This window comes from Sebastes fasciatus, chromosome 3, assembly GCF_043250625.1.
Source record: "Sebastes fasciatus isolate fSebFas1 chromosome 3, fSebFas1.pri, whole genome shotgun sequence".
Classification (NCBI taxonomy): Eukaryota; Metazoa; Chordata; class Actinopteri; order Perciformes; family Sebastidae; genus Sebastes; species Sebastes fasciatus.
The window spans coordinates 7,697,246-7,823,386 of record NC_133797.1 but is presented as its reverse complement, the minus strand read 5'-3'; the positions used below and the strand labels follow the sequence as shown (position 1 = coordinate 7,823,386).

General features: G+C 41.5%; 6 protein-coding genes across 14 annotated transcripts in view; all 6 read right to left on the bottom strand.

The window, feature by feature from the left end:
• Nucleotides 1–4,597: 4,597 nt before the first annotated feature.
• Nucleotides 4,598–27,109, bottom strand: LOC141763914 (ETS-related transcription factor Elf-2-like). 7 transcript variants are annotated; one of them, XM_074628701.1, is made up of 10 exons: nucleotides 26,760–27,109; nucleotides 18,085–18,258; nucleotides 17,701–17,953; nucleotides 10,715–10,828; nucleotides 10,291–10,473; nucleotides 9,193–9,279; nucleotides 8,855–9,050; nucleotides 8,351–8,758; nucleotides 8,049–8,223; nucleotides 4,598–6,751 (listed from the first exon to the last, which is right to left on the bottom strand). In XM_074628701.1, the coding sequence occupies exons 2-10, from the start codon at nucleotides 18,163–18,165 to the stop codon at nucleotides 6,140–6,142; spliced, it is 2,109 nt and encodes a 702-aa protein (XP_074484802.1). In that variant the 5' UTR covers nucleotides 18,166–18,258; nucleotides 26,760–27,109; the 3' UTR covers nucleotides 4,598–6,139. The 7 variants fall into 7 exon arrangements, with proteins under 7 accessions (XP_074484802.1, XP_074484806.1, XP_074484803.1 ...); XM_074628705.1 differs by having other exon boundaries at nucleotides 8,855–9,047; nucleotides 26,760–26,898; XM_074628702.1 differs by lacking the exon at nucleotides 26,760–27,109 and adding an exon at nucleotides 22,901–23,191.
• Nucleotides 27,110–27,919: 810 nt separating this feature from the next.
• LOC141763912 (uncharacterized) lies at nucleotides 27,920–35,205 on the bottom strand. 2 transcript variants are annotated; one of them, XM_074628696.1, is made up of 4 exons: nucleotides 33,380–35,205; nucleotides 31,972–33,240; nucleotides 29,750–29,812; nucleotides 27,920–29,452 (listed from the first exon to the last, which is right to left on the bottom strand). In XM_074628696.1, exons 2-3 carry the CDS (start codon nucleotides 33,014–33,016, stop codon nucleotides 29,766–29,768), a joined length of 1,092 nt encoding a protein of 363 aa, XP_074484797.1. In that variant the 5' UTR covers nucleotides 33,017–33,240; nucleotides 33,380–35,205; the 3' UTR covers nucleotides 27,920–29,452; nucleotides 29,750–29,765. The 2 variants fall into 2 exon arrangements, with proteins under 2 accessions (XP_074484797.1, XP_074484798.1); XM_074628697.1 differs by lacking the exon at nucleotides 29,750–29,812 and having other exon boundaries at nucleotides 28,199–29,452.
• Nucleotides 35,206–35,345: 140 nt separating this feature from the next.
• On the bottom strand, nucleotides 35,346–46,423 carry LOC141763913 (uncharacterized). Of its 2 annotated transcripts, none has more exons than XM_074628699.1 (4): nucleotides 46,234–46,423; nucleotides 42,310–42,407; nucleotides 41,032–41,104; nucleotides 35,346–36,770 (listed from the first exon to the last, which is right to left on the bottom strand). In XM_074628699.1, the coding sequence occupies exons 1-4, from the start codon at nucleotides 46,304–46,306 to the stop codon at nucleotides 36,280–36,282; spliced, it is 735 nt and encodes a 244-aa protein (XP_074484800.1). In that variant the 5' UTR covers nucleotides 46,307–46,423; the 3' UTR covers nucleotides 35,346–36,279. The 2 variants fall into 2 exon arrangements, with proteins under 2 accessions (XP_074484800.1, XP_074484799.1); XM_074628698.1 differs by having other exon boundaries at nucleotides 42,310–42,410; nucleotides 46,234–46,420.
• A 4,206-nt stretch (nucleotides 46,424–50,629) lies between these two features.
• LOC141763923 (ras-related protein Rab-33B-like) lies at nucleotides 50,630–57,848 on the bottom strand. Its single transcript, XM_074628733.1, has 3 exons — nucleotides 57,332–57,848; nucleotides 52,568–52,746; nucleotides 50,630–51,432 (listed from the first exon to the last, which is right to left on the bottom strand). The coding sequence occupies exons 1-3, from the start codon at nucleotides 57,548–57,550 to the stop codon at nucleotides 51,105–51,107; spliced, it is 726 nt and encodes a 241-aa protein (XP_074484834.1). The 5' UTR covers nucleotides 57,551–57,848; the 3' UTR covers nucleotides 50,630–51,104.
• Nucleotides 57,849–60,922: 3,074 nt separating this feature from the next.
• Nucleotides 60,923–84,459, bottom strand: naa15b (N-alpha-acetyltransferase 15, NatA auxiliary subunit b). Its single transcript, XM_074628723.1, has 20 exons — nucleotides 84,247–84,459; nucleotides 76,822–76,906; nucleotides 76,619–76,723; nucleotides 74,600–74,757; nucleotides 73,746–73,880; nucleotides 72,325–72,478; nucleotides 70,892–71,011; nucleotides 70,709–70,804; nucleotides 70,365–70,471; nucleotides 68,787–68,859; nucleotides 68,403–68,572; nucleotides 68,153–68,305; nucleotides 67,038–67,166; nucleotides 66,689–66,902; nucleotides 66,406–66,599; nucleotides 66,132–66,240; nucleotides 64,630–64,728; nucleotides 64,256–64,399; nucleotides 64,070–64,167; nucleotides 60,923–62,622 (listed from the first exon to the last, which is right to left on the bottom strand). The coding sequence occupies exons 1-20, from the start codon at nucleotides 84,298–84,300 to the stop codon at nucleotides 62,425–62,427; spliced, it is 2,595 nt and encodes an 864-aa protein (XP_074484824.1). The 5' UTR covers nucleotides 84,301–84,459; the 3' UTR covers nucleotides 60,923–62,424.
• An 11,553-nt stretch (nucleotides 84,460–96,012) lies between these two features.
• Nucleotides 96,013–126,141, bottom strand: part of maml3 (mastermind-like transcriptional coactivator 3) — a 139,994-nt gene continuing 109,865 nt past the window's right edge. The window contains exons 4-6 of the mRNA XM_074628695.1: nucleotides 104,690–104,956; nucleotides 102,446–102,524; nucleotides 96,013–100,238 (exon numbers count right to left, since the gene is read on the bottom strand). Coding sequence (XP_074484796.1) covers nucleotides 99,142–100,238; nucleotides 102,446–102,524; nucleotides 104,690–104,956 — 1,443 coding nt within the window. The 3' untranslated portion in view covers nucleotides 96,013–99,141. The remainder of the gene's footprint in view (nucleotides 100,239–102,445; nucleotides 102,525–104,689; nucleotides 104,957–126,141) is intronic.

Below are 126,141 nucleotides of genomic sequence, written 5' to 3'. Positions count from 1 at the left end.
ACACTTAATCCAGACTAAAAGTAACACAGTTGAAGCTCCCAAATGCAGGAAGAACAGCTGGCAAAAGAAAAAACTCCCGATGTGTGAATGCGTAAATTGACGGACTTATTAATTTAACGGAACACTCAAAAGTCAGATTTACTCGTCTAAATATAAATAGCGTTGAAGACTGTAATAGATGAAAGGATAACTCATTTTTGTACCCTGTGCATTTGGTGGCATCTATGACTACTTGAACCTTCTTCCAGCTGCGTTCCCCTTCTCCGACGGAGTGAAACGGACTCAAGAGGAAGTAAAAAAAAATAGAAACATAAAAATAAAATTCAAAGCGGTAAACACCCACAGCATAAAGTCAGCTGTCCTTCCTGTATTTATCAGTTTAAACTGTGTCGTTTTTAGTCTGGATTATGATTTAAATTTCTTCGTATGTGTATAATATTATCATACAATCACCGCACTGAGCTCTGATGATCAGTAGGAGGTGCTTTCATAGGAGTTGATCTCTGATCTGGAACATAACCTGCTCCGGAGCAGGTTAGCCGTTCAGCATAAGTTACCATGGTGATCTACCTCGATAAGAAGTGAACCAGCTTCGTAGTACCGAAAACCAAGAGTTAACCCTGAAGTTACCTCGATAACCGCAAATCCTGCTTCATAGTACAGGCCTCTGATTTCACATCAGCTCTTACTGCTTGTTTCCCTCCGGTCTGAAAAAATCTTGCAGATGCCGTTAGGATTACCGGAGCACACAGGGGCACATGATTTTTTTCCGGTTACTTGTTTCATGTACTACCGTCAGGATATAGCAACCGTTTTATATAAATGACTTCTTTTAATCATATTTGCTCCAATCTCGCCTACTTCAGCTTTAAGTAGTTAATAATGTCGAAATTTCTTCAGTAACTTTGTCTTGTTATGTGATGTCTCAGCTAACATTAGTCAGTCAACATAAAGGGAAATATGCTGTTGTGCTAGCCAGCTTAACACTAGCTGACCGGTAGTGAAAAAAGGATCCAGATACAGTAACGTTACTAACGTCACAATGTGAAAATACTCACCTCTACTACTAGTTAAAGTCCTGCATTCAAACCTTACTTGAGTGAAAGTATGTAGACTAAGTATTATCAGTAAAATGTGCTTAAAGTATCCAAAGTTTAAAAAGTACTAATTCAGCGGTGAAATGTTCCCTGTCAGTGTTTTCCTATTATATCTGATGTTTCTGGATTAATATTATTGCTGCATTAATGTGCATGTTGCATTTTACTGCTGTACATGTTTAAGGTCGGGCTAATTTTAACTACTTTATATACCGTTGGGTAGTTTAATCTATGCATCATATTATTATCATGAATTATATTTATAGCATAGCTGTCCTGTGAGAACCACATATCTGTCTAAAAAGTCAACTTTTCATCAGAAAAACAATGCACTTTCCAGCTGATCTAAGAGGGTTTGAAATAGTTTATTTAGAGTAGAAAGTACAATAGGAGTGGAGTAGACGTACAAAGCTGCATAAAATGGAAATACTTAAGTAAAGTACAAATACCTCAAATTTGTACTCAAGCACGGTATAACTGTGAGGAAGCACCAACTTCCTCACTCACTATTTGTTTAAGCCAAGTGGGGTGGATCACACAGTTTTCTTTGTTTTCTTTGCTCCGTAGTTGAGTGGTTCATTGGCTGACGGGGACTAAGTGACTCCAGAGGCCTGTACTACGAAGCGAGTTCAACATACCCAGGGTATCTTCTCGTTATCTGGCTTCACTAACCCTAACAACCGAGATCTCGCTAAACTGTACTACGAAGCTGGTTATCAACTCGATAAATCAACCCAGGGTTTTCCAATCTCGTTATGAGCGCGTTCACATGAACGGGACGGTGTTTGCCGAATCTGACCAATCACAGACATGAACAAGTCCACTGACAGACAGGCATAGAGATGCACATTTAACAAAGAGTAAACTATATTAGACAAATACAAAGAAGTTAAACACATAATCCAGGATAAAAGTAACACAGTTGAAGCTGCCAAATGCAGGAAGAACAGCTGGCAAAAGAAAGAACTCCTGATGTGTGAATGTGTAAATTAACCGACTTATTAATTTAACGGAACACTCAAAAGTCAGATATAGTCGTCTAAATATAAATAGCGTTTAAGACTGTAATAGATGAAAGAATTACTCATTTTTGTACCCTGTGCACTTGGTGGTATCTATGGCTATTTGAACCTTCTTCCAGCTGCGTTCCCCCTCTCCGATGGAGTGAAACAGACTCAAGAGGAAGTAAAACAAAATAGAAATATAAAAATATAAATGAAAGCGGTAAACACCCACAGCATATAGCCAGCTGTCCTTCCTGCATTCATCAGTTTAAACTGTGTTAATTTAAGCCTGGATTATGACTTTAACTTATTCATTTGTGTGTAATATTATCATACGATCACCGCACAGAGCTCTGATTGGTCAGTCGGCGGGGCTTTTATACGAGTTGATCCCTTATCTGGAACATAACCTGCTGCGGAACAGGTTAGCTGTTCAGCATCAGTTACCATGGTGATCTACCCCTGTAAGAAGAGATCCAGCTTTGTAGTACAGAAAACCCAGGGTTAACCCTGAAGTTACCTCGCTAACACCAAATCCTACTTCGTAGTACAGGCCTCAGGTGTCTCCAGTCTCAGCTGACAGTTGTCCTCACCTGATAGGCCAGTTTGAACTAGAAGGGCGGGCTCTCAGGTTATATTAGGATGTGTGAAGGCAGAGGTTTTCTCCAAAAGAGCAGCACCAGACCTGTGGCGAGCAGAGTGTTTGAAGGCAGAGGAATTTTCCCTCCCTGTCTTTTTATAACAGGTTATATCCACCAACATGGTCTGTCGGGCCCCAAGTCAGTGAACCCAGAATACCTGACTTCAAAGAAGGTGAAGATCCAGAGAGCTACTTAGTTCAGTTTAAGTGGATAGCCAGAACATGGGGGTGGCAGCCAGAGTGGTCACATTATTGACAGGAAAAGCTCTTGAGGCTTATGTTGGAAGAACAAGCAGAATCCTATGAGGCCATTACAGCTGCAGTGTTAATGAAGTTTGGCAGACATTGAGAAGTCTAGACTTGTTATTCCTAAAGAGTATCTTCAAGTAATCCTGCATTTGGGTCATAGTGTTCCATGGGCTGGGCATTTAGGACAGGCCAAGACCTATAACCGCATTGTTCAGCGCTTCTATTGGCCAGGATTAGAGGTACTGGAGTATTGCAAAACATGTCATGACTGCCAGGTGGTAGCCCCCACCAATATTTCAGACCGAGTCCAATTACAACCATTGCCTATCACGAGTGCCTTATGAGAGAATAGCTATGGATATCATTGGTCCACTGCCATAAAGTAGCAATGGACACAAAGTTGTCCCGGTCCTATGTCACTACGAAACCAGATATCCAGATGTCTATCCACTGCGCTCCATTCAGGTCAAACATATAGTTTGATGTTTAGTGGAGTTATTCTCTGGAGTTGGCATCCCTAAAGAGATCTGAACAGATCAAGGCACAAACTTTATGTCACATCTAATGAAGTATTCCCAACTTGGTGTGAAAGGGATAAGAACCGCTCCTTTCCACCCTGAAACTGATGGTCTTGTCGAGTGATTTAAATGGTACCCTGAAACAAATGTTGAGGACATTTGTTGATGATACTGGCAAAGACTGGGAAAAATGGTTGCCTTTCCTTGTGTTTGCATATCGAGAGGTACCCCAGGTGAGAGGCCCTTTGGACATGCTGAAGGAGAACTGGGTGGCTGGTGCGGCAATTTCGGCAACAACCAACATCATCTTCTACATTCTGCAGATGAGAGACAAACTGGAAAGTTGCAGAGGAAAAGTGAAAGAACACATGATGGAAGCTCAACAAAAACAAAAGGTATGGTACAACAAATATGCTCGTGAAAGAGAACTGAAAACTGGACAGAAAGCATTGGTACTGCTCCCTACTGGGCACAGTAAGTTACTGGCTAGGTGGCAAGGCCCCCTATACTGTGACCAGAAAGGTGGACCCAGTAACATATGAAATTTCCTGTCTTGATAAACAAAAGGACAAGCAACTGCTCCATATAAACCTGTTAAAGGAATACCATGAAAGAAATCCCCAGGAAACAGGTGGGGAGCCTGTTCTGATGGTCCAGGATGTCCAGTCTGAAGATGGAGGCTGAGGAAACGGACTTTTGTACAAAGTTTCTTAAAGTTGCTCTACATGATATTCAGAGTATTAATAATGCAGCAAACTATTTTTTTATGTAAAGATAGAGTAGTAATGTCTACCTGAGCGGAGAATGAGTCGCTCTCCCTGTGTGTTCTCATCCGGGCTTCTGCTTTGTTTACATAGCCGGGCTGGCTGCACATGAATTTAGGGCATGTTCGTGCATGTGAGCGTGCCCCACTGACTAGCTCACAGCTTCCGCTCACATACAGCGGTTACAGCTGATGACGCCGTCCCAACCGAAGCACACCCTTCAGTTCAACAATGTTGGCTCTAGCAGCAGTATTGACGTTTTCACTGTTAGCACCGTTAGCGTTAAGAATAAATCCATAAAACCATAATGAAAAAGACAACAGTTAGGTTTCAAATGTTTTTTTTATATTTCAGTAAAATCTACTTTAATACACTTTGAAACAAGAGTACAACAAAATAGAATATACTTCAAATGTTGAATATAGAAACAGTTCAGTCTGAACACAAACATCTTTCTCTCTTCCCTATTTAGATAAAAAATAATAATGATGAAATGTAAGGGCAGGGCCAAAAAGGCAGTAAAAAAATGTATGCTGGCAAATTGACCCTCTGTTTTAAGTAAAGTGACCTGGGATCCACAGTGGTTTTATATTTTTTGCAGCCATTTTGCATAAACTTGTGATTTTCAATGCCTCTTTTTAATAATTAAAATAATTGCTTCTAGATCTCTGAGTTTACATACATTCCTATTTAGATTTTTTTTTGGTTTTTTTGAGACATGGCAGCATGCATCAGCTCCGAGTCGCATTTCTTTGCATTTCCGTGCAGCCAGACTGGGTAAAGTTGTGAAAAGAGCAAACATTTGGGTCAAAAAAATAAAAGAATTGACAATAGCCAAGATCATTTAGTCAAATAAGTCTGAAATTCAAGCCTAGAGATTTTCCTAGACGCTGGAGGACACACTGCAAAGCAATCTGGCCACTGTTCTACAACATGTTGCTGTTTCAATCTATATGAGCATTAAACAGCCTGATAGTGAGAGAGGAACTAATAATAATACAAATATTAGTTCCCCTAGTTTCAATAATACTGTGCTTGGTACAAGGTATCAAAACACAAAATTTCAGCTTACTGTTCAGACAATACATGAAAAAGAAAGTCAAAATTAAAATCTAAGGCTGTTAACTTTAGCTCTGTAAACTGTATATAGTATATATATTTATATATATAAATATGTACATACATGACCATTTTCTGTCTGATATCGTTCCTTCTTAGAGCTTCTCGGAGCTCCACTTTCTCTTACTCTCTTAGCACTCACGTAGCACCACCCACACTTGATCTGCACAGTGATATAAGTAAAAAAGAAAAAGAATAAGTTGCTGGTTTTAACATCTGAAGAGGCTAAATTATAAACAAATGGTCTCTACAAAAGCGTCATTACACCCCCCACTGTGTATTTCTTTTATTTGAAAGTTCACATTTTGGTTAGTTGTAATTATTTGCCTCGTTTTGTAGTGTTTCAGCTTTTTTTTTTTTTTTTGTAACTTCAAGGGTCTTTCCTCCCCCCCCCCCCCCAATTTGAGTCAGTTGTGGCGATCCATTTAGAAGGCATACATTGTAGTGATCAAGGTTGGTCCCTTTACCTTTCCCAACAAGTCCCTTTTTAAAGTCCGTGTGTATTCCTGTGTTGTGGAGCGCAGTTTGAACTCCATACACAGACACTCAGAGAGGTTTCAGTGTGGTTCTGAGGACCGGCTTGGATCGGTAAAGTTCTAGGTAGCAACAGAGAAGATGTGAAGACGGGTTGAGGACTTAAAAACAGGCCTTCAGGAGTCTTTAAAGTCTTACAGACTGCTGCTGGTTATTACACGTGTAAAAATTACGTCAGACATGTACAAACTAACCCTCTGAAATGTGTTGCATTTCAACACTCGGGCTCTTCAGTCTTTATCGTCACGTTGGGCGCTTCCAGTTTGATAACCACCTCGGCGTCCACGGCCTCCGATTGGACGTTCTGGACAGTTTTGGGATTCATCTGGTTCTGCTGGACTGCCACCGGCATCTGCAAAGTTTGGACCTGGACTCCTGCGGCCTTCAGCTTCTCCATCGTGACTCCTCCGGTCGCGGACGCTCCTATCAACAGCTCTGAACCGTTAATGATGCCGCTTATGATCCGAGGGTGTGCCGCCATCGTCTGATTTGCCGTCGATACCGTTACTACCCCAGTTCCGCTACCCGCCTGTGACACGAGCAGAGTCTGTTGTTGCGACTGCGTTGGCATGGTGAGTCTCATCACTTGTGTTCCCGGGGGGATGTTGACGGGTCCCAGGGCCCGGACCGTCAGGGGGCTCCCGAGGAGGCTGATGCCCGCTGGGCAACTCCCGATGCCGTGCTTGTTTGAGCCTATGGAGGCCTGGAGGTGACACTGAGCTAACTGGTGGGCCGGGATTGTGATGATCTTGGCGAGCTGGACAGTGATCTTGTCTCCGTTCTCTGCTGTGGCTGGGACCATGGTGGGGATGGTCTGGATCATAACCTACCCAAAAAAAAAAAAAAGAATCACAAATTAAAAAGAAAAGTTCATGAAAGTTAACAAAACCAAGAATGTTACATGTACACAATTTCTTTGATTGATCTATAAGCCTGTACTGGAATTCTGCAGGGTTCACAAAGTTAAATGTAAGACCTTTTTAATACCAGTTTCACAATCATACAAGTATAAAGTATGATGGAAAACCATTACGGATCATGTGGCCTGGAATTATTCATTAGTATTTCACATTTTCCAGCAGTGTAGAATAACAATTCCCATGGACCCAGATAAACGGCAGAAAATGGATGGATAGAGGAATTAATTAAAAATGATTCATTCAAAAGTTCCTTTCAAGTTTTTGCTAAAAGATTAATGCTATCGGTTAAAAGAAATATTAATAATTATTTATTAAAAAGCTGAGCAAAACGCAGAGGAGCGGCTTGTCCAGAAAAGCTGGTCCACCTCAACAGCCCACCTTAAGAGAGTCTGAGCCGGCGTTGAAAGATACAGGAAGTTGGCTCGGCTCTTGAGCGGAGGAGTTGTAGCATTTATTCACCGATAAATAAACTGTACACACACTGTCTCCTACACTTACGTTCACAGCTATAACGCCACCGACAACACCACACTCACCGCCGCCACACACACGGTCTGTCGGACACTCGCTAAAATTATGCCGCACTGAGAGACCGTATGTGTGTGACGATGGAGAGCACGAAGCCTCCAGCAACGCTTCAGCTGTGAAAGTAGCACAAACACACATGGTTTGTGGGACAGTCGCTATCGTTACACCGGGCTGACAGAGTAACGTTGTTAACGGTTAATAATGGCCATTTTCAAAGGGGTCCCTTGACCTCTGACCTCAAGATATGTGGATGAAAATGGTTTCTGTGGGTACCCACAAGTCTCCCCTTTACAGACATGCCCACTTTATTATAATCACATGCAGTTTGGGGCAAGTCATAGTCAAGTCAGCACACTGACGCACTGACAGCTGTTGTTGCCTGTTGGGCTGCAGTTTGCCATGTACCTGTGAGGGTTTCTGGACAATAATTTGTCATTGTTTTGTGTTGTTAATTGATTTACAATAATAAATATATACATTTGCATAAAGCAAGCATATTTGCCCACTCCCATGTTGATAAGAGTATTAAATACTTGACAAATCTCCCTTTAATGTACATTTTGAAAGGACAAAAATGTGTGATTAATGTGTGATTAAATCGCAATTAACTATTTAAATCGATTGACAGCCTCAGCAAAACTGCTTGTCAGTGAAGGAGTTTCCACATGTACACACCTTCTGTTGCGAGTTGGTGTTACCAGCAGCGCCGATGGCAGAAGCGTTGGTGAGAAGGGTGGTGTGGCCGCCTGCCCCCGTCGTTCCTGTCTGCTGCTGCACGGCCATAGTGGAGATCTTCTGACCCAGTGATGTTGTCACGACTACAGGCACCTGCATCGCCACCCTCACTGTCCTGTAGACGAGAGGTAACACAGAATCTAAAGTCAATACTTACTGTAGGGAAAAGATGTTGCCATTTGCATGAGCATGTGAGGAAAACCCTTTAACTGGCGTTTCTCATCTCTCTGCGGGAGTCTAACCTGGGCCCAGTGGCGGTAGGGATGATAGCCGTGTGAGTCTGCTGACTCCCATCCGATGCTCCTGAAACAGACAATATCCTCGGCATCCCGGTCACCATCGTTGCTGCGCCGCCTCCTGCCAACGTCTTGCTGCCTGTGGCGACGGTAGCGTGGACCACGTGGGCCCTGTTCCCGCCCCGCAGGATGTTGGGCTTCTTGGAGGATGACAGCTCGGTCGCCTGCAGCAGCATGTCTGACGGAGGCAGTACGCGCTCGAAGGACATGGTCTCGGAGCCGATCAGGTCGTCGGGGGAGGGCATGTCTGCCTTGTCGTCGTCGATGATGACGATGTTTTTGGGCATGTCTTTGAACTGGTAAACCAGCCGCTGGCCCTCCACCTTGGCGAGGATGCCGCGCTGGTAGTAATATCTGAGGGAAAAGGATACCCAGGAGTTATGATGCTGCTTCCTAAAAAAACACCCCCACCCCCCCATACACACACACACACACACACACACAGCTCACCTGAGTGCCCGTCCCATGGTCTCATAGTTCATGTCTGGCTTGTTCTTGTGTTTGCCCCACAGCCTGGACACAGCCTTTGAGTCGACCAGTTTGAAGATGCCCTTCTCCCTCTGAGTCCACTTGATGAACTTGGGACAGGTGTTCTTGTTCTGGAGGAGGTCCAACAGGAACTCCCACAGGTAGGTGGTGCTTCCTGCTGGAAATCAAGCAAATTGAATGCACTGCTAAATACTGTATATATAATCCATATTTATCAGTGCTTTACACATTACCATGGCAACAGATTTATGTCTACATCCATGTTAATTATAGCCAGTAACGTTAGCAGTGTTTGGTACCTTTCCCTTCTCTTGGTTTCTTCTTGATGCCAAGGTCCAGAGAGCCGTTGGAAATAGCCGACTGGTGAGTCTTTGGCTTTCGTCCAGCTATGACAAGGAAACATTTCAAATAGGACTCAATCATTTGCTTTAAAAACCTGCAGTAAGCAGAATGTTTTTGGCATCATTGGGCAAAAATGCCATAATAACCTTTCAGCATATTGTAATTCAAGAGTTCTGAGATAAAACTAGACTTCTGCACCTCCTCATGGCTCTGTTTACAGGCTTTAAAAAATGTATTGGCTGTTCATTCAACAGAGGCAGCTGTCACGAATTCTGATCAAACGGTCAAACTAGGCAGCGCTGATCAAATATGAATCAATATTCTGTTACTGTAATGTCTATTTCTCTCCTCAAATGTTTTCAGAATCATCTTGTAGTGTACTGTTTAGCTGTAAAATGAGAAAGTTTGCTCTGGCTTGTGGGCGGTGCTTGGTATTTCCTCAACTGATCTCAACATGGCTGCCGGGTCACAAACTTTTTCATTTTACAGCGAAACAGTACACTACAAGATGTTTTTCTGAAAACATTTGAGGCGAGAAATAGGCATTACAGTAACAGAATATTGATTCATATTTGATCAGCTCTGCCTAGGAGCACCGGAGGACACAGAGGAACATGATTTTTTTTTTACCCGTCTGGATATAGGGAGCGTTTTATAAAAAATAACTTTTTTTTAAAATCATATTTGCTCCAATCCTCTCTACTGCTGCTTTAATGCCTGAATCACTGACTTGTGAGGTTGAATTTAGATCCAACTGTAAGATTGTACCAGTAGATGGAGCTCTTGGGTAAACCCAATAATCAACAGTGTAACTCAAGGTTGTGGTTTGAGGTTTGTGGCCTGGCTTGTGAAGTAAGGTTAATCACAGAGCCGCCAGATGTTTTCCATTTAAAACTTTGCGTTTTTCCAAAGCTTAACTCCCTACAATACGGTGCCGATAGTGGGTCTACGGCTTTTGAATGGTTTTCCACAGCTTTGGACTACTGGGGGTTTCACTCTCCTCACTTAAGAGATGAATTCTGTGTTGGCACAAACTGTAAGCTCTTTCAGTCTACCTCTCCTCTTCCTGACAGGCTCGTGGCCTGGCTCTGGTTCTTCAAGCAGGGTGACCATCTCCTCGTCTTCCTCCTCGCAGCACTCCTCTGTCGATATCTCCACCTCCGTCTCCGTAATCATGTCGGGACGCATGGCGGCGTGAAGGAAGTCTGGCGTCACTGTGCAGGGCGGGATGAAAGCTTCTGGATGGAGGAATTAAAGAGGGAAAAGCTCAACTTTAGGAAATATTTAAGCTGGACTACATTACTTTCTGCATGTTCAAACTACAGCAAAGATAACAGACCAACCACAAATTAGTACTTTACTCCACCTTACAGATGAATACAATTATGTTGAGTTAATTATGAAACATTACAAGCATCAGTTTCAAGTGTAAACATTTCTAAATTGTGTTTTGGGGTGTTATTAGATAGCATGTGTTACCTGGGCTGCGGTCTTCTCTGAGACTGGAAGGTGAATCCATGCGTAGCAGAGCCTCTGCAGCCTCAATGGTCTTGTCAGAGCAGTGAATACTGGTGCCATGGACAGAAGCCTCCACTGAAACACACACACAGAATCAATTAGTAAATAGTTTAGGGAAAATAAAGTTACTGGTTGATCCCAGTAGAAGTAGTTGCTTTCCCATATCTAAGCTAAGAACACAATATCTATATATTAATGGTTAACTTAATAAATTCCCAAAGGAAAAATAATAAAATACTACCACCAACTATCACACTTGTAACACAGTGCTGCATATGCAGTACACAAAATAAAGCTATATGGCGCCCCCTAGTGAAAAGACAAATTGCTAAAAAATGATCTGGCAATTTCAGTAAACAACAATTCACTGTTATCCAGACACAGTCTGTCTCGATGTAAAGGACACAGTAGGGAATATCTTCATTATTGTTCCTCTTTGTTTCTGTTAGACTAGTTATGACACTTTTTACACTGCACCTTTAGCTTTTGTTTGAAGTTTACTGAAGAATGTCATCCTTATTTACTATCTCAAATATGGCAAGACATGTCACACAAAAAAAGACAATGCTGTTTAAATAAAAAAATTTTTTAAATGGGAATCAGCCTGAAGGAAATGGTACGTGGCCCCATCTGGGACCCTGAGAAGGAACCCAGGGCACCTGCTGTTAGTGTCAATCACTGGTGGGAGACGAGATCGCGTTACACCCAGCCCTGTCCATGTTTGGCTATCTCACTGAGGCGACAGGCACGGCATAGGGGAGAAATGGGCTATCTTTAGATTGTCCCAACTCATTCGAATCCCTCGCACAAACAAACAGGACATGCTGGTAGCCATCCAGGCAGAGACCCTATAGCTTACCCTTGAAACCAGGCAGCTGTGCTGTAATATTACCACCACAAAGGTGTGAGGTCGGAGAGCTGCAGCTCGGCTTGACCTACATAACTACATATAGACACTTTGGTCATTTCTAGTCTGTCCAGAATTGTAGGATTTGGATTTATCCTTTAATAATTGAATATTAATAAAAAATACAAACAGAGCATTGTGTAACAAATGTGCAGTATGTGTGGGCAGCATATAATAATAAAAGTATTGGATTATTTTCACAACTTATCTATTATGAACCTATACTACTAGGTATAACGGCGCCAAGAATAGCAGCAAGTCCGACAGAAAGTAGTGCAGCCTGTGATGACTTCCGTGTTTACAGTCCTCATCCTTTCCCTCCACTTCTCTTCGAAGAAGCTCACAAATCCTCCTGTCACTCAACCACCCGCCTCGCCTCCTATTGGCTCGTTCTCACACTAACAGCCCGCCCCTGCTTGAATCTGATTGGACTGCTGCTGATGTCATAACCCAGTGCTTCACGCTTATTGGACTAACGGGCACGTCACTCAACCAGCACACCACGCCCGTATCCGTACACACAATGCTTCCGCCATCGAAATAAGACACAAATACTTTCAAATTTGCGTAAAAAACCTAAAACCCAGAGTTGGAAACGACGCGGTGTTTTCACAATACATAGCTCATTAACATAAACTGTTAAAAGGCCAGTGAAATGACATAAAAACAGTGTATTTTGCAGGTCAGTGTGGAAGTGGAGCCGCACTGGAAACAACTAGAGGAGAAGAAAGCGAGCCGAGCCGAGCCAGGCCGTCCCACGCCGCTACCAGCGGCTGCATAGCAACCAGAGCGGAAACAACTAAGATATAAAAACCTCTCATTAGAGCTGTGTAAAATGAGCCGACTGTGCACAATACCTACAATAAACACAAATACAACCCTATTAGTGTCCAGGTGTAGGGATACTCAGGGACAATGTGCGGAGACTAGTACTGCTGCACACAATGTCCTCTAAACGAGCAAACTTAGTGAAATACGACCACATAACAACACCAGAGGTGATATCTGTGTGTGGATCAGGTTTAAGCCAGTAAAAATAAACCCACATGTCCTTCCGCCCTCAGACAGCGTGGCAGAGACGTAGGACAGACAACATCTCTCCACTTCCTGGTTGTGCAGAGCCCGAGCTGCAGACCGTTATTATAACTCCCGCTGCGGAGGAAACATCCTGCTCCTACATGCAAAACACACTCCGTGCAGATACCGAGCTATTCCTGCACACTAGCAAGCTCTGCGGAAGTTTTGCACGTCTTAAATCGGTTGTGTAAACCGCGTAGCAACGCCACCATGCAGGGCTGCTACCAAGGTGATCACTTCCTGATCCTCCTCCTCCATTACTTCACTACACTACTCAGTGAGGCGCAGCGGTCGAGGGTAAAAACACAACCCCTGCGTTAACATTAAGCTCTCGGATTGTACTAAGTATATATAGGTTGTGTTACCGGCTCTGATGAGTAGGTCGAGCTGGTTTGCGTGCCCCTCATGCTGCGAAGTCGCCATGTTTTTCCCCCTTGCTGCAGATTCACATTGACTGACTTCTCACTCAATTGTATAGGAAGCTACTAGCTCAGATCACTCCGCCGCTAATGGGAAATCTCCTCGAATTCAACGAGACGCACTACTACGGGCGGCAGAAAAGATATCCCTCCGCGCAGCCCGACACAGGAAATCCTTCCTTCGCCCTCCCTCAATTTGCGTAGTGACTACGTCATATAAAGCTGTACTGTAAAAAAACGGTTCTAAAATTAACTCATAAATAAATCAAATTATTACAAATCAAGTTTGCACAACGAATTTACTGATACGAATAGTAAACTTCTACACAAATATAAATATGTAATAATGATTCTCTTGGCAAGCAGTAAGAAAGCAATAACTCCAAAGTGGATGCAGACTGATCCTCCAACATTAGACCAATGGCGGGGTATTGTAAATTAAATATATTGTATGGAAAGACTCACATTTATTTTAAGGCTTAAATTGGAAAAAAGCATTGAGTACTGGGAAAAATGGATTGTATATTTACACCGTTGATTGAAGTGTGACATTGTATATTAAGATGTATTTACAAAAATGTACTGTGATCTGACATTGTAACACCCACGATGACCTCATGTTCTTTGTTCTCAAATAAAAGTTTTAAACAATGGTAAACTTCAACAAGACAGTACATCTAACCCATTTCAGTTTAAATCAATGAACACCAGGTTTTATAATGACTGACTACATTGTTTGTTGCTCTGTTTTAACTATAGATTAGAATTACTTCACAGCGTGTGTTTTGCTGTTTTTTGTTTTTAATTGTAGTATTTCTGTACAAGCCAAATAACAGTCCAATAAATGAATTAATCTATTACAGTATATGTCATTATTATTTCCATCATTTAAATGGCTTCTTTTGCAATACTTAAATGCCTTTGAGGAATATACAGTAAATTTATGGAGGGCGAAGATTGAAATTATGTAAAATAAAATATTATCGGTCAACGCTAACTAAATAACAATTAAAGTGCAAATCATCATTAACATTTTTTTTTACAAAATATTCTTTAGGTTTGCTATAAATTTCTGTGAAATATAACATTAGTGTGTTGCCCAAACAGAATTAGAAATGTCACAATACATGACCCAAACCCTTAAGGTAAACTCTTACATTTCAGTTGACAACTACAGTATACAGAATTGTTAACTACTAATGTGCTTCACATGCAGCTAGCATTGTATAGTGGACGTGTGGCATCTACATTTACAGCATTTTCAAGCTTTTTTTTTTATCAGTGCACCTGTTTTTTTGTTAGGTCAGTTGTCATTGTCTTTTTGTCTCTATGAGATTATACAGACAACGCAATAAATTACACAACAAAACAACAATCATGTATTTACAGTGGGCCATTTTGAACACTCTACTGTAGTTTCTTCAACGAAGGGTCACTATCCATGGCATTACTATTACATTTTCAGTTTTCTTCTGCTTGAGACAGCACGTTTTATATTTGGAACCAGGCTTAAAAATAGATTCATCGCAAAATAATCACACATTTTTTTATCTGTTCAAAATATACCTTAAAAGAAAGATTTGTCAAGTATTTAATACTCTTATCAACATGGGAGTGTACAAAAAATGCCCACAAGGTGGCGGTGTGTGAACACAGAGGCCTGTAACCCTCACAGCCTACTTTAACAGACCGTGACAAAGATGAAGCATTTCAGCCCAACCACAATAAACAGAAGCAACCCTTTGTAAGCTTGAATATATAAAAGCGATGTGTGGACCTTGAATCTAGATTCAGGTGAACTCACAACATTTTCATTACATACCCTAACCTCTATAATATACCAAAAAACATTTGAAAAAATGTACTACAGGCACACCACAAAAACAATACTTTAAAAACGTCGGAGAAGTTACTTTCCAAGATTTTAGCGTCTAGACTGGAAGGTTTTTTACCAAAACTTATTCACCCAGACAAAGTGGGTTTCATTAAAAATAGGATAACATCGCAAGTTACTTCATCTCATGTGACGAGCTGGAAATGATGCGGACGCAACTGTAGCTTTCTCACTTGATGCTGAGAAAGCATTTGACAGGGTAGAGTGACCTCTTCCTGACAAAGTTATAAAATTATCAATAGAACTTAGTGGACCCCAAGTACAATGGCAAGGCTAGCACTCGGAAGCTCTGACTCGTGTTGGAGATGTGATACCACTTGTGGCACTCTTTTATTTTATAAGCTGATGGATAGGCAAGATAGTTACATGAAAATATGGGGCCCTTTTGTTACGGTAACCTGATGTGCTGAAGAGTTCCACCCTTTCCAATTAATTAAAAACATAAAAATATAATAATGTGATGTACTATATGACATGTATAACTTCTGGTACTATTTTCTTCACATAATATGGTGTACTATTCGGTACATACAGCATATCTTGTAGAATGTATACTATATATATATATATAACGCTCTACCTCTGTTATATTCCCTTCCCTTCCCAATATTCTATTGTCCTTGTTTCTTGTCTTTAATCCGTCTTAAGGCCTTTTCACACCGGGGACGAAAACGAAAAAATGAAATGAAATGAACAAAGTGAAATATTTTTTGCCGTTCAAACCTTTCTCACCAAGGCAGATAATATTTTAATTCCGTGCACTTCCCCCAAAATTACAGTTTTGCACTGTCACACAATTATCAATGCTTAAGTTGTTTTTACTTTAATAAACCCACACTCAACTCTACGCACTGGAGACGGGCTCGTTATCATTCCAAGTGTGCAGGTCTGTGTAGAAATTTTAGACCCAACAAAAACACAAAACAAATACGAAAGTTTCGAATTCGGGGTGGATAGGCTCATAGAGATACAGTAGATGGATTTGAATTTTTAAATTGACCTGATTTATTCACAAAAATTATTTGCGTTTGGTCTGAAAAGACCTTCAGGTGTAGTTTGCTGTGATACTTTGATATTTGGATATGTATATTTTACAGGCTATGTATGTATTTTTTTTTTGTTTGAAAAAAAGATTTTAGAAGGTGTAATTTCAAAGAATGACTGAATTTTGACTTGGTGGTTTCAATACTAGGACAGAGTAAGGGAAAAATCAACTAAATCATTGGATTTAGATAATTTAATGGTCTGCCTCCAAAGAAGGAGAGCCACCAACGAGCCGCTGCAGCGAGGCAGCTGCTCCAAGGGCGACCGCACAGCAGACAGATACAGCGAGGGGAAACCGGTCTGTAGAGCTGGCATATTTTCACATCTTACTTGGTGAATTAAGGATTTACTTTGACCAAACCAGAGTCGCTGCTTGGTGGAACAGTGGAAAGACTAAGATGTGTTTGGTCAGTTTTATTTTGTTTCTGTCCAGTTTGAATGAAGTGTGTTTTATGATGAGTTGGCCCTATTTTCTGGGGAGTTAGGTGGTCTGTGAGGTATTTTTTTTTGATTGGGTAAGTGGTCCTTGGTCTGAAAAAGTTTGAGAAACACGGTTCTACACAATCATACACAATTCAAAAAATAAACATGTTATGATAGGCATTTCATTTTCGCGCAATTTGAGCAATATACCCGTGTGTGCCAGTTGTAATACAAACTGTCGCGGGTAAATAATAATCTATCACGGCATTGAAAATGTTTTAGAAAAAAGTGTCATTATCAACCACATGCACTTGTCGCCTTCCGCGGCATGATATCAGTTATTTTTTCTACCAGTTGGAAACCGTCAAAGGGCAAACAGTATTAATGGAGTATTAATTAGCCAGGCCGGCAGTATTAGCCGGCCTGGCTGCGTCAACGAAGCGTGGGAAAGTTCATTCTCTGCTCAGGTAGACATTACTCCTCTTTACATAGCAATTACTTGTTTGCTGCTATATTAATGCTCTGGACATAGAATTTAGATCCTTAAACTTCTGTAATTAAAAGTCCCAGTCAAAATGACTTTGGCCCATCCAAAATTGAAATCCTGGCGCTGTGCCTGTAACACCGTCTTATTTTGCCTGTGACTCACAGACCTAACACCGCATGTGTGCTGCAGGTGTAGCCAGTAAAAAGATACATTCCACAGCACATCCACTCCACCTTCAATGTAGCCAAACCGTTATAAAAAGTATCCTATATTCGATTGCTCATTACTTGCATCATCTTTTTCTCATTGTCTTTGAAGATTTTACCAATTATGTTTGAAACATTATTTTGGATGAATCAATGGACAAATTTGTACTTGACAGTGTCACTAACATGCGGGATAAGAGGGCGCGCTTTGCCTGGAGCAGATGACCGTATGAAGAAATCCGGCACAACTCACGTAAGCTTGTAGCCAAAGTAGAAAAAAGCGTTGGAAACAGAAGCCAGTCTGAAGCCTGATGTTTTTGCACACAGGAAATACATATGTTTACCTCATTATTTGACACTTTGGCCACATTAAATATGAACAGCCGACATTGTAACGCTATATATATATATATGACAGAAAATAAGGAAAAGCATAATAGGTCCCTTTTAAGTTAAATTTCTGCTAAATACAGGAAGATTTATGTCTCACCTGCCTCCCCTTCTGTCTCCACCTCCTGCTCATCGCCCACTTCCTGCATCAGGTAGGCCTCGTCATTATACACGAACACCTGGGCTGAGTAACCTTGCTCATCGGCCAGGCTGGCGCCGGGTACCTCCTCCACTATGACTGCTGGGTAGTTGTCAGCATCCTCTCTGTCCTGTACTTCTTCATAGGCCTCCTCAGCTTCACACTCACCTTCTACCTCTCCTTCACACTCCAGGTCCACCTCACACTCTCCCTCCTGCAGGGAAAAGGGATCGGGGGAAGAAAGAGAGCAATTTCAATAAGAGAAAAAGACAGATATGAAAGAAGAAGGCAATATTCTGTTGTGAACTGCAGTTGCAGTGTTACTCCTGCTTGTGTCTGACCCACCTGCTGGGCGTCCTCCTCCTCTTCTGCTGTGACATACTCCACCACCGTCCCACCAGTGTCGACCAGGACCACTGAGGTCATGACTCATGCTCCTCAGGGATCAGCAAACACAGCCAGTGATCAGCCACAGCACCTCTGTCTGGTGGACTCCACCAGTTTGGTGAATAAAGCCCCCTGGAGAGAGAAGATACACTTAATAAACAAAACGTTGTTTAAAACAATAAAGTCTGTGATGCAGATTTTGTCAAAAGTGAGTTTTATGGTGAGTTTGATGATGACAAACACACACAGCGGGCTGTGGCTTCGTATTTACCCAGTGCTCGAAGTGGGCCGGTACTCACCGGGACGCCGTACCAGCACTTCTACATTTTACTCTTTGGCGTATTGTGCCCTTTTCTTACGTACCGGAACTTCTCAAAAGCTATCAAATTCCCTGGAGATTCATAATCATACGGCACAGCGCCAGCGTTTTTGCACCGCCCCTCATACGCCGTATGAACATAAAAAATGTGTAAACAATGTGGAGAGCATCTGGACGAGCACGGGGGAGGGGGTCGGTGAAAACAACGCTGCTGTAATTTGTTGATACAATACATCCTTCACATCCTTTTTGTAAAATAATTAGTGATAACTAATAATATAATATAATAATAATAACTTTTTGAAGTTGTAAGTATAATTAATGGAACATTACTTAAAATGTAAACGTTTTCTGAATCAGCTCTTTTGATTTACAGATGATTTTACAGGGCAAACATTTCCAGAAGAGTTCAATGTTCAGACAAACGCTGTGATATGTGTAAATAATAAAATCATTATTCAACTATAGTACGTTTCTGGAGTTATCTACAGTAATAATAATGGTCCAAAATTATGTCAAATTGCATAGTTTTAAGTCAAAATCCGTAAAATGTTCTTGGGGGAGAAATCCAAAACCCAATAAAAAAGTTTTGTTGGAACATTGGCCAGTCTTCACTGCTCACTGTACAATTCTTTACACAATAAGAAAATCACCAGATCTTCATCTGTCCCAACTGTAGACTCAGACCTCATAAAAGGCCGGCATCTCTTGTATCTCTTCCATCTCTTTCCTTCTAGCTTTGGTGTGCAGGAAGTGCCTGTCTGCTGCTATTACAGGAAGAAATGCACTGACAGGAAGCCAAGTCAGTCCCTTGAACACGCACACGGTGTCCAGTGGAAGATGTAGGAAGGGCAGACTGGAGCCATGGTAACAGTTGCTAAGAACCACAGGACTCTCAGTCCTGCAGTCATGCTGCTCTGCGGGGTGACAACAGGATACAAGACAAAGGGAACGCAGGAGGGAGCATGGAGAGGCAGACAGTTATGACACAAACTGCATGAACTGATGCTCCACCTACTCTGACTTTACGCACTTTTAAAAGGGCTGACTTGGCAACTGACCTAATGGGAGTTGATATATTATTATACTGGTGGGTCTTTACAACATCATCCATCCTTGGAACAGCAGTGTTTGTGGGACAAGGCAGATATTCCATAGTATGGAGGGTGGTGTCTTTTTTGTTGGCCTTTCCAAAATCAAAAACGCCATGACAAAAGTGTGTTTTGTCTGCTCTTATAGTAAGCTACAAACATCAGCATGTTCAGGTAACTATCTTACTACAGATTATGTTAAAAAAACAACTATACTATATCAGAGGGTGACATTAGCTCTGTCCTGCTCTTTATTAGGGATGGGTTATGATTTCACAAATTAATCACACATTTTTTTTATCTGTTCAAAATGTGTTAAAAACCTCAAAGGGAAATTTGTTAATATTCTTATCAACACAGGAGTGGGAAAATATGTTTGCTTTATGCAAATGTATGAATATATTTATGACTGGAAAACAATTAACAACACAAAACAATGACAAGTATTGTCCAGAAACCCTCACAGGTACTGCGTTTAACATTAAAAAATGCCTGTATCTTCACTCAAGCTTTAAAACTGAGCCCGCTACAACCTAAAAATTGCAGGTTGCGTTAATGCGTTAAAGAAATTAGTGGCATTAAAACTAATCTGCGTTCACGCGCTAATATCGCGTTAACTTTAACAGCCCTATTTTCAACATCGACAAGGTCCCAAACAGAACAAACTCCATACTCCTCATCAACCACAGCACATCTCCACACTTGTACAGCCAAGGCAGCCAACCCTCTAATTAAAGATAATCCTACGCAAAATTCTTCTGTACACACAAAGACAAGGATTAGAAATAACTTTTTTCTCACAGACACCTTTTCCACATTTTCCAGTGCAAAAGTAATGACTCATTCCCCTCAGTTTTTCCTCATCCAATGAGAGGGTTGTACTGTAAAGGACAGAGGGTGTCGTATCCTGTACAGATTGTAAAGCGCCATGAGGCAAATTTGTGATTTGTGAAATTGGGCTATACCAATAAATTGACACATTTCAAAATAGCCAGAACACAATGTAAAATCCATGCATGATCCAGGGCGTTTGTAATTCTGTACAGACCTACTGACCATGCAACGTCCTCTAACATGGTGTGTATGAGGACATGCTCGGTTACTCTGATTGCTGTATAATGGATGAGCCATGCTGTGCTGGTGTTCCCTCCGCTGCTGAGACCAACAAGCTATCAGCTCGGATGGAAATCCTCCGTTCAATTATTCAACAGCATAGAGCAGACACTCGTCTTCAGAGGGTTATATGTTCTGTTTTGGAGGTGCTAGGTTCCTTCAGATTTGCAGCATGCATGCAGGGGTATTGTTTTTCAATAACCATGTGACACATCCACAGGTCTCCGAGAAGGGCATCTAACTAACATGTGCTGCTCCAGAGTCCCAGGATGTCAGGACAGAGTACTTCATACTTTATACTACCAGTTTCATTTTCTGATGTTAAAGGAAGTCGACTCCCTCCGATCTCTATTTCTTATCATCCTTCCATTCTAAGTTTGTTTGAATACTTCATGCTTCACTTGTTGTTTCATTGCCAGGAATCTGGCACTAAAACAGGCTGACCAAAGAAAGGTGTGTGCATGTGCTACACTATGTGCCGTTATTTGGCTGTTAAGCTATGCTAGCTTATGTAAACTCATGGAGGAGAACCACCGACCTGCTCTACCCTCTGAGTCACAGTGAGTCATTTCATTAGCAAGTCAGAAAAGGGATTGGGTGAAAGGGGAGGGTCAATGTGCAGAGTCCTGTATGATTTCACTTGGTCAACAGAATGATCTGGCCCTAAAATGACAACAAATACGTCAGTACAGCAATAACCTCATTGCAGTGCTGTGTATCTTCTTTCTCTCTCTAAAGCTATTCCTTTTATTTTTTTCTCTCTTGGTTTCCTTGTATCCTTTCTTTAATTTCACCTACTAAGATATTGAGAACATCCATCTAAGTGGACAAATACAGACCCTCCCAACAACGCAGAGTCATACGGAATATGAAATATGCAAACTGCAGGCAGAGATGCAAAATGGGTAAATCACATGCACACACAACTTTGTACTTCTGTCTTTGTGAGACATTAATTGACATAATACATTCCCTAGCCCCTTACACTAACCTTAGCCACCACAACTAAATGCCTTACCCCAACCCTTACCCTAGGGCTGGGCTCTCGTCACATTCAGTTAGGATATGGACACCATAATCTCATTGAGACACACGGTCTCATTCCCAAGAAAGACCTGATAAAACTTGGTGGCCACAGAAGGCCACCTACAGGGGATATTAGGGCTGGGCAATATGGAGAAAATCAAATATCACGATATTTGACCCAATACCTCGATATCGATATTGCGACGATATTGTAGGGTTGACTATTGGTGCTTTCCCAAAATATTTACGCAATGAGATTTTTGATAATCATCAGTAGTGTGGATATAATGACTAAGTGGGTATAGGTAAATAACAGAACAGCTAGAACAGTCTGGTAAGTTCAGAAAATTATATCACGTTACTGTAATGCAGCCTTTAAAACCAGGAAAAGACTAAACTTATGCCATATTACGATATCCAAAAATCTACGACGATATCTAGACTCATATCACGATATCAATATAATATCGATGTATTGCCCAGCCCTACCTTAAGGTCTGTCCCAAAGTGAGGACCGGCCAAATTGTCCTCACTTTACAATGATGTCCTCACTCTGAAGGTCTAAAACTAAAACTAAAACTGAAATTGGTCCTCACAAAGATCCCCCCCCCCCACCACCCCACCCACACACACAAATCAAACAAGATCTGTTAGGTGTCGAGTCTCTCAAGCAGGACTTGCAGGTTAAATTGATTCAAACAAGTATTACAGGACCTGCTGGCCGACTGCGAACACGTGGCTGCCTTGTCTCTACTGAGCTCAAACAGATATGAGTCAATGAGACGTTGCATTATTACCATTGCAACAAACTACTTCATTCAGAAACTAACAGCAGATACTCGTCACGTTAAAAGGAAAGGAATTAATCATTTTAAAAAGTCAAAAGCAGTCACTGTGACCTCATTTTGGTATTTCAGGAATTGAAAATATTTCTGCTGCAAAGTCAAGTCATTGTATAAGAGCTACAGCTACACGTCTCACTGTAAATGCGTCATAATTCAGTTCGCTTTTAACCTTTGATCACCAGGGTGGAAACACACGAGACGCTTGATTCTTTAACAAATGTTGTTTGGGTTCATGGGGAGTCAGTAGCAGTCTCGAGACTTAATCAAGACTCACAGACAAAAACGCTCAAGATAAAATACAGCAGAGTCATCCTGGCAGGCCAACTTTCCCCATTATGAAATCCCAACAAAACTAAAAAAGGAAAAGAGTCCAAACTTGCCTCGCCGCAGAAATGTTGACCTGAGTCAAAATGCAGGCTTGCATCTTCACACGGCTGCTGTTTCAAAATCCACAAAGAGTCGAAAGAATGAGAGTGGTGCTTTCTTGTCGTGGTAAGAGAAAGCAATGGGACTTTTTTCTGCACCTTTCTCTCTCTCTCTCTCCGCCTGTCTCTGACTCTCTCCCACGTCTCCTCTCTGTCTGACATCCATCCATCCATCCACCTGGCCGTCCATCTCCTCTCTGTGCCTGCATGCTCGCTGTCTGCCTGTTCCCTGGATGGAAGGAACCTCTCAGAGCGAGTCAGCACTTCTCAGACCCTCCCTACCCTGAGCTCAGATCACATGACAAGGGTGGAACATTCACACACACACACACGCACACACACACAGTCACATGATCTTTCAACAACAGTGCTTTTGTTCCAAGTAACTGGGGCAGCTGGTAAAGAAACAACGCCCTGCCTTGTGCCCTTCCCTCTACCAAACACATATTCACAACGATGACACAACGACCAAATACACGGCAAGCATGACCTCAGGATTTGCTTGACATCCACCCAACCCACACACACACATTTATGCAAACACAGGCAAGTTCCACTATAATGCAGTTGCTATGATGATATGGTCATAAGGAAGTTGTGTATAAATACTCTGCAGTGTTATAGTGTCTGGTGTAAGCCTGAAACTGTCAGTTTGTTCTACAATACAAATTCGTCTAGCCTAATATCTCAACATTGAGATGCTTAAGAGGGGTGGGGGAAATGGCAGCTATTTTAACTATGCTCTCACATAACCAACACCAACACATAAAATGTACTAGATTACATCTTTGAGCCTTTAACATTACGTTTAGTGCTGAAACAACTAGTCCATTAATCGATTACCTGATCGACCGAAAATGATTTGCCGACTACTTTGATAACCGATTCGTCCTTTAAGTCCTTTATCAAGCAAAAATGCCGGATACATGCAGTATGAAGCCTTTCAGACGTGAGGATTTCTCTTTTTCTCTGTCATTGTAAATGAATGAGCTGAACTTCTTATTTCGTCAAACCTCTTTGCAGAAGTTCCAGTGGAAATCATTAGGAGGCAGCCCTGGATGGATGGACGAGTTATGAGGGTTTACAAAAAGTAAGACAATAAAATAATAAAAATAGAAATAGAAATAAAAGTTCTAACTGGCCACGAGCGATACATAATACATTGATAAAACTACTAATGCCAATCAAATCAAAGCAAATCTTTAAATAAAAATACAATAATTTATTTCCTAATCATTTGAATTGTGCGTTTTTATGCCAAAAAGATACCGTATCTTTTGGAGTGCACTAAGAGACTGAAAGAATAAAGAACTTTAGTTTTTAAATACGTTCACATTTTGGCCACCAAAAATGTACTTGTATTGGCCACCAAATTTAGGGGCTTGGTGTCCCGTCAGGCCAGTGCTTAAAGATATTTGCGTCTATCCCTGGCCTCCCAATGATTACATTCCCGTCTACTCAACTCTACTAAAAACACAGTAGAAGCCTCTAACTGTAGTATGCAAACCCAACATTTGCGGTTTACTGATATCACACCCCACTTCCCCAATCAGCCATCTCTGTAGTTCCAATCTTTGCGTTCAGTGTCTGTATCTAGTCTTTTCCTAACAGGCCTCTTGTGGTTTGGCCCCATTACAGAACATTCAGCAGAAACCTTCAGACAGCAGTTCATACCAGTTGAGCAAAAGGCAGGCTGGTCAATCATTTAACAGCACAAAGCACAGACACTTCAGTACAGCTCACACTCGACAGAGCAGGTCCAACAACACTACCTCACCACCCACAATCAAAACTGCCACTAAAACATAAAGAAAGAAAAGAATACTGTGCTACATCAGGACATTACATGATGCTAATTTACAGTGTCATCAACGATAGGTACTGAGGCAGATGGCGGTGCTGAGGATTGTAAAATGTAAGGGAAATTATTAAATGTTTAGTCTTTTTTCTAGGGCTATCAAAGTTAATGTGATAGTAACCCAAATTCTTTTTAACCCCACAAATTTCTTTAACGCATTAACTGAACTGGCAATTTTTAGGTTGTAGCGGCCTCAGTTTTAAAGCTAGAGTGAAGATCAGATGGCATCATATGAAACTAGAAAAACCTAAGGAATTCATTGATACCAATCATGTCATACTGTTTGTCGGGAAGGAGGCTAAATAACGCTCCAAACTTACGCTAAATTTTGGCGAGGAAAAACGGGCATGGCCATTTTCAAAGGAGTCCCTTGACCTCTGACCTCAAGATATGTGAATGACAATGGGTCCTCCCCTTTACAAACATGCCCCTGTCAAGTCATTATCAAATCAGCACACTGACACACTGACACACTGACAGCTGTTGTTGCCTGTTGGACTTAAGTTTGCCATGTTATGATTTGAGCATATTTTTTACTCTAAATGCAGTACCTGTGAGGGTTTCTGAATAATATTTGTCATTGTTTTGTGTTGTTAATTTATTTTCTAATAATAAATATATACATATATTTGCATAAAGCAGCTCTCATTTTAAGGTACATTTTGAACAGATAAAAAATGTGAGATTAATTTGCGATTAACAACGATTAACTACGGACAATCATGAGAATAATCTTGATTAAATATTTTAATCGATTGACAGTCCTAGTTTTTTCATCCATCAAGCACAAGTTGAAAGTTTGATTTTGTATTTTAAACAATTGCTTGATTATGATTAGCTGCATTTTTGACATTTTGTACACTAAATAATTAGCAGTTAAGTCATCACAAAAAAACTATAGTTTTTGTTTACTTCCCAACCCCAAATATCACAAATCACACTTTCCAAATAAACAAAACTATATGAATGTCAAAAAGTGGTATAAGGAGGGAAGTAAATCCTTAAATTGGTTATTATCTATATGAATTATTCAACAAGCAATGAGAAAATGTAAAAAGCTACTAACAAGTCTTACAGAGTTAACAGCTTGCCATAAGCATCAATGGCCTACTTCTCACCACCTGATGCTACAGCACACTGCAGGGTTACAATAACAAGCCCTCACTTGCTCTCCTACAAAGCCAATGTAGTTTCAGTGTGTTGACACAAAGCTTTGTTTGCCTGTTAGCAATGCCTCTGACACATAAACAGCAGTGACTTGCTTATTTGCTTGTATTTTGACATAATATGCTATGGTCCAACCACTAATGAATCATATTTACCTCTGTACTCTGTGAATAGTATTAACTTGAACCTATAGGTCCTGTGTTGTGTGTTGGGTTGTGTCTTGAATATTGTTGTGTTTTTGTTGCTGTCATTGTTGGTAAAGACTGTAATGTGATTGTGTACTGAAATGTAGCAGTTCAAAGTGATTTAAGTGGACTCCAGGAAGAATAGCTGGGCTTCAGCTACAGCTAATGGAGATCCCAATAAAAGATAAAGTGACGTTAGATCCAAAACCATAGTTAGTTAAGCTCACACTGTTGGCTGGCCGCCTGTTTGCAATGCTTTTACACATGAAGACATGAAACACAACAGAGAGATTATATCAGGCGAGTCACACACAGGAGGGAACTCACTGTTGTTGCAATGATACCTTTGCACTTCTCTAACCACATCAATGAATTATTAGCCAGCTCCAGCTCCAGCACCATTTACAGCCGAGCTGGTCATCTAATGCTGTGCTGTAGAGACTATGAGAACACGTCGCACACGAGAAACAGACACTGGACGTTGACATGAACTTGGCTAGCGTGAGCTAGCTGTGTTAGCATGGTGAGGAAAACAAGCTGTCAGAACAGAAACAACAAACCATGCTGGCTCTAATGCGGGCTAATGTCAGCTCAGCTCACTCACCTCGCCTCGCTCCTTCTGCTGGGACACAACTTAGTTTACAACTTGACGTTAGCTGGCTGGCTAATGAGCCGTGTGTCTGTCTGTGTAGCTCCAGTAACCTCTCCTCCTCCTCTCCTCCTCCTCTCCGGACGGCTCTCTGCTCTGCTCTGGTCACCGCTGTTGCTGCTGCTGCTGTCGACAGGCTGACAGTACCTCTAGCTAACCTACTGTAGCGTTAAGGTTAGCTGTTTGCCCTGGAGCCTCCGGACAGATGTGGATAACAGCCTCTTGGTGTTTCATGTGGGACAGTATTAAAGAAGCAGTCCCTTGTTCAGGAGGAGAGGCTAATGGAGACTGACTCTGTTGTTGTCACAGTAACTCTCTGCTGCTGCTGGTTGTTCCAGGCGAAGTACACTCGTGACGTCACGCCGTACAATAAACAATCAGAGCTCACCAAAATAAAATAAACTTTTAATAAACTCATCAATTTCTGTTTGATTTGTTTTATTATCACGTTTTGTTTTCTTTGTTTGAAAAAAATATATATATATAAATAATAAATCTTTCCCTGTCCCATCAGTTAGGCTATAAAGGATCAATAATGTGACATTTTATTAGGAATTTATTTTACGATGATCACAAGTTATTCCAAAACTCCTGAAAAGCTATAATAATATTAATAATAATAATAATAATAAAAAAATATTATCGCGTTTTGTTTTCTTTGTTTGAAAAAAAAAAATACTAAATCCTTCCCTGTCCCATCAGTTAGGCTATACGTTTGTCTGTGCAATATATCCTTGAGCAATATACACCTCAAGTGCAACTTCCTTTCTTTACATTTTATTTATTACATCTACCCTACCTATTTTACCACTGCAATTACCTCTGTTTACATTACATCTATTTTTATATTTTATACTTCTAGTGTAAATCTTCTGTTTATATTTATTTATTACATCTACTTTACCTGTTTTATTTGCTTTATAACTGTGTGTGTTTTACCTGTTATATGTTTTATCTGCCTCGTTTAGTCTTGTCGAGTATTTGTTTTAAAGCACTGACCAGAAGTGGCAACTGTGAATCTCGCTGTATTTAATACAATGACAATAAAGCTTTCTATAAAGGATCAATAATGTGACATTTTATTAGGAATTTATTTTATGATGGTCACGAATAATAATAATAATAATGATAATAATAATAATGATATCCATAAGCTTAGACAAATGATTAAATAATAGATATCTGTCTCCACCAAGTGGTTAGTTCACTGACAGCTGTCAGACTCCACAACCAGCACTGCTCCCAGTAGACCACTTACACACCAAAAACTGACAATAACTGCACCATACTGTATAATGACTGTGCAATATCATTATCATTATTACTACTCAGGTGTAATTCATACTGTGCAATATTTTCAGGTGGAATTTCACTTCATTCTCACTGTGCAATATCATTTTCCACACAGTCTGTTTATTGTCAATACTGTATATACTGTTCCTTTTTTATACTTCCTTCTATTTAAATGGTTCATATTTTGTTACACTTTGTTTAGCTCTTTGTTTTACTGTGTTAGCTGATGCATCTTGTTTTTTGCACTATCCCCTTTGCTGCTGTACACTGCAAATTTCCCAACTGTGGGACTAATAAAGCAATATCTTATCTTATCTTATTCCCTATAGCATAGTGCAAATCCATGTTGATTAATAACACAGATTAACACACAAATCATTGTATGCACAGCCAATTAAATGGTTTATACGTCACTTTATTTAAAGGGTCTATGTGAGCACATTATCATGACAACAGAGACAAATAAATACAAATAAAAATTGGTATATATACTATTTAATAGGTTGATATGATATATATATAATATATGATAATTTATGAAGTGCACCTACAAATATATCTACAACTCTTAGAGAATTGGAGGAATGTTACTGTTGAATATAATTGTCCAAGTGAAAAGGTACAAAATCAATTTATATTAGTTTGATTCTGTATATAATGTATCAATCTTTTGTTGCAGAAGGTAAAAAAAAATTGACAACAATATCACAGAAAATAGATATGCACCAAAATATGGATTTACTATTGATATCAGTTGAAATCAGCTTTGAAAAGCAATATTTTCTACTGGTATTTTTTGTCAGTTTTCCTTCTAGGAATGCATGGTTTTCAAATTAGCAACACAATAAAAGTGTAATGGGCTTAAAACATTTAACGTCTGCACCAACATCTGTACCAATCCCCCACTTAAAAATCTTTGTACAGTCTTGGTTTGTAGATATTGTTAGGGTGATTAGGCAATATCTATGAAAATCAGTCTATCACAACATCACATGAACAACAAACCTTTTCCTCCGCCTACTACTGTACAACAGAAGCAACTACAAAATAAACTTGTGTTCCATACAACTGGTCATGAAAAGCTTTGCAACAGTGGCACCTAGAGGACAAGAGACAACATGGGAATCATTTCACAAATGCTAATAAAGATTAATCAGAAACAGATGGGTAACATTTTTTAAAAAACACCTCTGATAATATTTCAAAAAAGGACACTGGTTAAAACAGTGGCTGGTTCTCCTTGTGTTGTTTTCGTCCGGTCGTCCTGGCTTGATTGACAGAGAAGCGAGTGTTGTGGAAGGCACACTGTCTGTCATGTCATGACTGGGTTGTCACCACCACCATGGTCTCTGTGGCTGAAACAAACAAGCACAGCACCAGTTTGTACGGTAGAAATGCACAAGTTAAGTGTACGTGATGTCATTTTGCAACATACATATCCTAGAGTGTAAATAAGTAGAATGGACATGGGCAGCAGGATTTAAATAGAGTGCAAAGCAAAGTGTAGTAATAGTGTATATGAGTCACACTGGCCTCATAAACTGAGCATCTAAAATGTGGCTATCTGAGATTAATACCTATGTCCTGAAGATGTCCATTCTACTGTCTCTAGCTCTACACAGACAGCTGTGCTTATAGCTGTGCTGCTTTACCTTCTTAACTGTACTATTACATCACTGAGCAGCTTTTTACAGTCCCGATAGACACCATTGGCTCTGTGGATATAGGCAGAAATACATGCGGTCAGAGCCAAATACAGGAAGACTCAGATTATATCGGTTATTTTAATGGTAAAATTGAACATCAGTGAATTCAGCCACATTGTGTCATGTTAATGTGATGCTCAACAATTAAGATTTATTTGAATCTAGAAATCTAGCAGCACTCACTGAGAAAGGCCTTTTTAAAGTGCACCTCTGTGTGCTGACAGTTTTTATTTTTTTAACATCATTTTAAGACTCAAAGTAGCAGAACAAACATGTAGACATAGTTTACATTTTCACATAGGATGCATGCTCAGTCTATATGTTTCTAATTGGGATTGATGAGGTGGTCTTCATAAACCACTAATTAAGAGTTCTTAGGATCTGAGAGCTTTCCAATTGAAAAGCCCTTTAATATAAAGATGTCACAGTACATTGAGCCCAAAGTTCAAGCTGCTTCGCAAACTCTTCGCACTCCGCTGCGCTAGTTTGCTCGGTGCAGTGACAAGCCTTTGTTGCGCCACGCAAGCCATGGTAAATAATTGGTTTCAGGCTGCAGAGGTGCCGTTGCACAGCGCAAACTGCATTCTGTGTGAAAGGCCCAATAAAGGGCGGCTTTTTGCTATGCCCATAAAAGGCCTTTCATACAGAACCCGGTTTGTGCTGAGTTCGCCACTGATGCTGCGCCCAAAGTTCAACCAGTTTTTGGGCCTTTCACACCGAAGGTGGCCACGGCACCACTTCACTTTGAAACCAATTATTTCCAATGGCTTGCGTGGCGCAACAACAGCTTTTCGCTGCGCCGAGCAAACTGGTTGAACTTTGAGCGCAGCGCACTGTGATATGTGCTGAGCCCAGCGGTGAGCGCAGTGCAATCTGCGTTCTATGTGAAAGGCCTTTTTAAACTTTGGGCGCAGTGCAACGATTGTGCTCCGCTCCGCTGCGCTCGCGCTTTGCTTTGCGCAGCGAAAAGCACGCAACACATTGGAAATAATAGGTTTCAGAGCGCAGTGGTGCTGTATTCTGTGTGAAAGGCCTATTAAAGTTGACAACGCTGTCCCGACCGACGTCACTGTTGCAGAAGCAAAGCACCCACCCTCCGGTTCCCCCCAGGTTAACACTGTTTTTTTCACTGTTAGCTCTGTCAGCTTCAAGCCGTCGCCATGTTGAGAACTGTATGGGAGCAATAGTAATGCTCCCAATCTCGCATTTAGCACCTTTAAACATCAATTATTACATTTTAGATGCTTTTTAAAGTTATAATGTTTGTTATATATTCAAACACATGAATCAAAGCAGGAAAAGCATCGGTGGAACTAACAACGTTAATGATGGCTCACTTCCATTCAGGTGTATCATTAAGTCATGTCAGTGAGCCAACAGAACCCTGACACTGGCACACCTAAATGGAATTAAGTGATTATTACCTCCGCCAAGGCCTTTGGCCTAGGAAGGAGGTTATGCTTTCACCGGCGTTGGTTTGTTGGTTTGTTGGTTTGTTAGCAGGATTACTCCAAAAGTTCGCTATGGATTTGAATGAAATCGTTTGGAGGGGTGAGGTGTGGCACAATGAACAATCCATTAGATTCGGTGGTGATCTGGATTCTGATCAGCCTGAGCATTAAAACCACAGGGTATAACACATGCGCAGTGTAGCTGATGATGCGTTGATGACATGTGACCCCGCCTCCTTCTTCCTTTTGAAAGCATAGAGATACGTGTGTGGATGTGTGTGCAGAAGCTGCTGGCTGTCCGCGGTGAGAAAGAATAAAGCTTTAGCTGACGGGATGAGAGACAACGTAGTGTGCACCTCACGCGGTCACCCCGCCAGCTGTGAGCTGTGCCCACACAATGATTTGTGATGTCAGACTATTTTGTCTTTTTGGCAGCCTTTTCCTCACCTTACCATACTTACCTTAGTCAATTATATAAGGATAATATATGTATTGTCTGACAGGTGGATACAAGGTGATACTTTATGTGTGATTTATCATATTTTAGCTTTGGGGGGAGTGGAGAGGGCCTTATTCTACAACTATTTATTTTACTTTATATTTAACAAAACAACAGAGCAACCAGTGTAACTATTATGCAGCATTATAGATAATACTAACGTAGGTATGGGGGTGTTCAAAATCTTTTGACTGGCAATTCATACAGTGTGTTCTTACTTTGTCCTTCCCCCAGTGACTCTGCCTCCTTGACCTCATGCATTATATCCACAACGCGCCCACAGGCCAGCTGCCCTCCCAAAGCAGCAGGTGGTGCCACCTCCTCTGCTGCTGATGGAGCGGAGTGGCAGGAGTGGCAGTGCTTGGCCTCATGCACTGGAGCCTCTGATGCAGATTCTGGTTCAGCAGCCGAAAGGACCTCCAGGTCTGACCCAGAAGAGGCTGCTGCCAGCTGAGTCGTGTCCACAACTGCTGCACCTTCACCGTGTGTTGTTGCCACAGCTTCAACTGTCTCCTCTGAAGCTGCTGCTGCCTCCTCCGCTGATGTCTCGGCCGCAGGCGTCGCCTCACCTGGAGCAGCTTCAGCAGCGGTGGTGGCCTCCTCAGCTGGTGCAGCTTCCTCGGCGGGAGCAGCTTGTTCAGGTGAGGCCTCTGAAGAGGAGACGGCTCCAGGGACCGCAGCCTGATCTTCAGCTTCAGCCTCACCCACCTCCTCCTCTGTTGGGGCTGAAGTTGCAGGTTCCTCAGACGGAGATGCAGCTGCCTCTTCCTCCTCCTCTGCTGCTGCTCCTACAGGAGCAGATGTCTCCTCTTTAATTAGCTCTTCAGCAGCTGGAGCTTCTGCATCATCTTCTGCATCAGCACCAGCCTCGGCAGACTTCAGCTCCTCCTCGTTCACTACAACAGCCGCCTCTTCTTTAGCTACCACCTCTGTGGCTGCTTCCAGGACTTCTGGTTCTGCCACCTCCAGAGTGAAGTCCAAACCTTTGACATCATCCTCTATTTGCTGGACAGCTCTCACCAGACTCATCTCACCAACAGACGCTGCCGCAATCTCAACTGGAGAGCCGGACAACATCTTCACAGCTATGAGCAGATCGGGCACAGACTCTGAAGGACAGAGGGGGGACAGGAAGTAGTGACTGAGAAAGATTTTAAATACAATATAGAACAGAAGTTTACACATTACAACAGCTCTTAATATTTGAGTATAAATTAGCGTCATTTGCAGTAAAATGTCTTTAATATTTACATATATACTCATTCTAAGCTAACGAAAACATGATTCCTAGTTTCAGGTGATTATACACTATGAAAACAGTTATGAATGTTATATTCCATTTCTGCTAATAGATCCCCCGAAACGCTACACACTGTTCTTTTAAATAATTGGAAATGGACTATCTTTGGGTTTTGGACTGTTGGTTAGAAAAAACAAGACATTTGAAGACTTTGGGCTCTGGAAACTTGTGATGGACATTTGTTGCTCTTAAGAATTGTTCAAAAAGTAATTACCAGATTAACCAATAATGGAAATAATCATTTGTTTCAGCAATCATGTAAAATTAGGATTACACCTCATGTAGACTGAACAAAAAGTATGTGCAGCACTTATCCTGGTGTATACAGTGCTTTGTGTGGGTTCCACTTACCTTGAGCGGGTGTCTATCACTGCATGGTCTACAGTCACCTCAGGGTCAGGGAATACTCTACAGGAGACTAGCTGCCCAGTTCATGCTCCCTTTGCTGGTGTAACCTTTTTAGAAACAGTGTAGAACAAGGCACTTGAAAAAGCAGTTAGCTTCTTATATAGAGTGTAGCTTACACACCTGTATGGTGAGCACTCATCACTCTTATTGGAGACAATTGATTTGATAGCATTAAATTTGAATACAAAACCTTTAAGTCTTGTGCCTCACTAGGGACAATTTGGACTTTTTAATTATTAATAAAAATAAAATTAATTAATTCATTTTCGAGATTGACTGTTAATGCATATGGCGTCCATTTGGCCTTTTTTTTCTCCTTATTTTGGAAGTTCAACCTCAGCTCCTATAAGAAGTCTATAATAAACTAACCAAAATACAGACACTCATACGCTTATATGGACAAAATAAACACATTTTTTGAGGTCATAACAGTGGCATTATGTAAACAGACTGGCATTTTAAGGGATCAAATTCTGAATATTTGGTAGTTGGTAGGACTGAAGTTGGTAAAAGATTTAACTCAGTGAAAGTGGAAAATTATAATTTTATGGCAGTTTTGACATTTGTGTCCTCTAAAGTGAGGCACAAGGGATAAGTGTTGTTTTTTAGATAAACCCTATATTATGGACATTTTTATAAAGATGTTTCCCACACGACGTTCAAATAATTTGGAATTTAGTTGCATGACATGTATGTGCTGCTGCAACGCGTTCTCATCCCTACTCGTCATATACTGACATGTCAGACCCTCGGCGTCTTTTTTTTGGTCGCAGTAAACACGTTCTTAATGTTGAGGGTTAAACAAAAACACTTGCTTAGGTTCAGGCAATAAAACCTCTATAGTTAGGTTTAGGAAAAAACATTGGGTTTAAAACTACTACGTTTGTACAGTAAAAATGACGCCGAACATTGTGAATACGAGACACGAACGAACAGTTGATTGTAACATGACGCACAGGATCCAAACAGCGGTCTCCTGGATGAAAGCCTCGTTTGTTGGATCCCTCCTCTTTCACTCTTTAAACCAGGTCAGCACAGCACTTTCCCTGAGCTTTTAATATTGACACAGATGGGTTTACATTGTAGTTAATGGAAAGCTCGGTGCGTCTCTTTCCAACGCTAAAGGGTCGGTGCTAAAAGTGTCAGTATTCAACGCCAACGGCCGTGACAAAAAACATTTAAAGTTGTTACTAAGATAAACATCCCTGAATTGCCACCCCATGAGCCCGTCTGTCATCCTGGTGGTGAGCCACCAGACACCCTAAAACAAGCATTGTAATCTAGGATTAGTCTTAACCACTTTGTGAGTGCTTTAAACTGCACTTGTTGCAATTAAGATTCATAAAAAGGCAAATACAGATCTGAAAGAATTTTTAGTGATACCGTTTTACTGTTAAAGCTGCATCCATATGGTCGAGTGCTCGCAGTTTTTTTTTTTTTTTCTCCCTCGACCTGTTGAGCTGGACCTGCCACATCCATCTGACAGCGGTTATTTGCTCATCATCTTTAAAATAAATACCCTGGAGAAGACAGGATTTCTTTAGCTTGTTGTCTTTCAGTCTTCATCTTGAAGGCACAGGAGCATGAACATGGCACAGGGATTCCTCAGGAAATGAAGCATTTCTACAAGAAGTGGGTGTTTCTACACCTATGACCCTCTACAATCAAAGCAACAAGCAGGGAAGACATCGCGGACTAGATTCTAGGCCACAAATTAGTGCTGGACAAATAAGATTCTTAACCAGTTATTTTACAACCTACAGAATTTTTGATTGATGCAAACCCCCCCCCCCCCCAAAAAAACTTATAATTTCAATCATACATTGACCACAGAACCATATAGCACTTTAAAAAAAAAAAGAAATGCAATATTGAGACACTTCCTTCTCATCCAGTGATGTTTTATTCTTTGAAATCTTAACTGTTGCAATCATAAAGACAACATACGCAAAGACAGGTGAATGAATTTTCTGTAGTGTTCCCTGAAAGATTTCACATTAAAGAGACAGGAGAAGTAACTTTAACACTGAAAAAAAAAAAAAAATCTTGTACATGGCTGGTAAAAAGTATTTGAACGTGCGAGAGAAAAAAAAGAAAGAGAATATGGTCATTACGATAAGAGGAGATGTGCGAAGACTATCGAGAAAACTAGGCAAGCGCTGCAGCAAGGAAAAGAAGAACTAACTGGTATTTGGTCAAACTGAATGTGTTCCATCTCTGTCCCGTTTGCATGATAATCCTAACCAGAGCAAAGATTCGTGGGATATAGTTGGAAGTAAGCATTCGCTGAGCAGAAGACGACCCAAGTGCAAACGATGTTGGAGCGAGACAAGACAACTTATCAAATGGGCTACATTCATTCACCGTGCGGACATCTTTAGATAAGGAAAAGAGGCAAATTTGTCATGTTTTAAGGGCACTTGGAACAACATTTCACAGAACATTAGTCATCAACTCCGTTCCATCCCTTATAATCACCTAGTTCGACACTCCTCTATCGACTGTACAGTAGCCAAACCATAATTTGGATTTGCTCTGGTTATAAAAAATTCCTATAGAAACTTGAATTTTCCAAACTGAATCTAAACAGACAGCCTAAATGCCAAATGTTCTGGTTTGGGTCTGAAGGTTGGGGTGAGGTAAGGGAAGGAAAGTACCCGAAAACTGGACTGATGAACCTCTAACTGGTATTTATTAACCAACCGGAAGACAAATAGGGGTTCATGAGTCCTTTTTTCATCCCGGGGCCAGAGAGGTGGACACGGCACGACTAACTCCCAAGCCCTACTTTCTGGGCAACTACTGCACCGTCACAGCTTTATGCAGCCAACTCTGCAGCAGGGGCAGCGGCCTCAGCCTCGGGGGCTGCAGAGCCAGTCTCTGCCTCAGCGGGGGGAGCTTCATCTACTGCTGCCGTACCAGCGCTCTCTGCCGCGGGGGCCTCTTCTGGGGCCTCTTCTGTGGCGGCAACTTCCACGCTGACGGGCGCAGCTTCAGGAGCGGCTTCAGGAACTGCCTCCGCCGCTACAGCTGGAGCGGCTTCTTCTGTGGCTGCTGGCTCGGCAACGACCACCTCAGAGACAACTGCGACTTCAGCGACGGCCTCGACGACGGGTTCGGCAGCGGTCTCTGCTACTGGTTCTGCAGGAGCAGGGACAGACTCGGCGACAACCTCTGCGACGACCTCGGCGACGACCTCTGGGGCCGGGGCCGCCTCCTCAACTGGAGCGGGCGCTGCCTCCTCAACTGGAGCGGGCGCTGCCTCCTCAACTGGAGCGGGTTCAGCTGCAGGAGCTGCTACTTCTGGTGCTGCAGATTAAGAGATTGGGAGCAGAAACAAATAAATACCAACCTTTCATGACTTGTTTCTTTTCATCAATTGCTATGTGCATCAGGAAAAATTAAACCAAACTAATTTGAAAGAACAGCCAGTGCAATATGCATATGTATTACACGGCTTTGTTGAATACTCTATTCTGATTTGTCAATCACAGCGTTCGATGGTCTGTTATTTCTTTATAGCCGGTCTGTTATATTTCTTTGCTATGTATAAGACAGTTGCCATGGACGCAGTTCTGATGTCAGACTCTGGAAGACCATTTTTGTGTCAAATTGATTGATTGAAGTAAGTAGCCGTGTAATACCCAGGATAACATACAGCTAGCGGGTTATTGTTGTAAAATAAACCCCTTCAGATCTTGATCAGCGATGCCTAGTTTGAAAGTTTGGTCGGAGTTTGTGAGTGATTGACTCAGAGGGAGGCTGGACGGCAGACTTCAGATCATCTATGTTTACCTCTTGTCTCCAGACAAGAATCCTGCAGATGCCATTAAGAGCACACGATTTTTTTTTTTTTTTAGACTACCCGTCTCATGCTAATATCAGGATATAGTGGCCGTTTTATAAAAATAACTTCTTTTTTTAATATCATATTTGCTCCAATCTTGCCTACTTCAGCTTTAAGACCTTTGTGACAAGAATCGGTTAAAACAGTATATGGCTGGACCGTGTATGGTCAGTGTGTTTTGTGGCTGAATTGTTACAGAACCACTCAGTGACAGACTTTTGCGTTTATAGGGCTCTGCCGTCCAGCCAAAAAGGTCAGATCTGAAGTATACAACTCCTGTCAACAACTATAGGGTTGAAGGTCAAGACGGTCTTTAAGGTCTAAAAATGTAAAGCAGCATAATGCAAGTAAAGGGAAGGAAAATCCTTAATCCTAGCATGTCATCCTCAGGTCAGATATATAACTTCTGACTTCACTGAAGATGTTCTCAATATCTACAGTTTATGTAGTAATGCAATGTACAATTTTAGTTCATACCGATCCTTAAACAGTAGAGGTGGAAAACGGCATGTAGTATTTACTTTGGGTACCGATTAGACGATTGCAATCATTCAATAGGGAGTGCGTTTTTTTGTCAAAGTTGAATGACCCCAGCACAAATGCCAAGCTAGAAGTCGAGCTAAGGTGCAGTTTTACAGATCATGTAGTTTAAATGTTCCATTACTGAATATGCATTTACAAAATAAAGTTGGCAAATAAGCTTTTAAAAATGCTAATGGACATCTGAAAGGAATGCACATCAGTACAGTACACAACCCTGAACACTCATTATCAACGGGGGAAACAAGATCATGCGTGGAAAAGTTTGGTATTTCTATCATCCTCATTGATTTATCATGTTTACCCCTCACAGTAAAGAATGTTACCATCCCAACTACAACCATCAATTCTGGTATCTGAAAAAAAAAAATCTTCTGCTGATGAAGAGCATCAGTACCAAGGACCTGGATCAGTGCCCATACAGATTGCTATAAATAGAACTGTTGGCCTTTCCAGCAACAATAATACTGACCAGTTCATCAATAACAAAACACCACCCACTGAAATAAACACTATTTTATAAAAGGGCACACCTCTATGAAATAAAATGTTCCAGAGTGTCAGCCTATAAGAACCAACAGCTTATATTTAATACTTTCTAACATCATCTCCCAGTTAGTGTAACCAAATGATTTATAACTGAATAGTTGAAATAGTGAAACAAGAACTTGATAATGAAACCACAGTGGATCTGCTATGATGTTTATATAATCTTGTGTCAAGTGTGCATACTAAATGTTGCTAGCTTTAAGGGTACCCACGAGTCTCCCCTTTACAGACATGCCCACTTTATGATAATCACATGCAGTTTGGGGCAAGTCATAGTCAAGTCAGCACACTGACAGCTGTTGTTGCCTGTTGGGCTGCAATTTGCCACGTTGTGATGTGAACATATATTGTTTATGCTAAATGCAGTACCTGTGAGGGTTTATGGACAATATTTGTCATTGTTTTGTGTTAATTTTTTTCCAATAAGAAATATTTCCATACATTTGCATAAAGCAAGCATATTTGCCCACTCCCATGTTGATAAGACTATTAAATACTTGAAAAATCTCTTTAAGGTACATTTTGAACAGCTAAAAAAAATTGCAATTAATTTGCAGTTAACTGTGGACAATCGTGATTAAATATTTTATTTTTTTATATTAGTTCAACACAGACATGTGACGTAATATAAGATACTAGAGTTGAGAATTCAGCAGACAAACAAGACTGTGCAGATCGGCACACTAAATTGCACTGTAATGATTCTCAGTGATGTGTACTCTGATTAAATGTGTCAGGACAATATGATCCTCGATCACAATCACTTTAACCACCGACACGACGTGCGTCAAGATGTTTCTGCGACCTAGTTTCCAGGACGTTTTTTTGCTTGATTACATAACGTGATCACTGGCCTGTTTAAAGCCAGAGCAGAGCACTCTGTAGTGAGCAGAGCTTTATACCCCCGGGACCAAAAACAACACTTCCAGGCTCCATGTACACAACTGAACCAGGGGCAGCCGCTGCTCATCCCCATTACAGGCTAGTTAGCCGCTCTGGGCGCGGAGCCACAATCTCTCCGGGCTCATACTGGCTGAATAGACAAATAATTTGCAGACAGAAATCGAAACAGACAGGCAAGATAAAGCTATTGAGAGTGATCAGTCTACCATGTTTGATATTTGGGTGGTGAAGCCAGACCCAACTAGGAAATACAGCAAGATCTTCTGCTTTCCCCTCCCCCCTTTCCATTTCTCAGAACAGTCCAGTTATTCAACTCATCAGTACGTATGTACATTGAGCAAAATCAAGGCCCTAAATCAACATCACATTATATTTCTCTAAAAGCCAAAAGGTAGTTACTCAATTAAAATCTGGCTGATTCAAAAATATTAAAAGATAAAAGATTGAGTGATCTGGGAAAATGTGAAACCCACTTTCTTCTGTAGGCTATAGTACTATTAATCTTTCATGAAATGCATCAATAAAACTCTGAAATATTCTTGTTTAGAATTGATCAAACAGCTAATTTAATGTTTGGTATTTTAAAGTTAGCTAGATTTGTCAAAAAAAAAAAAAAAGTTCTTAATTAGATTTTTAGCCATGCTAGCAGCGTGGCTTTAGGGATGACAATGTCAGAGTTGGTTCACCTCTTTGTACAAAATCATCATCATGGCAATCTATCCGAGAGATTTCAGTCTGGACCACACACACACACACACACACACACATGGCCCCTTAAAGGCACAATGAGTAGGAACACAACTTTCCACATTCCTCCCACCGGCTAAACGAAACCTGAAGCACACGCCTCCTGAACACAGTTAGGTTTAGGGTGCTGCCTACTCTCGTTTTAGAACGAGCTTTGTCTGCTTGGCGTTTTGCCAAGACATATTTGCGTTTTTTCGGCGCGGTGTCCGCCATTTTCATAGCTTCCTCTTGGATGCGTGATTACAACCTGCCACCTGCTTACTATGTTGATGCCCAGAAAGGTCTCGAACACAGCAAAAAAAAAAGAATCCAGGAGTCTCTACAGATACAGACACCACCACTGCACACTTCTAGTGGGTCATAAGTGATTGAGAGAGATTGTAGTCTATATTGTTTTTTTTAGGAAAATCCTGGTCATTTAGCCTTCAATGACATTTGATATTTTACGCTAGCTAGCTTTGTCAAAAAATAAATAAATGGGTAACAAAAAGCTGGACAATTAATGAGTCTTTATCTTGATTGTTTACCATGCTAGCAGCGTGGCTTTAAGATGGCAATGTTGGTCCACCACTATGGTCCAGACACATATCAAAAATAATCGTTTTGATTATACATCAGGTCAAACATTTGCACAATAATTTGGTTTATGACCAAATACCTGCAAAACTAATGTAGGCTACTTAAGTGCCAATTAGCATGTGTTAGCATGCTTACATACTAAACTGAGTTAGTGAACATTGTATAGATACCTGCTCAACATCAGCAAGTTTGTCTGGTCATTGTGAGCATGCTGAGGTTAACAATTAGCTCCAAAAACACCTCAATAAAAAGGCACTAGCATGACTGTCTCATCTGTAATTAAGGAATTTGCTGTAGATATGAAAGTCTGAATTTTAAATTATGAAATTTACAAGAAATGGTGTTATTTTTGGACTTTCTGTAGTATTATTTGGAAATGCTTTTTTTTGTGTGTCAGCAACTGACCTTTCGCCGTGGAGTCCATGCTGGCGAGTCTGTCCTCATAGCGCTCAGTATCACCATTGACTGTCTTGTAGGCCTGAAAGAAAAGGAGGGCAGATATGCACTTATTACATTCCAGCACACATCAAATGATAACAGTACAAAATGGTTAACAGTATTACAAAATGCCAGCTTACACTGACATTTTGTCCGACATGGACAAACACAGCCGATGTAAACTTGCGCTTTGCACAAGAGCCTAACGGCTATTGTCTGGAGAAAGCACAAAGAACCTTGTATGTCCTTCAGTGTCTGAGCTGTGGTGATGTCTGCCACACACAGTCCAGTCTGTCCTGAGGATGCATGTTTAAATGGCTCCCAGTTTACACCAGCCAAGACATCGCACTGTATAACTACAGATTGGATGATCACAAGTAGCCAGTGTTGATCTTAATGGTTTGGAATCACAAGTGGAGGTCAATCATTGCACAACATGGATTCACATATCTCACCTTCTTGTGGATGATGCCCTCCTACATTTATAAGTCAATTATCAATACATGGCAGTAGAGTGGCAGTATAAGCAGGGCTCTCTCAACTAACTTTTCACCCTTCGTGACCTTTATTATAGTCGAACATCAAAAGTAAGGTTTATTTTTGTTCATAAATTTATCCAAAACATTGTTTTTCCATTTTAAAAAGTAATTTTATTGGCTTGTCATTTATAATTTGCCCTTTTGTTTTGATTTGAATGTTAACGATACAACTAAGTTAAGGATCAGGGGCACTGACAGAGTGTGCGCATTTGTTTATGTTGCCAAGGAGGTTTAATAAGAAATGTGCACTACACAATTATAATTTTCACCGCCGGTCATTCTAACGGTTATGTTTCTTTCAAATCGAGTCCAAAAATTAATTTTCATCCTCCCCGATCACATTTATTTCGGCCCCAGGACGACGGGATGTCCTTAAGCCCGTACCCTGACACTTTAACAACTTTTTCTCTTAACATAGAAAGTGTACTTAACATAAATTTTGCATTCTGACTAAATCTATTAAGTTCCTTGAGAATTACATGCTCACTTTTTAATGTAATCTACTGTGTGGAATAAGGAGAGCCAAGTCTTCCGGAGCATTCAAGTAATCCAATTCCATCCAAAGTCTTTCAGTTATTCTCACCACAGACACTGAGAGGACAGATTTTGAGTGGAATACCACTTTAAGAAATATCCCAAGGACAAAAATGGCAGTAATGCAGGGTTGCAGGTCAGGTGAACCTAGAGTGGAGCAACAGATACTCACATAGACGACTGCAGCAGTGAGGCCTCCTCCACAGAGAACAAAGTACGCCATGTTGCTGGAGCCTCCGGGGATCCCGAAGGCCATGTGTCGCACTGGAGCTGCTGAGAGACACACAAGGGCAGAGTTACAGGGTTAGTTTGGAAAGTTGATCGACAGCTAGCTGACCTTCAGCAGGGAGGTTTACATTAACTGAAATCAACTGTAATTTTGGACTAGGATGGAGTTTTGTGCACCTTCAATCCAACTGCCGATTGAACATATGCAAGGCATTTGCCTTTTGCGTCATGAGATCCAAACTGAGCATCAATAATATACAAAAATCAGAGGGAAGGTACGATAAATTTGATAATTTGTGGGTGTTTTACTCAGGAAACTGTCCCATCACAAGTACTTGGCACAAAGACTAGTGCACTCCGATAGCGTCAACATGTCTCCATCCCTTAATCCAGTTACACAATACAGCCATGGTCATTTGCAGCAGAGGAGATGGAAAGATTTAGCAGCAGCCAAGCTAAACACCAAATTGTCCCTTAAATTAAATCCCCCAATAACACTGAAACACTTCCTGCTTCACGATCTGAAAAAACAAACTCTACAAATAAATTTATCTAGTGGGCTTGAATTGGTATGAATTAGTTCCTCAACACACATGTCGGTTACTTAGGATCTGTCAAATGCATCTTAATATACCATTTTTTGTGGCGGTGGCTGTGGCTGGCTGCAGCCCGTGCACACTGAAAAGATTTGCTAGTGTTTAAAGGATTGCCAGTGGTGCATGCAGAGGAGGCCGTAAATAAAACCACCCTGCATCCCAAACACTGCCTCAGCCTAATCTCTTCCTACCTAGAGCTCTCTCACACCCCCCCCCCCCCCCCAGAGTGTACACATGCACACAGTACATGCGTTTATCTTTAGCATGACCCACACCCCCTGTGTGTGCGTACATACATGTAGTTTACCCGGCAACCCGAGTAGGCCATCTGAAGACGTGAAAGAACACAATGTACAGCCAACCCCGCCCCTTTACGTCCTTCCCATGTTTCATGTGTGTTCAGGCAACACATAACTCACCCTGTGACTTTTCAACTTACACCTATATAAAGACGTGGATGATTGTTCACGTGCTGCATTCACAATATGTTTAACCAGTCACAGATTTACACAGAATTGAAATTGGTTTAAACATTTTTTAAAATGACAGCGCTGACTATTCTGACCTGGTTTTCATCACAATCAAAAATAATTAAAAAATATTTATACACAGGAGTTGGTGTTGCATCAGTAGCAAAGGTCACGATCTCCTAATTGCATATTTCTAAGACCAATAATTAGTAAAATGTTCCCTTCAATAATGTCTAGAACAGGATTACGGTGTGAAAACAATGTGAAAGGAGGCGTGACCATCCTAAAGTGTGACTGTAGAGGGCGCAGCTGCGTAAATGTTACTTTGTACAAGTGATTGTTGTTAACATTTGCTTTTTAAAACCGGTGAAAGGCCAAGTACCTTACAATATATAGATGCTGCATATTGTTTATTTCCAGGCACCGTAGGGTCAATTTGTAACAGTCTGTTGTACTTCTGCTGACCGCTGACAGATTTGTTGGTGTTATTCTGTCTTTAAATAAATGCGACAGAAATACCAAGTACCTGATAATTACTTAACGCAGCAATTTATTTTCAGTTACAGGTCAACAGAAGCATCGGTTTTAAAGATTGAACATTAATAGCAATAACCACTTGTACAAAAATCCCATCCATGCAACAGCGCCCCCTACAGTCACACAATGTGGTGCAATAGCCTACCACAATGCAACTTCATTGTTTTGTTTCAATGTTTGTTTTAATGACAAGGCTCTAAAAGCCCACTGTACACGACCTGCTCAGCACAAATTTATTTGTGAATCAAGTGGAGCATTCAGCAGCTAAAGAGGTGAATATTTGCATCAGGAGTTGGTTGAGACCAAAAACAGAGCGAACAGTGAATATTGAACTTAATTCATCAAGTGGTCAGAAATATGAATGCCAATGGGGCTCTGTAAATGCTGAATGTTAAATAAGCACGCGTTTGCTAACAAGTTCATCATATCAAGTTATGGTGATATGTCAATGTTGTGTTCACAAAAAATTATTTCTGTATAACATTGAATATCCATGACTTACAAAGTTAGTTACTAGAAAGGCAACAAACTATCTAGCCAGGATATGTCGAACTGTAACAAAAATCTCCCTACCAGCGCCATTAAAGATCACTAAATGTTTTCTCATTTGTTTAAAAGGGACAGTGTGTTGGATTTGGCGGCATCTAGTGGTGTGGTTGCAAATTGCAACCAACTGAGTAGCCCTCTGCTCACTCCTACCTTTCCAAGACTGCGGTAACGTGAGTCGCCAAGTGCAAAACCGTGGTAACACCGTTCGCCTCGCTCAGAGGCCATCCTTACCATAACAACACTACTTTAAGAGCAACGGAAGTCAGACGGCAGCGGGAGATTTTGCTACCGTTTGCCCCCCCCGTTTCCAGTCTTTATACTAAGCTAACTAGCTGCTGGCTCAAGCTAAATATTCAATGCAGTACCACTAAATCACAAGTGATAAATTAATAAAACTCTGAACACATTAAAAACAGCGCTGGACATTGTACTGTTGTGGATGCTGAACCCATATAGCAGTAAGTCGTCCATCCTCCTCTAATACCCATGACACAGCAGCGCTATGCGGGGACAAGGCCAAGTACGGGTTATTTATACAGGTAATCAGTTAATCCCTGCGGTGAGGTTCAAGCCTGTAGAAATGGACACACGCATGTCAGGCAACAACAGGCAAGATGGCTGCTATGATGACATGTGTGGGTGTGCTCTCCTGCTACTGTCCTGCAGACCTGCAGGACAACCAGGGTCAGGCCTGAGGTCACGCGTGTTTTTTTACAGAATGCAGAGAAAGCTTCACAGCTACTACTGGGATATTCTTGCAGGTATTATTCATTTTGTCTGCACCATGTTTCAAAACAGGAAATTAAAGGAGCAGTTTCACCTCAGGCTGAATTCCACATGCTCAGATCCCAAAGTCAAAGCCAAGGATGATTTGGCCTAGGATGCATGAACAGGCCTAAAAATCCAAGTCATCTAAATCCCCCTTCACTTTCAATGCAGAGTTGAGGTTTAAAATACAAATTCATCAGCAAAATAAATGCTGATTTGGGTGTAACAGATGTGAACAATTATTGGCTGTTAATCTTAAATATTGTGTAGGCCTAAATGTATTAGGTGTTTTTTTTATTTTATTTTTTTTTAAATATAGCTGCTCAGGAGTGCTGACACACATGTAGCTGATCTCCATGTGGTCCAGCTCTCTGGAAGTCGTAGGACAACGTGTAACCAGGACAAAGAATCGCTCGTAAATCAATATTTCTTTGCAAATACTAGACTACACGCTAGAAACTTGAATACTTGTATTAAAAAAATCGATTGCACTCGAAAACTACTTGTTTATAAAGCCTTTAAATCAAACAGAGTTGTTTTCGTCGTGTGTGATGCTCTTTCATAACCAGTGTGCAGCTAGAACGGTGTGTTCCCGAAGCAGGACACACCTCCTCCTCACTGCTGCTCCGCACAATGAAAACCCTCACAATGAGCCTCTTTATGGGACTTTTACACACTTATCATACAAAATGCAACGATTTAAAGCTACTGCAGAAATTAACTTTAAAAAAAAAAGTCACTGCATTTGCACGCTTTAGGCAGTTTTGCTAAAGGAATAGGCAGTCAGAGAAAAGCTTCCAATAAGCTCGTTCATCTGAATCTAGTCCAGCGGGTAGACGCACCAGACAGCGGTCTTTACTCCACTTTCATTCATTTTGACGACAAAATCGTGTAAACTCCACTCACAAGTCACTAAACTGACACGTTTTTTATTCAACTATAACTCACCATTTCTGGATGTTGGTTGGAAAGCCCTCCGTGCCAGCGGCCCGACTCTCTGCAATGCTCGTCTGCAGAACATGTTCACAGGTTATCAGCAGCAGCTAGATGAATGTGTGTCTCTGGGTGTTTGCAGCAGGTTTTAAAGGTGATTGAGGAGGAGCACTCAGCACAGCTGCTGTCCAATGCTGATTGCCGAGAGGACACCTCCTTTCGGAGGAGATTAATAGGACACTAGCGCGCCCTCTGCAGGCGAACCGGAACAACTATGTACTCCGTGTTTTGCTGTGGTGAAGCACAAGGGGTATGGAGGACTTAACCTACCAAAATAAATGAGTAAATAAATAAATGACTCAATAAATGATTTTATTAATTTTTGTATTTTATTTGTATTAATTTTATTTGTATTTATTTTTTGCATTTATTTTCCTATTTATTCATTTATTTTTGCATTTAAAAAAACAGAATAACAATGTATGTCACATTTCATTGATTAATTAATGGCTACATTTATTTTTAATATTATTTTTGCAAAATGTATTTATCGAGTCATTTATTATTATTATTATTATTATTATTATAGTATCATATATTATTATTATCATTATTATCACAACCATATATTATTAGTAGTAGTATTATTATTATTATCATTATTATTATTATTATTATCGTTATTATTATTATTATTAGTAGCAGTAGTAGTATTTTGGCAGGTTCCGTCCATTATTATTATTATTATTATTATTATAGTATCATATATTATTATTATCATTATTATCACAACCATATATTATTATTAGTATTATTATTATTATCATTATTATTATTATTATTAGTAGTAGTAGTAGCAGTAGTAGTATTTTGGCAGGTTCCGTCCTCCATTTAAGTATCAATGTTGTGATGTTATGGATTTACAGTGACATTATAAAACAAAATGTATTTATTAAATAAAGAAATATATAATGCTTGTATTTAGAGTTTGTAGATTGAGCAGTTTCTTTTCTGTGGCATGCTGTGTAATGAGATGAAAACATGTTGTGGAGGATCAGACATCCCTCACGCTGTTTTCAGGTGGATTACAGTCCCATGTGGTTGCACGGGAAGAGACAGTAAACTGTGGTTGCATAACATACACTGCCCCAGAGCTATTGTGGGCCTGCACCATGCATGCATGGCTCTGATAATAATAAATAATGCAACTCCAATGTGTCAACATACAAATAAAGATTGTCCCTCCATATTTTTTTTATTTTTCAGCCCCCAGCCTCCAAACCACCCAAAACTCACCTACTGCTGGTGCAAAAAAAAGGATAAAAAAAATTAAAAATAAAATTTTAATTTAAAAATAAATAATATCAACATTAATGATGGCAATAACAATTATAAGATAAATTCCAAAATATCCCTGTTATTTTTTTAAAAATTATTTTTCGATAAACAAATGAACTGCTAGTAGTCATTTCAGTGTACATAAGTCAGACATGATGTCATAAATTTTAGCAGAAAAATACATCCCATGTACCATAACTATACAATGTGGCTATGTTCCAAATCGCATACTTTTTCTTTTTACTTTCAGTACATACTGCAGCTGCCCTTACAAAGTACGTACGGTTGCATGTAGTATGCATACAATTGGGACATACTACTTCATCATAACATTATGCCTTGAATTTTGATCCTCTTGCTCATATATCCACTGTGCAGAGGATTGTGGGTCAGAATACCCAGAAAAGCATCCTGGCTCACATAGTGCAAAATATGGATGTAGTAGGACTTCCTAGTATTTTTGGCATAGTAGTATGGAGCTCCCTCATTTGCATAGTGAAATGTAAAAAGAAATGTGTAAAGAAATGTATAAAAAAAAGAATAAAGAATTAAATTAGTTTGGGGAAATTAATAAGGGGTGAAATGCAAAAGGAAAATCATGCATAAATAAATAAATATATAAAAATAATGAATAAATACATACATTTAAAAATAAATATAAAATAAATACATAAATAAATAAATAAAAGGGAAAATTAAACAGAAGGGTAAATAAATACAGGAATTAATATAAATATAAATAAATAAAGAAGCAAATTAAAACAGAAATATCAATTTATGTAACATTATTTATTTTCAATATTATTTTTGCCACATTTAATGATATTTATTTATTTTTTATATATGTATTCATTTATTTTTGGCAGGTTCTGTTCTCCATTGCTATGTATTGGGACATCCTAAATAAATAAATAGTATGGTAGTATGGGTATTGGAACGCACGAGTGTCTTTTCAATTGTACCTTCCTGCCTGGTAAACTCCCATGTCTTTCAAAGTCCACGCCCCCAGTTTCTAACTCTGTAAAGGCTTTTTTTCAAAAATTAATATATATATATATATATATATCAGTGTCTACACACTGATTATTGATCTGTCAAAAATTTTAAATTATATGCATAGAGCTGTGTACTACTAGCTTGCAACAAAAAAAAAAGAAGTTTTAAGAACGCGGCTGGAATAATGAGATTTTAAACATTCTTTTAACGCGAGCTGATTTTAACGTGCATGTTTTAAGTCACAAAAGGGAAACTAGCGTTCGCAGCCATCGTGACAGTTTACAGTTTAATATATAAAATTTTATATATATATATATATCCTATAATATATCCTTCAAGCTGAAATAACCCTGATGACATCATCGGTCGAAGCAGATGGCCGCCCACCCAGAGCCTGGTTCTGCACGAGGTTTCTACACGCTAAAGGGGAGTTTTTTCCTCGCCACAGTGCATTACCATAACAATGCAATGCTCATGGGGGATGTCTTGTTGGGTCTCTAAACTATAGAGTACGGTCTAGACCTGCTCTATAGAAAAAGTGTCTCGAAATAACTTCTGTTATTATTTGACGCTATAAAAAAATAAATTGAATCGAATTGAATTGAACTGAATTATGACATCTCCGGGAATTATTTTCTCACTTAAAGCTCCTTTGGAGTACAGCCCTGTGTGAAATTAGTGGAATGCCCCTTTAAGTAGGCTTGCTTTGAAGTTTTGTACAGTGGAAATCGCATCTCCAGGAGTGACAATATTGTCAGATGTTCAGATGTTTTCCCTTGAAAGTAAGTGAAGTTGTGTCGGAAATCCATACTCTGCTTCTGCAAATAGAAGCATCAGAAATTATGGAGCTGTTCACAGTAAAGTCAGCAAAATAGAGAATATTGTTTTCTACACATTCATTTGTTATTTCCACTTTTCCAGCTTATTCAGTACATTACACTTGATTTAAATGATTATGCAAATTAGACAAATAATAAAAAAAATACTCTCCTCCAGTTATTGTCTTTCTTGAGTTAAGAGTAAGACATCTACCAGTTGGCCGTTGAATGTTGCACCAATGTGACACTTGCATGTGCACACAGACACATACACACACACACACACACACACACACACTCAGCTGTCCGTACCTTTGGTGTGGTGTGTTGCAGGATCTACAGTTGTCTTGACCATTGAGCAGAAGAGGTTTGCCCTCATCATGTGACGACCTCTGAATCATCGATTGGACACACAATCACGACACATGTGATACATAACGCCCACACGGCCCCTGCACAAGACCGGTTGCATGACTAGGGTGACAATTTGTCCATCCGGACACAGTCCTTAAAGCTGCAGTTGGTAACTTTGAGCAAATATGATAAAAAGTTATTCTAACAGAACGGTCACTATATCCTGACAGTAGTGAATGAGACAGATAATCTCTGAAAAAAAAATCATGTTCCTCTGTGTCCTCTTGTGCTCCTAATGGCATTTGCGAGATTTGAACGTGCCCGAAGGAAAACGACCAATCAGAGCCGAGCTGACTCTAAGCAGCTGTCAATCACTGCTTGAGAAGCTCTGAACTCCAATCAAACGGTCAAAGTAGGCAGCGATGATGAAATATGAATCGATATTCTGTTACTCTAATGTCCATTTCTTGCCTCAAATGTTTTCAGAAACATCTTGTAGTGTACTGTTTAGCTGTAAAATGAGAAAGCTTGCTCCGGCTGGTGGGCGGTGCTTGGTATTTCCTCAACTGATCTCAACACGGCGGACAGGTCACAAACTTTCTCATTTTACAGCTAAACAGTACACTACAAGATGTTTCTGAAAACATTTGAGGAGAGTAATAGGCATTACAGTAACAGAATATTGATTCATATTTGTTCAGCGCTGTCTAGTTTGACCGCAGTTTGCGAGTTTCGCGAGCAGTGATTGACAGCTGATTAGAGACTGCTCAGCTCTGATTGGTTGTTTTCCTTCGGGCCTGGTGAAATCTTGCAAATGCCATTAGGAGCACTAAAAAGAGGCAGACAAACATGTTGTTTTTTTCCACAGATCATCTGTTTCATACACGATTGTCAGGATATAGTGACAGTTTTATAAAAAATAACCTTTAATCATATTTGCTCAAAGTTACCAACTGCAGCTTTAACAGCAAGGATTAAATTAACACCACTGTACTAAAGTTACTCGTATACAGAGCAGAATATAGTGGGCCGGGACAGACAGGACAGAGCCTCCACCAAATAATGATTACATTCACAGTAATTTATTTTGTAGCTATTGTAAACAATATAAGATCACAAATAGAGAAAATTTCCAAGAAGGACGTCTCACACATTTAAGAATATAAATATTAAAGTTCAGTGTGGGAGAAACAGCAACTTATTATTTATTTTATTTCTAATGTAAAAGAGGAAAAAGTGAACATTATGCACAACATGGTAATTCTCTTACTGACACAAACACACGTCCGTTCACACACAATCATACACTTAGAAAGAACTAAAAACATCCCATTGTTCCATCGGAAAAGGCCAACGGTTCCCTCTCTCTCTCTCTTTGTCTCAGCAGCAGGTCCACAGCTCTTTCTCTGGTCTTTTCTTGTTCAGGACTTTGAAGGACCCGTGCATCGAGGCGTTTGCTACTAAAGGTATCTTCTGTCTCTTCAGTTTGGCACCAACAGCAAAAACGATGTCCTCCACATTATCCTGCTGAAACGGCACCTCCCCATCACCTCCTCGACTGTTCCCCCATTTGTTTGGCGAGTTCTTGGCAGACGTCTCAAAAGACGGCATGCCGTGGGCTTTGGCGAAGCTCGTCGCCCGCTCCTGGCTCACCTGGCCGTCAGTCCCGGAGGGGTCACGGAGGTCACTCTTATTACCCACCAGGAACCTGGGAGGATTAAGTAAGTAAGTAAGTAAGTAAGTAAAGCTCTATTTATATAGCACCTTTTAAAACACACCGTTACAAAGTGCTTCACACACAAATGAAACATCAAACAATGATGAAAACAAGGAAAAATTACAATATGAAACACAGAAACAATGAGAAAGAGATCACACAAAAACATACAAACACACATGTGGATGAGGCCTATAGTAAAGCTTGCCTATAGAGATGGGTTTTTAGAAGCTGCTTAAAACAGTCCAGAGATTCAGCAGCTCTAATAGATTGTGGGAGGTGAATCCAGAGAGTTGGGGCTAAGACAGAAAAAGCCCGATCACCTTTTGTTTTGCAGTTTGAGCGGGGGATGGATAAAAGGCCGAGATTAGAGGATCAAAGTGTTCGACAGGTCTAATATGGAACTAAGAGATCAGAAATGTAACTGGGGATGAGGTCATGCAGTGCCTTAAATGTAATTAGCAAGATCTTAAAGTTGATTCAGAATTTTACAGGGAGCCAATGGAGGGATGCCAGAACAGGGGTGATGTGAGACCGACGGCTAGTTCTGGTTAATAACCTGGCCGCTGCATTTTGAACCACCTGAAGGCGATTTAAAGCAGATTGACTGAGGCAGCTGTAGAGGGAATTACAATAGTCTAGACGGGAGAATATGAAAGTGTGAATTAATAGTTCAAGATCCGTGGAGGACAAGATGCATCTGATTTTTGTAATGTTTCTTAGCTGGAGAAAACAGGTCTGGACAAGTTTAGTGACGTGATGGTCAAAGAGGCAGCACCTCTTTTCACCCTCTGTCTGAGCTCCGAACTCTTCGGACTCCGTTCTAGCTCCGCTTTAACTAACTTTGTTTGAGGGCGTACCAAACTAGCCACTAGGCAGGTACTATGCAAATGTGTTACTTAGTGACATCACCATATTACGGAAGAAAAGGCAGGACTTCAAGCAAGGCGTTTCAGGCAGTTCAGGAGCAGTGTTTCTCTGGGGGAGAGTAACTCCATTTGACCTGGACTTTGAGGCTCTCCAAACATTTTACATGCACAAAAAAAACTATATAACACACTAAAGGAAAGGGAAAACGAAAAACATCCAAAGACTCCTGTCCTTTTAGTAAGTAGCATGACATTACCTGGGGATATCCTGGCCGAGGGAGTTCTGCCTGCACTCTTCTACCCAGGAAGTCAGGCCTCTGAAGCTGGCAGGGCAGTTGACATCATAAATGAAGAGCACAGCGTGGACGTTGCGATAGTAGTGCTGCACCATGGACTTACGGAAACGCTCCTGACCTGCTGTGTCCCACAGCTGGAGCTGGTGGCGAGGAGGAGGAGGACGAGGTGGCAGGGGCAAAAAACGTGACAAAGAGGAAATTCATGAGAAGGAAGGCACAGAGAGGAAAATATATCATGTGTTGAAATACCCTAAAACAGGCAGTGCATGCAGTGAATCATCACTGAGAGGGAACAAAGAAAAGGAATAAACAAGTTGATCTGATCATTCGAAAGAAAGTCAGATCTCTCTGCTAGGCTTTGTCATAATCTCCTTGAATAAGATAAATCAAGTGCTAGATGTCAGTTCAAATCAATGATAAACCATGCAACTCACTCTTAAAATAACTGATTCATTTGAGACAACATAAACATACAAAATACAACAACAAGTATATTTGATTACGAGATCTACGCTTTGAAAGGACTTTGCATAAAAGCCTTTAAACAGATTTGAAAGGAAACTGCTGAGTCATTAGTCAGTCTCTGAAGACCTGAAGAACCTGCAACCAACTTTGACTTTGCTTATGAGGACTTGTGACCTGATTTGGACTTGAGTATTGACTTGATTGACTTGAAACCTGATTTGAACTGAGACTTGACTTGCCTGTCTTGGACCTGCCCCAGAAGTTGTTAACGCGTTAACACAATATGTTTTAACGCCACCAATCACTTTTACACATTAACGCAATCGATATTTCGGAGGTTGTAGCAGGCTCAGTTTTAAAGCTAGAGTGAAGATGCTGATGTCCTATGAAACTAAATAACCTAAGGAATCCATTGGTACCAACCATGTCATACTAGCTTCTCAAGAAGGAGGGTAAATAACGCTCCAAACTTATGCTATATTTTGGTGAGGAAAAACTGGCATGGCCATTTTCAAAGGGGTCCCTTGACCTCTGACGTCAATATATGTGAATGAAAATGGGTTCTATGGGTACCCACGAGTCTCCCCTTTACAGACATGGCCACTTTATGATAATCACATGCAGTTTGGGGCAAGTCATAGTCAAGTCAGCACACTGACACACTGACAGCTGTTGTTGTCTGTTGGGCTGCAGTTTGCCATGTTATGATTTGAGCATATTGTTTTATGCTATAATGCAGTACCTGTGAGGGTTTCTGGAAAATATTTGTCATTATTTTATGTTGTTAATTGACCTCCAATAATAAATATACACATACATTTGCATAAAGCAGCATATTTGCCCACTCCCATGTTGATAAGAGTATTAAATACTTGACAAATCTCCCTTTAAGGTACATTTTAAACAGGTAAAAAATGTGTGAATAATCCCGATTAACTATGGACAATCATGCGACTAATCGCGAATCGATTGACAGCCCTAAAAAAAAACCACTTTTGATCAACATCCACTTGCGTTTTGGGAACCCGACATGTTTCTTAAACTACACGTTTACTCTGAACAAAAGACACAGGATTTGTCTAATTCCATAATCAATTTAAAGAGGAGATATCATCTGGAGTGCCTACCAACCCTCAACCCTTGTCAAATAAGACAAACCAGACAGTTTTTGTGGGCTGACTAGATCAGAAAACATGTGATTAAACAAGCCATTCAGAAATGGCTCCCCTTCCTATGTCACATCAAGGCCTATTGAAAGGGGCTGGGTCACGCGTCATCAACGCGTCATATCTTTGGGGTACAACACAACAGCTTGAGAACTACCTTAGCAAAGGTGCACCATATTTTTCTCTCAAGCCATCAGAGCAGACTGGGCTTTTTCGGGAGGGGTGCTTAAAGAGACAGGAGCGAGAAAATGGAGCGTTTCAGACAGAGGCTGAATACAGGTTAATTCAGACAGACTGTTTTTGAACATTAAAGTATGTAAACATGTTCTAGTAGAAACCAAAAATACAAATATAAACCTTTAAATGAGCATGATATGTCCACTTTAATGTACTAGGAACAAAGCTTAGAAACCTCCTCTACCCTATAAACAAATCCCCAGTCACCACTGACAGACACTTCCTCTGTCATGTGGTTGTTTCAAAACACTCAGGAAACAGCACAATCCACGCAACACCCACAGTCTGTATATAGAATCATCGAATAAACACAGTTCCTCACATGCGTTTACAAGATGGGGTTCAAATTAAATGTAAGGATCAAAAATCAGATGGCTTTACGAAGCTGTTGATGTAACAGCTATCATGCCCCTAGAATCACGCATGCAATCTTCACAGTGATTTACAGGCTGCATTAGTTCTGCAAACACAAGCCGCTCTGCTGATTTTCATCCAGCCTGAGAATTCTCCGTCATTCAGTCTGGGACGAATAACTCAGCAGACACACTGCAGTGTAGTACATTACTAAAGAGCCATAGAAACGCAGTATAAAAACACGATAAAGTCACTGTTAAAAAGCACAGACACTCTCAAATAACCTGCAGGAGTCTGACAGGAATATTACATCCTCTTTTACACATGGAGTCCCTTGCGGTTTACAGGTTTTTCCAGGCTGATTCGACAGTTGCATTGAGCCCATGAAGAGCCAGCCCAGTGGCACAGCAGTTCGTGAAATAGTCACAAAATGTTATGTTTTGATTCGTGTACATTCATGATGGTCAGCACAAAATCAATTCTGATGTAATTCACGTAACTGAGAACAAGGAAGTATAAAGAGTGGCAAACGCTGTGTAGGGAGGAGGACGGGGTGGACTTGTGGGTAAAAAAAAAAAAAGGGACTTACCCGGGAGACTGGTGTTCGTGTCCTGTGTGAAACCAAGTCGTAACCAAGTCGTTTTATTTTGAAAAGACTGGAGTGGACATGAGTCCCGTGTTGCTGGACATTTGCGGGAAAACATGCGAAAGATATGTTGTTGAAAGTTGTGCTGAGGTTCACGAAAAAAAAGGAAAATTCGTGTGTATGTACACGGATCAAATAGATCAACTTTTGCGACTATTTCAAGAACTGCTGTGAGACTGTGTTGCAGCAGCACTGAATTCATTGTGAAGTCAGTTTATTTACATTTTAAAACAAAACAACGGGTTATAATATGTGTTTGGCACAGACCTGCACACAGATAGTCTGTTCATTTGTCCACTGTTTCATTCTTTTATTTTCAGGGGCGACACACCGGGTGAATAGGGTAAAAACAATTAACTAATATATATCCACATGAAACCTCCCAGTTGATACTTACATGAGGACATATTTTTTGTATTACAAGTTTTCTGATAATTTAAGTCTTAATATGCAAAAGAGTCATTATCTTAATAAATATGTGCTAATTTTCATACATTTCCAGAACAGAAATCTGAACATTTGATAAAGCCAGGCTCAAAACACTTCTTTCATTTTGTCGACACATTAGAGTCAAAGGTTTTTACAGAGGGCCGTTGTTTGTGTTTTAACAACGTTTCAGTTATGAGTTATTGTTCCAGTAAGTTTGAATCTGTCAATATCTTTCCAACTTTACCGAAATACATCATCTAGGGGGGCTCCGTACATCAGCATCAACTAATGTGAACTGTCAGGAATGATTAGAGGAATTGCACTATGAAGTAACTTGAGGGCACAAATTAATAAAACATTTCTCCTAGGGGTGTAGGGGGGCTCCATAGATATTTCTTTATAACGCTCCAGAAAATAATGTCAACAGCCCAAAAAAAAAACATTTTCTCCATGTTTTTATGAATATATGTTGTATAAAACAAACCCCTCTTCAGAATATGGATAAGAATGAAGTTTGGCGTATGTAAGTGCTACTGAAGTGGAGATTTCTGGCTCAGAGTCTGGGAAAAAAATCATTTTGAGAAAACGTCCTTTAGAGATATGGATTGTAAAATTCTAAACTAATAGATATCACCATGAAACTTCCCCAGTTGATTATTCACATTAAAGGATCAGTGTGTAACATTTCAGGGGATCTATTAGCAGAAATGGAATATAATATTCATAACTGTTTTCATTAGTGTGTAATCACCTGAAACTAAGACGTGTTTTCGTTAGCTTAGAATGAGCCCTACATATCTACGTAGTGAGCAGCTCTGCCATTTTTCTACAGTAGCCAAGAACGGACAAACCAAACTCTGGCTCTAGAGAGCCTTTCACGTTTTTAACGTTACCTGAGAGCCACCGTAGTTCTCCAACACGCTTGTGAAACTGCATTAAAATGAGCCGCAGAGTGCAAAATCGTGGTGCCGCCAGCAGCTGTCTGACGTCCATTGTGACGGTGACGCTGTTACCGCGGTTTTGCACTCGGCGGCTCACATTACTGCAGTCTTAGAAGGGAGGAGTGAGCGGAGGGGTACTCAGTTGGTTGCAATCTGCAACCACACCACTAGACAAAATCCAACACAATGTACCTTTAAGACAAGTATTTTTTTGTATTAAAACTTTTTGGAAATGTTATGTTTAAATATACAAATGAGGTATTATCTAATACTACCCTCTGGTGACTTTAGTGGGTCCTAATTTAGATCATTTTAGAAATCTACAGACACAAATAGACAAAGTAGTAAAATAAACACCTAGATGTGTATTTTGGATGTTTTATTTCTACTAGTCTGATAGAAGACATGTTATGGAAGCAAAATAACCCAAAACTTCAAAATTGTCTCCCCTTAACTGATGCATAACACATGTCACTTTTAATGTTACCTTAATCCTTTCTCCGTGGATGTCCAGCTGCCTCTCGCGGAAGTCCACCCCGATGGTGGCCTCCACCCTGCGGGGGAAGTCTCCGGAGCAGAGTCGGTGAGTGAGACAAGTCTTCCCCACCCCGGAGTCTCCGATCACCAGCACTTTAAAGGTCCGACATCGAGTCAACAGTGAGGATACACTACCCAGAGAGCTGGAGAACTCCAGAGATGACTCCATTCAGCCGTAAAGTTCACAGGAAATTCACTAGAAAACTAATTAAAGCGCACAAAACGCGCTGAGCGTCAAAACGTTGCGTCCTGTAGAAGAGATGTTCCTGGAGATGCAGCTTGACCAGGTCTGAACTAGATAGAGCTAGTAGTAGGAGGACTTCTGGAGGGAAACACTTTCTTTAAGGTGTTTTATTAGTGAAACCTTTCCGCCCAAACGCTCCTTGAGAACTGTTCACACTCAGCAGCGTGGATGAGAGGAGGAGGAGAAGGAGGAGGAGATCTGACAGCATGGTGATGATGATTGGGTGTCTGAGGGTGGAGGGTTGATCAAATGACGAGCAGGCATCAGAAAACCTTTTGATATGTAAAAATTAAAATATTTAAATGTATGTTATACCTGCCAGAGAATGCACCAGCACAGAAAGTTGCGCACAGCCTTTCAGTTCATATTATTCTACCTATTAGTTAGAAACTAGAGCTGTCAATGGATTAAAATGATTAATCACGATTAATCGCACTGTTTTCTGTTCAAAATGTACCTTAAAGGTAATTTGTCAAGTATTTAATACTCTTATCAACGTGGGAGTGGACAAATATGCTTCCTTTATGCAAATGTATGTATAAATGTATTGTTAGAAATCAATTAACAACACAAAACAATGACAAATGTTGTCCAGAAACACTCACAGGTACTGCAGTTAACATAAAAATATGCTCAAATCATTACATGGCAAACTGCAACCCAACAGGCAACAACAGCGGTCAGTGTGTCGACTTGACTTTGACTGAAAAACTGCATGGTTTTTACCCCAAACTGCATGTGATTATCATAAAGTGGGCATATCTGTAAAGGGGAGACTCGTGGGTACCCATAAAACCCATTTTCATTCACATATCTTGAGGTCAGAGGTCAAGGGACCCCTTTGAAAATGGCCATGCCAGTTTTACCTCGCCAAAATTCAGCCTAAGTTTGGAGCGTTATTTAGCCTCCTTTGCTACAAACTAGTATGACATGATTAGTGCCGATGGATTCCTTATGTTCTAGTTTCACATGATGCCAATATCTTCACTCTAGCTTTGATTTTGCTACAACCTAAATATTGCAAGTCGCGTAAATGCATTAAAGAAGTTAGTGGCATTAAAATCAGTTTGCGTTAACTTTGACAGCCTAATTAGAAACCCTTTCATTATTGTGGAGCAGAGATTTCCCACTTACACGCTGAACTAAACCGCTGGTCACTGGCTCACAAATACTTTATTACAAATAACATTAGAGGTTTCCTTTAAAATTAGACACAACTTTTACCCTGCAAAACATTTTCTCAAGAAATGTAAAACTAATTTAGATATAAATTGTACTTTTTGCACAGCTCAACCTGAACCCGTGCCCTTTGTCGTGTGTCTTTTCTCTCAGTCTAGTAGCCTACCTACTAGGCCTGATCAAAGAAATTCTTAGTTGACTAACACTCGTACGACTAATCAATTAGTTGATTTAATCAATTAGTTGATTTAATCAACTAGTTGATTTAATCAACAGATCTGTGAAACTGACTTTCTCCACAAAAAATCACACAAAAGCACCACTTTAAATCTTGTGTTTACCAGAAATGTGCTCATAAGTTTCTTGGAAATAAGTCATTCAGCACGAAAAAAGCATAAAAATATGACTAATCGACTCGACTGAAGAAATCTTAGCCGACTAAGACCAAAAGGACTGATTAGTCGACTAATCAGCTAAGAGGGGGCAGCCCAAGTACCCACTCTAAAAAAATATGGAAAGATGTTTCCAAATTTAGTATTGTAATCTTGTACAAAGACTGCATTGTTTTATGAACATGTTATATTCGGATTCTTTACGACAGAACATTTGAGAAAAATGTATATATCATAAATCTATTGATTACTCAAAACAAATTCTATATAGATACATTAACAAACCAGAGGCCCCTTTTTCCTGTTTTTGAACTGTATATATAAACTATTCAATCTTGTATAAAAAAGGACATAAAACTGTGGGCATGAATTGCTTGTAAAGTAGGCTATGTATGCAAATTTACAATTGCAAATTGTGCCTTAAATATTAATCTTTTTTTTTTCATTATTTATTTTATTTTTTTCTATTTCTATTTATTTTTGTCTATTTTTCTCACCTTCTGCAGTTGCCCCCTTCCAGCATGTTTGAATGTATGAATTTTGCCCTGTTTCTAAATGTCAAAATGCATGACATGTGCAATTCGTTCAATATAAAAACAACCAAAAAAACAACCACATTCATGTCCACAGCTGTTCCCTCATCCTCTCACCGGCCCTGTCAGAAGAACACACTGCTGCCCTCTACTGGTGGAACTACTTTACAGTCACATTTGTGTCTCCTGCAGTACATCACTGTGTCCTGCTGTTCACTGACCCCCACAGACACTTCTCTCCTGTAAGAAAAATGATCCAAATCATTTACACTTTGAGTAACTAAAGAATCACCTATAGTTTTTTCATATATTGGAAATATAATTACAATTATCTTCTTAGTTTGACTTACAAAAAAATGAGGGCTGTCAAAGTCAACGTGATAACGCAAATTTGCTTTAACGTCACAAATTTCTTTGCGAAACTTCTGGATTTTAGGTTGTAGCGGGCTCAGTTTTAAAGCCAGAGTGAGGATACTGGCATCATATGAAACTAGAAAAAACCTTAAGAATCCATTGGTACCAACCAGGTCAAACTAGCTTGTTGTGAAATAACACTCCACACCTGCGCTAAAGTTTTGGCAAAGAAAAACTGGCATGGTTATTTTCAAAGGGGTCCCTTGACCTCTGACCTCAAGATATGTGAATGAAAATGGGTTCTATGGGTACCCACGAGTCACCCCTTTACAGACATGGCCACTTTATGATAATCAAATTCAGTTTGGGGCAAGTCATAGTCAAGTCAGCACACTGACAGCTGTTGGGCTGCAGTTTGCCATGTTATGATTTGAGCATATTGTTTATGCTAAATGCAGTACCTGTGAGGGTTTCTGGACAATATTTGTCATTGTTTTGTGTTAATTGATTTCCAAAAATAAATATATATATACATTTGCATAAAGCAGCATAATTGTCCACTCCCATGTTAAGAGTATTAAATACATGACAAATTCCCTTTAAAGTACATTTTGAACAGATAAATGTGTGATTAATCGCAATTAACTATTTTAATGATGGACCGAAAAATCCTAATTCTAAATAAACTATTATTAATAAACATTTTATATACAGTGGCTATAGCAGAAGACCAAGAGTGTGATGTCAACCTCACTCACAATGCTGAGTCTGACCTGCGTGGTAGGAACACAGCAGCAGGTTTAACAGTGGCTTCACACACACAGATGAAAACAAGTCAATTGTTTTTCTTTCGTTTGGTTTTAATACAAAAATCCAGAGATATCATACATCGCCATCTCAGATTTCATCTTTCACATTAGAACCCAAATTAGAGGAAAAAGGGGAAGAAAAGAGACCGAGGAGGAGGGGGAAAAAATAAAACAAATTCCAGATGCTCATACGTTTACTCGCCTTTTAACATTTTCACTTCTGTCACCTCGGGCAACGGGCTGAGATGCTGTTCTCTGACCTTTAGAGGAGCCGTGTTAATGAACAGAGAAGAGCCCTCTGAAACAGGATAGTTAAGAGTCCCTGTGTACATGCAGATCAAACCATTTCTAACAACAACAACAAGTGACTTTGCCAGGAGGGCTCAGCGTAACCACTTCAACCAGATCTAGAAATGATTTATCATCAATAAGAAGAGCTTCGTCGATCCATTATGGACAGGAAGGTGTCTATGGTATTGCTTAGATCTATCCAACTCTCTCAGAACTATGTAAAAATGTTAAAGAGTAGCAGTGTATTTGAAACGGAGCACGACACACAACCTTTACAGTTTTTAAATCTGTGCTACAAGGTGCTCCCATATTAACAGACAGAGGATTACATATTCCCAAGTTTAAACAGGAACCGTGAGGGAAGCACAGTCTGACGTTAAAACACACACACAAAAAAAAAAAACTGTTCACATGTGAGGCGACGTTGTTCGTGCAGCGCCCCAGCACAGATCGGGACTTCCTCAAGCACACTCCACGGCAACCGCCACATGTAGATCAGCGATTTACTGGAGCGTTACAGCAGATCCAGATGCGCCTGCGGTCGCTGGATGTCCTCGGTATCTACGTCGGGTCCTCAGTAACTACGTCAGGTCCTCAGTAACTCTTCCTGCTCAGCTTCCTACAGATCTGTCAGAGATCAGATCCACTCAGCTCAGTCCTCCCGTCCCCCAGTGACAGTTGTGTCCTGTTTTTCATTTAAATTAGCTTTTTTTTTAAAATAAGGGGGGAACGCAGTATGCGATAGGCGTGTGTCGGAACAGCAGAGTCCAACTCGAGTGGTTGCTGTCACTGTTATTGATCGTCTCCGAGGAAACGGACAGTCCGTGTCGGTCCGTCGCCGTTTCTCCCGACAGTTTGCCAATAACTAACTGTTTATTATCATTTTCAGCTTGGTTGTCAGCTTTATTAAAAAAGTAAAATGGCCATTCCTGTTATCTTCCTCTTCCCCTCCTCCCCCCCCCCCCCTCCCTCCCTCTTTCCCACAAATATACACAACCGCACACATGCTCTCAACACACACACACACGCGCACACACACACACACACACACAGTCCTGATTTTCACCATGTGGGAGAGAGCCAAGCCATGCCAGGACAGACCCGATTAAGCTGAGCCAAAGAACGAAACACCCATTTTTCGCTTCCCTCCGTGTCTGGCTCTACAAAATGGCTGCCAGGCGTACCACAAGGCTCTGTGCTCGGCCCAATTCCTTTTCTCATCCGCTGTTGTTCCGTCGCGCTCACATCTCATTGGCTAGCTCCTCCGTTTCCGTGGAAACGTCTCCGTTGGCGATCTTGGTGTTCTCCTCGTATCCCGGAGGCGTGAAAGCCAACGTGTAGGGGTAAAGCTTGCGACACTCGGCTCGGTACGACTCGGCGCGCTCCTTGCAGTCGCCCAGCACGCCGCTCCGGAGACACTCCAGGACCTCTGTGCAGATCTGAGGAGGGTAGAAACAAATGTCAAATGGGAGCTCTGCACATTTAGGGAATTTTATTTATTAAAAGTCAACCTTATCTACTACTGATCCATCCACATGGGCTATATAATATAATCAATATATCAAATTATTAACCCTCTGAGACCCACAATAGACCCATTTATGTCTCTTTTAGGGGGGTACAGGGGGTCTTTAGGGGGAGATAGCAGGTCAACAGTAGATGTCACATAGAAGTGGTGTACATCATCTGAAAGCCGGGAACCTGAAGATTAATTGAGATGCAGCTCAGCACTGTGTGTCAAGTTGTTATAGTCATAAATCAGAAATAACATTAATTAATTAAATAAATTGTTAAAGTGTATAAGGCTTTAGAACATTATGATAGAAGTATATGATGGCCATCCCCATGCTCTATTTGGTCCTAAATTTAACCATTTTTACCTCTCGAGAATTAATAAAAATGACCAATAATCCCTTCAAATAACTACAGTAAGACACCAAGAGTTTGAGGAACACCGTAGAAAAAGTCCCTGCTGTGATTTGGTATCAAAAACTTTTGACATTTGGAGATTTCTGCAAGAATTGCATTTTTCAGCGATTGGATGGCGAGCACTTCTGTTCTGGAAACTCCTCAGAAACCCCCTTATTGTCAATCTAGCTAGGAAAGCCATCCATTCTCTGAATGCCCTAGGTTTGTAGTTTGTGGCTGTAAAGTTTCATGAGGCTGTGATTATCCTAGAGGTCACCACAGGTCATTTTATACAGTGAGGTCAAATTACTACTATGGGGGACTAACATCACATTAATACAATTGAGCTCATTGGATCCACAAGAGTCTCAGCTTGACAGTGATACCCAATTTATGTAATTGTAAGACTGTTTAGGGATCCCAGTATGCAGAAATATCCAAACACCATTTTAGAATAGGTGAAAAAACATATTTATATTGCATTCATATAACTGCATGGTTTCTGCCCCAAACTGCATGTGATTATCATAAAGTGGGCATGTCTGTAAAGGGGAGACTCGTGGGTACCCATAGAACCCATTTTCATTCACATATCATGAGGTCAGAGGTCAAGGGACCCCTTTAAAAATGGCCATGCCAGTTTTTCCTCGCCAAAATTTAGCGTAACTTTAGAGCGTTATTTATCGTTCTTCCTGACAAGCTAGCATGACATGTTTGTCACCAATAGATTCCTTAGGTTTTTTTAGTTTCAGATGATATCTGTACCTTCTAGCTCTAAAACTGAACCTGCTTCAGCCTCTGAAAGACAGTGAAGTCAATCAAGATTGCCGGTCTCAGGTGTTAATAAGGTTATAATAAGGACTACATCAATATCAGTACTTCCACTGTGGTATCAATGCATAATTGCTAACATTGATAGTATGTATTCCAACTTTTTACCAGACAGTCGTGACACTGCATGATTCCATGAATGCGTACCTGTATGGTTCGGTTGTTGAGTGGCTCATCTAGTGCTGTGGCCAGCTCTGCTGCCTTTGTTTCAGTCGATGAGTCCAGGTACGCCATCATCTTAGCAGCTGCAGGAGGGAGAGAAGAAGTCAGTCTGTCAGTCTGAGGGAAAGTCCTGGAGAGGCAGGATTGTTTTTAGGTTTTTAAGTAGCCTACCAGCTAGTCGGTGTGGTATGGAGTTTGAGTGCTTGGTGAGGTAGGCCTGGTTGAAGCTCATGGCGTTGCTGTCTCCGAACAGTCGGGTGATCTCCTGCTTCAGCACCGTCCGGACTGTCGCCGGCAGCTCCTTGCTCTCAGAGACTGAAAGAAAGGAGAGGAAGACGAGGGAGAGGTGTGAGAAATGGTGGGAGGAATGTTGAAAACAAAAAGAAGTAGGAAGAAAAGGGCAAGGAGGAAGGTGGTGGGTAGTAAATTAGAAAGAGAAAGGATGCAGGAATAAAGGAACAAAAAAGGTATATAACAAAATGTGAAGGACATGAAATCAACAACATTCAACAGCTGTGGTATTAATGAGGAACCCTCTCTCCTACCTCCTTTAAAGAAGCGTACTAGACACTGGTGTAACCATGGGTGGTCTCGGTCGATGGCCAACGCTCTCTTCACCGATTGGAGCATCAACAGGTATTTTTCTGAAAAGAGAAGACGGATTGTAAATCTGTGTGAAGCAGAAATTAAGTAAATGAGGTAAAGGACAACACGGTAAGAACTAGGGGATGTCACAAGAACCGATAGTTTGATACCAAGTTGATACAAAAATTCTGAGAACGTGACGGTACTCATTTTTCTACAGTGCAACAGGTACCGTATCCCGTCCCGGGGACAACGGAAAATGTGTTTGGGATGCAATAAACTCACCATCGATGCGTTCAGGGGATGAACCCTATTTTTCCTTTATAATGCTACATTGTGAACAACAAATCTGTGTTGAAAACGGCCGAACGAGAGCTAGTTAACTTTAGCTGTGGAGGACTGTGCTGCTTACCGGCTGCTAACAGCTAACGTTAACTAACTCTCGTTCTGCCGACTTCAACACAGGAGGTGCCAGTGATTTACATAATGATACATGATGCGTTCAGGCTCTATTCAGTAAAAACTGAGTATTGAGCGAAGGTAAATTCCAACGTTTTCATGATGTGCTCAAATGTAATCTTGTAAAATACAGTTTTTGGTGAGAAACTTGAGTAAATCCAGATGTTTGAAGGAGATGTTTTCACAGCAAAATAAAATAAATGATAGAGGGAATTATGACCTGATTAACTTCCTAACAAAAACAAGTATGCAAACGGTAATAAAAGGAGTGGATGTTGAGGTACCTGGGATTTATTGTTTTACTTTTGTTTTCTATTGTATCATCAACAATTTGTATCGAGAATCCTGGAATTCCATTGGTATTGGTATCGACTACTAAATTTCTTGCATCGCGACACCCCTAGTAAAGGCCTTTGCACACCTAGTCCTTTTTTTTTTTTTACACACCGACTCCGAAACTTTCGTTCGTCATTTAAGTTTGCGGAACTTTCGGCTAGACCTTCTGCATTTTTTTGCATCCGTCAAAAGGCAAAAGAGGTTTTTTTTGACCACTCAGTCACCGACCGTGCAAACGTCTGCCAAAATGGCATCTGATAAAAACACTTTACGGAAAAGATAGATTGTGGCAGGTGATTGCAGAACAGCTTGGATTCGGGGATGGTCACAAAACAAAAGGATGTAGGAAAGATTAGAGAGTAGTGATCACAAACAACAGCTTCTTGCTAATGTCATTCATTCATTAGCCCCGTTTGGGACTAGCGCTATCCATCGCACCCACGTAATTAATTCAGTTTTGTCTCGTACTGTGAATCTTCGCAACAAATAGAATAATAAAGACGCATCGCACTCAGTGTGCAAGGTTTCTGTGTGTAACGTTTTTTTTTAATCAAATGACGAATTAATAATATGCATACGCAGAAAAAACTAAAACGAACTTGGTGTGCAAAGATCTTAAAAACTAAAGAAAAAGTCAGTGAAGTGTCATTTAAATGTGCTTGCCAACCTTTCCTGAAGTAGATCTCAAAGGCCAGTAGGTGTGTGTCTATTTTGTCCTTGACCAGGTGTTTCAGGGGAATCAGGAACTTGACAGCTTCTTCCAGTGGATATTCTACCTGTAAACAGGAAGTGACAGAGAGGGAACACAAAATCAGCTTAACTGACTCCGCTCACCTGATAGTATGTTATTCTGTGTGTAACCTGTGTGAGCAGCGGTGAAGACAAATTTCCATTGCCTTGCCACTGACTGTAAAGTTTTTATGATTCTTTATGTTTCTAACCTTGACCAGCTTGTCAGGTATTAGCTCCTCCTTGGGCCCTCCGATCTCCTCGTCATCATCCTCCTTCTTCTTCTTCTGGTTCTTCAGCTGCTTCTCCTTCTCCGCGTTCTTCTTCTCCTCCTCCAGCTGGGCTTTCTTCTGGGCTCTCCGCTGCTTGTTCCTCAGCTTCTTCAGCTCTTTGTCCGAGAGGTTAGCTAGAGAAGAGAGCGGGGGCGTTAATGATGGACAAAATCTACTAATTTCAGCATTTAATACATATTGGACACTCAAAGTAGTGTCTCACCGGTGTCGGCCTGCAGCTCCTTGCTGTCGTCAGTTAGGGGATTGTCGTGGAGGCTCAGGTAGATCTGGATGGCGCTGATGGCAGCCTTGTAGTAGAAGGGATGCATCCGGAGCACGTCCTCCAGCTTCAGTAGGTCCACGTAGGAGCGTAGCGTCATCTTCCTCATGCAGTAGGTGTGGAAATCAAACTGGTCGTCTGTGATCTCCACAAAATGCTGATGAGAGAGGGGAGAAAGGAGGAGGAAGATGTAAACAAAACAAAAAAACAAAACAATCAAGGAACTCCTTAGCTAAGGAGTCTCATGCATGTAATAATACACCAGGTACAATCCCTGATAATAAAGGCTCACTCTTTCAATCTCGTGGCACTTCTTGAGGGCATCCCCGAACTTGTTCATGGACTTGTAGGCGAGTGCACACTCCGTCTGGAACCACATGCACTGCATCTCGTTGAGGTTCTCCACTGCTGATGCTCCCTCCTGGACCGAGACAAAGCAAAAAACACACGCATGAGCAAAGTGAATGACAAAACAAGGACGTGACCAATTATCATGTCAAGTGCTGCACACACATTTGTCTGGTCATTTTGTGTTACTGTGGATCTATTATTATTATTATTATTCTTCATGTATAGAATTATGTTGCCAATCATGACCGGGCTTGTTTAGGTTCACTGTGTGTGAACTCCTTTGCAGATATGGCTGATAGAATTAGACAGGATTTTTAGGAGAGGCCTTTTGTAAGTTATATTGAGGTACAATGAGTTAGAATTAGGGCTGTTAATTGTGATTAATTGCACCTTTTTTATCTGTTCAAAATGTGCCTTAAAGGGAGATTTGTCTGGTATTTAATACTCTTATCAACATGGGAGTGGGCAAATATGCTGCTTTATGCAAATGTACGGATATATTTATTATTGAAAATCATTTATCAACACAAAACAATGACAAATATTGCCCCAAAAAAATATGCTCAAATCATAACATGGTAAACTGCAGCCCAACAGGCAACAACAGCTGTCAGTGTGTCAGTGTGCTGACTTGACTATGACTTGCCCCAAAACTGCATGTGATTATCACAGCGTTATTTAGGCTCCTCCGCTACAAGCTAGTATGACATGGTTGGTACCAATGGATTTAGGTTTTCTAGTCTCATGATGCCAGCATCTTCACACTTTAAAACGGAGTTGCGTTAATGCCTTAAAGAAATTAGTGGCATCAAAATGAATTTGCGTTAATGCGTTATTATCTCGTTAACTGTGGCAGCCCTAATTTATAACCCTGTGTTAATCTGCATAAGTGAAAAGAATTCCACCTTCAGTTATTTCAGGTTGTAGGCTAGTAATACTGAGGGGTCATGAGGTCTCCAGGTTCTATGATTTTGTTTTGACATTTTCAAAAGTTTTCCTCAGCTCGTCGGCTGTCTGTTTGGACTTGTGTGCACACCCACGGACAGTTTCTCTCACCCGGGTGAACTTGGAGCACATTTCCTCGGCCTCTTTGACCATGCCAGCCTTCAGCATGTACTTGGCACACTTGGAGTTGATGAATCTGTCAGCGGTGTCCAGAGCCTGGGCCTCGTCCATCCACTGAGCAGCCTCTTTGATGTTCCCAGCATGCTGCAGGAGGGTAAAGGTCAATACAACACGACAACAGCACGGCAACTCTCCATTGCTCCTCAGTTATAACCCCCTAAACATGTGTGCCGTATGCTACCTTGTAAATCTTGGCTTTGATAAGGAAGAGTTCGATGAGCGTCGGCGTGCTCTCGATGGCTGCGTTGATGTATTCTAGAGCCAGCGTCTGTTGGCCAATCATGTCGTAATGCTGTGCCAGGAAGTACTGCACCCAGAGCAATGTGGTCGGTGGTTCCTCCTTACCGTCATCTGCGACAGAGAGATTGTTTCGAGGTTACTTCTTCAGGGATTGTAAACAAAAGACTGCAATAGTTGTAGGTTCTGAACAGAAATGAGAATGTTGGTTATACTCCTTAAGATTTGAATGAAATCAATCCCCACTTTGGATACTTTTCTCAATATTATTGATTAGAAAGACATCAAATTTCTTATCATAATACTGATTAATACATTTTCTTCTCACCGTTCTGGTTGAACATTCTACAGCTTTTTAATGTGGTTTCATAGCTGACAACCAGCTCCTCTATTAATGCCACCTGCAAAGAGAAAGAAGACAGGGTACATTACCTGACCTGCAGTATAGAGTACATATCTGTGAGTGAATACTTCAATAATCAATCAATAACTTAACACCCTTAACACGCCCCCAGTTTGGAGAAACAGACAGGAGTTAGCAGCACAGAAGCAAAGTAATGTACTGCTGTGGACGGGGACAGCAACAAAACGTATTTTAGACAGCTAAAAGAAAGGCTCACCTTAAAAAAAATCTGTTCAAGTGTACGTTATATTTCTAATATTTTCACTGCTTTACCTTGACGGCCCTTTCTGACAGGGAACGCCAAAGCCACCAGACTCTGGTCCGTCAGTTATGTCTAGTTCACACTACACAATTTTAGCCCTGATTTTCTGCTCCGTGACAGTTTTTGTTGCTCACCAACAAAAGCCCCAGATCAGAGGCAAATCAGCATTGACTCACCGCTCGCACATTGGTGCTCGAGGGTCATGTGTGAACTGCCCAAAGACATGAGCCAGGAGGCGCGCTGAAGCTCGCCGATGCCTCGCAGACACCTCGCAGACACGTTCCGGATATCTATCAAGCTAAAAAAAAAAACTGTCGGGGACTTCGGCCTCAAGCTACAGCCAGTGAGAGTGCAAAATACGGGTTGAGGGGAAACCTGGGGGAGGAGGCCTGTAACAGTAGGAACTTACTGTAAAAGTTGTTGCTGCACCTAGAGGGAAAAAAATAGTAAAAAAAAAAAAAAAGTGTGGAAACAGGCTATTTTGTAAATGCATGTGCCAACGACAACATCAGCAATGTGTCTTGCGCATGGTATCACGTCATTTACTGTGTATTTGTCACGTGTGTTTTCGTGACAAAATGTAATTTGGAGACCTCGTCGTGGATTTCTTCCAGTGAAAGGTCTTGTAGTGGGAAAACCACAATGACTTAAAGAATTGTAGTGTGTACTTAGCTTTAGTCGGTTAGTTTGTGATATTGCGTGACTTTGGTGAAACACAATAACACAAACAAACTCCCGTGTTCTGTGAGGTAAAATTACTGTTTTTTCCCCCCAAAAGGAGTCTAGTGGCTTTGAAGAGAGCATAGATAACGGCTTCAGTTCCCCGTTGGAAAGGGCTGTCTGACGGCAAGGTAAAGCAGTGAAAATATTCTAAATATTGTGTACACTTGTATAGACTGATATTGATTTTTGATATTTTATTTTTTTAGATGTTTAAAATATGTTCTGCTGCTGCCCCCATCTGCAGCAATACATTACTTTGCTCCCGTGCTGGTACTCCTGTCTATTTCTCCAAACTGGGGGCATGGCGACCGTCAACTACTATAGGTAATACACTGACTATGGATAAGTACCTCATACAACCCCACATCAAACAACCCGATCTATCCCTTTAAACCTAGTACAAAGGAATCTTTCCCCTTCCTTCAGTGCATTATGTAAGCTGGTTTAAAGTGAAGTGAGGAAAAAGTCTTTGTGATGTAGAGCAGTCATCTGTCGTGTGTTAGCAGCAGTGCTGTCACCTTTTCTTTGTCGTTGTACAGTGATTTCAGAGTGGTGAAGACGGGCGGACAGCCTTTACTGAAGTTCAACCGCAGATACCTGTCCAGACACTCTCTGAACTTCTCACCTGTAGAGAAATACGGGGAGATGGAGAAGATCATAAAACTTTACGCCACCTCTAATCACGCAGTTAATTTCATTCATGGTCAAAAAATGACTAACAAATAAAAGTAGAGTAAAAACTGGAAACCCAAATAGCATGAATACAATCAAACAACTGAAGCTGAAGACGGCTACTAGCGTGATCGTTCATTCCTACGACACGGATGGAAAATTGGACTGAAGTCCCTGAAAGGAGACCCACCAGAGAGGAAGTTGAGGGGCAGCCGGCGAGGAACCAGTCCTTTGGGAAACTTCTCCCAGGCGTCTTCATAGATCTTTTGTCTCTCTTCTACACCACCTGGGAAAAAGCAAACAGAAAAATTAACTAGTGTAGACAACTGTAGCTTGTACAATGAATGTCAGTGATGATGATGTTGTGTCATACCTGGTTTTTGGGCATTTTCCAAGCCCCGGTAATAGGACCAGTTCTCGGGGTTCCTCTCCTGCAGACGGCGGTAGACCTCTGTTGCCTCATCCAGACGCTCCAACTTCAACAGTAACTCTCCTACAGAAACATGAGAAGAGATTTGGTGTCAAAGTGCATAGAAAGAGTCCAAAGCTGCTCTGATTCAACCGAAGGTTAGAGAAGGTTAAGGTTGAAGAAGCTGAACAGCAAGTAAATATTCATTTGAATCTTGTAAAAAAAAAAAAATACAGCCCTGACATTCTATTATTGAAATGCAGCAGAGCGTCACCTGCTCGGGTGAGCATTAAGATATCTTACAACGTGAACAAACGGTCCACACTGACTCTGGTCCAGCTGTATATTAACAGTCTGAAATATAGTGTGTGTGTGTAAATAGAGTGGTGCGGAAATGACGAATATTTGAAAGCCAACTCAGAAGTAAAAGGTGAACATTAGGCTATAAACTAACTAACGTCGCATGACTTCAGGTCCCCACCACTAAGCTAAAGGAGGACTAGTGTTTGGCGTGATGGCGTTTAGTAGTTTAATTTAGCCACTTGTTAGCAAACGCCTTTTTTAGGACATGTAAAAGGATCGGAAGATCGACAGTTTGATCTCAGGCTCCTCCAGTCCGCATGTTGAAGTGTCCTTGGACAAGATCCTGAACCCCAAATGGCTCCCAAAGGCTGTGCCATCAATGTATGAATGTGTGTGAGTGAATGGGTGAAGACTGACATGTAGTGTAAAGTGCTTTTGAGTGGTCGGAAGACTAGAATGGAGCTATAAAAAAGCAATTCCATTTACTGACGTATTTTATGTCGTAGAGCAAAACGTTAAAATCTCTTAAAAGGAGCAGTGTGTAGGATATGGTGGCAGATTGCAAACACCTGAAATTTTCCCGTGTACCAAGCGTGTAGGAGAACTACGGCGGCCGACGTTAAAACGTGAATGCTCTCTTTAGAGCCAGTGTTTGGTTTGTCCGTCCATGGGGCCTGTAGAAACATGGTGGCTGGCTCCATGAAGAGGACCCGCTCCCTATGTATATATAAACGGCTCATTCTAAGGTAACGAAACCACAACGATTCTTATTTTCAGTTGATTATACACTAAAGAAAAACACTTATTAATATTATATTACATGCCTGCCAATAGATGCCCTTAAACGCTACATTTTGGCCCTACATTTTTGAAAGGTTAACTCATCAAATTGCCTGTGATGTTTCAGAGACTTTGTCTGGATGCTTTTTGCCAAAATCTACTATAGTAGGTTTACTATGGCCGCTCTGGATTTACTAGTATACACATGTTTACCCTTACAGTCACCTGAGGCGCGTAGAGCCACCATTGGCTAATCCCAAGGTTCTGGATTCAGTGTGACATTGACAGAGTACGTTTGGAGCACAGTGACCCACCTCGTGTCTCCTCCACAGCCAGTTTGTCACAGATCTGCTTCTCGTAGTTGGACAGATGCTCCAGGGCCTCCTTGTAAAGGCCTGCTTCTCTCAGCACCTGGTTCTGGTACAGCAGGAGCTCGCTGTACTCGTAGTCCACTTTGTCTGGAGACGTCTGGACAAACAAATGGGTTGTTTGGTGAATTCAACATTTTTCGACAAGCAACAGTGAAATACTACTGGAGTTGCTGGGTGAACTTCAGGACAATGCATCATTGTTGGTGTATATGTGCCGTTGCCTAGTCACAACAGCTTGTTGTATTACATATATGGCACAAAGACAGGAAGCAGAATGGTCTTATCAGGAGTAAGCCAGAGAGAGTGAGCTCTATTGTGACCGATGCACAGAGGACAGAGACAACACCCATATTTAAAAACTCTGTCGAGAGGAAGGACTGACTGGCTTAAATCACGCACTGTAACTCAGAAGCATCAATCAGAAAGTCAGACACCTACGACATGACAAGAAATGTGAGTAATCCTGTTACTCATCTTACACTGCAGAGTGTTGAACAGCATCTGCGATACACAAGATACTTGATATTCATGGCTCAGTTTCTCAGTCCTGATCATAATACCATATCTCACCTCATGTATGAAGAATGAGAAGGAAAGTATTTTTATTTGGGCTGTCAATCGATTAAAATAGTTAATCGCAAAATAATCACACATTTTGTATCTGTTCAAAATGTACCTTAAAAGGGAGATAAATATCTAATACTCTTTCCAACATGGGAGCAAATATGCTGCTTTATGCAAATGTGTGTATCTATTTATTATTGGAAATCAATTAACATAAAACAATGACAGATATTGTCCAGAAACCCTCACAGGTACTGCATTTAGCATAACAAATATGCTCAAATCATAACATGGCAAACTGCAGCCCAACAGACGTCAGTGTGTCAGTGTGCTGACTTGACTATGACTTGCCCCAATGTGCATTTGATTATCATAAAGTGGGTATATCTGTAAAGTGGAGACTCGTGGGTACCCATAGAACCCATTTTCATTCACATATCTTGAGGTCAGAGGTCAAGGGACCCCTTTGAAAATGGCCATGCCAGTTTTTCCTCGCCAAAATATAGCGCAAGTTTGGAGCGTTATTTATCCTCCTTCATGACAAGCTAGTATGACATGGTGGGTACCAATGGATTCCTTAGATTTTTCTAGTTTCATATGATACCAGTATCTTCACTCAAGCTTTAAAACTGAACCTGTTACAACCTAAAAATCACAAGTTGTGTTAATGCTTTAAAGAAATTAGTGGCGTTAAAACTAATTTGAGTCAACGCGTTACTATCACATACTTTTGACGGCCCTAGTTTATATATATATATATATATATATGAGAGACATGGTAAGCCGTCATTGGGTCTAACCTGTTGTGTTTTCCTGAACTCCTCAATGATCTTTGCAGCCATCTCGTAGTCCTCCAGGAGGTGATAGGCGATGGCGTAGCCGATCCAGGAGGCCCGCTGCGCTGGACGCAGCTGCAACAGCTGGTACCGTGTCTCCTACAGAGAAAAAAAAATCCAAACACCAGTTTATTTAGCCATGCTTACTATCAGGACAAACTGGGTGACAAAAGAATGAACTAATGTCCTCTGTAAGACAACTCTTCATGTGGCCCAAAGGATTTGTAAAGCGATGTGTAGCTAGGGAGATAAACTAGGAGGAAATGACGGTTGGCAGCACAACGTGGAGAAGAGATATTTTGCTGATTCATGGTTTTGACACCAGGTTGTTACTAGCTCGCTCAGGGAGAACCAAATAACAACACATCTAATACACTCTGATTCAGTGCCCCTCCCTTTCCCACTCTCGTCCATATTTTTAATCCTTTCAACCACACTTTCATCTCGCCATTTCATACCTCTCACTAAATAAGCATCTAAATCCCAGGCTGTGTCCCACGAGAGCTGTTCTACATTGTGAAGCCTGACTGCAACCTGATATCTGCCTGCTGATATGCTCCGTCCTCTCCAAATCGGTGCCATACTGCGTCCTGGACGAGGCAGAGCGACAGATTGGAGTGTGGTACTCCAGGAAGTTATTTCCCCACAAATTATTCAAGTCGGTTTTATTCTTGAATTACAAAGAAAAGTTGCCATATTTCTTAAATCTGCTTCTCACAACTGGGTGTGGACTCTAGAGCACGGCTCTTCTACGGCTGACCTGACCCCCGAGTGGGGCTGGATGACTGAAAATTGGTTTTCATTCATGAAAATCTCACCCTGTAGCCCTCCAGGTCTCTCATCTGGATCTGCAGCAGGGACAGGTCTCGGAGGATCTGCAGGTTGTCCTTGTCCCACTTCAGAGCGTTGCGGTAACACTTGATGGCCTCATCGTACTTCTTGTCCGAGCGCTGCAGTAGGCCGTAAACATGCCAGCCTGGGACGCACGTGGAGTTAAGGAACAACCTCCATTCAATCTGATGTTATCAAAATACTATTAAAAAGGTATAGAGAAGTGCACAGAGGTGTTGTGGTTACTGGGCCCAATGAGCCTCTCCTGGTTAGAGCAGACAACTGGTTTAACTGATCTATAAAGTATCAATAACTTAATGATGGTTCTTTAACAGTTTTTTTTTTTTCAAATGTTAACTTATTAAAGAAGTCACATTCTGCTAACAATTTGAGAAACAAAAATATATATAATAAACTACTCATGCCATTGATTAACGTGAGCATCATACACACCCATGACTGTGGGTATACACCTGAATATGTGTTGAAGATAACGGTCACTGCTGACTTGGTTTTAAAGGTGCTATTGATAACATTCAGACACTAGATGTCTCATTCTCCCTCCCCTGTTCCATTGCATTGGCTTCACAACAAGTTGTTGCCAGACACTTACATTAATCTCAGCCATTTATCTGTTTTTTCGTCACTAACTGATGACCCAGAGACACCGCGTGGTACCAACGTTGTTTTACCATTTGCTCACAAGCCTTGTTAAAAGTGGGAACTAAACGTCAGATATTTTCCACAGAGATAAACAAAACATTAATTTGGGATCCGGCAGAATTTTTTTAAATGTTTAATTCACAATCAGAATTTTTTCAGGAAAAGCCATACTTTTATTCGGCACCTTTCTAAAAGCCGTTTATTATTATTATTTTATATTTTGTTACACAAAGATGTTATCAATAAGACCTTTAAATAGGGCTGCAAATAACTAACTAAATGTCATCGTCTTCTCCATTAATCGATCAAGTGCCCCAAATGATGAAATAAATTCCAAAAATCACTACATATGAGTTCAAATGATGACATAACACTTTGTATACCAGCATGCATCCCTCAAAGTATACACTACACAAACGAGACACACATTTGCCACAGGCTTCTCAAGATAAGAAATGACTGGTGAAGCTAAAAAAGATAGGGTGTTGTCTGCTCAGAGAAACAGTATGTTGACTTTAAACTTAGGCTGCTGCCCAGCACTTATCTGCTGGAAATGTGCACAGATTTCCGTCAGACCCGAGAGTCACAGGGAGACAGAGAGAGAGAGAGAGCAATAGAGATGTGCTGACTATACTCCACACAGACAAGAGCTCCTCAGCACAATGTGCATCTCAAGGTCCCGTAACATCAGACACACATTCACTCATTTTACAAAAGACAACAACTGAACGTCTTCAATCAGGGTTCTTGCACCATTTTTAAAGTTTAAATTTAATGCTTTTTGAAACTTCAACAAATATAAGACCCCAAAAATATCAAAACGATTTCTTTGAAAGAAAAGAGGGGAACTTCTGAAATTGTTTCGAGGGCTGCAGCAATTTCTGTCCACTTCTTTCTCAACAGCTTTTCTTTTTGTAAATTTCCACCAGGAACAGGATGTGACATCATCTCAAAAGGAATCTAGTTGTAGTCTTGTAAATAGTGACCCTGTAAGATCCCCAGTATCTGCAAAATCGTATAGTCTGTGACTAAAAACTCTGAGACGTAAGACACATTGCCTTTAGATGTGAGAGGGTGTCAGATTTAAGTCTTTTAAAAATCTTTTAAAAGTCTTCTAGTGTCTGGTAGGCATTAAACGCACCATCTGCAAATGTAATACCTACAGCAAATTCATGGTAAATTTAAGACAATTTAAGTCCTTAATTTCCTTGATTTTACATTAAGACCTTTTCAAGACTTTTTAAGGAGCCGTGGGAACTCTTTAAGTGACAACAGCTTAACCCAGAGCATATCACCTTCACTTACACACAACATTAGGTGTGGCATGACATGAGTAAGGATACAGACGTGGCTCTTGAGGTCATTGCGCAGGCCTCTTCGCACCAGGTCGTAGGCCTCCTCCTTCTTCCCCAGACAGTTCAGGGTCAGTCCCTTCATCGCCAGCGTCTCTGCAGATAGTCAATGGTACAGCAGACGGTAAGAAATACAGCACATATTGTCCAATGACAGGAGAATTTTCTCATCCATCTGTACGCCTGCTGCTTACCTCCATGCTCTGCGAACTTGGGGTTGGACAGAATTTGTTTGCAGAACTTGAGCCCATTTCTGTACTGCTTGTGTTCGTAACATCGCTGTCAAAGGAAGGAGAGAAATTACGTTAAGCAAAGAGAACAAGAGTGACGTTTCAGAGAGACAGAGAAGCAGCACAATACTCATCCTGGAGTTGATAGCCTTGTCCCGACTCATAACAACTAGCTCAACTGTGCAAGTTGATTGAGTTGTTGGACACTTGCTAAAGTAATGCCGGGCAGACACACAGCTGACAACCTGCTAAACTAAACTAAATATGCGGTGGAGACTTTTACTGGGAAAGTGGCTGCATGTCTGCGACACAACACGCAGCACCGTGGCAGCTAAGTTAACGCTGCCGGACGGTGAACTGAAGACAGTGAACGCAGCATCGTGACTGCTACAGTAAACTCTCTTAATACTAGACCATGGGGAAAAGATGAATAATGCACTTCTAGGGACTTTTACTTTGGAAAATATCTAAATGTATCCATTAAAAATGTATCAAATCGGGAGATACAGTAGGTCTATCGTTCCAGCCATAGACTTTGTACCCTATGACATCACAAATTTGAGTTTTAGCACTCTAGTTTTTGGATTTGGGAGCGAGTTGTTCATATTTACTAATATTTTTTGGACTGTCTAAGACCAAAGGAATAACATGCATGTATTTTGAAAATGGGTCTAGTTCCTCTTTAAGAGCTCTGGTCACAGACTGGGTTATAGTTATACAGCAATGATATTATTACAACAGCAGACCATGATCAGACAATGTACTCCAAAATTATTCCTCAAAACTATCCATATTAACATGCATCAGCCTTCTGCACACAGCCGAGCTTAAATGTTGAATCAGACTTTTTACTAATACACACAGTATTACACCACCTTAAAGGAATTACCAGCTTTTTGCCCTAAAGTTATATTTAGTATGCAGTTGCACAATCAACAGTACACCACCTCTCTTTTTAAGCCGATCACTGTGTGTGTGTGTATCTGAGTGAGTGAGAGAGATGGGAAGAGTTAAGCTGGCAGATGGCATTTCGTTGTCCCACCGTCAACTTCACTAATGGTGAAAAAAAGATTACGTCAACCTCACATATGGCCGGGTGCCAAGGCTGGTTATGAAATTATAAGTAATTCACTGTTGAACTAAGCGGAGGATTGCACCACTTACAGAGACTTCAGGCTAGAGGACAGAAGAGACAGGCTGATGTCCCGTCAGTTGCCGGATGGTGCTGCCTTATCTACATACTGTACTCTAACTGAACTGCATAAAGGACAATGACAGAAAAGACCTGAAAAGATCCGTTCAAGGGTGTAATGCAGAGTAATTGGACACACACTAGTAGTACTCGCCTCAATGGCACAACCTTTTCACCATATACCCAATCTCTGAACCCATCAGCAATCGGTCTGACAATGAATAAGCCTCGGGGGGGCAAGGGGCTATATTTCTGGGGTTCCGGTGTAGCCAGTGGTTTTCCAGGCCAAGACTCCCTTTTGCATGCGCTGCTCATTGTTTACAGTCTGATTAGCAACTTTAAATGTGAGACTGGATTTGGAGTTGAGAGGCGACGTGTATGACCGGGTTGTTTCACAAGTAGCCAGTTTACAAGCTAATTTTAAACGAATAAAAAGCTAAGTCATCGTCAGACGATAGCCATTGGGTTCCCAGATTGCAATTCGGCCAATGTGTTCCGCCTCTTTTGCTCTCCATATGGAGAGCCTGCATTCAACAAATGCCTGCTCGAACGTGACGGGTCAATACTACTCGGACTACAAACGGAAAACCAGAACGTTTCCGATGCCAAAATCTTGTCCCGTTGCCTACAGATTCTACATGTGACTGCAGAATCTGTTTATAGAGATTACCATGTACCCAAACCCGAAGCATTTGATTTACTGACACCAATTTCTCTCCACATGTAGAAACCAAACCATGAGGAACTATAAAAAACTGTTAAATCAAAACTTGTTGTAGCTCAGTACTCCATTGTCCTGATTCATTCAATAATCAATGTAATGACAGCCATGCATAGAGTCTTAGCATTGCATTGGGTTTTTAAAAATACTACTACTAAAAACAAAACACTGAGCTCCTGCAGAAAGCTACATTGGAAGGTGTAACACCATTTACTTTTAACACAAGTAAGGGTCAATTCAAAAAGTCACACATGTATTATGCAGGTATACAGATGCTAGTACACACCCAAACTGTACTGTTCAATATAAATTTAGCAACATTAACACCACCAGCTGTGCTTAATATCCAGCATGTTCTCTACCTCACCCAAAATAACTCAGCCCGCTGAGTTACAGAGAGAATGTGTCAGAGCGGTGGCTCTAAGCTGCAGGGCTCGCTGCAAGGAGAGCAAACGGTAGATTTAGGGGAAACATTTTCCAAAGCACTGACGTCACATTCGCGTCATATTGGTGGTGAGGAGGAGGAGAGTCTTGGGGATACAACTCGCAAGCGTCGACATTAGTGAAGAGCAACTGAAAATGATGATGATGCAAAATTGGACTACAACTTTTCACTCAGTAGTTGAATTAAAATGTAGTTAGGTTTCTGCTAAGTTTGGGCATTTATGTCCATAAGGTTTTCACTCTTCTTCATTATGCAGAGCCTAGTCAGAAATATAAGATATCAGGAAAAGAGGAGTATTTGTAATCATACTAATCAATATTATCAGTTGTGTGCCAGCCTAAAGGTCCTGGCACCTTTATTGTTCTATACACCAAATACTACCCATAATACATTTGGACTAGGGATGTCACAAGAACCGATACTTTGGTACCAACTTGATGCCATATTTCTGAAAATGTGACTGTACACGTTTTTTCTATGGTACCGTAAAGTACCGGGGATCAGGTCTCGAGATGAACGTCGTCCCATTGTCCCGGGGACGATAGAAAATGTCTCTGATAATTAGGGCTGTGTATTGGCAAGAATATGGTGATACGATACGTATCATGATACAGGATAACAATTCAATATATTGCGGTACTGTGAGCAAGGCAATATATTACGATTTATTTAATTTAATTTTATGGCATAAAGACGCCACAAATAAACCATTTTAGAATGAGCAAAAATAAAATTTATACAGCATGCAAAAAAAACTGCATGTTTTTTGTCCCAAACTACATGTGATTAGCATAAACTGGACATGTCTGTGAAGGGGAGACTCGTGGGTATCCATAGAGCCCATTTTCATTCACACATCTGGAGGTCGGAGGTCAGAGGTCAAGGGACCCCTGGGAAATCGCCATGTCTTTCCTCGCCAAAATTTTGCGTAACTTTGGAGTGTTATGTAGCCTCCATCGCTAAAAGCTATGATGACATAGTTGGTACCAACGGACACTAGTTTCATATGATGCCAGTTATGTCACTCTAGCTTTAAAACTGAGCCTGTTACAACCTCCTGGCCCGACTGGCAGATTTTTAAGAGGAGAGAGACAGTCCTGGATAAATCATTTCAACAGGGAGACTCAGTTCCACTCTGCTGAACCTGTCACACAGCATGAAGAGCGCTGAATAAAAACCTAAGGGGCTCACCTTTGGTGTGGGCGTGTTGCTACAGGTATCAGTGTAATGACATGAAATACCTGGAAGTCCAGTTTAAAGAATTACATCTATTAGTCAGGATTTTTTTGGCAGTGCTCTGTGTGGCACCGTGGGACTTTTCAGTTTCTCTCTCACTCCTATTACATTTGTATTTTTTTTTTAAAACTTTACCCCCATTTGTCTGCAACACAGTTTTATCATTTGTTGCAGCAGCTTAGGGAGAAATGTGGAGCGCTTGGCTGGATGCAATTCATTGCCCTGTAAATTCAACTGCAGCACAAAAAGTTTTCATGTCAGAACATGACTGCAATAAAACACTGATGGAATCACTATTTTAATGAGATAATAAACTCAACCAACACCAGGGAAGGCAGTCTGCAATACATGCAAAGACCATGTCAGCATGGGAGGAACAACAGCAAAAAGTACAAATACTTCAAACTTTACTTGTCATTTTTACTGCAAATGTGTATCAGTTTCAAATATCAATCTCCTTGATTACTAATAATCTGTATCAGTATTGACTCTAAAAAAAACACATTGGTCAACCCGTTGTGCAGGGACCAACTTTAGGTTAAACTAACAGTGAGGGAAAAGTGTTCCCCCTACCACAACAGAACAAAATGGAAACTCATCAAACTCCAGTGCCATGCAGAAGTTGGAGACCTGCCAACTTCTAATAATGCATTTGGGCACTCAGTCTGGGAAAGCAAAAAATAAATAGGGGTGTGGTCCACTTCTGACTACGGCCAGAGAGAAAACTGTTTCAAATCTCATATCACATCCCCACAGCAGAAAGGGTCATGAATGACAGTACTTTTATTCCTGGTTTTCTCATTCAAACAGCAATTTCAAACAGATGAAATGCTTTCAGACCTCTTAACAAGAACTAAAGGTCACCTCACTTTATTATAGACAAGTGTTGAACAATGATGTTTAGCTGAAAAAAGTTTGTGTTTGTGACATTAAACTCTAATAAATGCCTTCTACTGTATATACTCATAGCTCCTCATGCAGAAAGTAAGACTACCAGAAGATTTTGTAACCTGCAGCACCATACTTTAAAAAAGTAGCAGTATCATGCACAATTTAAAACGATTTGGTAATAAGTTAGTAAGTATGCTAGTGAAGGTTTTTCTGTAACTTTCTGTTAAAGCTGGAGAAGCCAGGCTGGAGTAAATATTATTTTAAAAAAAATATTTTTTATAAAACGGTCACTATAACCTGACAGTAGTGCATGCCTCTACAGTGCATCTACAAGATTTCACAGACCGGAGGAAAACAAACAATCAGAGCTGAGCTGGAGCCATGCCGTCTCTGAGAAGCTGTCAATCACTCGAGAACTCCGATCAAACAGTCAAACTAGGCAGCGCTGATCAAATATGAATCAATATTTTGTCACTGTAATGCCTATTTCTCGCCTCAAATGTTTTCAGAAACATCTTTTAGTGTACTGTTTAGCTGTAAAATTAGAACGTTTGTGACCTGGCCGCCATGTTGAGATTAGTTGAGGAAATACCAAGCCCCGCCCACCAGCCGAAGCAAACTTTCTCATTTTACAGCTCAACAGTACACTTTAAGGGGAAAAGCTGGTCCACCGTAACACAGTCTGAGCCAGAGTTACAGATACAGGAAGTTTGTTCGGGTCTTGAGCTCGCTTGAGCGGAGGAGTTGTGGCCTCGTAGCATTTATTCACCGACAAATAAAGTGTACACACACTGTCTGCTACACTTACGTTCACAGCTATAACGCCACACACGGTCTGTTGGAAACTCGCTGAAGTTTCGCTGCGCTGACAGACCATATGTGTGTGTCTACGGGGGGGGGCACGAAGCTACCAGCAGAGCTACAGCTGCTAATGTGGCACAACACACACACTGTTTGTTGGCCAATCGCTATCGTTAATCCGGGCAGACACACAGCTGACAACCTGCTAAACTAAATGTGCGGCGGAGACTTTTACTGGGAAAGTGGTTGCATGTCCGTGACATGCAGCCACTTTCCCCGCAGCATCTAAGTTATCTATCCGCTGTCTCTGTTGAATGAACAGACAATATGAACGCTCTCTCTCTCTCTCTCTCTGAAATGACCTGTGATTGGCCAAAGTCTCCCATAATGGGCTAGATTTTTTTTAAAGCCTGTAAACAGAGCCATGAGGAGGTGCAGAAGTCTAGCTATCTCTCAGGACACTTGAATTACAATATGCTGAAAGGTTATTTTGAAAGGAATTTTCTGCCTACTGCCACTTTAAATGTTTCCTGCATTATTGTGCAACACAAAATAATCTCAATCTCAGTTTTTATTCACCCAGTGATTTAAATTAATTGCACACAATCTGCATTGTGTTCCCAGTCTGAGGTATGCACACAAACACAGACTCTAACTTTTCAAGATCAAGTGCAGGTCACAGGTCTGTTTTTTCCTGCCAGAGGCAGAGTGAATGAATGACCTTCTGCCAATGTGCTGATAAACAGCCACCAACTCCCAGCAGAGCCCCTGCCTGCCTTTCAAAACAATGAAGGTTATCTGAACTGGTCAGTGACATTAAACGGGTCACTGCCAACGTGCTTTACACAGTCCCTGGAAAGTATGCAGCTAGTTGTCCATGCAGAGATGTTGAACAACACACACACACTGACAACCAATAAAGCATGGCAGAGGAAGAGGAAGAGGAAGACTTGTTTAACATGCAGCAAACTACTAAACTAGACTTCATCCACACCCGTTCAACAATTCCTCTGACCCACATAAACATGTGTGCAGATAGCAAACAAAGAGCAGGGCGGCACGAGGATCCAGATATGGAGGAGAGGGATGGATGGATGGATGGATGGGTAGCTAGCTGCCAGAGCACAGCAGCAGGCCTGAAGCAGCTACAGATTTGCTGACACAGTCACGCCGGTCCGTCCCTTTGCTCCCTCTCATTTTCACACACATGCACACTACCAGTTTGACCTAATCCAAGAAGCTAGACTGGTGATGGTAATGAGTGCAGACAGGGGGTCCAACACACAGACAGATTAAGACTGACTATTATCTGCTGAAACAAGATATCTAACGCTAGCTGGCTACAAGGCCTATTAAAGGAGGCTAGGTCACTGGTCTTGGGATGGAGGTATGACGCATGCGCAGTGTAACTCAAGCCGCGTTGCGATTGGCTCAATTTCGGCCAGGGCAGACTAGATTCTACTGCGCATGTGCAGTATCCCCGCAGCTATGACGCGTGTCCCAGCCTCCTGTAATAGGCCTTGGCTGGCTAGCGTTAGCCGATTAGCTAACGTCAAATGAGCATCCAGTGCTCGCATAGCTGGTTAGTTAGCATGGCCCACGGCTAACACAGTTAAAAACACGGTTAAAACCCTTCTATGCATTAAGTTAACAAGAAACAAACGCCAAAACACGTATAAGAGGTAGTTTGAGAAGCTAACTCAACAGCACACACGACCGTTACTTTGGCTAGCGGGTTAGCAGCGTGCTAAGTAGCGCTGAGTTGCTGGTTGTTGTGTGAGCGGCGCTGAGGCCGATCAACATGTTAAACCAGCAGCGACGTGCTTCTGGTGCTGCTGCACTTTAATCACCATCAACACGTCAGTCAGAGTCACAACAGAGTGAAGAACCACCATGTGGGCTTCACGTTGCGGTGACAGCGCATGTCAGGCCGGGCTACACTCAGCTAGCCCATTCAATGATGCCATCTTGCTAACACACTGGAGCTAACGGCTAACGGCTAACGGCTAGCAGCCGGAGAGCGACAGAGAGCCGCCGATGAACGCTCAAACTCACACGTGAGTTGTCTCGTATCGTAATGCGACTGTTTAACATTAAACTCACCAGGATCCTCTTGAAGAGCGCGTTTTCTTTGGGCGGCAGAGTGACTGTCGGCATCGTTGCGGTTGAGATCAGTTCCCCCCTCGACCTCAGCACATGTAGCTAAAGTTAGCCCGGCTAGTCAAGACGAGTCGAGTCGAGCTGAGTGAGCGCTCCGCTGCTTCAGCCGCTCCGCTCGATTGCTCCGGCTCCTCTTCCTCTCCTCACTCACTTCCTCCTCACGTGGTGAAGGAAGCTCCGACACCTTTCAAAATGGCGGCGGCTCACTTTTTTTATTTATTTATTTTTATTGATAAATGTACATTACAATATGGCATCATACAGAACAGTCCACAACTACAAAGGAACAGACGAGCCTGGAAATTGACGTGCAGTGCATAAGAGTGTGGATGAAGAGATAAAAACAAAACAAACAAAATCAAAAGTACGGGATGTGTGAATAGTGTGAATAGTGCTTTAGGGGTTCTCTGTGAGGTTAAGGTCCTCAACTAACATTGAAAGCTTCATAGCATTCTTTTTCTTCATATGTTTCAGAGATGAAAAGTAAAGACACAGCTCATTATGAAAAACAGAGACATTTGGTCTTGATTTCAGGAATCTGTTTTTATGTATAAAAAACTTTCCAAGAATGATTATGGAATTGATTACCAGCTCATGTAACGGGATCTCTCACAATTGTACCAAATAAAACATTTTCCTTTGTTAGATTAGCGGCGGCTTACTTTTACACAACCAGCCTGGAAGATTGTCACAAATCTATCAGAAATACACTATTCACATGTTACGAACTAAATATCTAAAATCCCCCATAACTCCCAAAGCAAAAGAAATCCATTTTAAAATATCAAACTGAGTGTATCCATCCAGTGATTTGTTGCGACAACGATTTGGAATTGAAACCAATAACTGTATTTTGTGATGATACAGAAACTACTGATCATTTATTTTTTCATTCTATGTATTCTGTAGCTTTATGGCTTTATGATAGACATGACTGGCTTTTCCCAAAAGTTTCTCATCTGGGAAACGTCTCTCAAAAGGACATTGTTTATGGTCTTGTCATGGACAACAACAAAGAAGACTTTCTGGTGAATAACATTCTCATTCTTGGAAAATTTGATTTGCACAAATCCAAGTATATGAAAGTGAAACCTAGGTTTAATGAGTTTCATTCTGTTTCTTTCTTAAATAAAAGCCCTTAAAGTCATGAAAAACAAAAATGCATTGAAACTTCTTAGTATAATAGAAGAATATGAATTACAGGTACAGCCCTAGCTCTTTATTTAATTTATTATTATTTTCATGTTTTTGTTCCGTATGCACCTTGTCCTTTTACTCTAATATAATTATCTATGAGTCATGTTGTTTGTAAATTTGAATTTGTTCAATAAAAAAGCCTGGAAGATTGTGATAAATAAAATTAAAGATCCCCTCTAGACATGTTTTTAAGACATATAAAAAAAATACTTTGTTATGTTTTTTGTCTCTAAAAAGTTCAATTAACTTCCATAATTCTGCTTTACCAACTTTTTCGAAGCTTTTGATGAAGCTTTACATAAATCAGGGTATTTCCCACCAACGTAAATCTAGGATAGCCCATCCAAGAGATTATTCAACCACCTTAAAATGCAATTAAAATAATACTCACCACTATCATGAAGACTTTGGAACCTCACTCAAAACAAAGCAGAAGTCAATCAATGCCCTGGTCTGGGCCCCAGCTGTCTATTTAAAAAATAAATCAAATGTAAACATTTGAAAAAGCTATATAATGTATGGGGGATCAAGAATAATGTATAGGCTAATTTGGATGATCTGATTAAATCTGCCCCATTCGTTTGGTAACATCCCTGAATCAATTGTATTCAACATCCTAGAAAAACTTCCAGTTTTGTCAATTTCTATCTCCCAAAAGAAACACACCATATAATGCATCCCTGTCCACATAGGCTACTCTTGTGTACTTTTGGTTTGGGGCTTTTTTTCCCTTGATTTTCCAAATCTCCCTTCTTAAATCTGAACTCTTTATGCTACAGTGCACAATTATATATTAAGGCCTTTCACTTTTCAAGATGACAGTGCCACCGTGCACAAAGCCAGGTCCAGAAAAGAGAGAGTTTTCCCAGTTTGGTGTGGAAGACCTTGACTGGTCTCCACACATTTGGCCATGCATGTATAAAATAACATGTACCCCCACTATTTTAATGATAATTCATCCTGACAGAATGACCTACACCTGCAAAAAAAACAACCTTCCCAGTGCACAAAATGTACACACAATCCTCATTTTATATATATAGAGTACAGTCTAGACCTGCTCTATATGAAAAGCGTATTGACATAACTTCTGTTATGATTTGATGCTATATTTTATAAAAATGAATTGAATTGAATTTTCACATGTATATAGTACAATATTTTATTTATGTCATCACTTTTTATCTTACAACTTATAATACCTACCTAATTATTGTAATTTTATCTTATTTCATCTTTTATATGACTAGTGCTCTTATATGCAACTAGTGCTTTTATTGCTGAGCTGTTCCGTTCTCTCGTCAAAAACATTTCATTGTATACCGTTGACCCCGTGTTAACCTACATGTGATGAAAAAAGAAAGAAAAAAAGAAACTTGAAATCAAATCAAGCACAAATTAAGACTGTTTAGGATCTGAGAGTTTACCAATTGGATCTAAAATCCAAAGAAAAGGAAAGATTACTCTGAGGAATCAAAGATTACCTTAAAGAAGAACTATACAGTGTTGCTGTGAAGAAGGCTGATTTTGATGACCTCAGGCCGGATTACCATAACATCTGCACAGATAAAATAATGCTGCCCAGAGGATGTGTCCTTGTAATTCAGTTGACAGCTTGACCTTTAATGTAGGGCCACTCAAAGGCTGCATGGTAACTGCTTTTGTATGTAATATAGCTCAAAATGTGATGAGTGTATTACCATGAGCACTTGAGGATGTGCCCCATGTATGGTCACTGTTAACTTTCCAGACCAAAAACAAACAACGACTGCCCTGCAAATCTCTGGACACTGTCATGTCCATCACAGGATAAACCGTTGTTACTGTTCAGTGTCACCTTTAGGCCAAACTTTTCCATTTTTGCCCTACTTATGGTATGGTTGTCTCTAAATTCTTCATCCATCCATGTTTTCTGGTGTGTAGTGAACACTGCAGCCTCATGGGGCTGCTATTGAGGTTCCAGTCTTGTAGTCCTGGTGAAAGAAGATGGCACAGGAAAGACCAACCTGTGTGGAAGAAAATACTAGAGAAAGAACATGCTGTTAACATATAAAGTAGCATCAAACATAAGATATTTTTTTATTTCATTGTGATGGATAGTGCACAGATATTACAACCTTAACTGATTTGTTAAATAAGGAGTCTAAGTTGCTATCTCTATCTCTCTCTATGTTGTATGGGAGGCTGCGCTAGCCAACATTTCAGCCCATTAGAATGGGTCAAACTCCAAAAATGCTGGATCCTACATTTCCTATCATGCAACTCAATGGCATCTTTTTGTTAGACCCTCCTGACAGGAATGGATGGATTACTGAATGAGCATACCGGGCACAGTGTGTCAGGGGCCCCCCTGGCCTTCACCTACAAAATGTCACTCAAAGAGACACGTACCAACCAGGAAGAGACTCAAAATGACCACAAAAAAATAAAACCACTACAAAGAGACACAAAACGACTACAAAGAGATGCAAAACAGCTGCAAAGAGACACAAACAAACCTCAAAGACACTCACAACGACTGTGAAAAGGGAAAAAATAACCACAAAGAGACATAAAATGACTACAGAGAGACACAAAGCAACTACAAAGAGGCTCAAAATGACTACAAAGAGAAACAAAACAACTACAAAGTGACATAAAACAACTACAAAGAGATGCAAAGCAACTACAAAGGGATAAAAAAACAACTACAAAAAGGGGCAAAAGAACAACAGACAAAAAATAACTACAAAAAGACCAAAACAATTACAAAGAGACACAAAACAACCAAAGAGACTCAAAATGACTACAAAGAGACACACAGCAACTACAAAGAGACACAAAATGACATCAAAGAGACACACAGCAATTACAAAGAGACACAACACAAACAAAGAGACTCAAAACAACTACCAAGAGATACAAAACAACTACCAAGAGATACAAAACAACTGACAAGAGATACAAAACAACTACCAAGAGATACAAAACAACTACCAAGAGATACAAGACGACTAGAAAGAGATACAAAACCACTACCAAGAGATACAAAACAACTACCAAGAGATACAAGACGACTAGAAAGACATACAAAACAACTACCAAGAGATACATAACAACTACCAAAAGATACAAGACGACTACAAAAAAGATACAAAACAACTACCAAGAGATACAAAACAACTACCAAGAGATACAAAACGACTACCAGGAGATACAAAACAACTACTAGGAGATACAAAACAACTACCAAGAGATACTAAACAACTACCAAGAGATACAAAACAACTACCAAGAGATATAAAACGACTACCAGGAGATACAAAACAACTACCAGGAGATACAAAACAACTACCAAGAGATACAAAACATCTACCAAGAGATACGACTACCGAGACATACAAGACGACTAGAAAGAGATACAAAACAACGACCAAGAGATACAAAACAACTACAAAGAGATACAAAACAACTACCAAGAGATACAAAACAACTACCAAGAGATACAAAACAACTACCAAGAGATACGACTACCAAGAGATTCAAGACGACTAGAAAGAGATACAAAACAACTAAGAGATACAAAACAACTACCAAGAGATACAAAAAGACTACAAAGAGATACAAAAAGACTACAAAGAGATACAAAACAACTACCGAGAGATACAAAACAACTACCAAGAGATACAAAAAGACTACAAAGGGATACAAAACAACTACCAAGAGATACAAGACGACTAGAAAGAGATACAAAACAACTACCAAGAGATACAAAACAACTACAAAGAGATACAAAACGACTACCAAGAGATACAAAACAACTACAAAGAGATACAAGACGACTAGAAAGAGAGACAAAACAACTACAAAGAGATACAAAACAACTACCAAGAGATACAAAACAACTACAAAGAGATACAAAACAACTACCAAGAGATACAAAACTAATACAAAAAGATACAAAACAACTACAAAAAGGGGCAAAACGATTACAGAGACACAAAACAATCAAAGAGACTCAAAATGACTAAAACGAGACACATAGCAACTATAAAGAGACCAGAACATCTACAAAGAGACACAAAGCAACTACAAAGAGACTCAAAATGACTACAAAGAGAAACAAAACAACTACAAAGAGACTCAAAACAACTACTAAGAGATACAAAGCAACTACTAAGAGATACAAACGACTACAAAAAGGGGCAAAACAACAACAGACAAAAAATAACTACAAAAAGAACAAATCCATTACAAAGAGACAAAAAACAACAAAAGAGGCCCAACAACCACAAAGTCTGTGTGTCTTGCTCCTGGTAGGAGAGGTGTTGAGGGCCTTTTGCATGTCTGTGCCCAGGGGCCTGTTGTAGGTAAACACCTACTGTATGTCTTTCAAACTCCATTCCAACTTCCTTCCTCATAACCCTAACCCTGTAATTGCTATCCAATCCAAGTGAGATAACCCTGATGACATCACTATGACAGCATCAGGGTTATTTTCTCAGACTTTGGGAAGCTCCTCCAGAGCCACAGAAAGACATTATACAACTGTCTTGGCAGGCCAAGTAGCACTCCTTGCGACGAGCAAACTTACATGATGTGAAAAATTGGTGAGTGCCCCTCCTTGATTGGTGTAACATTTTGATTAACTTCATCGCTCCACACTCAAAACTACTGTTTCAATGCAAAGTGGGGAAATAAATGTAGCAGCACAGTGAGCAGTACGAAGCTTTTCTCAGTTCCTGCCAGCGTCAACTAGAGGGCACCACATCGACAGAAAAGAGGTGAAACCACATCACTGCTCACAACCAGACTATTTGTTGTTTATCATTAGCCAACAAGCAAACGTTGTACTACTTTGAAGTTGTGAGGGAGAATAGACAGTTCACTAAGCATGTGTGTAAGTGTACGTGTGTGTATTGTATGCCGTAGGCTACATATACATGTGCAGGTTATCTTAAACAAGCCGGGGAAGCATACAGAGCACTTATCCCACAGTCTGATACTCTCCATTTAAATAACTCAATGAAACAGAAAGATAAAGTCATCTGAAGGTAATTAGAAATCCGTATGTGTGTGTGTATGTGTGTGTGTGTGTGTGTGTGTGTGTGTGTGTGTGTGTGAGTGAGAGAGAGAGATTTTCATGGTGTTTTATTCATGGTGTGAGACAGCCTAGGCCTTGCTCTGCTGTTATCTGGTGGCCTCCTAGTCCTCCACCACCACAATGGCTCCTGCTACCACATTCATCAACTTGACACCGCACACACACACACACACACACTTTCTCCCTCTCACTCCACACTATCCCATCCCCTGTTCCCTCGTTCCCCCTCCATATGTCTTTCCACTCCACATTTCTCCAGCTGCATTTCTTCACCTTATTACTCTCCGTGAGGGAGAGAGGGAGAGTGAATGATTCTTCTAACTCATCTCCCACTCTTTGTGACACATCATTTGTCGTTGTGATTAGAGCCCATAACAGTGCCTCTGGAGTGTGTGCAAGGCTGATGCTGATGGTGTGTGTGTGTGTGTGTAAGTGTTTGGCTGCAGGAGGAAGCTGGCTGTCATTAAGTTGGACTTGTGGTTGGCTTGTCGTCCGCGCTGCTGACGATCGGCTGAGCACTGACGAGCAAGAAAGACGGTTGTGTATGAGTTCATGAGGCCTTTTACGTGCCACATACGAGGGCGGCTGTAGCTCGGTGGGTTGAACGGGTCGTCCTTTAACCACAAGGTTGCTGCTTACTACATTGCTTAGGATGGGTTAAATGCAGAGGTCAAATTTCATGTATTTACCCTGTTCTATTGCATTTACTTCACAACAAGTCGTTGCCAGACACTTACCGTCAATCTCAGCCATTTATCCGTTTTTTCCATACTAACTGACGACCCACGTGGTACCAACGTTGTTTTACTATTGGCTCACAAGCCTTGTTAGAAGTGGGAATGTAACGTCAGATATCTTCCACAGAGATAAACAAAATATTCATCTTGGACCCGCCAACATTTTTTAAATGATTAATTCACATTCATAATTATTTTTTTCAGGAAAAGCCATACTTTTATTTGGTACCTTTCTAAAGGCTCCGTAGACGTATAATTATTATTTTTTTTAATATTCGTCATCGTAAAATGTTATCAATAAGACCTTTAATTGCTGCAAAACTCAGCAATGTCACTTCTGCACTGTAAATTTATCTAGCTTTTAAACCACGCTAGCGACAGACGGTTCATCACTTCATCACTTCATCACTGGTCTAGACTAAAATAGCTGAACAACTAGCCTATTGGATGGATCGCCATGAAATTTGGTACAGTCCTTTTTGTCGGAGGATGAAGCCCTTTGACTTTGGTGATCCTCTGACATTTTCTCTAGCGCCACCATTTAACCAATTTTTATTTGTTCGCTTTATTATTTTAATTTACATATTCTCCTTACTTCTCTCTCTTGACATACCACTAATTCTTATTTTGGAAAGTAGTCATTTTAGCAATTTATCAAGTACAAATACCAAATACTTGCTAGTTTTAGCCTCTCAAATGTGCAGCGTGTTTAAAGCTAGCATTGGTGTTGTTGAGAAAGTAGCAAGAGTACGTTCGATTTAAAAAATTATCCAACCGAAAAAACCCAGCCCAATGTTGCCAACTCGTTTCCAATGAAAGTCGCTAGAAGCAATAACTCCTAGTCGCTAAATCTAGCGAGAAAGTTGCCAAGTCGGCAACACTGTACAGAGCGTATAAGCCTTACTGTTTCCACCCGGATGATAATACAGCTACACCAAATGTCGTTTCCCAGCGGAAGAGAGCTGTTCGCGACACAACGGTTTGAGCTGCGCTCGCCGCACATCACACCGCGCAGCGCCCAAAGTTGGGCTTTGCTTGACGCAGCGGAAAGCCGTCATGACGCGACGCAAGCCGTTGGAAATAACGTGTTTTAAAGCGCAGTGGTGTCGTTGACGCGTTGTATCTGAAAGGACCTTCAGTGGGTGAGAGATGGAGAGAGAAATGGAGAGTACTAAGAGAAAGAAATTCTCAAGCAGGGGCAAAAAATAAAACTGATGAATATTAGTTGATGCCAGAGATTCCCACAAGTTCACACCAGAGGGCCGAATTATTCAGTTTTCTTTCCTGAGACTTAAAAGTAAAATGAAAAGTAGGCCTATTTAACATTAAAATGCTGTTGCAGAGTACTTACTGTATTATTTTGTTATTTTCATTCTTTAAAAGTCATCAGAATGCTGGAAACAAAGTCTCTGAAACTTGAAATTTTTCCAGTTTGGCAAGAATGTGTAGCCCATCCAATCGTTTAATTCAGGCCGAATTAAATGATTGTTACCGTCCTGAGACAGCCACAGTTATCAGATTTTTTTCTTTTTTTTGTCATAGCATATTGATTGCTGTCGGGATGTAATGAGGATTTTCAACAAATATAACAAAAAAAATGTTTTGAATATTACCAACCCTAGCTTTAATTTATGTGATAGATATATAATGATAAATACATATATATACAATAAATAAATACATATAATAAAATATTTTTGTGTTTCTGTCTGTTGGAACTGTGGTCATGTGCGATAAGCATTTCATTATTTTTGTCACTTTATATAATAAATGGTTAATTGAAAGGAGCATCAGATTTAGTGATAAAGGAAATAGTTGTTTAGCCCCGCAGCCGTTCTGGTCTGATTGGATTTGTGTAGAAAACCTGAGCTTCAATCTTCCAGGCTGCCGGTATACTATCAACAGTTGCTCTACTTTTTCCACACCAGTAATGAACACCTCAACATCGCGCTCTCTGGAGATGTTAAGGTGTGTGCTTGGGGGTGGATTGTAGCAAACACCCCCAACTGCAGCCTCCCTCCTCCACCCTCCACCCCTTCACTCCCCATCTTCTTCCTGTCCTGTCCTTCATCCTCCCTCATCCTCTCGTTTTTCTCTGTCCTAGGTGGTGTCGCTACTGAACATGAGTAATGATGTTGTCATCTCTGTTAGTCTCCATTTATCAATGTCAAATGGGAAGCAGGAGTGTGGTGTGTGTGTGTGTGTGTGTGTGTGGTGTGTGTGTGTGTGTGTGTGGTGCTGGTGGGTGAGGGGCAGAGAGTGGAGGAGAAACGAGGCAGCTAGAGGTAGAGGGGAAAGGAAAGATGTAGCAGGAATGTGAGGAGAAGAGGTAGAGGAAGGTTGCCGTGATGAAGAGGAGAGATGAAGAAAAGGGGCGTGGCTGACAGAGGATGAGGAGGAGTGAGTTTGAAAGGGGCGGAAAAGATGAATTACAACAAAAAGGTTCTGGCCCTGCGTGTGGTCTGTCTGTCTGTCTGTCTGTCTGTCTGACTGCTGACACCACCGTGATTCATCGTCGCTATTACTGCCAGACAGAATTAAGACTCTGCTCTTTAGCATATGCAAGTCTAATTATGCAAATCAGGTCTGTTAGACAAAACATTACTACAGCAGTTAGTCAGTCTGGTTTTAGGCGCTACATGAATGTGTGTGCATTTGTCTCCGTCAGTGTTGCAACCCTGAAATGAAATGAAATGACTTGCTTGTCAAGCTAACCGGGTAATATTGATGTTGCTGTGTATTTGCAGACGACATGTTGTGTTGTATGGAGCCCAGAAATGGACAATAACCACTAACCATTGATAACATACATTGAAACTTACTGTTTTTTTTTTTTTTTTTTACACTTGTCTTCCGTATTTTCCCCATACAACATTTCCTTTTCATCACCATGTTTCCAATATTACCGGTACATACGAGTACTTTGCAAAAAAGTCAAGGCCCGCCCCCTTTTAGGGGATAGAAAACTGATCTCATAGACTTCAATTTGACGCATGTTTGGATTGTAATTTTTGTTTGTATGCGTTCATCTCTTGTTATACAAACGTATGTTTTATACATGTCTAATAATTACTTTGTGTACCTTGCCTGAACCTGAGCGTTTGCGATACCTTAATAAATTAAGGTTAATCGCCGCTATGTCTCTTCAGTCTTCCCCCGTCCAACACAGTGGCTGGATATTGCTTCTCCAGACATCTCTACATGTTTGATTGAGTCACTTTAGGCTACTGTTTTATTTAGCGATTTAGCACACCGACAGTGAATATTCACGTATCGCATGTGCCTCAAATCTCAGTGTGAAGGCCTCGGTTAACAACAGCTTTTAGTCATTTCCTCTCCTGTGACAGCAAGTTTCTTCCCCCAAAAAGGGAGCGCAGCCTCGGCGATGACGCCATGCTGGTCTGGTCTATAACTTGGAGCTTTTTTAGGAAATAACAATGGAACAAATTGGAGATCAGCGTTTTGATTTTATTGTTACTACTGTTACCGGTTAGTTTAAAGTAGAAGTTTGGAGACATGTTTCAACTTCTTCTGTCTACTCTGTTACCGTCTATGAAGGACACGGGATTGTTTTCCCCTAAAAGGGGGTGTGGTTATGCGAGCCTACTCTGGATGACGTACGGTATTGCCGGTCCGGCAACAAACCGGTAATAGTAATAACGCCAAGAGTTGCTGTGTAGTTGGTTGCACCAACAATAAATCCAAAAACGCTGATCTCCAATTTGTTCCCCTGCTTTGTCCTAAAAATATATATAATAGAGGGGCTTTATGTCTCCAAGTTGTAGACCAGACCAGCATGGCGTCATCGCTGAGACTGCGCTCCCTTTTGGGGGAAAGAAACTCGCTGTCACGTGAGAGAAAATGACAAAAAGCTGTTGTGTAGCGGGTTAACCGAGGCTTTCACACTGAGATTTGAGGCACATACGATACGTGAATATTCACTGTCAGTGTGGTAAATGGCTAAATGATGCTGGTGACAGTGACTAGCATGTAGAGATTTCTGGATAAGCAATATCCGGCCACTGTGTTGGATGGGGGAAGACTGAAGGGACATAGCGGCTATTAACCTTAATTTATTAAGGTATCATGAATGCTCAGGTTCAGGCAAGGTCATAAAATAATTATTAGACATGTGTATAAAACTAATTTTAAATTTAACAAGACATATGACAATCCAAACATACGTCAAATTGCATTGAAGTCTATGGGACCTTCAGTTTTCTTTCCCCAAAAAGGAAGCGTGGCCTTGACTTTTTGTGAAGTACCCATATGTGCCGGTCTGATGTATACTGGGCTATTCTGCTATATTGCATCACTGTCTAAACTCTTGTAATGGTAATTGAAGCATTTTAGCCAACACTTTCAAGTGCTCGTCTCTTGTCTTCATCAAGGACCATAATGGAAATAAATATTGGACTTTACTGTGTCATCGTTGACATAATGGTAGATGTGTGTGATTTAATGGACTTTATTGTAATGTAAACTAAACTCAAAGCTTTCAAGTAGTGTTAGCTGGCTAACTTTGATTGCATTTGCTTGCTAAATGTTTTCATACATTTTATTTAATGTATTCCGTTCTATTTTTGACTTGTCTGATAACCTTTTACCACATTTCCTCTGTTCTGGGGCTCCACAGTTGTGGTCTAATGAGTGTACTAACGAACCCAATGGACAATAGAAACTTTCATTTAATATGATCAGCGAGAACATTCTCTCTTTATTGTATCTTTTTGAAAAACAAACAAAAAAAAAAAAGTCTTTTGTAATTCTCTTTTGTTAACATTTCAGAATTCTGTACAGGATAAAAAGAAATAAGCACTGCTTAAGAACAGAGTCAAATCTCAAACTAGAAAAAAAAAAAAATAAATGAAAAAAAGAGAGGAGGTTTACAATACAAATTAGTAGTAAGACATTGTCTGAAGTGCAATGGCATAGCTCAGATGGGTTAAACGTGAAACCAAAAAACTTCAAAATAAAAATACTTCTCTATTTTCCAACAAACAGTAAATTCTTTACAGAGTAGAGACTGTATTATCTGATGTATTTAAACCTGTAAAAACATATTTACAAATAGCCATTATCTTTTATATACTTTTTCTCATAATCACATATATGTCAGCACCAGTAAAAAAAAACAAATAAAATAAAACATCAACAACAACAATTTTTGTTAAAATGTTGTCTACAGACTTGGTCCCGGTACATAATGATATTTGGAGGAAGCTTCCTTTCTCTTCCTGAAGGGATTTCAAACCATATCATGAACCATTACTTTGAAGAAGACAAAAAGGTCACACAGTCTGTGAACTTAACACTGACCCAGAAGTGTTTCTCTACCTTCCTGCCTCCAGTTTGGAGTGGTAAACCTCAGGTGTTTTCCTACACACCGCCTCCATTTCACTGGTCTGACACTGACATTGTATTGGAGCCTGCCTGGAGCACTGGAGCGGTATTAAAGTTTTGGAAGCATGAGCAGTGGAGCAATCGAAGCGGTGAGTGCTCCGCTGCATTTCCTGCGCGAGGAAGGCTCAAACAATCCAAGAGTTTATCGAGACACCGACACAGGGTTTTTACTTAGTTCACCATCTCCCCCCTTGATGAAACCGTTGACCTTCAGACTCCACACAGTGAGACAGAGGCTCCCCAAACATGACAAAATCAAAGTACAGAACCTCATTCGTGAGTGCTACCGAACGCAGCGACGCTTACAGGACGATGGGCGTGGCGGTTAAAGTTTTGTATTTAAAGGGTTGGATTATACAACATCAACGACCATGAGAACAAATGTGTTGATGGCGAGGAGTTAGTTTACAGAGAAGAAGGCTTTTTGGTTTGTTGATTACAGCATCGTCTTCCAAACTTTCACTCTGATGAGCTAAATACAAAGTAATGCAAGTACAAACACGCTTTCATTCATCTGTTAACCGAGATTACAAAACAGTTAGAGAAGTAAGGTGTTATCTTACCGACGACTACTGTATTAAAACCTATTCGACACATATTTATTACTCAACCACCGGGGCTAAAAGAGTGGACAGCTTTGTTGATGATGAACGAAAAGGCCTGGAGTAAAGCCTACAGTTTGCTGAAATAAGCTGAGAGAGGGATGAGACACAGACTTCAGTGGAAGCACTGATTGTTTCGATGCTAACTGGCGCTAACCGTCGTCACCCTTTAGGCCCAATCAGCTTTCTGAAGTTCCTCTACCGTCTACGAAACAAACTCAAGGCGTAGCAGTGGTTCATTTTCCTAGTAAAGCGCTGGAAGGGAGACAACTCGTATTTCTTCACAGTAGTGTTACAGTATAGCACAGTTACGTTCTAGTTTGGAGCGAGGGCGTTTTACAGCTGCGGTACGAGAGAGAAGCCACGATGTAAAGCAGGGCCACGGTGATTGACAACCAGCGGTGTCACAATGGAAGGGAAGGCTGTGCTGCGACGGGAGGACAAACAGATTTTCAAAAGACAACACAAACTAAAAGAAGGCTAACTTTTTTTTCTTTTTCTTTTTTAAAACTTTTTAAAATCGACAAAAGACACAACCAGCATCATTGTTAGAGATTAAACACGGCAACAAACAAAATGTGGGTGGGCTTTCAATGAGCTCTTTTTTTTTTTTCCCTTAAAAAGAAGAAGTCACTTGTGGTGCTTGAATACATTCAGTGCCCAGCGATCGTTTGTGTCAGCCTGATGCATGTGATGTGTTTTGTGTCACGCAGGCAGAGGGTTTAATGTAATATTAGCTCCGTTAGCTGCCTCTCACACGTCCGCTCATCCTCCCAGGCTGATGCTTGTTTGTCTGTTTGTATATGTGTGTGTGTGCATGAGCTTTTGAGTCCAAGTGCTTGCTTTAGCTGCCTATTCTCTCCCTCTTTCTCTGCTTTTCACTCTCTTTGTCTTCCTCGGCATCCGTCATCCACAGCCACGCACAGGAAATTAAACCCCCCCGCAACCCCGCAACCCCCCCCCCCCCCAAAAAAAACGCCACCCGGGTCGGTTGCCTAGCAAAAGCACTAGAGGGCAGAGTGCGCTTGTGTGGCACAATAGAGGAACATCATTTGTTCTGTTGTGATGTTCGGGATTTAAACAGAGAAAGGAGTGTCGAGAGGTCTCTGGAGAGAGGGTGGGAAAGACGGGAGGAGAGAGAGAGAGGGAAGGAGGATGAGAGGGAGAGAGAGATCAAGTGAAGAGAACAAAGTGAGAGAGTGCCAAGGCGACAGATTTGTGTGTGTGTGTGTGTGTGTGTGTGTGTGCGTATATATGGGGGGGCACAAATCTAAGAGAGGAAATGGGAGCGCTGAGAGTGCTTTCTACTCCCTTCAGCTCCTCACATAGTTGAGAGATCTGAAGCACTGAGCTGGGTGGCACAAACACACAAACACAAATAAATTGCTGTCTTGAGAACAAGTCTTCCTTCCCCTTCATCAGTCTGCGGTGTTCAATCAGCCTCTGCTGAAGCTCGGGCTCAAAGCACTGCTGTGTAAACGGGGCTCGCTTTCAAACACTGGAACATGAGAAAAAATTCATTCGGTGGAGAAAAAAGGGAAACCAATGAAACACACCTCTTAATCTCAATATTGGTTTTTCATTAATATGCACGAGACATTATGATCGCTCTCTCCATCTCATACGCACACGCATACACACACACACACAAAACATAGCACAAGAACTCATTTACGTATAACCTTGCCCATGTTTTACAAAACAAAAACATGCCAGTCCACATCATGTCGTCCTTTTTGTTTTACTTTCTCAGGTTTTGTCCTACTTTTAATGTTTAGTTCATCCAGTAAAAACTCATCTCCAGTTTCCCCGTTGGCTATTGGCTCGGGAAAAACTCCTCCATCCAACCGTCGCTCGAGTCCAGCTCCGCCCCTGAGCCATCGCCCAATCCGAAGGCTCCTCCCCCTGAGGGCCCGCCCCCATATCCATAGGATGACATGTCCTGATTGGCTGTCCTCTGGTAGCCCGGAGGCTGACCTCCAACCCCGACTCCCCCTGGTCCGTAGGGTCCACCTCCTCCTCCACCTGACCCTAACCCGGGTCCCCCAGGGCCCTGCCCGAATCCCCCCATCCCACTCATCCCCTGGCCCATCACCCCCTGGTTCATCCCCTGGTTCATGACCATGGGCCGGGGCTGGTTGGTCCTGGGCTGACCGCCCATGTGAGGGCCCATCATTGGGCCGCCCATACCGGCCGCCGGGTTGCCCACTCGGGGGTCCATTCCCTGGCTCATCCCCTGACTCGGACCCTGAAAGTGTTGCTTGGCCATGCGCGGGGGTTGACCCGGCTGCATCCCGTAACCCTGGGCGGAGCTGAACCCAACCATGTCCCCTCCAGCTCCTCCTGTAGTCCTTACGACTCCTCCCCCCATAGCCTGCAGACTCTGTCCTTGCTGCTGCGGCCAGCCACCTGCTGCCATTCCCCCGCCTCCTCCTCCTGCTCCCAGCATGCTTTGCAGTCTCTGTGCTTGGGCTTTCGGAGGGCCTTTGAGGGGTTGCTGAGTCATGGAGTTCATTAACATCCCCTGTCCTCCATACCCTCCAGCTCCACCACCTCCAGGGCCTCCGGGCATACCTCCGACCCCAGGACCTGCACCTGCCTGCCGGGGCGGCCCTCCGGCGGGGTTGTGCTGCGGTGGAAGACCCATGGAGGCTTGGACACTTTGGCTCTGGTGCTGCTGCTGGTGGATCATTTGGCTCATGGAGGGATTGAGCCCGTACAGGGAACCCTGGTTGGACCCCTGGTTGCCGTAGGGTAAGCCCATGTCGGATGGGGGTCCCACGGAGCCCCCCTGGCCCTGAACAGAACTCATCTGGACCATCTGCTGCTGGTTCTGCTGCTGCTGCTGTAGGAGACGGGCAGCCCGGATGTTCTGGAGAGCCTGGCTTCTGGATGCCAGATCCTGAGGAGGACCTAGAAGAGAAGAACCAGAGGAGTTAAAACCAGAGACAATGGAGTTGGGAAAGACTTAAGGCCCAGACACGCCAACCCGACATCAAAGAACTAGCAGCGGCGAAGGCCAACCTTTGTGTCGCCTGATATCGACTTTGTCTTGGCGGAAAAAGTTGCACTCGAACATACCGCAAAGACACAGCCGATGGCCAACTACCATGTATTTGCGTTTGCCTACCATTTTCACACTCTCTCTCTCACCACTTAGCTTCATTCCAGATGGCCATGTCGTTGTGACGATATCCGTGTGTTGGAATAATCAGATGAGATGAAGACGAAAAATTAGAAGAAACTTCTGTGTGTTCCCTCTTGACTTTACTCATTGGCTTGCTTTCCTCACGTCCGTTTCTCTTCTTGTGCACTGATTTGTTTGAGCTGAACAGCCAATCGGAGCGATTTCTCTCACCGACGGGTGCAGCCGCCGATTCAACATGATGAAAAATCTCAGACACGGGCAAACTAAAGACAACGGTGCGGAACACACCGCAAAAACTAGGTTGACAGATGCTCATCGACGGCCCAAAACTATCTGACAGTCGACCGTCCGCTTGGTGTGTCAGGGCCTTTAGAGAGGTTTATGTTCTTGAAACTCCCTCGGGATCAATAAAGTTACTATCTATCTATCTATCTATCTATCTATCTATCTATCTATCTATCTATCTATCTATCTATCTTATGGAGACAGAAATCACAAAGGAGCTGGACTTTTGTAAAACAGCTTCGGAGTCTGTATACTAGATCCACTTAAATCGCCAAATGGCGCGTAAGACCAATCTAATAAGTCAGTGCGGGAGCAAAGATTTATGTCCCGTGACAACCTGTTTTCTCTGGAAATGAATGCTTCCCTCCTAATTTAGTTCAAATCATAACCACGCTAAAATAAAACTTAACACTCTAATGCGCTAGCACCTCACTTCCCCACTTCTTCCTATCAGAGCTTCAGTAGTAGCAGAGCTGAGGAGGTCTGCTAGCGTGGAAATGGCTCTAAATCCTCTAATAAACCCACTTCTGACATCATTCCACTAATCCCTCACCTCACAGCTTGGACTGTAACTGTAACAGAGGAGTCAGAACAAAGAGGATCACACACTCCAGACTCGTAAGTAAGCAGGGATTGAGCAGAGTTGTGGGTAATGTAACACGACACAACAGCCACATCTATTCCACGTAGCACTTCATGTAAATATAAATAAGTATAGAGAGTAGGATTATGTTCTGATTGCAGGCAGCACAATCATTGCTTTCAAATCAGTGACACGCTGCAGGATAGCTGAACTAACAGATGTATTTCTAGGCCAGAGTTTCATGCTGAAGCCCCCTCTTCCTCTCCATATTATCTCCTAGACTTGCAGACAGACTCTCTGATGGCTATAAATGGCTTTCGACTTGACTCTCCTCCTCCCTCTCTATATTTTTCTTCATCTCTCCATCATCCTCTCACCCACTCATCTCCTTCTCTCTCTTTCTTTCTCTTCCCAACCTCTCCATCTACCTACCAGACCATCTACCTATTCCTCTTGTTGCCAGCCTCCTCCCTCTCTCCCCCTCTCCCACTTCCCTCCTCTCATCCATCTCTCTGACTTCACCGGAACTCTGGGGGATCCAGGACAGACAAGTTGCCGTGGTAACAGGCAGAGCAGGAATATTCTATTTTTTTTTCTTTTTCGGAGAGAGCGAGTGAGAGAGAGAGAGAGAGGAAAGGCTGAAGAGCATCTGAGCGCCAACTGATGTGTCTGACAGACAGACAGAGAGGACGAGGTTTGGTTTCAGGGTGATGCTCAGTCAGCGCTGCTGTTTGCATACATGTTTTAAGTGTTTGTGTGTCTATCTGTCTCTGAATATGTCAGAGAGTGAACTGTAAAATCTGTTAAACGTCTAAATGTCTTGGCTCTCTACCATGTATGCCATACTTGTTGCAGACCAAGTGTGCATGTGCGATTGTGAGCCTTTTTTTTGTGTAACCATCAGGATGCTCTGTAAAGAACTGGAAAATGATTTACCAAAAATCCATTTACTAATGCGGCCATCAATAAAATGCTCAAGAATTTAGGTCAGGTCTGGCCTCGTTTATTAGAAAATCTATCGGGGTGCTGCCATTCTTAAGTTTTTGCACAACTTATGTGCAATGTTGCCCAGATGGAATGGATGCATGTGTTTGTGTGTCTCACCGTGGTACTGATTGACTTGGGGGTATGGATTCCTCTGGCCTTGGCCCATCTGTCTGGGGAGATGCTGCTGCTGTTGGAGCTACACAAACATACACACACAGAGACACACAATTGTTAAGAGTGCATGTTCAAATCATTCATACAGATGTTTGGTACAGTAGAGACAGATGTTTGGTACAATAGAGACAGATGTTTGGTACAGTTGTGATGGACGTTTGGTACAGTAGAGACGGATGTTTGGTACAGTAGAGACACATGTTTAGTACAGTTGAGACAGATGTTTGGTACAGTTGAGACGGATGTTTGGTACAGTAGAGACAGATGTTTGGTACAGTTGAGACATGTTTTGGTACAGTCGAGACAGATGTTTAGTACAGTAGAGACAGTTGTTTGGTACAGTAGAGACGGATTTTTGGTACAGTTGAGACAGATGTTTGGTACAGTCGGGAGAGATGTTTTGTACAGTAGAGACGGATGTTTGGTACAGTAGAGATAGATGTTTGGTACAGTTGAGACAGATGTTTGGTACAGTTGAGAGGGATATTTGGTACCGTAGAGAGAGAGATGTTTAGTACAGTAGAGACAGATGTTTGCTACAGTAGATACAGATGTTTGGTACAGTTGAGACAGATGTTTGGTACAGTAGAGACGGATGTTTGGTACAGTAGAGACAGATGTTTGGTACAGTAAAGACGGATGTATAGTACAGTAGAGACAGATGTTTAGTACAGTAGAGACAGATGTTTGGTACAGCAGAGACAGATGTTTGGTACAGTCGAGACAGATGTTTGGTACAGTCGAGACAGATGTTTAGTACAGTCGAGATTGATGTTTGGTACAGTCGAGACAGATGTTTGGTACAGTAGAGACGGATGTTTGGTACAGTTGAGACAGATGTTTGGTGCAGTCGAGAGAGATGTTTGGTACAGTAGAGACGGATGTTTGGTACAGTTGAGACAGATGTTTGGTACAGTAGAGACGGATGTTTGGTACAGTAGAGACGGATGTTTGGTACAGTTGAGACAGAGGTTTCGTACAGTTGAGACGGATGTTTGGTACAGTAGAGACAGATGTTTGGTACAGTCGCGAGAGATGTTTGGTACAGTCACGAGAGATGTTTGGTACAGTAGAGAAAGATGTTTGGTACAGTTGAGACAGATGTTTGGTACCGTAGAGAGAGATGTTTAGTACAGTAGAGACAGATGTTTGGTACAGTAGAGACGGATGTTTGGTACAGTTGAGACAGATGTTTGGTACAGTCGCGAGAGATGTTTAGTAAAGGAGAGACGGATGTTTGGTAGCGTAGAGACAGACGTTTGACATAGCAGAGGTGAGACAGATGTTTGGTATAGCAGACGACACACAGATGTTTGGTACAGTAGAGGCAGACCGATGTTTGGTATAGCAGAAGTGAGTCAGATGTTTGGTATAGCAGAAGTGAGACAGATGTTTGGTACATTAGAGGCAGACAGATGTTTGGTATAGCAGAAGTGACACAGATGTGTGCTTCCAGGATTAGATTAGATTACAGTATCTGCAAGATGCTTTCCTACACAAATCATAACAGAACTGATCAACGTTTAAATGTAAAACCAAAGCCCTGATGCTCTATCATAGTCATAGCTGTGGTGCAGGTATAGAGAAGTAAATAGTCTGGGTCCTTGCGGCATAAAAGAAGCTACTGAATATGTGCCTGGAAAGCAGAAGGTGTTCCTCATTTAAATAGAGGTACGATATCCATTAACATACACTAAACCCCAGCAGGACGTGATTCCTTTCAGACACCTATATTTGTGTGTCTGTGTATGTTTTTGCAGATCCAATTAAAACCAACATAGTGGGTGGTGACTCAAGAGTTCAGAACTCTTTAACACTTGATTCCCTCACAGAGAGAGAAATAAAAAGAAAACACCACATTATCACAGCAGGCGGCATGTGGCAACAACACACACATACACATGCACACACACACACACACACACAATGCAGAGATGAAAAGGAAGCAGTGAAGAGGGGGCTGGTTGAGGGTAATTATACATGCAACCAGACAACAGTAAGGAAGAGGAGGGGATGAGCTGCTCTTGTTAAAGCTGCAGACACAGACACGTATACAGGAGTGCATGAACAAACAAAATTAGAATTTAATGCATGACAGATGAATCACACAGGCCTATCCGTTTTGTTTCATCACCGCACCACCACACTAACATTATGCTACGAGCACACTGATTTGAAAACACTCACCTGCTCGGCCAGTAGTTGCTGCTGCTGCTGTTGTCTCTGCTCTCTGAAGAGCTGCTGTTTCTGCTGCTCTATCAATTGCATCTGCACCCTCTTCTCCTGCTCCATCGCCATCATCTGCTTCATCATGGCCGCCTGCTGCTGGTTGCCCACGTAGCCCGGAGGTGGTCCTGACCCCTGGTTGGGCCCCACCCCTGAGGCCACGCCCCCGGCAGGGTGAGGAGGCGGGATGGCGCCCGGTGGTCGTGACATTCCCACCACACCTTGTTCCTGTAGACAGAAAGGGGGAGGCAGCTGGTCAAATGGACTGTTGAGAAATCACTTATCAGGAAAGCAAGTGAAAGGAATATTTTAACATTTAGGACATTATGCTTATTCTGCTCCATTCAACCAAATAATGTATATACATACATACATATGTACATTGCAACATCAGCGCCCAGCAGCAATGCTACGCTTCCGCCATTTTGGACTGTAAAGTGCCATACGCAAGTAAAACTAAATAATTTCTATTTTATTGTCATATTGCACTGAAATGGCCTGTGCTGAACAATAAAATATTATGAATATAATAAGCCTTCTCAGTCCAAAATGGCGGCAGCAACTGTTGTCAAAAAACACTGGACTTTCGTCTTTTTGCTTCTCCACTCTTTGACTCAACTGGCCGTTCAAGCGGTGACGTATCCTATCGTTGAATGCACCTGATTGGTCCCTGGTTTTCTGCTTGCCGTTTCAAACAGGAAACAACATGGCGGCCTGCTCGTAAACTTTTTACTTACTTATTCCATCTAAACAATCCACCAAAATCTACTTCTGAAAACATTTAAAGCAAGAAATAGGCTATGCCACTGCTGAATCTTGTTTCATTTTAGAACTAGATCCCCATCTTTCACAGCTTGGTCCAAGCTTCGTGAGCCAGATGCGTCGCGCTGGTCAGGCTCATTTGCATAAAGGACTGTTCCCACCTTTTCATTTTGAAAGAGCAACGGCCAATAAGGAAACTCCATTACTCGGCTGACCAATCAAGTAACTTCATCACTCAGTGACAGACTTTTGCGTTTGTAGGGCTGGCCCTCTGTCGTCCAGCCAATGAGGCTATAACCAACAGCTGGTTAGCTTAGCTTAGCATAGTGACTGGAAACAGGGTGAAACAGCTAGCCAAGCTCTGTCCAAAGGTAACAAAATCCACCGACTTGCACCTCTAAAGGTCACTAATGAACACGTATCATGTTATATCTACAGCTTCCTTGAGTCTTCGCTGATGGCCTGGAAACTGCTCCCAGTTGAGAAGTAGTCTGGTACATAAACCCCCCCCTTCATAAAATGGTTAATTGTCATTTTCACACTTTGGTTTAGAGAGATTGGGGTTATGGATTGAACAAATGAGATCTAACACATTTAGGCCATTTGTGTTATCTTCAGACGGAGCCAGGCTAGCCCTTTTCCTTCTGTTTCCAATCACTGTGCTAAGCTAAGCTACGTGACTGCTAGCAATAGCTTCATATTTACCTCACAGATATAACAGTGGTATTGGTTTTCTCATTTAACTTTCAGCAAGAAAGCAAATAAGTGTATTTGCCAAAAATGTTGAACTATTGCTTTACAGTCTATTTGAATGTTTGTACAGCTAAAAGGTAAAACCAATGAACCATTGGTACTGCTCTTTAACACAAGTCAATGTCGCACAATTACATCAGGTACAGAAAGAATGCATATTCAGTACACTCCCAACATTGTAGCCATCTACAGTGACACCTTTGCACAGTCTGTTTTAGGCATAAAACCGTAGTCAGCCATTATGTTGTATGATAGCTCACAATCCAGCAGTGTGTGTGAATGAGAGTGAAATACAAGATAAAGGCAAGACTGCCTCAAGATTCAGCTCGCCGGGCCACCCTGAGTCCTCCCAATGGGGCATCGGTTGGTCCTCGCTGCATACATTATCTCCTCATTAGCATATAAAGAGCACTTCCTCCTCCACTCAGCCGTATGCTAATCTCTAATAGGATGAAATGGCCTGCTCTGGCCAATGGGAGGGGAGCGTTTATGAATCTATTAAAAGGTTAGACCGCTGAACGCGAGTGGACATCGTTTGGGCCCGCCGGCAGTAAGAGAGGGGAAAGGCCTGAGAGGAGAACGATTCAGGCCAGTAAAGAGTGTTTGCACACATAAAAATGCAACAACACACAACCACCCACACACACACACACAGTGTACAACAAATCACATTTAACTGCGGGGCAAGAATGAAACAGCAAAGGCAGGATTACAGCAGCGCCGTAGCATTGGCAAGAGTCTGTAGCACATCACTATACTCAATATGTTTTGAAAGAGCCAAAGCCTCATAATCCGCATTGAGGCTCCGCTTTTCTTAGAAAGGAGTTAGGTGGAGATAAACCTCATATATTAGAGCACAAAAAAACCCCGTGGAGCAAACAGAATCGTCTGCTTAAGACTGGCTCACCAGACAGCCAGACCAGACTGATCGATGTTCAGAGCTACGTGTCTCATCTCCGGTTGGCATGTTCCTGCCGGATGGCAGCAGGGCAGTAAGAGAGGAGCAGAGAGGGGGAAAGAGGAGGCGTAGTGTCAGAAAATGACCAACGGGTGGCAGTGGTGATCTTTAAGCACGGATGTGTGTGTGTATGTGTGTTTGAGTCTCACTGGCCTCCTCTCAGCAGATGGCTCAATCATGACGGTTCTGATCTACGATCTCTCCCTCTCCCCCACTCACTCTGCCTCTTTTTTCTTCCCTTCTCTCTAAACACCCCGCCATCATCTCCTTTCTCCACTCTTCCTCCGGTTCTCTCTCTTTCTCTCCGTAGACAGGGGGCCCTGAGTCATGTCCGCACAATTGCCAGGGAACGAAGGAACGGAAGAGAGATGGATTTCAAAGGAAGGAGGAGAGGAAAAGTCTCAGAGAATTAAAGATTTTTTGGTGGAGGTGGTGCGTATGTGTGATGCAGGGGAGAAGTGGCAGTAGCAGCACATTAGCAGTTAGATGAAGAAATGACAGAAAGTATGTTTACGCTGTTAAATAAAGACATGCTAAATGAGAGAGGCACATGAGGGAAAAGATGAATTAGCAGTAGTATTTCGATGTTAATAGTACCTCGCTGAAGCTTTGTTAATATACACTGAATTGAATGTCATGCCAATAAAGCTTATTGAATAGATCCTCAAATGAATTGAAGGAAAGAGAGAAGAACATGTGTGAGGAAAGAGGGAAGGCGTGATGAGGAAAAGGAGAGGAGATCCGATCTTTTTTCGGGAAGGAAACGAGGAGGTGACGAGCCAAAAGAGGAGGAGTAAAAGGTGGGATAGAGGGGAGGAGAGCAGGTACCCTGGCAACAGTTGCTGCGGCGAGGAGCAGATGGCGCTCGGAGGAGCGGTTATGGCCGCCGCGCCTGGTCACCCTCCACAAACACACTCACATTCATCCTACAATTTTACTTTCAACCTCTTCTTTCTCTGTTAATCAGCACATCTTCCATTCTCGCCGTCTTCCCTTCTCCGAAAGAGAGCATCCACACTATGTCTGTCTCTTGTAGCCCCGTCGATCCAACTCTGTCTGTCTTTGCCTCTGTTTGCTCCATCCGCTCCCCCAGACGCTTCATTCTGGCATCTTGGACCGGCTCGAGTTAGTCCCCGAACTCTGTGCTCTTCAGCAGAAATGGGTCAGCGGCTAATGAGACTCAATGGTTAGCTCCTAACTACAGGATGAATAGTTTGAAACTGCGACAGCTACTATAAGTTGCAAATAGGCAGCCCAGTTGCACAGCAGTTCGTGAAATAGTCATGAAATTTAATGTATTGATCTGTGAACATAGACACCAATTTTCAGATTTTTCTTTTTGTGATGGTCAGCACGAAATCAATTCGTATGTAAACCATGGATTTGTGAACCGGGAAGTATAAAGAGCGGCGAACGCCACGTAGGGGAGGAGATCAGGATGAATGTGAAGGTCAAAAAACATCGGACTTTCGCCCAGGAGACCGCTGTTCGTGTTCCGTGTGAAACTACAAGTCAAAGTTGATTTATTTGTCAATCGGCAATTCCGGAGTTATTTTAACTCAAACCATGATCTTTTCCTAAAGCTAACTAAATAGTTTTCGTCACGTAACTTCCGTACTTAAGATAAGCCACTTCCGATGTTATTTCAGCCCAAACCGCAATATTTTCCTAAACCCAACTAAGTAGTTTGTTGCCTAAGCCTAACCAAGTTGATCTTTTCCTAAGCCTTACTTTTATTTTGAAAAGACTGGAGCGGAAATTGACGAGTGCATCACGTGTTGCTGGACATTTGTAGGAAAACGCACAAAAAATACGTTGTTGAAAGTCGTGCTTAGCGTCATGAAAAAAAAGGGAAATTTGTGTCTATGTAAACTAAATAAAATTGTGAGACTGTGTTGGATAAGATCAGCTTGTAGTAGGAAGGACCAGAGCGGATGAAATGAAAGGAGAGGTGAATGTATCACAGGTTGTTCCGGAGGATGTGCGTGTTTGTTTGTGTGTGTGTGTGTGTGTGTGTGTGTGTCTGTGTGTGCATGTGTGTGTGGTGGAGGCTGTCAGCGTTATTGAGTTAGGAAGCATGGAGAGCCCAGGTGATTACATTACACGTGAAGTGAGCGGAAATGTGTGTGTGCATGTGTGTAAGTGAGAGAGAGAGTGGGGGGAGAGAGGGGTGGATTATCCATTTCATCCCTATGTCTCACGGAGCAGGAATGTGTGTCTACTGTACTCAATGTATGTGTGTGTTTAAAGGTGTATCTGCCATACATCAGAACGGGACATACGGGTACTTTGCAAAAAGCAATTTGTCGTATGTTTTGATTGTAATTTTGACATGTTCTTATGCATTCATCTCTTGTTATATTGAAGTTTTTAATTGGACTTTATTAGTTGTAATCCACAGAAGACAATCCACAAATGTGTACCATGATTTCCAAATATTTCACTAGCCACAAACACGTATTTTTGTATTTGTGTTGTGTAAAGTCACATCCACAAAAATAAAGGGCGATTTGCAAATACGCATAACTTACTCTGTTAAACAAACGTGTTTTATATACATGTCTAATAATTATTTTGCAATCTTGCCTGAACCTGAGCGTTCGTGATACCTTAATAAATGGAGGTTGACCGCCGTCATGTCCCTTCAGTCTTCCCCCGTCCAACACAGTGGTCAGATATTGCTTATCCAGACATCTCTACATATTTGATTGAATCACGTCAGGCTAAGTGTTGTCTGTAAATAACCAACGTGTTAATAGCCAACTGTTTGATCTATAGGCTGAGATTTAGTTGGAGACGACGCTGATGCTGCTATAACATTAATGTATGACTGTATTACTGCAGCAGCCTCCCACTCAAGTTAACCTCAATCATTTACCACACTGACAGTGAATATTCACGTATTGTATGTGCCTCAAATCTCAGTGTGAAAGCCTCGGTTAACCCGCTACAAAACAGCTTTTCGTCATTTTCTCTCCGGTGACAACAAGTTTCTTTCCCTCAAAAGTGAGCACTTTGGTCTATAACTTGGAGACATAAAGCCACTCTAGTATATCTTTTTTAGGACACGGCAGGGGATCAAATCAGAGATCAGCGTTTTTGGATTTATTGTTGGTGCAACCAACTACACAGCACAACTCTTCGGCATAGCGTTATTAAGAACTACTACCGGTTAGTTTAAAGTAGAAGTTTGGAGACATGTTTCAACTTCCTCTGTTTACTCTGTTCCCATCTATGAAGGACACGGGATTGTTTTCCCCTAAAAGGGGGCGTGGTCATGAGAGCCTACTCTGAATGACGTATTGCCGGTCTGATGTACGCACACTACGATCATACACTCTCCAGTCGGGATTAAATCACCTCATCCCATGGTGACCACACAGCGACGAGATTAAAGGCTGCACTTGCTACTATGAAATAACACACACACACACACACGCACACGCACACGCACACGCACACGCACACGCACACGCACACACACACACACACACACACACACAGCCTGTAAGAGCAGCGGCGCCTGGCAGCAGAGTGCTGGGTGTCTGTGTGCTCTCCAGAGTGGCTCACATCTGTCACCCACTTGTGTAAGAGAAGGAAGGGAGGGAGTGTGAAGAGCAGAGAGGAAACAGAGAGTGAGGGCTGGATAGATGAGGAGATGCTTCATTAGACTCTTACGCAGACCACAACTGCAATCAGACTGAGAAAGTGAACAGGAAGTACATCTGCCTGATGTTGCAGCAGCTGATGGTGTGTGTGGTACAGATGCATGGAGTGAGTTAAAGCTTGAAGGTCACAGAGTCACATCTCTTTCACAGCCAGCGCTCATCAATGTCTGAATGTCCTTGAGCTCCACACTGGTTGACCTTGCACCCCGACCCCTCTGGTAACGTCTGCAGAAATATGCAAATCAAAAATCTGTAAGAGACGGCGGCGATAATCGGACCGGACGCCTCACAGAAGGTGTCTGCTGGAGTGGAGTTTTTGCATTCACATCCAGCCTGAATCAATGGATGTGTAGATAGCAAGTATTGATGTATGTAGGACGAATAGAAAGACAAATATAAAGGCTGTCATAGTTATTTTTGTCAATGCATGCCGGTGCAGTATACAGTACTGGAGTTATTGTAGATGATATAATACACAATCTACAGCAGTGGTTCCCAACCTTTTTTCCTTGCAGCCCCCCCTACTTCTATCTAAGAAAAGCTGAGCCCCCCCAATGACGTCACCCTAAAAAAAACATTACAAATCCTCGAACAAAATCCTCAATTTGAATAAAGTGATTCAGTGTTTTAAATGAGTTGGTCTTTTTTTTATTAAAGCAACTTTCTTTAATGAATAGAACTCGTCAGTTTCGTCAACATAAATAAAGTGATGCCATCTTGACGGATTTGCCAAGCAAATCTAAATACATAATATGATAATTTATTTTTGTAACGACTTAATTCATTTACTATAATAGTGTTACAGCCAAAACAGATTTTTTGTTATTGCGGTTAAAAAAGGTTAGGTTGCTGCTAGACCGCCCTGTTAATACAGGCGGGTCCTCTATTTGTGTGTGTCAAGCGGGAGGGCAAATTTGGGGGTTTTTGACTGCAGTGAAAATGTTGTTATTGAAAGGCTAAACGCCAACAAATAAGGCTTGAAGCTGAATATTTAGTTAACTTTTAAATAGTTTTATATCCAGTCTTTTGTATGAATTATCCAGTAAGTATGTTATTATGATTATTTATTTGTTGTACATGAGCAATTCTAATTTTGACAACCTCAGAACAGAAATAATTTTGTATGGCACTTTGTAGGTGGATGTTTTACTGGCGTCCGGTAGTCACTTTCAGTCCAAAATGGCAGAGGTGTAGCTCTGTTGCTGGGCGCTGACGTTGCAATGGAACGACTAATTGACTTTCACTTCTTATCAATATACGTTCTTTGATACTAAGCAGCCCATTTAGAATGTTTATGCTGTCAAGTTTGAAAAGGTCTATAGTCAAGAGTCCTGAAGCATCACACTCAACCTGCTCCTCATTGTAGGTTAACAACTGATAGAGTAGAGATGGGCTGCTAGCAGAGCTAACTAATCCACTACTTGATGTCTTACACAGATGACCGAGACACTGCCTATATACAATGTTTATGTGCATGTGTGTATCACTGTAAGGCTTTAAGTCACCTTATAGGAGGACAGGACATGCATATGTTTTCAGTTTCTCTCTGCTTAACATGGCAGATGTGAAGTTGAGGAATAAAGTATTTGCCATGAAGGAAAAATAAATTGTGTATTAGAGCGCATGGTTAAAACACAAGTATTATGCAGCACCTGACATGCAACCGCAACGACACATGTACGTACAAAACACATGCGCACACACTAACCCCGAGCAGATGGCAGAGCCAGACCTCACAGTATCAAACTATCCCCACAGCGCCAAAGGTAAAGAAGACATCACTTTGACACCTACACACACACACAAACACACACCTTCATACACACAGCCGTGTACTTCTATCTTTGTGAGGACACTCATTGACATAATGCATTCCCTAGCCCCTTACCTTAACTATCACAACTAAATGCCTGAGACCAACCCTTACCCTAACATTAACCTGAACCTTATAAACAAGCCTGAACCCTCAAACAGGCATCTGAAGGTCTGTCCGAAGGTGAGGACCAGCCAAAATGTCCTCACTTTACAAATATTTCCTCACTGAAGGTCTTAAACTCAAATTGGTCCTCACAAAGATAGCTGTACAAGTACACACACACACACACACACACACACACACACACATAGAGTAACACGGATAGCGAGAAGTAATAAGCCAGTGGTTTCATTCTTCGCCACCAGTTGTGTAGAACACATCCACCCACCTACCCTAACCCCACCCCCTCAAACACACTCGCACACACACACTTACTCCGTTTGTCCCTGAAGAGAGTTAAATTTAAACTGCTGGAGAGGAGTCTTGCTCCCCACAGAGGTCTGTTTAATCTCTTAACATCTCTCTGCTCTAAACCCTAACTGGCCTATTTCTGAATCTTCGGAATCTGCACACGCACACATCCCACAAAAAATATATAATTTAAGGGGCAATGCCAAAGTGAAATACACACAACCCTTCACTTTTTGCAAAAAAACCCCAACAATCTCCTCACAGACTCCAAAACAGTGGGCTGACAGGTTTTTTTGGGATCATCCTTTAACCATAACTGAACAAACACGTTGTCATGCAGGGATGCTGTGAAATGCATGTAGGCATGCAGGAGTGGATCAATTTAAGTAAATGAATCCCTGCAGCATGAATGCTGTGTGGAGAGAGGCACTGTGCTTAACCAAGGCATTTCTCTCTACACACTCACACACACACACACACATACACTCACACAGGATGCCACCCACAGACAGCACAGTGCCTGGAATATCAGTTCATGCTTGTTTGCAATCGTGTAGCATGGCATTCTTTAAATTACAATTCATCCATGTTTGTCTTTACAGTTACTGACACAGTAAGCCTTTGATATTTACTCTATAGACTAATGACACAAAACTAAGTTGTCCCTTGATAGGTCCTGATTCAAAATTTCAATCCGTCCAATATTTTTAAGACCAACTACCTGCAAAACTGATTCCCATTACTTTGTGTTTAGGAAGTTAGCAAGTGTTGGTGAACACAGTAGGCATTACACCTGCTAAACATCTGCATGTTAGCGCTATCAGACCCTGAGCATGTTAGTTAGCGTGCTGATGTTAGCATTTAGCTCAAAGCACCACTATGTCTACGTTTAGTGTATTGAAGAGTCTTCGACTCAAAAGAGGATTTACTGACTAAATTGTGTGGATTAATTTTCTTCCGATCAACTAATCAGAATCAGCTTCATCTTTATTGGCATAGTAAGTGTGTGGAATCTGACTCCGGTTTTCGTACTACAAAGCACAGAAATAGAACAGCTAAATACGCGGACAACAGATCTGAACGAGGTAAACATGAACATTGACTACTATGTACAAATATAAATTAGAGCTGTCAATCGATTAAAATATTTAATTGCAATTAATCGCGATCAACATTGTCCATAGTTAATAGTGATTAATCGCAAATTGTTCGCACATTTTTTATCTGTTCAAAATGTACCTTAAAGGGAGATTTGTCAAGTATTTAAGACTCTTATCAACATGGGAGTGGGCAAACGTTCTTGCTAAATGCAAATGTTGGTATATATTTATTATTGGAAATCAATTAACAACACATAACAATGACAGATATTGTCCAGAAACCCTCACAGGTACTGCATTTAGCATAAAAGAAATATGCTCAAATCATAACATGGCAAACTGCAGCCCAACAGGCAACAACAGCTGTCAGTGTGTCAGTGTGCTGACTTGACTATGACTTGCCCCAAACTGCATGTGATTATCATAAAGTGGGCATGTCTGTAAAGGGGAGACTCGTGGGTACCCAGAGAACCCATTTACATTCACATATCTTGAGGTCAAAGGTCAAGGGACCCCTTTGAAAATGGCCATGACAGTTTTTCCTCGCCAAAATTTAGCAAAAGTTTGGAGCGTTATTTAGCCTCCTTTGTGACAAGCTAGTATGACATGGTTGATACCAATGGATTCCTTAGGTTTTCTAGTTTCATACGATGCTAGCATGCAGTATACAACATAATGACATTTGTAGACAGTGAGACGATGCAAAGGGTGCTGGAATGAATATGGGATTATCAATGTAACAGGTTGCTTTATATACATGATGAGGTAGTTGAATTAGCAGTGTACAGTGTGCTTATATCCATATTGACAGTGATTAAATTTACATGTTAAAAATTTGAATTACCGCCTTGAAGTTGCAATTTAAATCCATGTCTGTCCAAAATGTCATCACTTTAATCATTTTATCCTGTTAGACATTTGTCTGAAATTGTCATAATTAGCAAATTAATTCTTGAGTTATGGCCAAAAACTTCTATTTTGAGGTCACAGTGACCTTGACCTTTGACCACCAAATTCTAATAAGGTCATCCTTAAGTCCAAGTGGATGTTTGTGCCAAACTTTCAGAGGTTGTAGCAGGATCGGTTGTAAAGCTAGAGTGAAGATACTGGCATCATATGAAACCTAAGGAATCCATTGGTACCAACCATGTCATACTAGCTTGTTGCAAAGGAGGCTAAATAACGCTCCAAACGTACGCAAAATTTTGTCGAGGAAAAACTGGCATGGTCATTTTCAAAGCTTGACCTCTGACCTCAAGATATGTGAATGAAAATGGGTTCTGTGGGTACCCACGAGTCTCCCCTTTACAGACATGCCCACTTTATGATAATCACATGCAGTTTGGGGCAAGTCATAGTCAAGTCAGCACACTGACACACTGACAGCTGTTGTTGCCTGTTGGGTTGCAGTTTACCATGTTATGATTTGAGCATATGTTTTATGCTAAATGCAGTACCTGTGAGGGTTTCTGGACAATATTTGTCATTGTTTTGTGTTGTTAATTGATTTCCAATAATAAATATAAACATACATTTGCATAAAGCAAACACATTTGAGTATTAAATACTTGACAAAATCATGCGATTCATCATGATCAAATATTTTAAATGATTGACAGCCCTAAAAAAATATGATTCACAGGTACAGTGAAGTTCAGTGGATGTTTGGTGTTACAGCGTTATTGACACTATATAACAGTTTCATCATTAAATCCACAAATAGTTTCAGCCCTACTTTTCACCGTTGTTTGTTTGGACTCTGTGTAGCAGATTACACTCTATTCTAAAGAGTTGCTTTTGCTTTCAAGAAGTTCCCTCTTATGAACATCATTACTGAGGTGGATAAACGGTCGCAGACAGCGGAATATGACGAGCGGCGAGAGGACAGAAGACAGGAGTAAATCAAGCTCGTGACAACAAGCGAGGAGAAGGGAGTGCGAGCGGTGCAAAGGGATGAGATCATTGGTGGCCGGGGAGTGATTGTGGCGAGCAGACGAGTGTACCACCCTGAGAGGGACCAGGTGCTATAGTAAATCACCCTGGAAACGGTCGCCATGGAGACCTTAAAGACACACGTGCGCACACGGGAAAGAGAGAGGCCATGTCTGGGAGAGTGTGTGAGTGAGGGATGTAAATGTGTGTATTACAAAACGGGAGGATAGTGTGTGTGTGTGTGTGTTTCTATGTAATCTAATCATGGCGGCTGAGAATGGTACATTTGAGTGACAACTTCCAGCCGCAGCAGGTGGACTGCTCTTTCTCTTCTCTTCTTCTCTCTCTATCACTCTCTCCGGTCCTGTGCGCTTTCATATCATAACCTCCTTTATTACTACTGTGCGCACATATATGTGTATTGAGGGTAATATATGAAGCTTGTAGCTAGAGGTGGCAATAAACAGAGAGAGCGAGAGGAAATCAAACAGTGAGGTGAGTGTGTCCTGTTGTGTGGGACTGTGAGGTTATCACATTCGGGCTCTTCCCAGAGAGAATTCCCAACTAGAGGGTTTGAGTTATTCACAGCTGCGATCGGCGCTATAACACGGCTCTTAACGGAGGTAAAGATACGTTCCGCACATCCGTCGATCGTCTGTTCACCCCCCTCCCTCGCTCTCGTTGTGACAGTAAACTGCCTTTTTATCCATCCGGCCATCCTCCATCTCTCTGATTAACCTCCTCTTCAATTTCCTCCGTCACTGTCTCACCACGCGCCCTGTGCTCCTGTCTTCCTGTCTTCCTTTTTGCTCTCACTCAATCTATCCCTCCTTCTCCTCCTCATCTCATTCAATCTCTTTCCCTTTCCTCCACCGATCTCTCACTCATCTCTATCTTTTCTCAGATCCCTCCATCTAGCCACTCCTCTGCCCCTCGCCGCCCTTCCTCCCTTGTTCTCTGTCCACCCTTCCACTCCATCCATCTTCCATTTATTCCCTCCTTCTTTGTTCACCCGAAGGGCTGATCCTTCCTCTTCTCGCCTGCCTCATTCGCCCAACAGCGCTTCTCTCTCTCTCCTCCTCCTCCTCCTTCACCCCCGCTTTCATTTGTTTTTCTACCTGTTTCAGATTTGTTTTTCTACATCCACGCTCATCCGTCTTTATTCTCGCCGTAGCTCATTTAACGTCTGGATCCATCCCTGCCTCGACAGCTATCATTCTGCTCCCTCGTCTTCACCCCCTCCCTTTCATTTCCCTCTCTCTCACTCTCTCCTCCTGTTTTCCTTGACTCCATCTTTACCGAACGGCCGTATAACCTCCACCTCTCTTTGTCTGTCCCTCCATCTACCTCTCTAAATCTATCTCTGCCTCTGTCATAGCCCCCTCATTATTCCTTCTCCTCCTCTCCGCTCCCTCCCTCTCTCCAGAGAAGCCATTAGGTGCTGCTGTAAGGCTATCACTCTTTTGCTCTCCCCCTCTCTTTTCACTCTCTTTTTCTCTCTCTGCTGTAGTCTCGGGGCAATAGGCTCCCCCTTCCCTTCCGTTCTCTCTGTCCCCCCTGCCATTCCTCCTCTCCATCTCTCTCTCTCTCTTCCTGCATTTCTTCAGGCGCTCTTTCCTCTCCTCCTTTTCCCTCCCCCTCTCCCTCACGTCTTCACATCATCCGACTCCCTTCCGCTTCCATCGTCTTCGCCCTACCTCCATCTTGATTTCTCCACCCCCCACCTTTCCCTCTATCCTACCATATTCCAGTGAGATAGTCCGGTGTAGCAGCGGGCTTATATACACTCTATACTGTACGCATATATATAGACCTGTGGTTGTTTTTTTAAACATATTGCAGACCTTCAGGAATACATCTTACATACAGTAATCAGTCGTACACTGTCAATAACCCTTTAACACCAGATATACGCTGCTGCCGTTATAGATTATAATTCTTACAGTCTTTAAGGCACTTTTTTAGATTATAATTTACAGTCTTTAATGCACATTTTTTAGATTATAATTTACAGTTTTTAATGCACATTTTTGCACCTTTTTAGATTATAATTTACAGTCTTAAATGCAAATTTTTAGATTATAATTTACAGTTTTTAATGCACATTTTTAGATTATAATTTACAGTCTTTAATGCACATTTTTAGATTATAATTTACAGTCTTAAATGCACATTTTTAGATTATGATTTACAGTCTTAAATGCACATTTTTAGATTATAATTTAGTTTTTAATGCACATTTTTAGATTATAATTTACAGTCTTTAATGCATATTTTTAGATTATAATTTACAGTATTTAATAAACATTTTTGCACTTTTTTAGATTATAATTTGCAGTCTTAAATGCACATTTTCATATTATAATTTAGCCTTTAATGCACATTTTTAGATTAGAATTTACAGTCTTTAATGCACATTTTTTTGTAATATGTACATATCATGTATCACTTTATGTACATACTATAATATGTACATACATGTCACTGTAAATATGGATCCTACTCACTGTACACACAGTAGTTAGACATCTCCACATGTACATACTGTACACAATCACCCAGTCCATGTATATCCATCCAGTATTTATTTTCTTTGCACTATTTGTATTGTTACAACTTCTGAACACTTGAATTGTATATAGACATTTTATCTTTATTTTCTTATTGTATTCTTTTATTCTGTTATTTCTAGCCTGTGTAAGTACATTGAAGAGAGTGGCATAAAACCGGAGTCAAACTATGTATATACTTGGCGAAATAAAACCTGATTCTGATTCTGATCTGCTGCAGAATGCTGGCCGGTTTATTCGCTCTGGAGAAGAGATATAATGATGAATAAATCCAATTTTCTTGTCCACTTATTGTATTAAGAGGAAACATTCTCAAATCAGTCTGAGCACGCACACAAACCGCTATCTACAGTACACAACCTATCCTTTTGTCTTACACATTTAGCTGCCTTTCTCGGCGCTACACCTTCAGCTATCTCCATCGGGCCCCGACTTTGCCCATCTTTGTATGCCATTAATCTCTCTCCTCCTTTACCTCCTCTGCCTTACCTCTCCCTCTCTAATGCAGGGGAGATGGAGCGAGGGAGAGAAATATGGAGACAGAGAGAGAGAGAGAGAGAGAGAGAGAGAGAGTGACCATTATCTAAGCCAGCATCTGCAATAATTCCACAGCAGCCTATTATCCACAATAGAGCCAAAATGGCCTTTGGTAATATGATGAAATCTGCCGTAAAAAGTAGAAATGGGACTAAAAGCGTCAGAGTGTAGAAAAACCTCCATTCCTCAGCTGCTTTATCACATTATTGCATTCTCCTCATCTCTCTCTCTCTCTCTGTCTGCCTCCCTCCCTCCCACATTCGGTGCATTACTGTGTGTTTCTCCAAATTCTCTCTATTTCACTCCGTTTGTCTCTTTCTCTCTTGCTTGTTTGGTGATACCCCTCCCTTCATCAATCACACACTCCGTTCCTCTCTATTGCTTTCCTCATCTCTCGCTTTCTCTTTCCCTCTCTTCGTCGTTCTTTCTTTCCTCCGTCTATGCGACTCTCGACGAGTGTGTGCGTCGATCCTTCGTCGGATAACACCACAAAAAGTAGGAAATGGAAATTCCATTAAATTAAGTGTTGGTCTCTTCCTAATGCAGCTAAAACGCTAATCCAACTCACACACACACTCAGACAGACTGACATGGGTGTGCATGGATGTGACTGAGCTTGCACACAAACACAGAGAGAGAAAAGGACCTTCCAATCAGTAGTGTACCACAAATAGGCGCAGGAAAAACAATTTGCTGTCATTGCTAACAGCTGCTGCTGCTGGTGTGTGTGTGTGTGTGTGTGTGTGTGTGTGAGTGTGAGAGAGAGAGAGAGAGAGAGAGAGAGAGAGAGAGAGCACCAGGCCCATCTCTCCCCCGTTCCTTTTCCTCCCCTCCTCCACTGAATTGTCCCAAGGGAGGTGGAGAGGTGATGTATAGACCCTCTCCTGATCGCACGACTCAGCAGAACAGATGGACAGGGTGAGGGAGAGGAAGAGAGAGAGAGAGAGAGAGAGAGAGAGAGAGAGAGAGAGAGAGAGAGAGAGAGAGAGAGAGAGAGAGAGAGAGAGAGAGAGAGAGAGAGAGAGAGAGAGAGAGGTGTACAGTTGCACACTGAACAAAATGGCTATGTGATGGTGTGTGTGTGTCTGTAGGTGTGCGAATAGACTGAAGATGCTGAGAGCTAATATATTGTTTCAATATGGTGTCCACTGTGTTCCCTGTTATACACCTGTAAGGCGGGGTATATCTTCCAACACCAACCCAGCACATTCACTGCAGCTGAAGATGTTCTCCATACTGAAAAGTATTGATCAGCTTGTCAGGTCACACCTGTTCTAGTAAGCAAGTCAGTTCAAAACAGACTGTGGAACTGTTAGGTTGTAAACGCCTACTACATACTACTGACGAACGCAGTAGGCAGTAGGCAGTATACAGTATACAGTATACAGTATACAGTATACAGCATACAGTATACAGTATACAGTATACAGCATACAGTACATATGTGTATGTATGAAACTCTCTTACACAGTGTATGTATGAAACACTTAAAGCAATATATTTTGCAGTATGCTAGGCTAGGCTTTAGCCTTTAAACCAGGTCTTAAAGCGCTTGACAAAAAACTGAATTCGAACCATTATTGTAATATTATCAAAAAATACAACTCTTTTTTTTTTTGCTTATGACCAATGTGTGTTTCCTTTATAAGACACTGCAGGTTTAGCTCCACCGACCCTTAAACTATTTATTCTAACAGCTCATAGTGAAGTGAGACAAATCATCAATGAAGGGAGGCGGTAAATATAAAACATTGCTCGACAAAATTGACTCAAATTGCTTTTCTCAGTTACAGCAACGAAATAGTGGGATGATATCCCTACAAATAATAGAGTAATGCTAAAAAGGGTCATGTTGTTGAGCAAGTATCTCACTGCCCCCTCAAATGTTCAGAAGTGAATTTAACGATGAAATACAGTAGCTACAAAAAATATGCCGTTTTTGGCTACTGTACCATAGACTGTACCGTTCCAGTGCTTTGCATTGTGGGATACAGTAGGCGAGGTAGACTGGAGATCTTTTTCCAAATCAGTAGGACATTCAGGTATTTTTAGCATACTGTAGATTTTGCTTTTGTTTGCATACTGCATACTACATGCTACATTTTGGCCAAATCAGTACGTACAACTAGTATAGTATGCAGTTTGGAATGCAGCTTGTGTCTTTTCCTGCAGCACTGATATCAACAACGTTAGCCTAGCAGCATCACACTTCACTCACATCCAGCAGACATGGAGCAACTCACTATTCATTTGAAATTGTGTTTCTTCTCACCTGATAAATACAAGTCAAAAGTTCATTCTTTTTAACTGTTATCTATTTTTGTTCTTGATTCTCTCCAGAGAAATAGCTCTGGCACTTAAGCTGTTAAATGCTCTACTACATATCACCAGCTAGTTGCTAACTTAGTGTGAGGCTGGGCAGGTAGCGTACTGTTGGTATATCCTAGCTTTTTTTTTTGCTGCAAACAGCTTTCTGTGGCAGGAAATTCAGTTGATGGGAGTGAACCATAACAGTACATTTTGGGGCCATGAGTCCAAAACAAGGAGCTAAAAGAGGCTAAACGGTGAGGGGAACTGAATAGTGTGGGGATACCGCCTGTGGGTTCGTCACTACCATAGACTGTATATAAGAAGTGGACGTGACGTCACCCATTGTTTTGTGGACTGTCTGGATCTTGTTTTTTTGGAACCAGACATGACACGAGATGGTGGAGCTGAATGCGAATATTATTAGGTGACCGAAATGTTACTACAAGCAACCCCTTTACATTACTCTTAAACACTTGATCCATTGTTGATATAAAAGTGTTACAAAATGACTAACTATGGCACATAACCCACACAGTGTACAGTATGTGTGTTGATGAATGATAAATGGCATGGTAAGAGCAAAGCATGAGCAGACTGTCGACGCATAATTGCTCATCAAAGAGCATCCATCTGTTCATTTATGCTAACATATTACTTCTTTGAAAGTCTTCCTGTGTAGATAATGGCAGACCTTCACTGGTTGACACCACGTTGTGGGGCTCTGGTAGTGAGGCTGCTAAGCCAGACTAAACCGGAGCGCTCTCCGCACAAAACTGAGCTGTAAAGAGTCAATTACCTCGGTTGTGACCAGAGACCCCTTCCTCCCTCCGCCTTATCATTACTACAAAACAAGAGCAATTGAGGAGTGGTTAAGAGGGAGGGAGGGAAGCGAGTGAAGGGTGGGTGGAGGAATGACTCGAGGGGGGGGATGGAGGGAAAGCTGTTGATAAAGGAAGGGAGCAAACAGCCACCCTGAGGAGATGAAGAGAAGCGGCAGGAGGAGGGGAGGGAGGGATATATAGGGGAAATCATTTTTGAAGGAGTGGACTGTCGGCCAACCTAGAGGGAGAAATAGATGTGTAAACAAACACCGGCTATAGGGACAAACAAGAGTGCGCCGGAGAGGGAGAAAGAAGAGGGAGGGGAAGATGGAAGCAGAGTGGGAGGAAGGCACGGAGTGAGAAAACAAGCTCGACCATGTGTTTAAGTCAACAGCAGCAAGAGAAACCTCAATAGAGAAAAAAGGTGTGGGCGGGAAAACACTCCACGGGGAGAGAGGAGACAGATGTAGAAGGGAGACAGGCACTGCGAGATGTAGAAAGAGACAGAGAGAGGAGAAGGAAAGCGACGTATCGAGAGATTCAGAGAGAGAAATCAAGAGAAAGTGACATATTTAGATGGCGATAGAAAGTAAAGAAATGCAGACAGCGACAGTATAGCTCGGTGACAGTGTTGACTGTTGACAGCAGAGAAAACTAAGGCGAGGTGGGAGGAGAGGGATGGGGTGATGGAGGGTGGTGGGAATTAAACGACAAGAAGAAAAACTAATTATTCTGTGATTCCGCTAATTAGCTCTGGCTTTACTGACAAGCTCTGCAAGGCAACAGACGTTTACCAAAGGATTCACACTACCCCGATGGCCCGGGTGGGAGGGACCGGAGGAGGGAGGGAGGGAAAGATAGAGGGAAGACGAGGTGGGAAGGAAAAAAGAGAGGGAGCTACAAAGACGAGCGGGGGGGGAGACGTGGAAAGACGGATGAACGGAGACGAACGGAAGGAGAGAGGAGGGAGAGAGGGAGGGGTGAGGAGGTGGCAGCGATGCGGGTCTGAAGTTATCTGAAACCACTCCATCAAGTGAGAAAGAAAAAGAGAGAGAAGAGCAAACCCCGGGGGATAAACTTGTGACGTCTGTTTACCCATGCATTCAGCAGCTTTTACATAAACTAACAATTAAAAAGCCTCATTTAGGCTCTTACCACTGCAGATAATGCACACACTGGCATGTCAATGAGGGGAAGTCATCTTTAAACACTGACTGTATTCTAATAATTGCTACTTAGAAAAGACAGTGTGTGTGTGTGTGTGTGTGTATGTGTGTGTGTGTGTGTGTGTGTGTGTGTGTGTGTGTGTGTGTGTGTGTGTGTGTGTGTGTGTGTGTGTGTGTGTGTGTGGTACGGATGAATTGGCTTTCGTGTGATTTTTTTAAATTATTACTTCCCGGAAACTTTCCTTGGATTTCTCACCATAAGTTTGATTTTAAACAGAACAGTGTGGCTAATTAAGCATAAAATGGCATTTCTGCTAATAGCTTGACATTCTTTCATATAGCCTACATTAGGTAATGTGGTGATTAGGGCTGTCAGTCGATTCAAATAGTTAATCGCGATTAAACGCAAATTAATCACACGTTTTTTTCTGTTCAAAATGAACCTTAAAGGGAGATTTATCAAGTATTTAATACTCTTATCAACATGAGAGTGGGAAAATATGCTGCTTTATACAAATGTATGTATATATTTGTTATTGGAAATCAATTAACAACACAGAACAATGACAAATATTGTCCAGAAACCCTCACAGGTACTGCATTTAGCATAACAAATACTGTACGCTCAAATCATGACATGGCAAACTGCAGCCCAACAGGCAACAACAGCTGTCAGTGTGTCAGTGTGCTGACTTGACTATGACTTGCCCCAAACTGCTTGTGATTATCAGAAAGTGGGCATGTCTGTAAAGGGGATTTTTATTTAGCGAATGCAAAGTCCTCGAGCCATGCAGTTGCCTCCTGGTCTGCTGTATGGAGGGTGTCTAACCCTCCTTTTAGACTGTGGAGCAGGCAAGTTTCAATGATGTGTTCCATTGTTTGCACCTCTCCACAGGCACACAATGGGCTTGGGCTGCTGCCCCATTTGTGAAGGCTGGCCAAGCAGGGGCCATGTCCGGACCTGAATCTATTAAGAGTTGACCACTGTATCCTTGGCAGGTTGGTGCCAGGGACCTGTTGGGTGGGGTCTGACACCAGATGTTTGTTTGGGACATCCTTGGACTCCCATTCCTTTTCCCATGCTGATTGGGTGGTGAAGTCGGCTGGTGGGGTATTCTTCCATATTGGTCGTCTAGATGGAAGACGGGCAGTGGGTGGGTTGCAGATGTCTGCATGGATTGGTAGATGGGGAGAGTCTTCGACCTTTTGAAGCATCCTTTGAGTAGATGCTACTCGCCGGATATGTGGGGGGGGTTATATTGGATAGGACAGGGAGCCAGGGGAGTGGTGTTGAACGAATAGTCCCGCTTATGATTCGCATGGTTGTGTTGAGCTGGGTGTCCACATGGTGTGTATGGGGTGACCTGGACCAAACAGGGGCACAGTATTCTGCTGCAGAGTAAGCAAGGGCCAGTGCCGAGGTGCGCAATGTGGGGGCTGCTGCCCCCCATTTTGAGCCAGCGAGCTTACAGAGCAGGTTGTTTCTAGTCTTCACCTTAGCTGCCGTTCCTTTCAGGTGTTCCTTGAAGGATAGGGTCCTGTCAAGTGTCACTCCCAGGTAAGTTGGGTTGAGGGCGTGCTTCAGCTTAAGTCCCCTTGTAAAGGGGAGACTCGTGGGTACCCAGAGAACCCATTTTCATTCATATATCTTGAGCTCAGAGGTCAAGGGACCCCTTTGAAAATGGCCATGATAGTTTTTCCTCGCCAAAATGTGGCGTAAGTTTGGAGCATTATTTTGCCTCCTTTGCGACAAGCTAGTATGACACGGTTGGTACCAATGGATTCCTTATATTTCAGTATGCCAGTATGATGCCAGTATCTTCACTCTAGCTTTAAAACTGAACCCACTACAATCTAAAAATCCCAAGTTGTGTTAAAGCGTTAAAGAAATTAGTGGCGTTAGAAACAAATTTGTGTTAACGCGTTATTATTGCGTTAACTTTGACAGTCCTCGTGGTGATATTCTTTACAATTGATCATTCTCTAAGGGCAGGTTCACACCTAAAGGTCCTGTTCCCGAATCGAACCAATGCGAAGATGATATATTGTTTTGATTTTCCAACTGGTGTTGTGGTTTGCGTTCACAAAGGCGAAACTCAAATGGTCTAGAAATTGTAAACAAAAGTCATGTGGTGGAAATGTCGTTTGATTATTGGCTCCTCGAATGACTCAACAGTGGCTTGGATGCGTGTGATGCGCTTTCCTACGCTGTGACAAGAGTGCGGATGAAGCAAGCAAAGTTGTTAAATTTAGCGGCTGGCTAGTTAGCTAGCTAATTCCACCATGCTATCATGCTATGAGCCGAACAGCAGGCTGGTGACCAGCGGCAGCGCTAGGTCTAAACGGTCCGCCCGTCTTTCCTCGCTACTAGGAGACTACGGAGCTGTCAACCGCTCTCCTACCGGCGAACTAGTCTCCTAGTGGTGGGGAGTGAGGCAGAGGAACCGCGGATGCGCTAGCTAGCTAATTATTGTCTCCTTTGTGGTCTGCTAAACAGTAAATTCAGCAAATTCAGTGGTAGCACATGCGCAAATATCCAATAAAATCCTGTGATCCCAGTTAGTGCATATGTACAGTATGTTTGTGCACAACTGCACTTACACGTATAC

What these genes read in the sequence shown, in the direction of transcription:
- LOC141763914 (XM_074628701.1), bottom strand. Translation starts at nt 18,165, where the DNA reads ATGACCTCAGTGGTCCTGGTCGACACTGGTGGGACGGTGGTGGAGTAT. An exon ending in CCTACCGCCACTGGGCCCAG is followed by an intron (nt 8,224 to 8,350) that starts GTTAGACTCCCG and finishes TCTCGTCTACAG; the next exon opens with GACAGTGAGGGTGGCGATGC. An exon ending in ACACCAACTCGCAACAGAAG is followed by an intron (nt 6,752 to 8,048) that starts GTGTGTACATGT and finishes TTTTTTGGGTAG; the next exon opens with GTTATGATCCAGACCATCCC.
- LOC141763912 (XM_074628696.1), bottom strand. Translation starts at nt 33,016, where the DNA reads ATGAGTATATATGTAAATATTAAAGACATTTTACTGCAAATGACGCTA. An exon ending in GTCACTGGGGGAAGGACAAA is followed by an intron (nt 29,813 to 31,971) that starts GTAAGAACACAC and finishes CTATATCCACAG; the next exon opens with AGCCAATGGTGTCTATCGGG.
- LOC141763913 (XM_074628698.1), bottom strand. Translation starts at nt 46,306, where the DNA reads ATGTTCTGCAGACGAGCATTGCAGAGAGTCGGGCCGCTGGCACGGAGG. An exon ending in CCAACCAACATCCAGAAATG is followed by an intron (nt 42,411 to 46,233) that starts GTGAGTTATAGT and finishes TGTGTCTCTCAG; the next exon opens with CAGCTCCAGTGCGACACATG. An exon ending in CATGGACTCCACGGCGAAAG is followed by an intron (nt 36,771 to 41,031) that starts GTCAGTTGCTGA and finishes CTTAATCTGCAG; the next exon opens with CACCAGAAGTAGCAGCTCCT.
- LOC141763923 (XM_074628733.1), bottom strand. Translation starts at nt 57,550, where the DNA reads ATGGAGTCATCTCTGGAGTTCTCCAGCTCTCTGGGTAGTGTATCCTCA. An exon ending in TCCACGGAGAAAGGATTAAG is followed by an intron (nt 52,747 to 57,331) that starts GTAACATTAAAA and finishes CCTCGCCACCAG; the next exon opens with CTCCAGCTGTGGGACACAGC. An exon ending in CTCGGCCAGGATATCCCCAG is followed by an intron (nt 51,433 to 52,567) that starts GTAATGTCATGC and finishes TAATCCTCCCAG; the next exon opens with GTTCCTGGTGGGTAATAAGA.
- naa15b (XM_074628723.1), bottom strand. Translation starts at nt 84,300, where the DNA reads ATGCCGACAGTCACTCTGCCGCCCAAAGAAAACGCGCTCTTCAAGAGG. An exon ending in TGACCTCAAGAGCCACGTCT is followed by an intron (nt 74,758 to 76,618) that starts GTATCCTTACTC and finishes CGTGCGTCCCAG; the next exon opens with GCTGGCATGTTTACGGCCTA. An exon ending in GGCTGTGGAGGAGACACGAG is followed by an intron (nt 71,012 to 72,324) that starts GTGGGTCACTGT and finishes ATGTTTCTGTAG; the next exon opens with GAGAGTTACTGTTGAAGTTG.